Source organism: Monomorium pharaonis, chromosome 1 (genome assembly GCF_013373865.1).
Source record: "Monomorium pharaonis isolate MP-MQ-018 chromosome 1, ASM1337386v2, whole genome shotgun sequence".
NCBI classification, from domain to species: Eukaryota; Metazoa; Arthropoda; class Insecta; order Hymenoptera; family Formicidae; genus Monomorium; species Monomorium pharaonis.
Window position 1 is genome coordinate 39,009,880 of NC_050467.1, and position 106,057 is coordinate 39,115,936.

Below are 106,057 nucleotides of genomic sequence, written 5' to 3' on the forward strand. Positions count from 1 at the left end.
AAATGTGAGGTAAATACCTATTGAATCGGATAGATAGCATAACTCCGTTGTGAATTCCAAACTGATTAGTATCCTATACTATAGCGGTCTATTACCAAGGGACGTGAAAATTGCACCTCAAAGTCACGGTGCATTACCTTCTCATGAGCGGGAGGAGAGGGAGGCGACAAAGGGGTCCGTTCGTGAATTGAAATTTACACATTGCGGCTTTGAATTTTCATTCTTGCTGCGAATATCGATTTTTACGGTATAACGCGCGTGAATGATGTAATGACATGCGTCCGTAGATTTAAATATCGCAAATATTCGCGGGTTCGGACGAGTTGGTTTGGTTACCGCGTGTCAGATGATAAATCGTGACGGACGTTTTCGAAATTCACATGCGTGGAAATATAACCATCGATCTGTCTGTATGGGTCGTGCCTTTGTCAACGATAAGCTCGCCATTGACAACAATCGAGCTGTGTGAACTGTAAAAGCCATACACAAAATCCACGAGAAAATCTCTCATGGAGTTATCAGCGATATTTTTTTGTTTAAGGTTGTCTATACGTGTATGTACATCTCTATGGTCTCAAAATTTATAACTAACAATGCATTTTAATATAAATGATTACAATGTACACAAAGATACATTGTAATTTAAAAATACAGAAATTTATTAAAATGCAACACAAGATTTACAATATCAAAATCTATCTACAATTGAAAATAAAATGAGACATTGTTGCGTTACAATAGCGAAATCAGAGTCAAATGTTTAAAAAAAAATCACAATTTTAAATTATCTGTCCGTAATAAAAATATGAGAGTATCTAATTTTTTAAATCAATTGCACCGTTTAACAAATCGTTTATCAGTCGCTTGATTTAATTAATTCTTTTTTTTTTTTTATAAACGTGAAATATGATTTAATCGATCGATATAAGGGCGCAGTTAAAGCAACGACGGAAACAAAGCGGTGAAATTATTCGCGAGACGCGAGAGAGGAAGTAGTTGAAGTAGAAAGGTACATCTACTTGAAGTCGACGACAATATTCACAACACGTCGCGGGAAGCGCTGTAATGTGCTCTTACCTCTGACAAAGCGAATGCTAATCAAGTAGTACTACTCCGCGGAGTTCCGCGCGCATTAAAATTCATGGCAGATCGATATAACAATTAATCTTAGCACGCGCGGTGCATCGAATCGTCGTACGTCGTAATCGATACTCGATGGGAAACAATTAAGATACAAGATCCCGACGCAGAGATGAGAATCGAACGAGTGTTTCCGTGCCTTGCGACAAAGGCATGAGCTGATCGCTTCATAAATTTATCTCGTGTCTGAGGACACGGTGTCCCGCCGGATCGTTTCGTTGCTTATAGATTCTTTACGTGGAGGATCCATAATCCACAGGAGAGTGTTCGCGTTCTCACGCCGTTTGCGAGGGCCCTTGACGGAATGCAAAATTCATTCTGGGATGGATGGTCCTCAGAACCGATCTTTCCCCGTAATCGCTAGTCAATATCATAAGGAGACGAAGATCGCGGGTAGGTCGGTTAATTTTCCTGGGGCGGTACGGGAATATTCTCGGAATTCTTGGCGTATTCTCGGAATGCCGAAGACGCGTGGGATATGCCTATTGATCTTTCCGCAGTGGGTTACCGATGTGGTCGGTATACGTCGGTGACGCGTGACTTCAGGACGACCGAGAGGATCCCCGAGTCTTCAATTCTTAACATGATAATTCTGTCCCACCTTTTGCACGTTCAACGTATTTCACCCTGAGAAGCAATTCATCTTGAGAAGCAATGTAATGCACTGTTCATTTTTTTACCTGGAATTGCAAAGACAATTAAACTCAACGGATGCGCGCAGAGGATTATTTGCCTACTTTGTCTTTCTTAAATTAAATAATAGCAATTCCGAAGAAAGAGGTGAATTTTTTGTCATTTTTCTTCTTAATCTTCTAGATATTGGACTTCATAATAATCTTAATGACTCAAAATTTTACATTCTACACACATAAAAAATTGAAACAAAATTTCCATCATATAAGAGATGCAAAATATCTCAATACCTACAAAAATCAGACGGAGAAGGGAGAGGAAAGCAAAATTTAATGGAAGTGTATATAAAGATATCAAAGAAATTGAAAAGGATCATTAAAAAAGAAAATAAAAATGAAACGAAATTCAACCATATATTAAACATATAAGTACTTTATATCCTACATTTATCCGTTATCTGTACGAGTCAGCGACTTTCTCGTCAAATGTTCAGGATGACAGAACGTCTTTGGGATCGCATCAGCCGAGAGAGGAGTCAGGAAGTTGGCGATGAGGAGACTCGCCAACCTGACTTAAGAAATGGGTGATCCTCAGCGACCACCAGTCAGCACGGATAGACGACGATCATCTCTCGGTGGTGCACGGAGGTCGCGCAAGAAGATGACAGGGGTGGCACTCCATTATCGTTCTGTAACTCCTTTTAATTATCTCGGCCATAAGTTATAACCGGATTCGCGCTTTTTCGCGTCCTTATCGGACCGGGCACCGCGATTTTCCCCGGCGCCAACGGGAAGAGGAGGAGAAAAAAAGGAGAACGAAGAAGGAGAGTGAGGAGATGAGGAAGGAGGTCGACGAGGGAACAAGGAGACGAGGAACAAGGCATAGAGGAAGAATAAGGAAAACAAGAAGAAGTAGAAGATGAGAAAGAAGAAGGAAAAGGGGGATGCGCGCGAGATAGGCAACGGGGTAAAAGGGTGGCGGCTCCCTCGTGAGGGTGGGGAACGGTCTGATATACAACCGAGCTATGGGAGGAAGTCTCGCGCGCGCGTCCGCGCACGTACACCCATGACACACGTGCACACACGGCCACCCAACACACGGGCGGATCGCGGGTGCACACAGGCGCAGTTCCGCGAGCTGGACGGGGCGGCTGCGTGCTCGACGCCCGAGTGGCGCTCGCGCAATGTAGTCCCTCGGCTATCCTCGACGCGGGAGCATCGCCGTTTCGAAAGAGCCGCGACCTTCTCCCCGTCGCGTCGCGTTCCTGGTGGTGTCAGGGGGCGAAGTACGCGCGAGAGGGGCCCGTTCGCACTCCCGAGGACACCTCTTCCGCGGACCCCGTTCGCGCAGCGCGCGGAGGAGCGCGCACGGTATATCTCGCTCGTCATAGCGACGATATGAAGACTCCTCCTCAGCCCCGCAGACTCCGTCCCCGTGCGAGCCTCCGTAATTGACAGGAGTCATACTGCGTGCGATCACTTTATCCCCGGGAGTATCTCGTTCGTTCCCTCCCCGCAGACGTTTCCTCCAGACGAGTAGCGCGACGCGACGTTACGTAAACATCAACATCAGGCTCGTCTGTGTGCGAAGTGGTAGTACAGTGAAGGTACAGTGAAGCAGTGTCTGCAAAATGCAAAAGCAGTCAAGCGAATGATCGCGCCAGAAGATTTCAATCTCCGCGACGTTTGATCGAGGTTGCTGTGAGACCGGAGAGAGTGGAGAACGCGAAGCGTACAGCGTCGGAGCGTCGTTGGACACACATCCTGAAATTTCGAAAAATTTAAATAACCGCGCGAACATTTCGTCGTGGTGAGAGTGGCTAGGTACTTGTCCAGCAATAATCTTTTACTGACCGCGCAAAAAAGTATAACAATAAAATTGCCGAGAAGAAAGAAAAGGAAACATTGCCAGTACGTAAATAGGAAAATCGTCTGTCGCAGATACGTGTGTGAATCTCATCGTGAATTCCGTCCTGGAGTGCTTTGCTTTGCCGAACGCAAATCCCGTAACGTAAAACAGTTTTCGGCTTCATGATAGAAGCGTCGCTCCTGAGCGTTTAAGGACATCGTCGACGATCTCTCGAGGGTCTGCGTTTAATTGCTGGCGGCATTAGAACTGCAGAAGAGCGCGTTACACAGATGACAGAGAGGACGGCAGAGAGGGAAAGAGAGGAAGGCGCGCGGTAGAGAAAAGAATTGCATCTACCACGACGGAAAATCGCGCAGCGTCGGCGGCTGATGGGGAGATGTTAAAGTTAAAAGCCGCTCGTAAAACGCATTGTCTCGCGGGTGCTACAGCAACACTGCCGTCGCGCGATCGAAACTTGTTTATTTCACCCGTAACGTACAATTGAAAGGTACGGGGAAAAAATTTGCTGCGGCTCGTCTCTCCTCGCCTATCAACGCACAGCAGATTTTGCACACGGACAGTGAGTTCGCGGTGCGCGTGAATGCAAACGATTTCTACAGACAAATCGTCGAACGGCAGCTGTAAAGGGACAAAAGAGGAAGGAAACGCGATTCCCTTCGCTGGATGCGGCCACCATTGAGGCACGTTTGAAGTCGATCTTCCTCCCTTGAGGAAGAGAAATTGCGAGCCCGGAAAAATGCGATGAAGCCGCGCGCGCGGGGCAAATAACCGCGGCGGTATGATCGATGGAACGTCCAGCGCAACGTGCGGATTGCATTAATAACGACGACCGGCCTAATGCATCGCCGGCGATCTTATAGTCGGCGTAGCGAGAGATACGAAGAGTAGTACGCCGCTTAGTGTCGGATGGGAACCGGTCCTTCGCATCGATCAATATGGATCCCAGGGGAATACTCTCCGTCGATGACGCGATGAGTGATAATGGCGATGCGGAGTTCGCCTAAGTTGTTCAACTACGACCGACAGAGCGGCGGAAAACGGGGTCAGACGGGTTCACCGTTGTCGCGTCGCGATGTGATAAAACACATCGGCTGTCGTTCGCAGATCGGCCGATGATTCGCCACGACAATTCTCGCGCGACGGTCGTCGGCGTGAATAATAAACGTCGGATTAATTATTGAAGCGTCCGGTTTTTCGGGACAGCCGATAGTGGGAGTTACGCGGCTTGCGACGAAACCGCGCGATACGCAATTAGCAGCGGCGTCGCCCCGTAATTGGGAGAATGTGGTATCGTTCTAGAGCTGTTTCGTGATAGTGAGCGAATTATTAAGCAGAGAGTGCCCGTCGTTTACCGCGATTTTATCGACGAGGGAAAACTAATCGAGGGACGCCGCACTCTAATCTTGTTTTCGAGAGCGAGATCACGGAGCGTTATCGTCCGTTCGGCGCGCGAGTGGTTGTGCACGGATGTACGGTGAATGTACGAAGTGATTCTTCTGCCCGCTCTCTCTCCCCTAACGCTAGAGTACGTGAAATGACGCCGCGATCGTCGATCGGCGTGGTGTGTTAGTGTGGAGATTCACTTATTTCTTATCGCCGTTTGGCGTCTCCTGAAAACGACTGCGATGCGCCTGAGATAGTATATCGATATGTGAATGAGCCACGCCGGGGAAAAGCGATGTCTACTTCTCTTCCCACACTTGTCTGTTTTATAATTTGTTTTGGTGAGTGTACTCCTCCTACGCATGCTACGATGATTACGATGATTACGAGACGTATCTATCGAAGCGTTTTAAGTCACGACGCAGATGCTACAGAAGCATGCGCGTTTTAATGATCCAGTTGTATTAGATAAATGCTTCAATTGGATTCGTTTATCTTGAGTCTTTGCTTGTGTATTTTCAATATTAATAGCAATGAACGGTTATTATTGGTTATTATTACAATATGTATCCGTGACAGTGTATTTCAACAGTGTATTAGTCTAGCAGCTTAACGTTTCAAATAATATCGGGAAAATCCGAATTCGTAATGGCCGGTAAATCAAACAGCTCGCGATTCTCATATTATTGATGCGCTAATATTCGATGTATTCGCGTTAATTGCACGGTCAATTATTGAGGCATCTAATAACAGCGGTATATTACGATGGCTTTAACTACTATGCTTGTTACGTTTAAGTCCCAAGCACGTACGTCCCAATTAATACTTCGTGACTCGACGCAGTCAAGTCACCTATGCAGAAGTGAAGGCGTCGTTGACGATCGCGACGTCAACATGTCGACGTACGCGTGCAACATGTATGCGATTATCGTAGACGGCTGCCTCCGCGATGTGAATTTTTATGAAAAATTCCGGGATTATATTGGGAGAATGTATTATATAACGTACAATTATCAAAATATATATTTTGCATCTTTTTGCAAAGCATTGCCATACGTAACGAGTCCCACTGAATATTTATAAAATTAGAGAATATGGCACAATATATAAAACCATCATGCAGTATGCAACATTTTAATAAGTTTTATGCACTACAGTCGGTTTCAGCAGGATTAATAATGCTTTGTGCAGAAATTACAACAAATTTTGTACTTAGGTTGAAAGGCAGAGGATAAATTCAGCGTATGACATGAAATTGTTAAAATTTGCATTGTCGCATCTACTTCTTTGAATATAAAGAGATAGTAGATATTGATATTTTAATGAATTGCGAACATATTTAATAATTGCAACGAGTTGTTTATAAACTTCTTTCTTTTTTTGTATTTTTTAGTACTTTTTATATTTTTATATAAAGTGTTTCTTATTTTTACTTCTACTTCTATCTCTATATATTTCATGACTTTTTAGAATACTTTTTTAAGAGTGGATTATTTGTGTTACTTTTTATGGAAAAACCGCAATTATTAACGCATCTGGAACACATGTCTCCACCAGGTACATAAAAGATTGGAAATGTTCTCAAAAATGCGCCAATATTTAACACTTGGCGTAATCTCAAACTTTCTCGTGGAAATATACAAAGCATGATTTCGGAAAGTTTGCTCTGATCAGTACGCCGGTGATAAAAAAAGTACTTCAAGAAGAAATCTGCGAACTTCAACAGGCGCTATTCATTCGCAAATTATAATCACATATTGTCGAGGTTATCGAACAAAAGCCGGATGAACACATTTTCGAGATCAGTAGTCGCGTTCGTATTAGTTTTTCAGCTTAAATAGCCGAGTAAATGCAGGTGTGATAACAGTTTTTAATAAAATATATATTAATCGCCGACACGACATACTCATCGTTTATGCTTTGAGCTTCCGATTTTATAAAATTTGCACCTTGTTAAAATTCCACCCTAGTACCTATTTCCGCCCAGATACGCACAAAAAGCGGAAGTTGCGTGAAAACCGAAAAAAAAGAGCATCGATTCTGCATTGACAGCGCGTGCATATTTTAATCTGCATGCAGCCATACGCCAATTATAGTGCACTGCGTTTCGCGGCCATATGTATATGCATGTATACACGTGCGACACACAAATTACTTTTGTCACTGACCCTTAAATGATAGGTAAAAGCCGTTGCAACGGTAACTTGAACAAACTGAAGTTATCGTTGTAACAATTTTTGCCTAACACTTTGCGTGAAAGTATAATAAAAACAGAAAGATGTACAAATGTAGCGACAACTGTTTGAAGGACGAACGTATTAGCAAAGTAAGGACGCGTTGAGATTTATCGGATTGCACAGGGATCATCGGTAAAGTTTCGGAAAGACGGAATTACACGCGGATTAACGTAGGTAATAATTTTCATCCTTATCCGCGCGCGTCGCTGAATTCGTGCTGAAGTTTCCTCGATGAAATCAACGTCGCTGCGAAAATCCTCGGTGATTTTCTCATGTGTACACCACGGGTCGTGTTTTCGCCGAATGAAACGTATCACGACACTGTCACAAATCAGACTACAGTTTCCGACGATGTAGTAGAGAAAGCGAAGAGAAAATATAATTCCGCTTATAAAGAAACGTCTAATAGCATATCACTTTGTTTTCATGTAGAATTTCTTAAGCGACTTAAGCGAAAGCTAAAAATAAAACTGAAAACTGAAAGTGTAAATTAGGAACTGTCTTCTATCAGATAATATATAGCAGTTTTTATAATATTATTTTATATTTCATAATAATTAACGCTTTTGATCAAAATTAATATAGTACAATGTTGAGTTTCTTGAAATAGAAGGGGTGCCACTTTAGAAGATCTATGCCTAGCATGTATAATGTTGCATAATTTTCATCGCAAGGCGCGACTTTTTCCATCTTTAACCGCGCATCCTCGTTCCTCCGTTTTCACACGTAACAGCATAATTAAAAACAACGATGGCGATAAACCGCGCGTCGTAGTCCGTCGTTAAAATTCAAATTTCAGTTAACCACTGTAGCACCAGCCACGAAAGACATAGTTTTAATTTAGCCGTGTTGGAAATGTAGCTTGTTATATAGTGGCACATTGAAAAAGACAACAATTTGAGAGAAACATGCGCTTATAACTTCATCAAAAAATTACATGACAGGTTAGATTAATATATTACTATAACAAAATTGTCATTTTTGAGTCTGGAAAAAGAAAATTCTGATGAGAATTCAATATACCGAATAAAAAACTAATAATACTTTAATTCCTCTACAATCAGTACATCAAATTAATCAAATTATTACACTGAGCATTAAAAGCATTAAAAAATATTATAAAATTTTAATGATTTAAAACATTTAAACTGGAAAGTTTTTTTTTCTTTTTTAATTATATTATTATTGTAACAAACGAAATATCTTGAATGCAATGGTGCATCAATAATTCGTGTGAATAACGCAAATTAATATAATGATTCTTCCAATTATACGTCGAATGTAACGTGACTGATTAAAAACAAATGGTTGGATTTATATTTGATGTGCTATAATTAATTCGTCGCTCCGACGATCCCCTCGTCGCGAGACAGTCACAACCACGTGCTCACCGTTCATCACGCCTCAGACGTTTATTATCTAACGACTCATTAACAGCTTCTCGCTGCACTCTCTGCACCATCATGATTCACGATTCGCACCAACGCGACGCGTCATTATTAACACTATTGGGGACAGAGAATTACGCGACGCAGACATATCGACTGTGTTAAAATTTAACGAGCCGTACTACCGGAACGTCGCGGATTATCGCAATGATGAAGACTCGCAGATATGTGGCGACATATGCTAATCCTCGCTTTCGCCATCCATGAGAAGACGACGTATGTTTTCATGCGCATGACACGCAGGATGTGTTTACACAATCACAAATTGACTAACGGAACTTAATAAATTTTTACGGAACTTTAGAAATTATACATTTAAAAGAAAATTATACTTTTTTTCTATATTTGTACTGTCTATTATGATGTGCTATCTTCATAACTCAAGAGTGTTACTGTGAGTGAATGTTTATCCAGAATTTAATTCAAGTTTTTTTATTTAATGTATTACTTAATATAGCTTTTATTAAAATTTTGATAATTTAAAATAATATTTAATAAGATTTTTTATATTAAAATAGTGTCAATTCAATTATTCTAACATTTTGCAACCTATAAAGTAAAAAAAAAGTATAAAAGATTCTTAATTATGTAGATAAATTTTTAAGAATAAATATTAGAAATGGTAATCATAGACATAGAAGAGATAGACTGAGCGTAAAGCGCAAAACTTGAAGATCATGTAAAAAGAGATAAAAGTTAATAGTAAAAGAGAGAAAAGAATTGAGTGGAGAGAAAGAAATGCGGCAAGTGCTTCTGTTGTTTTCTTCTACTTCTCTGATCTTTACTACCTGACGTTAGACACCTTCGGTCTATTTTTACAAACATAAGGCGAGTTTTTTAATTGACCCGATTAATCAATCGCATTACACGCAAATGTAACTTTGCTTTGTGAAAGTTGCATTTGCACGCAATGCAACCGATTAATCGGTGAATTAAAGAAAACTCATTTTGTGTTTATGGTGCCCTATGTTATACGGCGATATTAACGATATAGACAACGGAGATTCGTTAAGTCGATCGAGCAAGTACGTCCAACAAAAATAGGGACGACGTGTGACATCACTTACCTACGTTACTTATTTGCAAGGTAATGGCGCGACGGGAGATTAATGGAAGAATTAAGAGCTTCCTCGCCTGCTTTCGTGTGACTGATCGGAAATTAGCGACACTGACAGCTGCCGGATGACAGAGTTCTCGCGAGGTCACACGGCAAACGCTATTTCCATGAAGCATATTATAGCCAGGAGTAAAAGCGGCATGAAAAGTTTTCGCGATAGTTACTTACGTCCCATCTCCCTATCGAGAAGTCTTAGGTGTGTGGCATGTGCTCGATGGAAGACGGAAAGTCTACTAACTTCGAGACGCGCAAGTTGTACATTAGGTAGATAGGTAAACAGGTAGAGATAGGTATACATGGACCGGGCGTTAGCTATGTAGATAGATAAATGGATGGATATACGAATCGTTCGTTATGGCTCGAAGATTCTCGTTTCGTAAAATCGATACGAAATACAGAATACCAAGTGCGGAATACGAAATCGTAGCACGACCACAATGAATCTTTATAATGAAGTCAAAAATAAAAATAAAAATGGAATCCCTATAGTAGGACTTATTAAAAATTTAATAAAACCCAAAATTACTCGACTATTTATGAGACTTCGCTTACAGCTACGAATTGTTTACTGAATATTTTCTAATTGTTCCGCGAAAGTTCATTGAAATATTGTTGTGTTCGAGCTCTGCAATATTAAATAGAGTTAACAATGATTGTTAACTTTATGAGATGTGAACGTTCCGTTGCAGCACGCGATTTACGTGAAAGGTTTTCATTTTATTAAGCCGTTCTTTTGTGTTCGATATTTTTTATTTTATAATTAAAATGTTGCATAACGTAATTAAATATTAATATTTAATATACGTATAATATTTTTAGATTAAAAAGATTACATTTCTAATGGAAAAATTGTTTTAACCATTTTAAATGTCCTATTATTTTTATAAAATTAGGAATACGAATCCGTGCTCATTAATGTTATAGGATTTAATGATGACTATTAAATTAATATTAACTGGTATTGAATATCGAACAAAATTACAGTAATCTTTAGCTCTTTCAACATTTCTGATGGATTCGATATATACCAGTGACGCGAACACACTCGATTCCAAGCTTTCTGCAATTGCAGTGGCCTCTTCCGCTCTCTACGTTCTTCTTCCGTCGAAACATGACCGCTACCCGCACTCGCTGTCCATTGGAAGAAAAGGAAATAAAAAAGTGAACACGGGGTATTCGAGTGCCAGGAAACAAAGTTGGCTTATCCGGCTGGCGAGAGAGAAGCCGATTGCGAAGGAAAGACAAGGAACAACGGGAAATAGGATTTTGCGGCCGGCTAGCCAAACCAACCATTGTCCTTCAATGTCCGAAAGAATTCACCTCTGAATTGACGGATGGATTACGATAGTGGCTTCCGGGTCTTTCTCGCGTAACGTTAGGATCTGAAATAATTATGACGGTCATGTGTAAAGCCTGCATTCGTACCTCAACTTTATCGTTGCCAAATTGCAACAACCTTTTACAATTTACGAATAGACTCGAGACAACTGAACTGACGTTTCACGATGAAGAAAAAACGGAAGATTACTTAATAGATCTACCGTACATTTACTGCCCATAATCGTATCTCCTCTTCTATTAGTTCACGACTTGAAATGGGCCCAAACTTCGATCAGCTTGCAGCGATATCCTTTTCTCCGTAGTAGCGAAACGATTTTGTTGAAATTCCATCAGGGGAGATCGAAAAGACAACGATGATGCGCGACGGGCGGATGATCGAACCTGTGCAAAAATCATCCCTGTGGATTCGAGCGCGAAATTAATTTCCGGCGAAGGATTATGGATAATCCATCGCCTATGATAAACTTGCCTTGCAAACGCGTCTTTATCTTCAACTATCTCCTGCGTTCGGTATATCTCGAGGGCCGATCAGAGAAAAAGAGAGAACGAGAGACGGATCTAAGTTTACATAGTATATTTGCGACAGGCAGACACAAGCGGGAGATTCCGAAGAAATAAAATTGATTGTAGAAGAAAAGTAATGTTTCATAATCTGATCACGATAATTGAATAAAGTATGCAAAAATTTGGAGATTAAAAAATATTGAAAAAAAATTTGAATAATTTATTAACAGAGAAAAATCAGGATTAAAAACAAATTTTTTTAATCAAGCACTCTCTCTCAGCGAAAATAGGGGTCGGCAAATTGCGACGTAAAATGAAACTGTTCTTTCGAATTTTAATAAAGAGAAACTGTAATGTGACATTCGAAACTGTCGATACGTAACGAAGGGAAAATCTATGCTCGCAGCGCAAGCAACGCTTCCGGAACAAAATTAATTTCTGGCATAACAGAACAGCTCTCGGTCGATCCGATAATCAGGGGTCAACTTGTTTCAACTCCCTTCCAGCTAAAGGGACCATAAAACTCGATCCACCTCGTTCGAATCAATAGAGCCCATTCCGTCAACAACGTAGCGTCCCCGCTAAGGAGATTTTAATCCGATCGCTTTTCACGCGTCGACAGAGAGTGCACTCAAGTCATTTGCATCATCTGCTCGCTCGCATTAACAATTATCGACAAGACACGAGTGTTTGTCACACGAGAAATTATTATTGCATTGGATCGTGAAATATAAAACGTGAAATGTCGTAATTACTTATTATCAGCTGTTTCCACATCCGTATAATTTAATTTGCATATGGAACGAAGTGATTAATAACTTAATATTTCTCTTTCGTGTCCAGCTAATGCACGCATATATTCGTATACATATTTAAACATCCTATTTTGAGCGCAAAGCGTAATAGCAATCGCATAAGGTTAATTCATATCAACAGTCACTCGTGCTGGTAGTTAAAGGCACATAGTTTATTTCTCGCGTCGAAATATGCAATTACATATGTTTGCAACAGACTGAATATAGATAAATCATTCGAATAAATAATGATCTAACTGGGTACATTTATACGGATAATTGCTGTGAGAAATATTTAAGGTACAATTACAGATATTTAAAAAGAAAAAGCCGCAAGCGCAAGAAAGAAGATATTTACAGCTAAGTGGTTCACGTCTCAATCGGACCGGCGGCGGTCCTAATTGAATACGTCGTCACGGAAATAAATATCGTCGCTCCAATTGCCGGGCATTCCTCGCTCGGAAATTTCGATGAAAGGGCGCACGGGCGGTGAACTTTTCTCGCGTGGAACGCGGCAAAGTTCCTGCGGAAGAATTCGGGGTTTGGAAAATTAATTTCACGAGCGGAAAACGAATGACGTGAGGCTCGCGCTCGCGCGTGCATACCTGCATCGAGGGGGTTAGGCCTTCGACGACGAGAGGCCGCGGAACTCAATGAGCGCCGGTCTCACGAACCGTCTGCATGGGGGCAGAAAGCCGGGCTCTCCCGTCACGGAAGTGCTTCCACCGGCGGAAAGTTTCGAAAGGCAATTACGAGGGTTATTTTATGACAATGCTGCGCGCACGAGGCCCTCGCGCGCGACGTTGCGTTACGGAAAATCCATTCGTTTTCAAGTTTCGTATTATCCGCCGCAGCGGGGCATGTCGCGGGCACGTCGACCAGTATTTCGAAAAGTTGGACGAAATTGGAGGTACGAAGAGAAATGGAGGGCGCCGACGGCGATTATGTTTAATCCCGTCATCGATGAAGTTTGATATTACGCGCACGTCGTCCTTAAACTTCGTGGCGCTTACGAGCCCGGAAGCTATTCTCCCGTTAAAGTCCGGGGATTAACTGTTGTCTTGCGGCCATGTTAAAAACGCGAAGAATGCGTCAGTTTCACCGCATGAATTGTAATTTTGAAAGAGAAGTGGAAAAATTTTAATTAAAGCCGTTAAACAACTTCATTCTTGTATCTATTGTATGTCGAAGAAGAATTACCATATTCATACAATAGATATAGTTTGCAAAAGTTTCTTATTTTCTGAGGAAGTTAACTTTTTCGACTTGTTTTTGTAGGGAACTCCTCAGTTATAAGTTCTACTCTACTTTCATAATGTATTTACCTATTCTCTTTATGCAAATGTGCCAATAATGCAGATTTGAGCGTCTCCGAGTATTTTTTAATTTCTACGAGCTTGTGGAAGTTTAAGATTAATTTCACTGTGCGTAAAATTTAATATGTATTTTTTGCTCTTGAAGAATATTAATTTTCTTCTGACCTGAATCACACCTGAAACTAGCGCGTTGAAATTACGATAATTCGAGGATCTTCGGTGGTTAAATATTGTCGCTGACAAGGCGTGAGGAAGTAGAGCAGATATCTCCATCCCGGTTGAAATCAACTCCGGCAACGAGCAAGAGTACATGCAATTCCGTACTAATCGCGAACTCGCCCTAAACATCGTACAGTCGGAAATTCGCGGCGCACGGCTGTCTGGCTTTGTGAAGCACTTGACGAAATATAATTCGCAACTGAGAAAGTGCTTGCCCGCACACAGTTGATCCGGAAGTGCAATTCCCGGAGTTGGCGATAGTTCGTGCGTGCGCGTTCTAGGTATTCGCTGCAGCTGCCTGTGTATTTCCTTCGTCTTAATCAAGAATTCGAGTGTAAGAATGCGAATTACGTGAAACAGATGAATTATTGTCAACGCCGGAGGGAGAACAGTTACATTAGTTATCTCAAAGTGGCGCGCAACAGCATCGCTACTTACATTTTAAGTTATGCCAAAGATTTATGTCCGTTTCTTCTGTCGTATTTTTCTCTAGACCCATCATGTAACGTAACGCGTAAATATGCAAATGCTTATTTATTTAAAAAAACAGCGGTATAAGCATTTCACTGGGGCGCATTCGAGATACATTTATCTAAGATGTGAAAGATACTTCATTAAATTGTATAATTACGCAGTTGAATGTCTCGTACAAAAGCGTGTGATGTTCTGCATTGTTTCAAAATCACATAAAATAAAATAAAGCTAATAAAAACTTAACAAAGAGAAATTACGTGGATATTTAACTCGGTAATTTGATAATAACACAGATAATAATATCAAGATATCTTTGTGTAACTAAATATTTACATTGCACTGGCTAAATTGCATATATTATTATTAATTTTTGTCTGCAACCGAAAATATAATAATAATAGAAATGGAACAATCATACGTGAACCAGATGTTTGCTTTTCGCATTCATTATTCTGCAAATAATGCTTGTCGATTTTTATGTCATAGCTTTGATATTGAAAAGTGAATTCAATCAAAGGCCGCAGTTACTAGTTAACGAAATCCAACGCACGAAAACAAAGTGATATTGAAACTAGGACTACTTTTGAAATACGTTACGAGTTTTTCATTTTTTTCCGCAGCAAAAATTCTGCAATCTGTATTTTAAGATTTATTTTTTTTAACGAAAGTTTTTAATACAAAAAATAAAGCTTACTCAAAAAAAAAAAGAGATCACATCGTATCTCTTTGAATTAATACAGAGAAAAAAAACGTGCCACACGTTTCAAAAGAAATTGCATTGCGCTTGAGTGAAATATTTTTTTCCCAAATATCGAGAATTTTGGATGCGCTCGCAATGGCGGATTTAAAAAGTTTCATAGCGCACGGTATCGATATGGCACATCTTAATCCAACGCTTAAAGTGCGTGCTTCACGCGTACGACCGTTAATAAAAATCCGTCACTGTATTTTCTAGCGCGCAACGCTAGTCTTTTCCATAGAATTAATTTATTTCAATAGAATAATCTTCCTGTGCGTTCCGTGTAACGTTCGCAAGATACGCACGAAAAAATATCTCCCGAATAGCGCGCGCGATAAGCTTAGCAGCTAGTAAATGCACCGTATGCGTGTACACGGTAACGCGCAGATTTCAAGGGAAATCCGGCCGTAACGTCACGAAAAGGAACGTTACCGTCACGTCAAGATATAATGTGATGTATTTAAATAGGTCCGTTCGCGTACCACTGCCACGCGAACTTTCACGTGCACGGCTGACGTGACGCGACAGTCCGTGACGTTGATGCCACGTACGATCTCCGATGTGACGTGAACGTTAACGGGCTGATGCCTCCGAGTTTCCGCCTAACGCGCTTTGAGAGTCAAGTGGTCTCGCAAAATGTAATACATCGTAAATCCGCTGAGAGTTCGCTCGGATACTCGGAACATTTCATGGACCTCGACTTCGAGCGCGCGGGACACATTCACACGGAGGTGCTGTGAAAAAATTACGAGACGTGCAGTAGTTATTCCGATGTCAATCTGGCAACTTGACGTGATCGTCAAATATGAAACATTAAAGTAGAAAATTTATGACGTATTGGCGTTATTTTTGTTCATTCTACTATTGATCGAGGACGAGAAGTAACGTCGTACGAGATCGATCTGATAATCTCATTAGGAATCTTGAACTTTTACCCGCACGGAAAAAAGTTTGGCACTACAGTAGCACCAACTAGTGTAACAGCTGTACGAAATGAGAGTGCGCTGTTGTACTTCTCTTTGGCACGGCAGTTCTCTCAGTTTGGGAGCCCTGCTGTCCCAATCGGGAGCCCTGCTGTCCCAATCTCGCACCGCAGCATTCCTAACCTTAAAGTGCAGTGGTTGCCCCATCAGGGTGGGGAGAACAGTTCTCCCGGCGCTTAGTGCTGCCAGTTACCCAAAACTGGCACTCTGTAGTCCTAAATGCGAGGTGGCGCTGCACTACCACCTATGATGCAGCAGTAGTGCCAAACTTTTTTCCGTGCGAATAACAGTCTGTTTCCGAGGGATTGATACTAATCGTAAGGACATTTGCTTTCAGGCGGTATAGCGTCATGCCTACGAAACTTTCGGACCGATTTCCTGGAGGAATGGCCGACGCCAGGTACCGGGCCTCACTTCGACATCTCAATGCAATCGAACTTCACCGGGCTGGTGGGGAAGACGGTGCATCTCGTGTGCAAGGTGAAGAACTTGGGGAATCGAACGGTGAGCCATCGGAAAATCCATCGTCTGGTTCGTGACCAGAGGCGCTATATCTTAGCTCGTAGCGGACAGCGTGCTGGCCAGCTACCCCACGCCGCTGTTGAATAATTTAAGGGTAGGGCCGCACGAACGACCTTGCGACCCTTCCTCGCGATCGTAGCGGATACTTTAACGGGCGCGTCACGTCGCCAGATTTGCCCACTCGCCACCAAGAAACCCGTTAAACGACTTTCTAATCGATCGATAATCCAATGGAAAGTTGAAGTGCCTGAACTGTACGAAAGTATCAGTAAAAAAGCGAATTACTCAGATTAAATAGCTCAAGGAACTAATGAAAGGGTTCTTTGACGAGGATCTTAATATATCACGTTTCATTCCGTTTTATTAAGATTTTAGAACATTTTACTACTTCAAATCGATCGTGAATATTTAAATCTACATATACATAAGATTTATATTATTAAATTTTTCTTCTTATGATCAAATATTTTTATTTCTCGTTGTTGAAATTATAACTTGATATATCTAATTACAATAATGACCAATCACGCGCGCAACGTGAACAAACGTACCTCTATGGGGACACGCTTTGCTTATGAAATATAAAATCGCTGTTCTTACACGGTGAAGTCCGTGGCGTAGTTTGTCTAACGTAAATGGGGCTATTAAATAAACATTACTGTTCCTTCATCGTGCACGGTGCCGGCGGTCTCATGAAAAAGGCAAGCGATGTTAGCGTTTATGTTCCTGCATTATTAACCGCCCTTCTTATGCTGTGAACGGAAGCATTCTTTTTGTGTATCGCGCGTCGGCGAATTATATCGCTTTGAAAATTTTCCTCCTGCAATTACATCGGTACTACAGATTGTTCCAGCTGAAAGGCTTTTGATATTTGAGCGCGTCGTCACGTCGCCAGCTCTTCGTTTAATCCTACACCTATTTTTTTAACGTTAATACTACTCTAGGTGAAAATTCAACCACACAATTGAGAATTTTTAAATTCTTGTTTAAGTTAATTTTATGGATTGTAGAGTAACTGAATTAACACAGTTTTAATATAAAATAAATGAAAGTTTATTTTAATGTTTAACAATCTTGTTAAACGTTATTGCAACTTATTAAATTTCAGAAAGCTTATGCTAAAGTTTTTCAGTTTTAAATCTTTGTAATTTGCATTCTAATCAAAATTATTAAACCGCAATTAGTATTTAAAAGTAAAATAAGCTCTTTTTGAAAGTTTATAATAGTCAGAAATGTGATATAGTATATATCTGAAAAAAAGTATCTGGAAAAAGATTGAAAATGAAGGTAAAAGAAATAAGAGGTAATAAGAATCATTATTATTATATATACTTTTTTATTTAAAAATGTATTCAAGTAGTAAATGATTTCGTTTACCCTTCTGAGTGGAATAAATTGATATAATTATCATTTGAATGACCTATAACAATTATATACCAGTTTATTCTACTCAAAATTCTATATATTCTGGCATTCTTATTTCCATTGTCAATTATAAAAATTATTGCAAGGTTTATTAAAAATTAAGCTAAAATAAAATAGCTTTTTTTATAATAAGTAATTTATTAATTTATAGAAACAATGTAGATAACTATTCACCCCAAAAAATTTGAAATCACAAATTATAAAGAACGTAGTGTAGATCTAATACTCTGTAACTATATTAAAAACGAAAATATAGGAACTGCAAGTTCCTTCGTGTGCTGCTCTTTTGTTTAGCAAATACTTGAATTAGCCCCTGAGTAAAAATTCACCCATAGTAGCACTCTAGGGTTAATATCGACATTATTTTTAGTACTTGTCGCTTCTTCGCATTTACATTTAAACATTACAGTTTAAATTCGCCATTCCGTTTATCAAATGGTGTTGCTCAATAAACGTATTAAAAACGTAAAGAGTAAAGAATTAATGATTAATCGCATAAATATAAGATAGCATGACTACACAAACGGTGAGCCATCGATCGTAATTTCTTTAATTGTAAGAATGCTATAAAACTGATTTCGCATATCGATTGTTTTTGTGGTTCTACACTCTATAGTCATATATTTATTACGTCTAAATTTCAGGTTCGCGTGCGCTCGTAATAAAGCTCGGGTAATTTCTCAAGAATTACCCCGTTATATTTTCTTCCTTCTAGAAATCAAACATCTCTCTGATAGTTTCCGATTGAGGGTTGATCGTTTGGTATCGCAATTGCAACCGATATGACGGTTAATTTCATTGAATCGCTTGAATCACTTCTGTTTTCGTAGTAACAAAAACGATGAGTACACCGCGGTATCAAAGCCGAAGTGTTTATCCTCGATAAAAAAAATACAAGTGCATCGAAACATTTGTCATTCGAGTTTGCAAAAGCCCTGCTATACGGTGCGCTTAATCCTTTCGAGTTTACTTGGTTGACATGATATCATCGGATCCACTGTGATATATGACGCTACTATCATAGACGCCCTAGAAGATCAATCGCTGTAGCTTGCGAAAGCGAAGGTGCATCATTACCGGCTGTTTGCTTAAACCAACTAAGAAGCTACTGCAAATACATCGTAGATAATAATAATGGTCGTCTTCATTAGCAGACATCATAATCTGTTCAAAGAGAGGTTAGCTTGAGATCAGCTTTCCTTTGCGGCAGAGAGATCACATCATCATGCAGTCAATCTTGGTAATCTTCGTTGTAATATAATATATCCGATGAAATATGAGGGCTCTTTGAAAAGCGCATGAATATATGGATAACTTGGAAGATGAATTATTATTTAGTTGCATTTTTTTATAATATTAGAGAAATTTCATTTATGCGAGTACACTTCGAATTTATTATTTTGCATATTGATTAATAATTGTTTGTTCGAAACGCTCGCTCCAAATCCACCATCTATAGTTTGTGGAAATTTCATATTTTTAATAACTCATTTAGAGTTTTCTTTTTGGTTTTATTTTTGCGAAATTCAGCAAAACCGTTTTTATGTATAATAAGAATTTAACAGTTTGATATAAAGTACAGTAAAATCTGATTTTATGTTAATCGAAAATGCCATCGCGTTCCCCTTTTTTCGTTGTAACATTCAATTTGAATTCGCTTTTATTAATGCGTTTTGGCAGTACGTTTATTTGATATTTCAATATTATTTCATGTTTCATTTTACATTAATAAGAATGGAATATTCTGACGAATTATCATTCAATTATCGCTACGTATCGTATGCTGCAGTTTATGCTGCGCACACTTGTAGATAAATCCGTTGCTTTTGAACCGATATATCGCAACGACGTCATAACAACGTAGCGAATCATTGACCGCGTGATTATCTTTTGCATTTCCAGATATCCATTTTGCGGCCTTCCAATAATAATTGGCGATCGCGCAGTTTATTCATTGCGCAAACACGAGAACGGCTCGTAATCGCGCTCACGCATCGAAAACGTACGGCTTATATATCCACAATGGATCGTTGATTAACGGCAGATTCGAATGATATAAAAACTTGATAAACGAAGCGTAATCGCAAACACGGACTACGGCTTTCCATGTTTACGCCATCCGCGATGGTCGCACGATATTCTCGTAATGATTTATGAATATTAATCGAATCTCGCGCTCTACCCTCCCCCTCTCACTTGTCCCAGATTTTTGAATCGTGCACAATTGCATGTTGTCAACGCGTGGCTCTAATTGCAGAATTAAACTGAATGAAGAAAATATGTACAATTTGTTCTGGATGTGCAATTTGTTCAAACGGATGTCGATCGATATGCTATATGGAATCTTGAAATATAGATGTACGTTTCGAGAGGCGTTAAGTTAATAATTATATTCATTATAAATGGGAAACGCGTTGTCACAGTAACAAGTAAACGAAAAGCTTTTAAAAAGACCACAGGCGCCTTTTATATTTATTCGATATACTATAAGCAGTTTTAAAAACTGCTTATGCGATATACTATAAGCAGTTTTGATATTATTTCTGAGAACAAGATTATTCCGCGCGAACCCTTGACAGTTAAGTCCCTTGAACTTTATGAGTCACCGTATAGATCTAATCCCAGAATTTTATCGCTCAAGATGCGCGTCGCAGCGCGCTTTTACTTCGTTTCAGTCGCTCTGAGCTAAATTATTGCTGTCAGTACGTTCCGGATAGGCTTTTTGCTTGTTTCCTTATATAAAAGCTACGTTGTGTTATAAAGCACTCAAGATTATTAGAAAGCGTGCCGTGCTAGCTGCTCTGTTTCTTAATTTTCTGAAGATCAACATACCCTTATAGTGTTACGATTAATCTTCTCTTTTGCTTCAAAGAAATCGTGATTAAAGTAAAGGAATCGTGATCGAGCAAATAGTACACACACTTGTAGTGTTTTGTGATTATCGGCTTTAAAATTTACTACACGTTAACATATTAATATGTAAACCATTTATTGTAGGCCAACTCCAAACGTTATCACATTATTAAATTATTACTGTCATATATTAAAATATTAAATTAATGTAACGGTATATATATGCACAATGTTAATAATCATTCATTAGTAACGAGGCAGTTGATACATTTATTAATAATTGGAAAACAGATGTATCCGATGTAACTATGAAAACAGACAGGAAGATGTTAATCCAATCATGGGTCGTAAAAGCGAGAGATTCTCCACGTAACATACATAATTCTTACACTGCAACGTTGAGCAACCGAAACGTATAATGCACGTCGTATTTTCGCTCCCCGTTATCGTAGAATCGTATGAGTGTACAGAGATGCAGCCGTACAACGCCGTGCATAGCATCGTGCGCCATTGCCATGCGGAGGTTTCGCTTGAATTTCACCAAACAATGCGACGATTAATGCCAATGACACATACGCGTCATCTGGAGTACGCGAGGGCTCGCGTAAGTGTCGGGGTTCCGTGCTGAGATAGGACAATGCGAAATCTCCATCATGACATCATATCTGCAGCCCGATGTAATCCCGTATTAGGCGAATCTAGAAACGCGACCCAGCTACGGTTTCGTGGCTTTTAAACACTTTATCATTCTGATGCGAATCTTGTATGAGTTAAACTTGATTGCATATATATGTAACGGAGGAAATATTTATAGCGAGATAAAAATTTCGTCTGCCGAAATTAGTCATTCTTTAAATCGCATGCGGTATATTTTAATGTTGCATGATTCTAATTTTTAATGTAATACGCGATTCTAATTAAATATTTTATTGTATAATTTTTTTCAGTACGAAAGAGCTTTTTTTCTTGTAAAACGTTTAGAGTTTTTAATCTTGTATAAAGCGTTTGACTCTATTGCGTCCCTTGAGAGTTTGAAAATGTAATCCTTCCATTTTGCAAAAGCCGCGCTTTAAAGTTGCATGAAGATGGAGAATTCAGCTGAATCCAGGTACAACGGAACGGTTGCGACCGAAAACCCCGCCAGAATCTGTAGAATCGATTTCAATAGCCGGCTACCAAAAGCCGATTTTGCATTCGCACAGCGTGTTAGGTGCGCGCGGCACGACAGTTGCGACGCCTCTGTTTTCCTCGTCCCGTTCTTCAGCGCCAGCAACCCCATCGCTTCGTCAGGATGGATAGATTTTGTTTGGCTTTCAGCCGGCAACGCTAATGCCAATAACACGGCCGTGTCATCTCGAGAGCTCCAGCTGGCGCAGGTGCCGGATGCAGGACGAACCAGGACAAAACGAATCTCTCCATGGCAACGTCACTCCCGTCGAGAGGACGTCAACCCGCGATCGGTTAATACATCGAAGTTCCCGTAAAATGATCCGAAAAGCGCGATGTACGCTCTACCTGTCTCCGATCACGCCAAATACTTTCTCTTCCCATAGAGCAGAGAAGCTTTTACTCAATTTGATCATGTGATATTATGTAAAATGAAAGGTTGCTTCAATGTATATTTTTGCATTTCTTTTATTCAGCAATGCATTAGAAATGTATCACTTTTCTAGCTTAAAGAAATTTTCAATGGATTATGTTCGAACAGACCTTGAAATGCCGATCTTTCGAATGATTTGAAAAATGTTCGCCCAAGCAAAATATTGATTACCGGCATATATACATATATGTACATACTGTGAGAGCGTTACCCTCTCGATCATCCATGAGAGGTAAAATATGCGAAACAAGATGAGATTTCGATAGCTTTCATCACATTTAGTTTAATCAATTTCACCGATGCGGCGATGGAGTTAATTTCATATCCGAAATTAAAGGACAGAAGTTAATTATTTTGTTAGCGTTTATTCGATGTATTTTATGAGCCACGATAGAACGACAAGTTGAAATTTCAATCGGCAATTCATTAAGCTTTTCATTCACACGTAACGTTATTATGCCTAAGTACATTTTCGAAATCTCATCAAATTAAAAATTAATGAACGATAATAAAAGACATGCGAGCATCCGGTTGTATAACGAATGGTTCATATATAAAACACAATTATTACAGAACAAAATTATTTATGTATGTTTTTAATTTCATTAAATTGTGGCATTACTCATTAAGCAAATTCATGTTTCAGCCGGTGAAAACTGTCTGACTTTCAAACCGTTGAATGGAAGAATTTCAATAATGAATAAAACAAATCATTTCGAATGTCGATTGTTGCGCGGTTTTCACCAATTTCCAATTGACTAATTAGGGCCAATGAATGTAAATTTCACTTCGGAGAAACGCAGTCGTTAAAATTTCATCGACGATCTATTAAACTCGCCCACGGTTTTTTACGTGCTGAATAGTACATATTATGGAGTGCTAAAACTCGAGTAAAACTTACGTGCATTTTATCTGAAATCTTCGCAGGTTCGATCAAATTTAATCGATTCATTTCGAATTTAAACACATTACTGATAGAGAGTAAAAAAAATTCGACAGCAGATTGAGTGACGATATTAAACAAACAAATAAGCTCTCGATTTATTTATCGAACGATGTATTATGCAAACCGCAGGCAACGCCGTAGGATAGATAAATATACCGTAGGGCACCTGATATTGACAGTCCATTTCTATGCATGCAGGTATATAATATTATTTCCTCATATGGCCGTGGCCTATATACATACATCACGTGCTTTGATCCTCAGTAATGGAAAATTCGTACATCTCGATGCGCATTACATATATTACTAGTATATAATAAGTTTTTAGGTTTTTATAATGTACATGTATCTTAATTAAACCGTTTATGAAGACTGAATTTTATATATATAGCTGCCTCATTAATATAACATTCCACGGAATTAATTCAAGTGTGCGATAAAATGTCAGTTACCAAAATAAAGAGATATATTAATACCATTAATCTAATTAGAAATAATATTTATGAAACAAATACTCTCATTTTAATGCTCTTGTTTAAATAAAATGCAGCTTCATCAATTAACTGTTATTGAATTAACAAAATTATTTTTGTTTAGACTAATTCTGTTGAAGCTACGTCTTTTTTTAGAAAAAAGCAAGTATATTGAGATGACGTATTGTACGTTTCCTTTTAGGTTTCCTGGGTGAGGCACCGAGATATACATCTGTTAACAGTTGGTCGTTACACTTATACCAGCGATCAACGCTTTGAGGCACTACACTCCCCTCATACGGAGGACTGGACCTTGAGGATACGATATCCTCAGCGTAAGGATTCCGGGATTTATGAGTGCCAAATATCTACGACCCCGCCCATCGGCCACCCCGTGTACTTAACGATAGTCGGTGAGCAAATAATTCAGTCTCTATAATTTTATGTTAATTTTTAACTTTCTCTGATTCGCAAGAAGAAATGAAATCCAAGTAGAGCGACTTGTATATCTAAATATGAATATCATGTCAATATTGTACTCTATAACGATCTTATTGGCAAAACTCTCGAATTTCTAATTTTCTTCGAGTTCTCCCTCGGTGACGAAACTTCAAAGTCGTACTTCACTTCATTGAGAGACATATTTATTTGGAGCGATATAAATTTCCTAGCAACATCATGAGTTTGACTCAAACGTTCCCTTGGATGCAATATAACTTCAAAAGTTTTAGTTGAAGAAAGTGCAGAGTTGTATCTTCTGTAGTTGGTTTGCGTTAATATAAACATCGTTTAATTAACTTCTGCATGCGAAGCGGAATTTTGATTCACAAAATTAGTCTCGACTTGTAGAAAGCATATATATATTGAAATCCTGTTTATATTTTCTTTTAAATATTCTTTTAAATCCAATTCCTTAATCTAAGTTTTTTTTATATGAAAGATATTATTCTATATCTATAGTACATTTGTCACTGAAAAAAAAGTAATATATTTAATAAGATATGTTATTGCGGGCTGCCAATTACACAGATATATTTAATACAATAATATATGCTATTGCAGTATCAACATTGTACTTGCATTAATAGCAAATATTATTATATTGAGTAGTTTATCTAGTTGGCAGCCCGCAATCACATATGTTATTGGCTATATTACATTTTTTTCTGTATATAATTACGCAATATCTTCTTTAATAATGAAATGTCTGCTAGTTAAACATAAAAAAAGTGAGGTGCACTCTACGCTTCACACATTTATATTTAAGTATGATATCGTATACCCTTGAAGATATCTCGTTAATGACCGTAGTGATAGTTTAAACAGGCCGTACAGGCAAGGAGGATTTTATCGACGCGACTTGACCCGAAAAGCTCGCTTTATGTTGGGCTCGGTTGAGGGTTGAGTGTTGAGCGATAAAAATATTGTACACGATGAAAATATACAGCGAGAATTATATCGCCGGATTAATCAATCCTCTTGTCCAGTAACTACAGGCCACTTAAATCGATCGTTCTTCTTTGTTTTAGAGCCGGTAACCCTTATAATCGGAGCCCCGGACCTCTTCGTCAATAAGGGCAGCACTATCAATCTAACATGCGTCGTAAAATACGCTCCCGAGCCACCCCCAACGATGACCTGGAGTCATAACTCGGAGGTGAGTGTTACTCCCGCAAATAAATCACTGAGAGATAACAAATTTCTACACGTAGAGGCATAAACTTCTTAAACTTTCTAAACGGTTTTGATTTTTGTGTTTGCGTTGAAACAAAACTTCTATAATAGGATTTGATTTAAAGTTTTAATTTAAAAAATTGGGATCCTGCAGGCTTTACGTTTTGCTCGTACGAAGCAAGTAAATTACAGCAAGTTCAATAAAATTTGTTTCTATAATCACGGATTAGTTTTATAATTTTCGCGTGCACAATGGTCCCGTCCCTCCCGGAATTCCAGACTGTGACTCGATGCTCTGTCTCCGATTTTCCGTCCGCAATTTATCTCGCGACGAGCAACGACGCCCTTTGCCGCGTCGAGCAACAACAGACACGCATGATTAATACGGTCTGTCGGCGCGTATTTTCTTCGCGATGGGAAAATGCATTTTGTGCTTTTAATACCACTTTGTGCAACGAAAGTTATTGTAAACGCGCATTTCACAGGACAGCACAAAGAGAGCACACTGTACCATGGAACCCATTAATATTGACGAACTCGTTAGAATAATTTTGCGACGTAACGTCCGCGGCGTCGCGTCGTGTCGCATCGCGTCGCGTCGCGTCGTTTTATTCACGATGACGTGATAATTTTTAATTCTCCTCTGCGGGCCCGATATTTGTAATTCCGGGTACGGTATCGCGGCCGAGCGGAAATTATTCCGCGCGGCTAATGAGATGCTCGTACGTGTAGTAAAAACTAGCGAGCGAGAAATCGATAAAAAAAAAAAAGTCGGGGAGACAGTAATTTCTCGGCTGATTGCCGATACATCGGTATGTGCTGTCGGTCGCTGGAGATACTCGCGCCGCACACTCGCCGGGTATGTGCTTTTACTAGAATAAAAACAGCAGGTAATGCAATTTTCGCAAGGTACTATCGCGCACGTTGATCAAAGTGAAATGCGAAATAGAAAGACTGGCCGTGCGCGCGCGCGGCAGCCAAGAAACGAAATTATTTCCCGATTAATTCTCCGCGGTTTTCGATTCGCGGATAATCATTTATCCCGCAGCGCGATACACACGCGGCAAAGCGATTCTGCCGTACGCGGTGATGAGGTATGTGGAACGACTTCTTTTTCACGGAAGGAAAAAACGAAAAAAAAAAAGAAACCAGCAAAAGAGGAAAGGCGAAGGATATTTTCCCATTCGGGGGCGTGCCGTTACGCGTGTCTATCCTCAAAGAGAATACGGAAGAAACGTATACGTTTCCTGTGCTATTCTTTACCTCGTACCTCGCAAGGAGAAGGTACCTTTTATCTTCCATCAAAGGGGCGTCATTGCGTTGTCATTGGAAAAAAGCGGGGATTCCATGAAAACGTAAGGAAACAGGGCGTCTTTGAGGGAGAACGATTGCGGGTGAGACTCCGCCGTGCGCACGACGTCCGCGCCTACATGTTCGATATTAGGCGATGCGAATCAAAAGAGGAGTTAGCCTTTATTTCCGGTATTACCAGAGCTCCCCGAAGCTATCATCAGTTCAGCTCCTCGGAAACTTACAATAGCATAAAGTTTCAGATAGGTACCTTCCAGATAGGTCTCATTTCCGACATATAATCGTGACGTAGCGAAAGCTTTAAGTTTATTATAATAATTTAATTCTTTGCAAAGTTATGTATCATGTAATTTGAAGAAAGTTTTTATTTCTAAAAACAGTTTAGTTTCGAATGAGTGAGAAAGATAAGTTAATTATTTGAATTGCATTATGTAAACCATTAATGTTTTCTAATTGTTTCTTGTTATTAATAATTAAATCGCATCATTATTTTGCATTAAATAACATTGTTATTATGAACATTTTCGATTATATTATATATGTAAATTTCATGTCCTTCTACTATTGGTATTTTATATATGTATATATCTATATTTCTGCTTTCAATTAATACGCGAATACATCGTGCGTGTAATTTCATTATATGAGAAAAATACGAGTTGAGCAAAAATGTTGTAATTTTGTTCACAGGTTATCAATTTTGATTCTCCACGTGGCGGTATCAGTCTCGTCACGGAAAAGGGTCCCGAGACAACGAGTCGTTTGATGATCCAGAAAGCCGTGCCGAGCGATTCCGGGATCTATCGTTGCGAACCGAGCAACGCGAATCCTAGCAGCATAAAGGTGCACGTTGTTAAAGGTAAGCTGACATTTCCATACATGCGTACACCTCGCATCACTTATTATATACTGTAAAACAATTATTTTGTTGAATCTGATTTCTCTCTCTCTGCGATTTGTTTTCATTTTCAATTTTTCACGATCCGTCAACGCGAATTTTTTTTATTTCTGATCAACATTTCGCGGTTTGCCGGTAAATTGGAAAAAAATTTGAGCTCCAAGCGGCTTTACCGCAATTACAACGATTTGAGAGAAATGTGACGTTCGCCGTATCTCGCGTTGCGAGAGAACTCGTGGAAAGCTGCGCGAAAGTAACGTTGATTGACTTTTCTGTAAATATTGCAAGCTTCGAATTTACCTGACAAGTCGCGCTTTAAGTCTGAAATCGATGGTTGCGGCCAGTCGATTAGGCGCAGAACACCGCAGATAGATCTCTCTCGTACATACATGCAGTTACGAGATTCAGCGGATTTCGAAATCTTGTTTTTTTCTTTTGCTCTCTCATCGAACGCGGCGCATTCGATGACAAAGCATGATTTTCGCACGGAATCTCACGCAATTTCCGAGTACGTCCGGTTACGAGAGAAATAAAATCAAAGCGACGAAAGCGGATTGTTTTGTCCGTTTTGAAAGAAAGAGCTTTTTCGTTTTGTTCGTAACTCGATATATTTTTGAAGCCGGCGAAATTTACAACTTTTGCCTCTTGCGCAGCAAGCAATCGGGTTGCACAGCGCGATGCGACTTTACATACGTAAAGCTTACAAGCTGATTGCACGTATTGTTTCATTGTCTTTAAATATTACATATTTATCCGCGATCTAATCTGTCTACTTGGTTTAAGTAAATTTAAGAGGACTTGAAAAAAATATTTGAAAAAAACATTCGTGATATAGATGTAAAAAAATTAAACAGAAAGCTTAAGAGATTTGTTTCATCTTGATTATTAGTTGAGTGAATTGTAGACGCGTGATGAAATATGTCTTGAAACATATTTACCGATTATTATCAAGAGATTCGTCAATAATCTACAACGCGTAACCAATGGATCAATGTATTGCCCAAAGGCTGATATATTAATTACAAATTTGAAGCGTGTTGTTTGGAACAACAGCTGACAATTTGACCGGATGAAACGGTCCGTCTATGTGCGGTCGATATGTACCCAAGGGATGATATGTTATCGTCATCATGTGTGTGTCAGCATCATTTCTCTACGATATTGTTCTTGCATACGCCGTACACGTTGCTTTTTTTCCTAAAATTCAATACAGCGTATTCCTATTCGAATATTTTTTGCTTGTAACAATATTTACTTGCTCCTGTGCTGTGCAAAAAAAAAAACAGAACAAACCACGTATGTACATACACATATCCAAAGTTTCGCGTTAATGTTCATCATTTGTTACCACCTTGTCCTTCCTGCCGTCTGCGTAATTTACCAGAAAGCGTTTAAACTCGTTTTGTATCGGCAACTTCAATTTAGCCCGTCGTCTAAACTGATTAAACGTCCGGTGCATTATTAGTTTCAGACTTGCGAGGAATCTGTATCGGTTTTCGATTGAGTTGGTATTTGCTAATTTCTGGAGTACACGAAGAGAAGGGTGGATAATTACTTGAGTTTTATATAATAATGGCGCAAGATTAACATATGGAGATGAAATTTAAATAAAATTAAATAGAATATAAAAGAAAAATTTCTATTCATTCATCAAGTATCTCTTCATTTTTTATACTTATAATTTTTCATCCAAATGAAAAAAATATATGTTATATAAAAGGGTCACCGACGACAAATGAGCAAAAACAAGATATGATAAAAATAAATGATATTTGTTAATAAATTAGTTCATATCATTTATTTTTATCACATTTGTTTCACTCGTTTGTGAACGTTGGGCTTCCCATATTATTCTTTATCCGTTTCATTTATCTTAATTTAAAAACTGAGTACCAACGTGAATAATATAGAGCTCGCATGTTTTTTTTTTGCACGCATGATAAAATCGTATAATCCACTTATAATCCATTCGTAGATTGCCATGTCGAAAATTTCTGTTGCAGAGGAGCATCCAGCTGCGATGTATCATGGGGACGGAAGCTCCTCGTACAGCAAGACACAGCCGATTTGTTTTATAATTTTAGTAATAGTTAATATAATGTTTATATAAGACGAGAAGACACACTTATCCCGACACACGATGAAATGAGAAGCGCGATCGCCAAGAATCGCGTGTTGCCTATTTAACGTCGTTAACGGTTTCTTGGATAAATATTTGTGCAGGGTAAAACCGAACATTACCATTTACATTTAAAAAAAAAAGAAAAAACGAACTTCCGTGACCAAAAGAATTTTCAAATATCAGCACGGCACAATAATCGGTAAGAGCGTAGTATTTTGTTAACATATATCATCAAGAACAAATAACTTACGACGTCAAAATTTATTGTATTATTTGTAAATAAATTTATTGTATGTACATATCAATAAAACGATTGTCTTTATCTGAGGTTTTTGCATGAAACTGTCGAACCGTCATCGATTGCTGCCGAGGAGGCTGATTCTGATTTATTGAAGCAAATAACTTTACATTAATAAACTTTTTGACAATAATTCTGACATTTTTTACATTTTGCGTTACAAATTTTGATGGAATTATTTAAGAACTATTTATATAGTAATGACATTTTTTATTATTATACTCGAAATATTAGACATAGTAAGAACTGTGTTATTTACGTTTATAAAAAATCATGATATTTTTTAAATATTTGCAGAAAATGTGCAGAAACAAAACAAACAATTGCAGAATTTATTATGATTTATTATGATATGGAGAGAACTAAAAAATATTCTTCATGTAATAAATTTTGAATCATAAGCCTCTATTGTGAAAAATAGTGCGGTTTCAGCAACCCTCCTATGTATGCAGATTTGCTCGGTAAGTACACTTTTCTAGTGTTCTTTTTGAAAGTACAGGTGTAAAACCGTGCCGCGCGCCGGCAAGATTATGCATCGTGTCGCAATTTTCTCGCAAAAGTATTCCGTCAATCACGCAACCGAGGAAGTTTACCTCGTTATATTTCGAGAAAGTTTACGGTCGTTATATTCAATAGCGCATCTTCAAGCCATGCGCGATTTTCCTCGGGGACGCGGAAAGAAGTGATGTCGGCGCGCGCGGACATCGCCTCGCTAATGACAACATTAATTACACCGCGCTATCTCACGCTCGTTAATTACGACGCGGTGCTAAATTTACTGTGAAAAAATACGGGCGCGTAAATTTCGCGTTCAATCGCACGGCGGTGCCCTCGATTAATCAGAAAACGAGTCTCCGCAGCTTCTTTATGTTTACCATCTTGAACGTCTCTTTTTCATTAGTATCAACACGTTTAAATTTTATCTATCCAAAAGTTTAAAAATGAAAATTTCGCGTATACCAATATATGTTGTTTATTAATTCTGTAAATAATAATCTAAAACTGTTGCAACTGAACATGTACATTGAAAGATCGAAGAAATCGCTTAAAGTTCGTCGATCGCTTTCGTGTTTATCCTATGGCGCCGACTAAAAGGGTTTCACGTCAATTGGCCATAGTGCACCGAGCGGCGTTCAAATGGTCAATAAGATCCGCCACGTTCGGTTCTCTAGAGCGTAAGATCATGGGTGGGGCGGTCCTTGTAGGTTGCTGCTTGCTCCGGGGACCGCAAATGTTTGCCCTCCTTTCTTTCCTCGGCGTCGGTTCCGGCGGCCGCTGCTCGTGCAATGTCATCGACTTGCCAGCCACGAAAAGGGGCTGGTAGGGACCGAGGTAAGGTTGAAAGTCGGCTATGCTCTGCTTGTAGACCAGAATGAAGCCGCCCGTGTCGGCGCAAGCGTTTGTCGGCACATCCATTATCACTGTAAGCAACGGCAAAGCGATCGAGGGATTTTCATCGTGCGACGTACTACCGAAAATCGCTCTTAACTACAGCACGATGATGGAGTTTGCAGAAAACAGATTAGCAGATTAGGCGCGCTGCTGCATACTAGTGTTCTTAAATCCTTCCAGATGGCACAGGCGTTATACGGATATATGCTATAAACGCTTTGTGGATATAAGGATGTTCATAAAATGTTTATAGACGTCCGTAGAACGTCTTGTGTTAAGTGGGCTTTTGTACTACTTTGCATTTATCGTTGAATTTATCGTTACGTGAAAGAGTCTTTGTTTATATTTTATTAGTATTACTTATTTGAAGTATATGTAATACTTTGTAACCTGCTTTTATATCCTCAAAATATCATCTTCGTTTATAATAATAAATCATTATCACATTAATAAATGTTCGGTATTTAAATTATCTTATAATTAGAGTGAAAATAAAAAGGGTTTCTGATTTATTTCGAATGTTGAAATTAACAAATTAATATCTGATATTTTTAAATGTGAAAAAATAATTATTTTATTTATTTTTAATTGTTAAAGAATTAATGTAAAATTACCAATTTTTGAGATATACGATATTGCGAGAATTATAATAATATATTGATCTATTTATACGTTTTATTTAATTTATAAATTTTATTCAATTAATAAATGAAATTTATAAATTGAATATTTTTACTTGATATGATTGCGTTCGGTACAGGCTCAGAAAATTAAATATTCAAAAATGAATTAAAAGGGAGACGAGCGCAATTTTATTAATTAATCCAAACGGCGCACATCAGCTTTTTTCTATAAAAGATAGGATATTAAATTTAATAATATAAAGCCATGCATATGAGGGACAAAGAAAGAATGGAAGGTTGAAAGTCCTCTTTTCAACTTAAATGTTGGAGAATTTGAAAGAACTGATTATGCAACGCTATAACTCACAAAGCTCTATTGTCTAAATTTATTCGTAGCTATAATAAAAGAATTTCGTTATTGCAAATTTAATATTTTTATTCAATATCTTTTCTTTCTGTTAACTTAATAACTCCGTGTTTTTAAAATCAGGTTTTATATTACAAAAACCGTGATATGCACGTTTAAAAGATAAATTTACTATCAATTATATGCATACAGTATTTTTATTAATTTTACCTTTGCGCAAATCATTTTATATGAATGTTTTGATATAAGCAATGCAATAAATATCTGAACAGTAACATATTTAAATTAAATTAAAAGAGTATTTCACAATTTTTTTTTAATTAGTGAAAAATTATTAGTATTCTAAGATGTGATAAAATTATTTCTATTAAATCAATTCAATTATTTCATTCGATCTTTCATCGATCGAAATGGTTTGCGAAGGTGTACGCATAAAAAATTTAATTGATGCAATCAGGTGTACGACCATTTCGGGCTCGATAATTGCACCCGAGAAATCTCGCTAACGCGGTTAATGCCTCGCGTAAATCCATCACGTGGGGCACGTGGCGCTTATCGGCGTTACGTCGCCGCGAGTTATGGTCACCGTTATCATCCTGGCAAACCGAGAGGCAGCTGTCTCGAGGGGGGTCGGCTGACCGGACAACGCGTAACTCGTCTAATCGTAGGTTGCGGTTAGCGATACCTGCAATTTCTGCTCGTACGAGACGTTAATACGAGGTGTTAATAGCACGTGGATCGTCCGGTTTTACTACCGCTCAACCAAGTTCCTTCGTCATCCTTGTCTCGAAAGAACTTTTCTTTCGAGTGGTATTCGATAACTTTCTTATTTCCGTCTTCCTGCTCACCTTTCACCAGGCTCTCCTGCACGTTAGAGTAAAGGCGTCTTGTCAGTCTGGAGCTGGGCGGATGCTTACGTGGATTGATATTGATTTCGATCAGCCAGACCGACATGTCTTCAGCCAGCATGAAATCGACACCGTACAATTCGAAGCTGCAATGGTGCCTCTCCATGTGATTCTACGCCGCCAGTATCATCAGAACGATGGCTTCTGTCATTTTCGGGTAAATCAAATTGTAAGTACGGTTTGCCTTCATAGCCTATTGATTTGAGAAAGCAAATGATTTGTTTATTAATTTATTCTTTTCTAAATTATATAAATAGATCTGTCTTTAATTTGAAAATTTAAATATGAATATTCTATGAATAAATTTTGTTTTCTCTCTACTTACAGTAGTTTACTGTTGTTTTAACTTCAATATTTACTTATCATTTATTTCTAGATCGAGTTTATTATTAAAAGTAATAAAATAACATGCTTCGGGATAACTTAATTTTTTATAAAAAGTAATAACAAAAAAATAAATAAGTCACAAATCAATAAAGCCATTATGAATTAAAACAGCAAGGCCCACAATGCAATATAAAGCTGTTGTTTTATCTTTAAAAATAAATTCGTTCACTCAGTGTCGCAGCGGAAATGGATACCACAGTTTAGAACTTCCATAACTAAAAGCGTGAGATATGCATTGTATGTATGCAAAAATGATTTAAGCGTATTTTTAATTCAAATGAAACGAGTTGAATAAAACACATTTTGTATACGTATCGAGCAAGCTTTTGCGAAAAAAAACTTTGTGCGGTAAATTGAAACATTTGTAGTGATTGAGAAGTCCACTCGGCGTCAATAATCAAAATGAAAGCTTGTATTTCATTGAAAACTGCAATTATCGTAAATAAACTATGGCTTCGCAGACAATCGTATCTTTTTCCACACAGATATTGACTCTCAAAATAAATAATAAACTGAAAAAATATTGTAAGCTTTTATATTTTATATTATTGCATCAGAAAAATCTTTACCTATAGGTGATCTGTTTAAAATTGTGTGTAGAGTCAATATTTAAGAAATTACTCTTTTTTTTAAATGATTAGAACATTAATAAAACATAATATTGTTTTAACATTGGTTACATACATAATATCGTTTTAAAACATAACTTTTAGACTCTAACAATTAAGTCGCATAAGATTTCCAATTAAACAAATTAAGTTTATTAAGCTTACGTAAAAACTGTAAGATGAAATAAAATCGTAAAGTATATAAAATTAATATGTGTAAAATCATTATAGAATAATGGGAACTATTAAATTTTGATTTGCATAATACAAAAATAATACAATATCTTTATCTTTTTACTAATCTCTCTCTATCCTCATTCGATCGTCATTAAGACGCTATCTATTTCCGCCGTGGCAAAGATGACCGTTCGTCGAAGTCGTTAAAACGGAACAGCAGCGAAATCTTCGCTGGAATGCACATTTCGAGAACGATCCCTTCCGCGTGATAATAAGACGCACCAACACACCGACACCGGGCCCATTCACGAGCAAAACCGCGGATAATATATTTCCGCCTTACTCGCAATTACTTGGACGTCGAATATACGTCGTGTCATCGAAAAATCTTATTCGATTTGTCATTCGAGAAAGGAACGACGGGGAGGGCAGGGTGAGGCCATTATCATCGGCGAAACGTTCCATTGCCCGAACGTTCTCGGACGAACGCGCTCTTCGCGAAGAAGGCGGCGTATTTGCACACGGGCCCTATCAATTTCCCTGGAATGTCCCCGGGAGACCGGACGGCCGTCGGCCGGCGTGGCGCGGCGGCGCGGCGTGACGAATGGATAATCGAAACGTCTTCGCGCACGGACGAGAGATTACTTCAAATATTCGTTCAGCTTCTCGCAGTCCCATCCTTGATCGCGTACCAATCCGCTGCTGGTTCCTCGGGGTCCCCCTTCCTGCGTCTGCGTCTCTTCTTTATACTTCGCCTGGACGGCAGTATTGCAGATGTGAAATCGCCTCGTGATAGGTCGAGAGAGCGTATGGCTTCGAGCTGAATCGAAGAAACGCTTTTCTGGACGAAGAGAACGTTGTGTTCTAGTATATGTTAAACTTGGTCTTTTTCTAATCAGTAAGGGATGTTCTGAAATATAAACGACGCGATTCAAAAGTTGAGTGCGATTCTTGCGCAATTGGGCGATTGCACAAAACGTACCAATGTACTTTTGTATAATATAATAATTTTTGGGCTTCGCTGCTCGACCCTATGCAAGATATTCTTGGAGTATAACGATGCCATTTCCGCAGCACAAATGGCTAGGCTTCAAGATCCAAATGTCTCTCGTGTCTCTCATCTCACATTGCGAATCGGCGGTCTTTAATTTCTCTAAATTTCTCGCGAAGGCAGCCAGAAAACATCTCTATGGACGAGCGATATTGATATCGATTTATGCGAAAGGATCTTAGCTTTCGTTGCGGGGAGCTCATAGCAAAACTCTCGGCTTTAATTCCGGAAAGTTCGAATAAATTCATCCGTCGGGGCGAATTGGATCTCCCCCCCCCTTCTCCCTCCCGCATCTGCCGAGGCCACATTTCGACGGTCGGCGAAGCGAAATTAATTTAATGAAATCGCGGAATGTCTCAATCGGGGAATCGTGGGAGATTGTCAGATGACGTCGAATTTCAAGAAGGCATCCTCCGCTTCTTCTTTCCAATCGAGGGACGATAGATCGCGTGCGAGATTTGCTCCCTACGTGAACAAAATATCGTTCACCGCGAATACATGTCAATTGCGCACTCCCTTTGAAGGAAGTGCTTTCAACGACAATCTAAATAGAAACTAGAGATAAGCACGTATTTGACTCTTAATTTACGTGCGCGCGACACGGAACTTAAGGAGTACTTCACATAAGTAATCGATGTAATAAATTAGTAAAGGATCTCTCACGTGACGCTTTTCTTTACGAGGTCACTTAATTGAAGCAAAGTCCAACAACCCATAATAAAATTTTACTGTCACGAAAAATGGAATGAGTGACGAATGGTGAATGAGGAGTTGCTAGCATACATGAAAATAAAACGTGCTTGCGGAATCAATAAATAAACATCAGTTAAGGATCTCGTGCGTCTTTCCCTCCTGTAGGGCTTAGCGCGTTTTGTTATCACAAGCCCTTTAATTTTGTTTCATCAGTTAAGAGTTAATGGTATCACGCGGCAGCATCTCGAAGCATGTTTAATGTAAGGATGTTTTCGTGCGCCTTGAATAATTAACACAGTTTGGTTTTGTTTCCTACGCTACCTCGTAACCGCGTTTATTATTAGCGCGAATCGGGGGAGTACGAAATAAACACGCGTTCTATTCTGACGCAATCGATCGTTCAACACGTGATATGCCTCTGAAAGAACAGCAGTTTTCCACTTTGAGATCACGGATTTTATACGGATGAGGCGAGCGATAAGAGCAAATAAAAAATACGTAAGAACTGATATTAATCCAAGGTCCACTATAAATGCAGGTGGTTAATTTAATTGAAACTAAAATCCGTATGAGAGAAACAAAATTGCCCCGTCGCTATTTTATCGCGATGGAAATAAAATATTAAAGAAATGAAACAGTTTTCTTATAAAACTGAAATTCAACTCGCAAAGATAAATTTAAATTTCTTCCTTTATTACACGCTGCTCATTAATTAATTTAATACCTGGTGATATTACGAGTATCGAGCAAAGTATGTTAGCGAATATTAATATGAATCGTTCAGTCGCGATAATCCGATACTAAAGTAATTAACGCAGGGAATGTAACAAGGGAAGCGAGATTCGAGCTAGTTAACTTCAGCCAAATTTTCTACGTTACGAATATAGAAGGAGGGAGGGAAGGAATAAGAACTATTTCACCGCAAGCTCATTAGCTTGTTACTACAGTTTGGGCGAATTCTGTACCTGAAGGAGCTCGCGGCTTTCCTCCGTCGACGCCGGTTCCGTGGTGAAGCGCTGCCGCGTAATCGTCCAGGAAGTAGTTCCATTCCTCGTCGGACGGCCGCTCGCCAACCCCCCGCAACGTTCTATCACGAACTCCAGCCTGGCGACCGGAATCGTACGTCGTCCTTCCAAATTGGTCACAAGAATCTCCTCCGCCGCGATCACACCGCAAACGAACCACTTGGGTAGACCCGCGACCGCGGTCCGTCGGAAGTCCTCTACGAAGGCTCGCTGATTCGCGCTGTTGGGGGTTGTAGGTGCGCGGAAAACAGGACGTCGGACACGTTCTCCTCCGTACAGTCAGTGCGCGTCTTCTAGTAAACGCGCCATTCCGAGCTACACACGTGCGGCAATTCGGGAACGGTTTACTTATCGCACGATCCGCCGCGATTTCCGCCTTTATCGCGAGGAACGGTTGGCAATTCCGAAAGATCCGCGACTCGGCGAAATGGCACTTTCGTAAAACGTCGCGGATAGCCAAACGATCGGTATTTGGGAACAAACGTTAAACGGTAATGTTTAGAGTCAGACCGTTTAGAGCGGAATATGTAAGCAATATCTAGGCTCGAGGGAGGAATATTCCTGGGCAATATTATTTTGCGTTTCCCATTTTCGAAGCGAAGATAGTCGGCTAGTTAGGGTTAGTACCTTTGACGTATAAACGAAAGACCCTTTGGTATAGAGCCCGCATTGCCACTCGACGAAGTCGATCCTGCAATCCCATACGAAGTCGGACTGCTTGTACCGCAGGAGGGCAAAAATCACGGCTCCCTCCTTTAACGTTCCATCCGGTCGCGTGATATCGCTCAAGGAGCGAGCTTCTAAGTTAGCCGCGGTGCCTAATCGTCGAAGCACACAGAAAATGGTAGACATTAGCGACGATATTTCATCCTCCGACGGTGTGGCGTTCGGCACCGTATTCTGCCGGCGGTGCACATTAACTTTATCGTCCGCAATCTACAATCTAACCGTATGGCAGCATTCTCGTTTTAGTCGACTTGTACTACTGTGCCCACCCTCGTGCAGTCAACGCTTCCTTCAGCTTTGGCAGCTCACCTCACAGAAGGAATATTTTGCGCCTTTGCGAATGGCGGTAATGTTAATTGAAAAAAAAAATATTACGACAATTTTAAAGACGCGTTGAGTTATTGTACGTAAATACTTAAAGGATCAGATTATTATTAGGATTATTATTTTCTACAGGGAGAGAAAGATTTCATTAAATTTAATAAACCATGTTTTATTATTTTGTTAGTGTTTTATATATTTTTATAAATTTTGTTCGGCTATTCCAAAGCATATATTTCTTTGTTTCTAATAAATTTTATTAAATCTAAAGAAATGTATACAAAATTTATTAAAACAATTTATTAAAAAAAAGAATATGTTTTGGAATAGTAGAATAAAACTATTTATTCAATCTAAAGAAATCTTTCTCTCTGTATATGTGTTGTACAAATATATCTCTCAAAATTTTACTTTCGTATATTTTTTATTCAGTTTGTCACAAAACTTGTCAAAGGCAAATACAATTTTCAAGCCATCTAACTCTCTAATTTCTCTAACGCTATTTTTCTATCAATTGATTACATTCTACGTTTATAATCATTTATCGAGAAAACGAAAATATTAAATTTTCTAAAAGCACAATAAGACAATATATAGTCGAAGTAATCTGCTATTTGTCTAAGCAAATTTAGAAAAATTTCTTTGACAGCGTTTTACAATTTTGTCTTGATTTTCTTATAAATCTCTTTTAATTGTTTCTTTTTGCAGCAACCACGACTTTCCATCTCTTCCGAAAGAGTGCTGCAAGAACACGCGTCGATGTAGGAATTCGCATCGTTCGCGTTGCACTCGAATTCCGGTGAGCCGCTAATTCCAGTTTCACTCTGGTCACCCGCGTCTGGAAGGGTCTACTTCGGACGCGTCATCCCCACGCGGATGGATCGATGGTATGGATTCACCGGGCTGCTGTCCCTCCAACTCAGATCGACCGAGGAAGGAGGCAATTTCCAACTGGATTGAAACTTCTTATCCTGGCGCGTGGACTCCATTGTAAGTACCAATCGCTCCCCTCCGCGTGCTCGCTCCTAATATTCCCGAACGAGCAATGTTAAATTGCCGCGATTTGTCGTAATTTGTCAACGTAACTCGTCATTTATAGTTATCAGACGGCTGACGTGGCCCGCGTGAATTAACGCGAGGGTCCGTTTCCCCGTGGCGGCCAATAATGCGACTTCGACTTCGGGATTAAACTGGGACTCCCGGCGATATCTCAGTCACTCGATTAACGGCTAATTGCGTTCATTTGGCGCGAATAGCGCGCAACCGCGCGCCCTACGGTCGTCCATTTCGACGAAATGCCACGTCGAATAATTAATCCGAAAGGTCCCACCAACGTCCTACACGCGAGAGATAACACGTTTAATGAACTATGCAAACAATTTTAGGATACGTTATGTGTCCGAGGATCGACACGCATGCGGTAGTGTTATCGAGGAGAACCTGATGTATGCCAGGTGAGTTTACACAGTTATGTCGAGAGCGCGGTTTAGACGCGGTTTAGCACCGAACAAATGTTGACCATTGTTCTTAAAACCGCGCGATTTTAGAGATAAATCGATTATCGCGTGCCAGCTTAACTACCATGTACGTCGCGCCAATCCGTATATATATATGATATCTATTTTATATAACAAAATAGCAGAAAGAGATTTCACTTGTAACTTGACACCCCGTAAGTGTTTCTGTGCACGCTAGCTAGCTAGCTGGCTTCCAAAATTCTGACACAACGACGACAGGTCGTACGACCGATCACGCGACGGCGACAAGTTTGCCCAGATGACATTGTCACCAGCAAAATCCGAATGTCCGTAACGCACGTGCGACAGAACGGGAACGGCCTCACGTGCGTAACGGCGCGATAAATCCCTCGGAGCGAGCGATAAATCGTTGGTTTAAATCACCGTCTATCGCGCGTTAATACAATTAAACGTTGAAATAACTGCTACGAGGATTTCCGCCGCGAATATGCGCCTTGCTTCACGAACATTAATAGCCGAAGATATTATTTTCTCGACGTTCGTGTTTTTTCTCTCATCCAAAAAAAGACTCGAGATCCGAAATTCCACGACGGTTATTATCGCGGATTTCTATCTTCAGCGAAGTAGACAAACAACTTAATTTTGTCGTACCAAGTGGATCCTAAATTTGTCACGATGATCCGATTCGAAGTTAAGGTGTCGACATGTTCCCAAAACGACGAATTACACCGAAAGATTTTTACGACGACTCCGACGGCTCCGGACTGCGGGATTTAGCTCATGATTTTCGTGTCCTGGAAGTGCGCTGATGTGTGGTGCTATTGGTGGTGGATTTTCTATTCGATCACGAGCATGTTCTTTCCCATTTACCTGTACACGTACCTGTATCGCCGTCGATGGCCGGCTAGATTCAAGCGATCCCTGCTTTGCTGAATATTTTATTAATACCTCCCCAAGTATATGTGTGTGTGTGTATGTGTAGTCAAACGCCGCTGCACTTTCCAGAGACTTTTCAAAGCGGAAGTCATTAGCGTGCTGCAATGGAAAAAAACACGCGTTTCTGGGGAAGGGAAACGAGCACTCCGTGTAGCACAAAAATTCCGTAATGCGCCAAGTTGCTCTTGTATATTTTCCTGTGTATTTAGATAAACTGTATTTAATGAAATGGAGAGATAATATATAACGTACAGGAGTAGCTAACCATGCTCTCGCGTTTTCACCGTGAAACTTACGAAAATATGTCAGACTACTCGTAAATTGCATGTTTCTAAAGACACGTGCTGGAAGTTTGACAATATACGATACACATGTATAAAATAATTAGACAGCTAATTTGAATGCGCACGTGAAATTTTATGGTGAATTCCGAATTGTGAGAACTAACCATTAGAAAGTTATCGCTAAAGTAGGTCATACGGTGCATTATTTCTAAAACGAGCCAGGGATTCGCGCTTTGGTACGGAGCGGAACGTCAGAATGAAAATCAGGGTTTCGGAACCATCGTTGCGTTCAAATTGGATTTCATAATCGAATTTCAGACTCCTTCGACGATTCAACGGTGCCGCTCTAATAGAGGGGGAGGCGCGAAAATTCGCGGAAATAAACGTTCAAAGCGCATTTTACCGCGCGCAGATTTATGACACCGTTCCGCGGGCCGTATTTATTTTCATCCGAGCCCATATACACACATATCCACTGTGTTGCACATAAATTCCATATCTTGCTTCAATATTTTATCGTTGTCGGATTAAAACAGGGCGAGATCCAATATGAAACGTTTTCGCACGCGAAACGCTTTACACCCCGGTGTTCGGTACGCGAAATAATGAAACAAATTCATTGAGCGCATCCCGCCGTATCTTTAGCGATACTTATCGGCGAAAGTGTCATCTCGCCCCTCAAACCTTAATCCTTAAGCTCTGGGGATAAAGGAGCGAGAACCACTCGTGGTAATCACGAGTTCTCACGGAGCGCGGCGGGAGTCTTCTCGTCGCGAAACAATTATTATCGACAACTCGGGATTATAACGGCGAGAAAACCCGCCGGGGATCAGGGTTGCACAATTCGACCGGGCTCTCTCCGAGGGATGAAAGGAATTGGAGGATGTGGGCGGTACTTAACTCTATTTTAATTATAATATATTTCACAAGGTTCTCTTTCGCGATATAATCAGAATAATGGAAGGTCTAATAGAGGCCTTCATATGAATAAGGATGTAACTGCGGAAGGAGGCCAGGAGGTTTAAAAGCACTCTCGGTACCTTGGTGATTAGATAGTGCACCGAGCGTGGTTGCTTAGCCGGTTAACTCTCTCGTTCGCTCTCTCTCTCGTGCTCTCTTGTTAATATATATATACACCGTCGCGTCGTTTGCCGACGCAGTGCGTCGCGACGCGCGAGTTGAGCGCAACTCGAAGCGCAATGCGGCGCGATGAAATTAGCGGGAGACTGCGTTCGCGGCTGTTGCCCGTCGGGTCATTACCGTAATGCATCGTTTCAGGGTAAAAACGAGACACGTTGCGCCGGTGGCTAGAGAGACGGGCGTACCGGACGGATGTTTTACTCCATCTCCGTCGACGTGGCAACCCGCGCGTATACCCCTCGTAAGGCGGCGGCTCTCTTGGCTAATGCAATTTAATCGCGGGCCGATAATAATTTTTAACTAATTACCAATTTCGCGATGAGCGCCGAGGGGCATCAACTCGAGGCAAACTAATTTTTCACTACTCCATCAGCCACGATAACGTCAGCCAAGATAATGCGCTTAAACTTCGCGACCCAATGCATCACACTTTTTCAATTACTCTCGGTTACCTTATCGCCCGTTGTTTTTTTTTTTTTTTTTCCGAAAATGCCGGGGTAATAATCGCCGCTATATCACACGCCACAACGGCGGTGTCGATAATTAGTAAACGAATTACGTAGTTAACTTACAGTTTCGTTGTGCATGCACGACACCCCACGGCACTACAAGCGTGCGCGCGCCCGCCGCGACGTGCCGTGCAAGCAAAGTAGCTGTAAATTACCGAAACACAACTTCGCGGTCTATGGACACTGCCACGTTTATTAAGCTAATGCGAGTTTTCGGTCGAAAAACTTAATCCAACGCAGGCAGCGCCGTGAGACGGCGCGGCGTCCCGCCGCTTAACAAAGTAACCGGTATAATTCGCGCGTTTCGCTTAATTACGTATACGCCCGTAATTCCGTCTTCCGTGTATTAGCGAAGCAATTTCGCGCAGGTAACCGACGGTTCGGATACTCACTCCGTCAGGATATTATAAATAGTGATAATACTCGAAAGAGAGTACTCGGAAGATGAGGGTATGGATAATTCACGGGAACGTGAATAGTTGAGCGGACCGAAGGAATCCGTGGATGAAACAAAGTGCCCGGGTAATCCGGGAAATGTATACTCCTTATACATCATCTCGTTGACCCTTTCCTCACGCAATCTGCGCATAATAAACGCGATACTCCCGATTCGCAAACGGCAAACGGCGAATAATCGGTCTTCCGACACATGAGAATTCCATCCCGGCATGGCGGAGGAGCAATTTCATCTATGTAAGAGCGTGTTACACGAACGACAGGAGCGGTAGTAACCGGCGGACGACGGATGCCGGAATGGCAAAGCTGTAACGCCCGACCTTACCCGCGATATGTCATTCGCGATGAAATAGCGACGTAATGACGTTCGTTCTCGCGTTACGTGCCGCCGACACGGCGTGGCTTACAACGAAACGTAATTCCGCGTGGCTGCGAGTGGCCGATCGATATATAGGCGTCGCGGCAGGTAAACACCGCAGTCTACCCAACATGTAACATGAGACTGAAATGAGTTTTAATCGATGTAATTTTAATAAAAATTGGATTCAATTCTCGGAGCTACGTAGTCACGGAAAGTTTTTATTCTTTCCGTTTTGTTAATTCGTTATTTTATTTTTAGTTATGCATTTTTCTTAGAATTGCGAAAAAATACAACGTTAAATTAATCGTGAATTATATAGATTATTTAAAGATAAAAAAAACGCTTATTTTCTCATTAATGTAATGTAAGATATTAACGATTCCAATCACACGCAACACACACACACACACACACACACACACTATCTCTTTCTCTCTCTCAAACTACTCTAAGAGCAAAGCCATTCTTTGTGAAATTTGAGTCTGGATCCTTCGTCGAATTCTGCTGGCTAACAAGAGAGAAATTGTGACGCTTGCGACAAAGCGAAGGCAGAATCGCCAGGAACGAATTACCGAGTTGGTCGGATTGAATTCGCTCGATGAAGCCGAAGCTTGATCTCGGACTGGCACAGCACGAATACAGATCTCTGGGATATACGCTGCCATTCTCAAAGTTAGCCGTCGTAGATAAGCCGTCGACAAAATGAACGAGGAGCAAACAGGAAAAGTACGGTGCAAAGAATCAGGTTTTCGGCATCAGTTTCAATGAAATCATTAACCCATTTTGTCAAAAGCGAAAAAAATATATTTCTGCAATAAGCTCGTACCTTCATGTTATAATAAATGATATCAGTTGATTCATAAAAATACTTTCTATTGAGTATCAAAAAATAATATAAATCTTTATTCAACTAAAAAAATCCAACGTATAAATAATTTACAGACAAATCTGATTTAAAAGAATGTCAGAATAATATATTTATTCCACTAGCCTAATCTTCGTGATGCTCGACGCGATGCCTGCGGTTCACGGCGCATTGGGAACATAATTTTCTGCGGAATAAGCGCGTCGGCCGCCGAGGTCGCCGCAGATGACGATGGCGGTCGCGTGGTGGTTTAAGGTGAAACTTTATGGCATTACAATGCGGGTTAATAGAATTATCGGATTATCCTATCCGTCTAGCTCTCTCGGCTCCGCGCCACGGTACAGAAATCGACTAATCGCAGCCGGATATCGCCCGGTTGGCGAACGAGCGACCGAGCGTATTGCCGTTCGTCGACGGTGCTCGTTTAACGGAGAGAAACTGAATAAGGCCAATTTGCAAGTCAGTTAATAGCCACGCAGTATAAGCCCAGCCCGGACTAGGCGCGGGAATTCTAATCCTATCAAGAGGCCGAAGACACTATAATAGTTCCGGCCGTGTGTTATAATACCGTGATTATCCGATGCACTTCCGGTCGCTTTTGCTGATTCACGCGGTTTAATCCACACATCCACGAGACGACAGTCCAGCGTCTTTTGTCGTCCGACAAATAATGATGGAATTAATCCGGGAAAATTTTATTTAATTAATCGTAACATTTTAATTTTTAATTTTAATATTTGCTTTAAATTTTTATTTTACCTTTTGTTTCAGAAATTGATGTTAAAATTGGAAAAATTAATTAAAACGTTTCTGCGCGGTCGATCCTTTCGAGCTTTAAAATTACAATTAGTTTTACGCTTTCATTATATTTCCATTTACATCGCAACTGAAATAACGTTAGTTTTCACATCTGTTAAAGATGTCTTGAGTAATATATACCTTCAATTTTGAACAATGCATCGTAGGTAATGAATTTCTCTAGTTCTTGATTTACTTCTTGGAGTTACGACGAGTACTGCTGGAAGTAATACGGAAATAACCCAAATAAAGTTAAGAACTATAGTAGCGTCTGGTGGATGGCCTACATTTTATCTTCGAAAAGTTTAGCGGAACATGCATTCTATTCTCATAAACGACATGTCTCACAAATCTCAATATGTTTTCCTTAACAAATTTCAAAAATAAAACGTCCCGTTAATACTTGGCCAATTTTTGTTTTGTGAACACTTGCAACAATTTTAGGCCTGGTCTACAAGCTGGAGTAAGCATGGAGTAAGAAGTAAGAGTAAGGTAATTTCCTTCTGCGCTGTGATTGACCGAGCGTTAAAAAAAAAGCAGAAGTAGAAGTAAGACGAAATGAAAATAATTTATTTCGCTCACGCCCTTACGTTAGCTTTCTTACGCTGGATTAACCCTTTTACCCCTAGTCTTACTTCTCACTCCATGCTTACTCCAGCTATTGACCAGGCCTTAGTTATCGTTATATTTTATATAGGATATTTTTTTTGCTTGCGTAATGCACGGTACGCCGCAAAGGAACATCAGAATCTATGTATCCTCCTATGAAGAAATCATTTTGTACCACTATAGCAATAACTCGCGCATGGTAGAGGGACTTAGCAGCTGATCCTAGTAACTCCCGGAGTGCGCACCCCCTCGATGGATAATATCACGTCAGCTTTAGGGAGACGCGAAAATCCAATTCTCGCCTCTCCCACCGTCGACCCTCTTATTCTTACTCTCCACGGTTCCTCTCTTTTTCCCCGTTCTCCAGCTTTCATGCGACACGGCCTTTCCCCGGCCACGAAAGATATTGAATCACCGTCCGGAAAGAATACGGAGTTCCTCTGTCTCCGGGGTTTCATAACTCCAGAATGCTTTCGCTGGAAATCAGAGACAAAGCGCAGCGTGACCGGTGAAGTCGAGGGTAGTCGATGGCGCTTGGGTTTCGGGTTGAAATACCCGCTTTAACTCTGCGACACACTGCGCTCTGCAAAATCCTGGTCACGCGCCGATCTCTTACGTGAACTGCCCTTTCTTACTGCCGCGGCTGCTGCAATCCGGAAAAAGCAACACACGAGAGCACTCCCAGCATGATTGCGTCGTGAGAGACGATGAGGTTTCTAATTACGAGCTTTAACGACAATCCCCGAAGTCGCCGACATTCCATCGAAGTGGAGTAAGATAAATGTAGCATTGTGAAGAAAAGGATCGTAGAATTGTATATCACGCCATAAAAGTTTATCCTCGATGGATAAACTTGATAAGTTATAATTTTAGAAGAACACAAACGTAATTCTCCATTTACTTCTCAAAACCTAAAAACAGGTGCGCACACAATCGGAATAGTGATGAAAAATAAAATAAATCAGAAGACCTGAGATTTTGAAAAAATCCATGAATAATACAGCAAACTTGAACGTGTCAGTTGAATTAATGATGTTGAGGCTATAAGGCAATATCGTTTAAGGGCTTGTCTCGCCCTCTTCCATGTAAATGGAAACAAAATCAGAGTCCGTCGAGGCTTTTGTACGTATCTGTCAATACCGCATCGCTAGAGGCACTTTTGTGCAATCCACGACAAAGTCGCACATTACACGCAATTCTCTTTGAGACTCTTCCTCCATACGAAATGCTCCACTTTGACTTTCGTCGCGCTCCGCTCGCTCCTACTCGCGTATATAAACTCGAAACTGTCGGTCGCTAAACTTCCCAACCGCGCGCCGCGCACTGTGCTGTTTGGTGAATAGTCATGAATTAAATATCACTTCGTATGTCTATCCGAGAGACCGCAATGCAACCCCAGAAATTATTTTAAAGTCAAATTTAAACCGGTAGTTTTCGTTGGAACCAAATAAAGGTCCGATATTATTATTTTCGCCCGAACTTTCATGAATTTTATACATAGCTTTATATCTAATATAATTGTTATTATAAATGAGTTAAGTATAATATTGTTAGTAATAGTATAAATTGTTATTATAAATAATAAATCAAATTGCTCTTCTTTCATGTATTCGATTTTGATTTTAATTTGATATTTTACATTCGATATCATATATAATCGGTAACATATGCAGGTTACATCACAAAAGTTGCAATTAAATCTACATACATTATCTCCTTTTTTCCCCTCGTAACCTGATCTAACTAATATTCTTGAAACACGTCGCAGGAAGGAAATAATTTCACAACAGTTGGCATTCATAATTCATTCGCATTTATTTCCTGCCTCCTCGTTCCGTCGTATATTACTCCTTAAAAATGTACTCGGAGAAAATCGCCGGCGACTCGGATTCCACGGGGTCGGTATGCGTGGCTGTTTTGTCGAATTAAATTCCACTTGAGCGCTCCTCCGACGCTTCCCTTACGCCCTTACGGGAAGAGAGGGAGGAAAAAAGGTAGCGCGCCGTTTTGCGGGACGATGGCGCGCGCGCGCGTCCCGTTTCTTTTATTACGCGCCTTTAAACACCGACGCGAGAATCGCGTATAAAGACTCTGGGCACTTTGCCGGTGCAATAGAAAAAAATGGTAAGGTTAATTATTTCCTCTACCTATCCCGAAGGAATCATTCCATCATCCCCCGTATCCTCCCGCCGTTTTATCCGTAGGATTCACCTTACGGCTAATTACGTGAGAAAAACATAGTCCGTTTTCCGCCGTTTTCCCATACCCCGCGCATTCCTCGCCTCTCCTCCTACCTGTCTCGCGCCCGAAATGAGCGTTATTTGTAATCATCCTATTTTAAGGATCCAGAAGACAAACAGCCGTGATGTTATTCTTGTAATTGTACATTCCGCATTCCGAACCGAATCGCGCCAACGTCGCGCGCAACGTTGTCTCAGAGACAAACGCTTTCTCAAGGAGCGGCACGTCACGGGGATTTCTTCGTGGCGCACGACAGAGACAAGAAGCCGACAAACACCGGGCGCCCACTAAAAGCGCTCGGTGTAATCGTTCGCCTCATTAGCAGCCGCAGTCGGCCAAGGATGAAGAGCGTCTTCCGCGCTCGCGCTCGCGCGCGAAGAAGTATTCATCGTCGACGGGCAATTAGCTACTTACGCATTTTTCAGAGCCGTCACATTAATCTCCGCCGTAACAAATGCCCGACGGGCTCCGGTTAACACCACAAAGCAAATAATAGCGAGCTGTCAGCTGCGATCTAACGATCCGTGCCGGCCCGAGGAGCTCCGAAAAGCGTGCGACGTGGTAAAAGATGCACATTCGTCAAGGGATTAAATTTATAAACTTTTTTTTTTTTTTCATACGTTATTCTACCGAACATCGAAGCTCTTCAAAATCAATTTGAAATTCGATAGCATCTTATCATTTTTCCGGGATGCTCTTCGCCGCGAGAACATCCGGTGGTTTTCACACCGCAATAATTCCACGTCAGATCGCTGCTGTCCAGCTTCAATCCCCGCCCCCAAAGGGATTCCACGAAGCTGTAGAAAGTTCGAGAGACGCGGTGGTAGTTCCGCCGATCATAAAGATTTATATCAAAGATAAGAGACTACGCGATGTGTGTGTGTGTGCGTGTGTGCGTGTGTGTGTTTGCGCGCACCTACATTCTAGCTTATAATAACGTCGTTAACTCCGCCGCCTCAAAGATTATCGTGACGTGATTCGCGCGGAGCATTAGTGCTCGAGGCAGTATAAATATGGTTATTCCTCGAAAGAGTAGACGTGCGAAACATGAAATATGAAGGCACTTGCTTCGAATAGGCCCGACGAGATCGATCCATTTGCGCGCCCGAGAACAAAGGAAGACGAGCCAGGCAATTCGGAAGTATCGTCTATGCTTATCATCACCGGGTGTTCATTTTACCGGCGCGCGCGTTACAAGAAAATTATTACCAATTTCCTTTATTACTGGCATTCGCCCACCTCCTGCCGTCTACGTAATAAAACCTAATCACCGTGCAACTGCGCCGTCGTAACTATCGCCTTACATGGTTCACTCATAAAGCATCTTTATGCTACTTAATCGTTACGCTACACGACGCCAAATGCGTTGACTGCACGATTGATTTCGTAAAAGTACAAACAAACATTGTGTGTGTATTGTCTTAACAATCTAAAACAATCATTAAGACATATATAATGTACCGAATTTGCAGATAAAGTCGCGGAATATGATACTCGGAGAATTTTAAGAAAATATAAATTTTTATTTTACTTAAAATTGTAATACAATAAAAATGTAAAAGATAGATGCTCTCAGAAAAATTTTATTTGGATTAAATTATAAATTTTTAAGTTCATAAATATGAATCGAATGTTTTGAAACGTCAATGTCTATGCTCTTTAGAGATGAAAATACTTTTGGTGCATTGTCATTTCGAATGTTCAGAAGTATCTGACAAAAATTTGACGGAGTATAAACATGAAGTATATGAATAAGTTGACACGAACTTGGATGTCAATGTCAGTTTCGTCAGTACATTGAGAGAAAAGTTTATAGAGATCGATACGGATTGTTGGCATTTACGTAACTGAAATGTTACTTCATCTCCGTGCATTTGTACGATTTATACATTGTGACAACTAGCACGTCACGTACGCCGAAGTAGGCTATTTATGCTATAAAAGTGTACTTAGAAAAGCATTAACGGGTTAACGAACGCGCAAGAACTCGGGCCACTTGTTTTTTAAGATATTAACGACTGGCTGCCGCGATACGATTACGGATGTAATTGACGACGAATGTAATAAGAATCGTGAATACTTGAATAATTTGTAAATCTGATAGCCGAAAGTTTTTTCAAATTATGCTTTTTATAACTCACTCTACTAAATTTATATACATTTATATACATAAATGAATTTATATACATAAACACAGTATCTATTATTATAATTAAAAATAACCACAGCATTACGATTTGACTAACACAGCTACATTTGACTAAGGCAGTGAATTAATGTGACATTTCGAATATTATTTTATATAAACTTGGATGTTATAATAAAATTATAAAATTATGCCCATTGTAATCCATATATATAGTATAATTCCATCTTATGTAATAATAATTTGTATATGGAATACAAAATGTTAAACGAGTTTTTAAATTATTTACATATTTTAAATATTAAAAATATTATAATGATAAGTGCACTTAAAAAGTTATGTCCTGTTTTGAAATACTAAATGTTTTATTTCTGTTTCTGTTTTTTAAATATTTATAAATGTTAGTTTGAAAATATTCTAAAAAAATTTAAACACAAGAAAAAGTTTAACTTTTAAATTTCAGCTTTAAACGTTTTATTATTTTAATTCTAATTATTTAGAACTAAAATATTTTAACATCTTAAAATTAAACACTTTTCTTAGTATTTACACATTTAATTATAATACATAAATGTATTAAATTATAAAATTAATTAACACTTGATGAAAGTGTTCTTTAGATATTATTTTTGTGTTTATTCGAAAATTAATTTATGTACAACAATAATAAAAATGGAAACAGTCCAAATATGAAACTAACATAGAAAAATAGTGGATTATTTATATATCTTATAGTTATTATTATTACGTGCAAAAATTACAGATAAGATTGCAAACGACGCATTGATAAAGAAGATCTTATCTTTTTGCGCGGCATTCAACGAAGATATGAAACTGACATCCCGCTGTGAGTAAAATGTCGCGCCAAGCGGCGATATGTCGAGTCGCGCGCGTTAAAAATCGCGAAGCATTAGTTACAATGTAACACCTCACGCAGACGAAGTTGCGCTGCGCAACACCATGATATATTACCGTGGGAAAAATAGCCGGGCATCAATTACGTATGTAATACCACGCACTGCTGCTCTATATCGCGGTAAGCTCGAGGGATAGCATAGAGCAGGCGTCGTCCACCGCGCCGCGCCGCTTCCATTTGCCCGTCATTCATCTACGCTTCAGTATGGAAATCTATCCTGGGAGCTATGATAACTTTTTTCCCCCGGTGACGTGGAAGTTCAACCGCGACGATCTCTTTAACTTTGCGCGGTGAGAAACGCCGCCCGGCAGGACATGTTACAAATTAACTCTCTGCTCGAAGCGAAAGAGCCACAGCAAAATTATTTTTTTGTTACTTTCAGGAAAAAAAAGAATGTAATTATACCAACTTTATGGAAGCGCGCATGTTCCGCAACTAAATTTTTTCGAACGGAAATTTTTTTTCACAGAGCATTCCTCACCCGTTGAGATTTCAATGCCGCCCGTATTCGGTCCATTCTGTTTGAAAACCCGAGAGGCTTCAAACAGTTAATTATATGCCATGTATTCCGTGATATCTCCGCGTGTATATGTGTGTGTATGTGCGCGCGCGCAACCTTGTCAAGACGTTTCGTACGCGATTTCCTTCTGCAAACACGACGCACCCTTTACATGCCTTCTGGCAATGGCGTCGGCCATGATAAATGTATCACCGCGTGAAAAAGCCACTGCAGTTTGCCGCATAATAACTGGCAAACGGGGGAAGGGACATTTAGTGCACTTAGACTGGTGATCTATCGGCCTAGCGAAAGCGGCCGGAGGCATCGACGCTGGATGTACTTTTTCGGTGCTTTAACCCATTTCCCCTGATCTATTGGCTTCCTTCGAATAGACTATCTGTGTAATGGCTTCCGCGGCACCGAACGGCCCGGCTTTTTTCCGTCGCGCCATCGAATAAACGCCAAATTCGCGGCACGCCAGTAATCCGCAGGCGTGATTCGTGATACCCGTTCGCGTAGAAAATCGATACACACTGTAACGAATAAAATCTAGAGTAGCTGGCATAGTTGTTCATGCCACATATTTGCCTAGAACCGATCTTCGAATTCTCGACCAGGAAAGTTGCAGCTATAGTTAACAACTTTCCCAAAGTTGACACATATGCCTTGAAGGTATATATCACAGCGAAATTTCGAGAGTAAACACTTTCTACTAAAAAACGGAATAGTAAAGAGAGAATAATAAAACTAATAAAAGTGAGTAATATTCACTGCACAGTGCACAAAATATCAAGCAAACCGTCTGTAATATAAAAATGCTCGTAAATTTCGTGTGTTTACTAGCTCAGGAAAGGATAGACTAGCAAATTACACCGATAAATAAATTTTATCGTCAATAACACCGGCCGGATATCACGGAGAGCTTTAAAGACAAAGTATCCAAGCAGTCCTTCTTGGAAGCGAGAGCTACAGAAGTAGAGAAATCTATAATCAATAGTAGGAACGCCATATATTGACCAGCAATCTCTCTTTCTCTCTCTCTCTCTCTCTCTCTCGTATTTTCTTGGCACAAAGAACATTGAACATATGATTAAAGTATAAATAGAAATTTATATTTTAAACATTTTTTTCAAACTCTAGTATTATACATGGCATAATTTGATAACAGGATAACTGTCATTTGAAAAGATATACTTATTAGATAACAAAGGTCCTCGAACACGAATATTCTTAATACATCTAGAGTAATAGACGCGATTGCTATCGGTGCCATAATTATTTTTATCTGATTAATAAATATACTTTCGTAAACTTGGACAGTAATTGCAATCGAAACGCCCAATATTAACATGTCTTAAAGATATCTTAACGGCGCGAAATCGATCATTCGGCCTACTGGACGTGCCCCTTATCTTGCGATCTACATTGCATGTGCTTACAAAATATTATTATGCACACGCATATTCTAAGAAATTGAGGAAAACGCAGTAAGATTGTTCCTAGAAATAACGATGGTGCATTCGCGATCAGTCCAGGCACGCTCTTGCTTTACATTTGTTCCGTCTGCGTTAGTCAGTTTTCACAGGATAATTAATTCTTTTACTGCATATTGCATTATAATTTGGTGGCTAAAATACTTCTGTATCAAATTACTTTATTTTCTTATATGTATTCATTATTTATTATTTTAATTATTATTTCTATTTAAAAAATCTAAGTATTTGAACGATTTAAACAAGAGTTAGAAAAAAAGATACAAAATTTTATTTAGATTTTTATTCATAAAAGTTAATAGAAATTTGTACTTAAGTAGAAAACGTATTTCGAAAAAGAAATGTAATTATTGTGCTGTAAATGAAGACCCGTTAAAGAATTCAAAGAGCGTAATAATTACATTTGAAACATTGATTAGCCTATATATTCATCCATAGAATTTGTATAATCTGTCAATCCATTCATACAAGAATGCACATATATAAAGCTTATATAACCAAGCTTATTGCTTTCAATTATTGACCGATTTAGTAATTTACTGACACATTCTGGTGTCTTGTTATGCAATATAATAATAATTACAAATAGTCTAATATTTGTGTGTAAAGAGAAATTGAAAGGGAATTATGCAGTATATCTCGATCAATTAATTTAATGGTATAAAACAATAATAAATATAAATTTCTTCACAGTACAAATAAATTAATTATCTAATTATTTAGAGCTTTTTATCTCAAGATTTCGTTATGATTTTTCTGTATGAAGATATATTTGCAATTTTATGGACTCATCTTGATCTATATATGTATAAAGATGAAATCGAGCGCGCGTTTGATGGCAGCATATCGTACTTCAAAACGCTTGTAAACACGTATTTTTTAGCAATGTATTAGCGTATCTGCCAAAATGCATACAAAAAAGAATAGCGTTTTTTTATGAATACCACAAGCGTGTTGCATTTTCAAAACGTTATAACTCCACGAAAAATTAACGTAGCAATATGCAACAAAAATTAATCTTCTACGCCCCCCTCCCGTACACTTATATTGAAAACATGCTTAAAAACTGCTGCCATTGTAAATGATATATATATATATATATATATACGTAAATAATAAAATAAATGATAAGATAAAGAATGTAAAACGTCGAATTATTAAAAAAAAAATATTAAAAATGTTGAATTATAAAGAAGAGAACTGCCGGAAATACTAAAATTCAACAACAAAGAATAGAAGATGTAAAAACTAGCACATTTGTATCTTTCTCTTTAGTAATGCTGCTACTTAAAATAAATTACTAAAAATAATTTCAAACTACGAATCGATAAAAACTTATTTTCTTAAAGAAGTTGAGATAAATAATTATTACACTTAAGAAAAGCAATTTTTATATTTATAGTAAAAAGAATTCTATTTATTTTTGTTGTCTTTAACTGTACCACGTACAGATTTTATATGTAGTTATAAAGAATTAAGTTATCAATATACTATGTTGTAACAACTCACTTTCTCGAGAGGTAGATTATTCGCTGACCATTAATCACCTCCGCGAGATTTTCGCGAAAAGCCGCCCAAAAATATCTCGAAGTGTATATGATTGATACGCTGGACCGAACGTAGCTCGAGAGGAAAAAGAACATACATTCCGCGCGAAAAAAATGCGCAAAAAATATTGAGAACTATTGGATCTTCGTAGAAAGTGAACAAGGTGACAAGCTTTTATCACTTTTCGAATTGTATTCACGTTAATCGATAATAATATATAATTTTCAATATTTCCACACACATTTTGTTTTAACTTATATTCTTGATTGAAAGTGTCAAATTACATTAGGATTTAAAATTTATTTTCAACAAATCTGCTTGTGTAATAAACTAGTAAATGATAAGTACACTTTAAGATTATAATTAAGAAAATATTTTTTAGAAAGACAGCCATTCATTTAAAAAAAATGAAAATTAAAAATAGAGTAATCGTATTGAGCACGAAACGAATATTTTTGCATCTGAAATTGCTGTGTGCAGCAATATACAAAAATACATCTACCATATTAAACTTGATATTTTTAGAAAGTAATATTTTTAAAGCAGTTAGAAGCGTGGCAGGAAATAGAACACCACTATTGGCGTATGTCTGTATTTCAGATTTCGGCTACTGTGAGATAGAGACGCAAATGTCCGACTAACATATTCGCCAAACATCTCTCAGTTTCGAAGTTTCGGAGCACCGATTACTCGCTCTTGAAGTGGCGAACATTAAAGTAGATATGGCCGTCACCAGACGAGCACGACTGTCAAATCACTCGCGGATTTATCTCCATAGATATCCACATATTCCTATATTGTATATCGAAAAAATTGAAACACGTGTATTGTTATTTAGCAGGGAACGAGAGAAATATGTGTTACATAGTTTGTACAATTCGTATTGCGTAGAAATGTGGAAAAATAGGTTTGTCGTTAGATAATTGATTGATTATTTAATAAAATTCGAATTGGTCGATCAAATAAACCTTTTAAAACATATGCAACGTCAAGTAGATCGCAGCCTAAGTATTTAGAAATCAGAAAATATAATTTTGATACTTTTTAGGACAAATGCGCAAACAACTGTTTAATTTTGACATTTCATGCATATGTACACCCTGGAAAATATAGAAATGAAATTTCTGCTTCTCGATTTTCGTAAAATTCGTTAGGCGGGAGCCAGGACGCGGGAATTCGCACAACACGTTTGCCGCGCGAGAACGATCCTCGTTACATTGCGTGTTGTTTGCGCAAAAAGAACAGTCTGTGCAGCGCAACGATGCACTTGTTCAAGCGCGCGAGGTGGATCCGATTAAATTTCTCTCTCTCTCCTCCCCTCTCTCTCTCTCTCTCTTCTTTTCCTCCACTCTTCTTCGTATTTTGTTAAGAGCAAAAAAAAAACAATTCAGGGATAATTGTGACAAGATGCGACAGCGGAGAGCCTTTCGAGACGCGACGCGGCGAACCTGAAGCCTAAGAGAATTGAGAATCAGCCCTTCGTAACTTAATACCCCTTCCTTTCATCGCGGTTTTCAATCGGCGATCGATCGTAACGAAACGCATCAACGTTAACGATTAAAAGTATCGTCCCAGACAACGACGAGGGCGACAATCTTTGGGACTCGTGCGCACGATGAATGCGCTCCCCCGCGCGCGCAAAAGAGATTGGATTTAACTCAGGTAACTTTCTTTCAATAAGCTCCCTTTAGCAACCATTAAAAGGCTCTTAAGGCATACGAAAGCACCGGACGAACTTTTCCGCGGCCTGTTTTATCGAGATGTTACCCATCCCCTCTCCCTCCCCAGTGAAAAGAGAGCTACGATCGACACAACTTAATGTGAAGTCCCGTCGCATCTCGTCCTATCTCGTTCACAGGGGGAAAGGAAAAGGGAGTGGTTAAAGAAAATGTAATTATGCTCCCAGTAAAAGGAACTCGATTAATGTCGGCAAGAGAGAAAGAGACGGTTGCCCTATTAAATCTTAATCGATGTGAGCGATGACGCATTTTTCTTCTCTCAGCTGCTGTCGTTTTCATCGAATATTGGCGCATTAATCTTCAAACGCGCAGATCGTTATCTACTTCTTAAAATACACGCTTTCAAAACCGATATTGGCAAAGTCATCGGCTTGAGAGTTTAAGTGATTTAATATTAACTTATTAATCAAAAAATGAAGCAATGATAGCCGACAAAAAGAAAAATTGTGTAATAAAGGAAAGGTTAGAGGCTGTCGGGCTGAAAGATCGATATATTGCTTTAGATGTATCATTTTTCGCATCGAGGACTAAATGAACGTGGAGTTACTTGGAGGTCCGTGGAGGAGAGACGCTAAAGGTAAACAGGAGTGACGTCAAGTCACACTCTATTCGATCTTGCGCGTACAAGGCTTTTATATATCGGTATATCGAAACCGATGAGGTACACGGGTCTGGACGGCTTTTAGCGAGTGGTATAACGACTGCGAGATCGCGAATCCCCCAGGAATCTCGCTCAAACTGCGCGCGCGAAAACGGACTGCAATTTTCATAAAGTACCGCCAGTGGTGGTGTACGTGGAAAAATTCCAGGAATCGGACTAGCTACAAAAATACTGAAAATTCAACGGCACGGCGCGGCGTTGAGTGTATAAAGCTACGGCCGAAACGACCGAAGGGAACTCGCGAGTTACAGGCATTTGCATATTATCACCGATTCCGGTGAGTCGAGCTACGTCAGTCGTCGAAAGCGGCAGCTCGCCAAATTCGAGGGGAAAATTGCAAGAAACGGGAATACGGTGTAATTGAGCTTGATATCAGGGTCTAACTTGGAATAATTGTAACACTCGCGTTAATGCTTCTTCAAATCTTTTTTTACATTAACACAAAGTAAATTTTGCCCGGAAAGAGAAACCCCCCACCAAAAAAATAGCTTTTCAATGGATGCTCTTTAAAATTTCACCATTTATAATACTTTGGACGTAAAATGAATCAGCTACTTACGAACTGTATAAATCGGTGCGATCCTTTGGTTGGGAGGGGAGGGGGGAGAACCTTCGTTACGCTTCGCGAAACTTTTAAGACAGTTTCACGAAGCTTCAAGATGGTGCGAGCGCGGTTAATAAGACGACCAATCCGGCGAAGGTGACGAAGGCGAGAGCCCAGTTGTTAAAGGGTGAGTGCTTTGAATAGAGGAGGTTAGAACGGTATAACAACGTCCCAGGCTTATGTGCCTCTCGTCCGATATATTATACATGTGTACGTGTATATAAATGTATATATGCATGCACACGTCTCTCTCTTGTCGCTGCAGTTCGACATAACGACCCCGAGGAACGGAGTAACTGGGCGGGCGTCGGCTTTATCTACGGGCTACGGTCGAGATTAACGAAACAAAGGCCAGGACTCACGACGGAATGCATTGCTTCTTGTCGAGGGCTTGGTCCCAGAACGGCCGTATCAGGCTTTACATGCACGCCCGTCAGGATACGGAAGCCGTGCCGACAACGTCGCTCGCTAATCGCGTCGCGTCGTTTAGGTCCTCGCTGCGGTTAAACGCCGGTCGTGAGAGGCGTACGTCGTCCCGCTTTCGCGCTGCTTCCCACGAACTTGAATTGAAAAGGAAACGTCGCGAGGGACTGCGACATGGGCAGAAGTTGGAGGGGGGGGGGAAACTTTGCAGGAGATTCACGGGGCTGATAAGGACTTCCGGGAACAACTGTAATTATGAAGAATCAGACGTCTTGCATTAAAGGGAAACTTATTTTCCAAACTTGCGCGCGCCGAAAAGGCGCATGCATCTATGTATACGTAGGCACTTTGCATCAGTGCGACGCGTCGGATTAAGCCGGTTCAATCGGGTGTAAATCCCAGTTCCTCTGTCATATTCCTCGGTGAACTTACCGCCCAATCTGATTTCACCGGAGACAATTTATAGTCCTCGGCATCAGCCAGCAAATCGCCGGGGAGCGGTTTCTTCTACTCCGTAGAACGTTAACTCTTAACCGGACACTGTGGGTTTCGCGAGAACGGTTCACCGTAGTCTCTCTGCTGTAGTCTCTGCAGACACTACGGTTTGTAATTTTCGAACAGATGCGCGCCATTATGACCGGTCTACCGACTTGCAGTGCGACGTGAAGCGGAATATATACACACACAGAGTTCGCGCGAAGTGCACGAACGGCGGAAAGTAGACGCCATCCTGCCATCCTATCCATTGTCCTGCCTTTGACGTCGAAGAAGACGATGCTGGGAACTTCATTAAGGGTACTTTGTAGATTTTCAAACGACTTAAAGTACCGGGTCTGGGCGAATCGTGCCGAGCGTCTCACGGAACTGCGTACTAATTACAAACGCTTCTCGGACAGAGTAATCATTTTTCAAAGAGAAAGCTTTCGAGAGAAGCTCGCTTCGTCGAGAGAAATCGTGATACACTTTTACGCGCGTGCTTAATTGAACGTGTTATATCCCGCTGGAGTCGCTTCGCCCCTAAAAGCGGAAAGAATAAGCACTCTTGACGTAATAGAAAAGGAAAAAAGCAACTGTGAAATTTATTCTATAAAGAAAATTTTTCAAAGAGGGCATATTGGGGGCGAGACCGCTTCCATATCCGCATTGAGTAATAAAAAAGAATCAAGACAAAAAGTTTAAGCACTTTACGTTTACATCGTTAAGTTCTTCGACTTTTTTTTGGATCAATGTGTATGTACGGCCAATAAATTAATTAAGATTGCATTATTTTTCTAATTAAAATTGATAGTTATTTTCGATTAACCTTCTTCCTTTACTCACGTTTCTTAAAATTACGACACCAAGAGAAAATTGCAAAGTATGAAGAAGGATTATCGCGATTTACTATCTATGTTTGCTTTGTATAATTAAATTGCTCGACTTTTCTCTTGGATTGATGTAAATATATGTGGCTAAGAAATCAATTTAAATTATATTACTTTTCTCATTTTAAAATCAATAATTTTTACTGATTAACTTTATCTCCTCTTTCACGCTTCTTAATACCGCGAGAAAGTTGGAAAATGTAGAGTATTATAGGATTATCGCATTTGCGTATTTGCTATGTCTACAATTAGCACGCAATCAAATTTGGCAATAGTAACCATTGTATATGTTCGTGGTTCCATGTCCTGACCGATTTCCCGTGTTCGTAGAGCGTATCTCGGTTTTCCTAGCTAAATTTTAGTCTGATCGACGTCGTGTATCGATGACAAAAACGGACCAGTGAGCAATGAGCTCATACAAGGCTTTTCGCTGGTACAGCAGTGTAGAAATCCTCAATTTTACGGTTCACTTGCCGAGAGCTAGCTTTTCCTATCCGTGCATTTTGCGGCACATGTACTCTAAAAAGAAAGCGACCCCGCCTCTTGTATCCATTCGAGAGCGTAAGTCTGTACGCGGGCTCGCCGCGCGTCATCCTCGTCAAGACGAGCCGCGCAGTCATGGATTCAACAACGTGCGCAACGTCGGTACGCCTTTCATGAGGCCGATATATGCAGCTGCAACTCCGTGACGCAAGTAGAATTGAGGAAAATGAGGAGGAGGTGGCAGTAGCAACTGCTAGATTTTGCGTCCGCAATCTGCGCGAGCGGATTGCAGAAACGATTATCTCAACCGGTGCGACGGATAATCGAGAAATCTCACAATAGCGCTACCGAGATTCAATGGCAGTACGAACTCAAGTTGGAAAAATCTGCGAAAATAGAATCCATCAGGCGGGAATACTTGGCGCGAATACTAGCAGAAATAAATCTAAATAATGCCGATTATACACGTTACACTTATTTTACACAATCACGCTAATTAATAAGAAAGATCCCCGGGAAAGGTCCTTGCGTATTTTTCTTTTTGCACTTACGTAATCGCTTCGTCATCGTCGAAATGTTTCGCTTTAAATAAAATACATCCCGGTCGTGCAGTCGTGCGGCTGTTTCCACCGCAAAGTTATTAACTTTCCGAACTGTTGCCGCGTTTAAAGCTTTCTTTCGTCGGGGGGGGCAAACGAGCTCTCACTCCACATAAATAATCGAGCCGCTGCCACCGGGAGCCACGTAGTTACGAAGTTTACAACTACCGGCGCCGTTTGGTGCCTCGCGTACGCTTTTATATTGCGTCGGATAAACAAGCCCGACGTTCACGCTCGCAGCCTCATTCGAGTTCATGAATGTGCTTTCAGGTACGCCAAGTCGCGCGCATGTGTATACATATCCTTGGAATATACGTACGTATACGTACGTGGCACCCGACGCATTTTCTTATCGCCAGGTCGACGTCTCGGGGAATCGAGAAATTGGTCGGCAACGACGCGAAACTCCGTGCGCCGTGGGGAGACGAAAAAAAAACTCGGTTGCTTCCCTCAAACCGACAACGACAATTCGCCGAGCTAACGAAGCGAGCGCGGGTCAAAGCACTGGTTAATTAAACCTTTCTCCGACGTCGCATTCAATCTCCGACGATCTCGGAAAACGAGACGTGAGCTACCTGAATTTCTCACAGGAAGTCGCGCAATCGCATTGCCACAATCCCCAAAGGATTGTTAATTTTCGAATTGATAGCTTCGGAGTTAAACATTTCTTCGAAGCATTATTCTTTTCTTATTTTACATGCGCAATATATATATATAAAGAAGGAGAGAGAAAAACTAAAAAATATGATCTGAATTTAGTTATTTAATGGATGAAACTCAACCTTCGTTGAAATATGATTAAAAAACGGTTTATTAATTGCTAATAATCAGAAACTATTATAGTCTAGACATTTCCTTAAAATTTTCATTTTATTGCTAAAATATTTAAAAAAATCCCTTCTTAAAAGAACATCCAGTAATTAGGTATGTGATAACCTGCCGTTTCTGCCTCTTTTTTAAATTGCCAATTGTTTCTACGGTCTTTGCATCAGATCTAATTAAAAGATTGTTTTTTGGATGACGAATATTCAGAATTAAAACTTTTCTGTAGTCTCAGAAGTAAATGCGTTTTATTTTTATTTTTCACGCAAATCGCATCTGTTTTTTTTCTTTTATAGAAAATTCTTTAAATAAAATTATTTGATAGATGAAACTTTTATTAGTTTCTTTATATTATAATATATAATATGTAACTAACAAGTGGAGAGACACGTGCTGTCTGCGACGTCTCCGCGACGAAAATCGTTATCTATTTCCCGATAGTCGAGTCATTTCATGCTATAGAGATAATTCTATTTCTCGACCTCGTCTCACAAGATATATTAATGTTTTTGATATATTAATCGACAAAGTCGCATAGAATAGTCCATACATCTTAATTTATTATGCGCTTCTTCCTATACTATACCACTTCTTCTTTGTGCAAGTTTTCGTAATTCTGAGGGTGTCATTTATCACTGAGCGATGATCAAACAAAATTACACGAGACGGTAAAGAAATCGCTTTAGCAAGCGTCGCCTCGTTAACGGGAGTTGGGAAGGGCATAAAGACGGCGGACGTTGCCGTCGCCTACAAGGGCGCACAGGAAATCAGTGTCCGGCCGCAATTAATGCCTTAATTGCCATCGGGAAGATCAAAGGAGCAATTAACGCGACACGTGCAACCCTAACGGCGATAAAAATATGAGCGGCGCGGGCGTAGATTTCATTTGCAAGTAACTCAACACACGCCGCTGTTGAACTCCGATTCTCTCTCTCTCTCTCTCTCTCTCTCTCTCTCTCTCTCTCTCTTTTGCGCGCGAGTTCCGCGTTAAATTATGCAATCGACCTTGTTACATTTGCAGCACCTAAAGTTATTTTAATGTGCGTTTCCCTCATTATCGGTATTTCTACGAAATTAATTTCATTTACTTCTCTAGCTGTTTGCCGTACGTATTTTTTCACGTTTTTACAATGGCCAGAGCGTCCAGTTTGCTTTTCGTGGATATTTACGTTTGCATCGAATGTAGGAGTTTACAGACTCGTCCGATTGTTTCGTATGCAAACGTCGCTGAATAATAAGTGATGATTTCGCGTGAGAGACGGGAATTCGATTTTGCGCGTTCATCGGGAATGAGCGCGACTCATAAATTCGCCGGTGTATTGACGTAAAATGAAATTTATACTACAGATAGGCGTTTTCGATGTGGCGAAAGTGCGCAATACATGTTGATTCCTTGGAAATAAGGCTTGGAAAAGGCTACATTGCTCGTGACTGTAAAACGACCGAAATAAAATTTTATAGCTCATAGTCTGTGGATACACTGAACGCGTATCGAGAGAGAGAGAGAGAGAGAGAGAATGCAGTTACCGGAACTTATACCTCCCAAGCCGGATATCACACTTCGCGATCGCTTCAGAACATCGACTGATGTAAAAACAATGCGTTACCTGAATTATTCGAACGGCATTTCGAACTCGACTCAAAATATCTCCGGCAGAGAAATATATACTAGAAATATTCCCCGTTGCCGCTTCGTATCTTGTCCGTGCACGCAGCAATTTCAAAATATTTTAAATCCAAGAGATTTGAGGGAATTTTTAAAAACTTCCCGTACATAAACAAGATATAAAAATCCATTTCGCTTAGCATTATTCGAAACTCTTCCCGTTTATTTATCATGAGCGGACGTCGATACGATTGAAAAATTCTCGTACAATATGGAGAGATCTTGCTTTTCTACGGCGCGCGGAACGCGCTGAATTAATGCACTGCGCCGTATTATTCCAAAGTTGGGACTCGTTACCGGGGCGAGAACAGTGAGGCTTGTTATTTTACGCAAACGGCGGCACGGTGGTTTAACAATAGCGGGAATGTTACGCCATCCCCAAACAAACACTGTGCTCCGGGTGAAAGCTCGACGTGGCGGTGTCGTGGCCGGCGCACCGCAGTATGGAGACGTAATCTTGAGATCCCATATGGTCTCGTGTCGGGAATGTAATTGCCGCTCGGGGGCAATCACAAGATTATCGCGACAAGGTACCCGTGTCGGTGGGCTCTCTTAGGGTCTCTCGCTCTAGCGCTGCCATTGCCTTGCGGTAGAAACAAAGGTATCGGCGACCGGAGGCTTTATTAAGCCTGATCGGGATCTCCCGACAAAGCGCCGATAGTTTCGGCTAAATGAAATACGGGTCGGCTATAAATACCGACCTATCGATAGAGAGAGGTCCTGACATCGCCCGTGGCCCTGCGACTTCGGACAAAGGATAACCATATTCGCTTCAGTTGACTTGGAAACCAATCAAAGCTGCATCGCGCGTCGCCATACCGCGGCTCACTCATACGGCAGAATGAACGCGAACGAAACTAGATAATTCGTATACCTCACATTGTCAGTGGCTTTATTAGCATCATTCATTCCAGACGTCTCTAATGGTGTTTTCAATTACAAATCTTTAGAAACGGCTAATTAAAAGAACGCGAAATATATTATTTCGATTTATTTATTAGAGAAAGGTCGCAAATAATGGCACAGAGCTTTCAAAGCGAAACTCTCTTATTCTTCGGAAATTAAACATCGCACTTTATTGATATATGATATATCAGTTCTATAGAAACATGATCTTAAATAATTAAAAAAATAATTCATACCTCACACTTTCATGATTCTTTTCTATAATTTGCAAAAAGTCCTTTAAAAACGGGAATAAAATTCGTATAATTTTCTTTTGCAAGTTGTGTAGTTTAAATAACAGTCAGTTTATTATTGATAATACAAGATCATCCTACATGTTTGTAGCTTACTAAAACTGTTTATATTTTTCTCTTTTATATTTTTCTCTTATTAAAATATGAAACATAAAATCGTTGTAAAGTATAAACTGGTTTATTTTTCTATTACTGAGAACAGATCACAGAGATGTTTTTTTTTCATAACAATTTTATTTCAAATAAATTGTTTTCATTTGTTAGTCCTTAAATTGATTTTTCTTTGAAATGTTCGATTCTGGTCTTTTTATTTTATAAGCTTTGTTGTTTAATACATAGAAATATATTTTACTATTTAGTCATTAATTTATTTTATACATAGACTAATTTAAAATACGGAGTCTGAATTCTGCTATAACTGCTTACTATGTCCCAATTTTTAATCCTCAATTTGTCCAACGTTAATTTTTTATTATGCTGCGGAAACATTAATTATTATAAAATATTGAAACGGTATTTGAAATATATAGAATCTGATAGAAGATATTTTCTACAGGTTACATTTTTTAAATTTTATTTTTAGCTCCAACTTAAGAAATATCATCGAAAAACAAAATGATATGACAGTATTGGTGCTCTTTCCCTCTAGCATCACTTGTAAGCGTATTGTCAAAGCGTTTAAGTTAATTCTCTCCGAGCGGAAGAAAACGCGAACGAAATGAGGGCAAGGATCGCTCTTGAATCCAACGTAATGCCGAACGAAGTTAAACGGCTTGGCATAGTCTCCTTATTCGCAAATGCGATTTGTCGTTCCTCATAATAAAGCGGCGTTGATAGAGAGGTGACAAAAGTGACTGGCGCTACTGGAAGTGTTCGCCACGGTTTCAAAGGGACGCGCGGCGTTTCTTCCATTACAAGGCATATCTTTGGACATAGTCGTGAAATAACGGCCGCGTAATTTTGCTTTGATATAATTTCAAAGTGCATTATAACGCTTTCAAGGTTTAAAGAAGCGGTCGCCGTATGCAGTTATTTATCATCTAGCATCGGCACACGCAAGCGAGAGATGGCTTTCGGCAAATCTAAATTCGACACTGTGTGCCCGTTTTAAATTTTAAATCCCTGCGATGCGGAACTGAAATTATCTCGGACCAAAATACACGGATTTCTAATTATTCATAGCGCTTATTTTTAACTTTGCAATTTGCAAAAGCTACGCGTTTGCTGGAATTTCACTGCAATGCATTATTTCAATCGTAATTCAATTTTTAATCAAACTCTCTCTCTCTCTCTCTGTGCTACCTGCGTTGTAACCGCACGTTCTAGTCACGTTAAATTGAAACCTGTTTGTTGCATTCGACGTATCAGACTTCCGGTCAAACTGTAAGTGGCCGGGATAGAACTTCAATTTGCCGTGCCTTAGGGCACATGAAGATTCCAATAACGTGGTGTTGCCCGAACGGCTATTGCATCCCCGTTTCTATTTGAAAAACAAACGTTTGCGATCGAGACACCTCAAGTGATTGCAGCGAAGCGAGGCGAATAAAATAATGAAAATATAGTAAAATATACACGCGAAGAGTATTGTCCCAAACGTTACCATGGTACGCCGACGTTCACGCGCACGCGGCATTAGTCAAAGCGAATTTCCAACGTGTCAGACCCTCGTGATTCACTTTGCCAATACTCGCCACGTCGACAGTCGACACACTACTGATGCTTTCCCGCTGAAAGCCCCGAGAGCAAACGCGTTAGAAAGCTCCCGGTGTAGTAGTCGCCTGCCACGTCTAATAGCGTTCTCGTGATAATCGCCGTAAAGCGCAGAGAGGCGACGACGAGTGCTTCCGCTCGAAATTCCCCGGACAAGACTCCACCACGCGCGACTGTCGTTTCCTTAAAGCGGCCCGTGTATAACTTCGCTCTTGTAATACACGAAGGAGAGAACGACGATGACGCTCGGGAGAGCTTCCCTTTCTCGGCATCCGGGTCGGCGGGAGCTTTCGAAACGCGAAAGCCAAACAGCGGCAGTCGGCCCTCGGAAAAGCTCGTGGCTTTCGATCGACGCGACTCTCAAAGCATCAAGCTTGTCGCTCGGAGGGGAAAAAAAAAGAAAGCACGGCCGTCTCTCCATCGTCGTCTCCTCGGCGACATTCTCGAGAAAACGGCGGCGAATAGCTCAGGTTCCATTTAACTTGAATAGCGCTCGTCGACTCCCGCTCGCAGCTCGCAAAAGTCGCAGAAGCAGTCGAATAAGAAGTAATATATATCACGTTCCATCTACCCCATGATCGCGTTCACCGTCTATTCCTGTTGTAGGTAGTGCCGATACTTCTTTCATGGCACGACACGAACATTATCTGCGTTTGCGCGTAAACACTAATGTTCCTATTCCTATGTTTTTTAGACGTTGAATACCGAAAACTTACAATGTCTACACATCTATTCTGCTAATTAAGAAGCCAAAATTAACTCGAGAATACTCAATCCATTTTGTTTACACAAACATATTTTTTACATATAAAACAAGACTAAATATAAATTTATTTATATTGTAGAATTATTAAAAATTGTTCATTTTGATTACATTTGTTTATTATATTATATAAACATAAAAATTATGAATAAAGTATTTTTAATAATAGTAAAAATAAATATTGATGGAAATATGATAAACCTTTTATAAAAATTCTTTTCATACTTGACTGATTTTATGTAATGTAAACAATTTCATCACCTATGTTTTTTTGCACTGCAGATAGTTTTAACAGATTGGTATTATGAACAGATATGAGTTATAATTTTTTGTACAAATTTAGTCTCAGAATATTCGAATAAAATAATTGGATGTGGATTTTGGATCAATAAAATAATTCGCTGTAACGTAAGCTTTATTTTTGCGACATAAAAGGAACATCCCAGGTGATCTTTAGTTATATTCTCAAGTCAAGATGAGAATTTTCTTGATTATAAAGTATATTTTCTAGACATTGCAAGGATGGAAGAAAATGATGCGTTTCGTCGTCTATACAGCCTCTAAACAGGACATGCGGAAACGTCGTCAGATACAACTCGTGCGCGTGCTGATAGTCACTGCAAGGAAACCGAATCATTTCCGGCGTATTTGCGGCGTCAAAGGCAACTCGCGCGGTGGTTTCCGTCCCGTGTCGCGAAAAGAGAAAATCGACTCTTAGCATTATGACAAGGTAATACGATGCGACGTACCAAAGGGCGCTCTTGAGGACGATAGATCTCGCCGATCTGCCGAAGCAGTCGATCGAGAGCGCCATTGCCAGAATCGCTCGACTCGAGAGGAAGGGAGAAAGGGACCCGATGAAAAGAGCAGAAATTGCGATTTTCAGGTCGGCTGTTTCCAACCCCAACTCTTATCGCCGTCTTTTTCTCTACATCCTCCGCCTCCTCTCCTCCGCCGCACCTTCCCAGAAATCCCGAGGGATTCGAAGCTCTGGCTGTATTTTATGTTAGGCAAACCGCGGGAGAGGAAGAAACGTAAAAGGAATCGGTACAATCGCCGATGATCGCGCGAACGTGCTTATGTGAATTCTCGGTTCCTTACCCGGGCGTAATTTGATTACCGGACGTCGTCGGCGTTTCACGCCATTTCCAACCCCATGCGTATACGGTTCCCGCATTTGACTCGAAATGAATTGCCTGTTAGTCGTATTGTAAGGCAGTACGAGGCGCGCGCGCACACACCACCGGATCCTCGGCGCGATCCACTTTTCATCTCGTTTATAATTCATCGCATCTCTCCCGCATCTTCTCAGACGTAGGCAACCTGGTAACGGATCTCCTTCGTTCTACTACCGTTGTTTTATCGAGTATGCATCTCGCCTCGCATTTAGTTGAAAGTATGCGAAAGAAAGAGCGCCCTGTTTCTACAAAACGGCGAGAGAAATGGCGCGGATCTCTTGAAAAATAAAAGCAATATTGTTCCTTGGAGAGAATGCTTTTTGCGAAACAATTTTATTGTTTTATTTAACGTCTTGCATTCGTGCGCGCGCGCGCACGCTTTTCTGGTGCTTTCATTAAACGCGTGCTTCGGATATTTCATTCAGCAATTTTCAACGAAATTCTTTTACGAGCGAAATTGATTGTTAGCCACTTAAAAATCGCGACTTATGTGACAGATTTTCGCTCCTTCCTTTTTTTATCTCGCTTGCAGCTTGGATCATTATAATCTTTAGCCTGGTTGACAATTTGACTTCCGCATTTTAATTATGACATTCCTCTATACACTCTGATGACGTCAAGAGAAAAATTAAAAAAGAAATATCACGTAAAATGTACGACACACGCGTGAAATGTCATCGATCAAAAGTAAAGCGAGGGCTATATTGTTGATTGTTACGAGAATAAAGAAGTCACAGAGGTGGAGACATAAAAGCGGCTCACCACTGCAGCGGTTTGCAGTGCTCCAAGTCAGCGACCATCAACGTTACGATACATGGTGCGATGTCGACGTTTCGTCGACATGATATCGATTCGAAGGATCACCGCTGATCCTGATCTGTTTGGACGGAAGAGTAACTGCGGCATAGAATGCTAAAATGACGATTACATCGCCCTTAACGCGAATGGCTCGTTAACGCTCTATCCCTCGTCACAAGCATAGTGTAATGACTAATTGCATAGTAAATATAATTATTACTGCTACAGCGCGTTGCATTTTGTTTAATTTACTTTCGCGTCGCGTTACGGTGACATCGCTTGATTATTAATAACGCCATTAATTGCTTTAATTATGTTACAAATTCCGTTTGCATCTTCCCCAATAGTAGCGGTAGTAGTAATAAAAAAAGGCAACGGAGCGCGGTATAACAGAATGCAATTTTACGAGGATAACGCTGTCCTCCGGCTTATCGTCCGTCATTCAGCTGGTTTTACAAATTGCATATATCCGCGTTTTGAATATCTGATGCGCTGTTTCGACATCCAATGTCGAATCGGCCGCGTATCGACATCTGTGAGGTTCAGTCGCGTACGCTTCCCCCTCTCTCTTCCTCCGCCTCTCTCTCTCTCTCTCTCTCTCTCTCTCTCTCTGTATCTGTCTCTGTCTCTCTAACCGCCTTACGTCTTTCATCCTTCCAAACCGCCGCGAGGGGTGCGGATAAACGCGTGAAGGGTCGGCGCATATCCATAACCAAGTCATGCTGCGCGATGTCGGTGGGTCAGGATCAGATCTGACAAATATGGAAACACATTGTCCTGAAGCACTCTGTCAACTGCCGACTATAGGAGGGTAGTTCAACGCCAACACGTGTACATAAGATGTGGTCCGGAATTACTATTCTTCCTTTTAAAACTTGAACACAAACGAATGAATCATTTTCCATTCCTTTTGCGGAAAATTTATTCAACGACATCGCCGTCAATTTTGCTTTATGCTGTTATTCGAATTGCTGGCAAAACTAGAACGTGCTCCCTTAACTCTGAAAAAGTCGTAGAGATTTATGCACTTAAAATGCAACTAATTTATTTTGTATACCGCTCTTTATGATTCCGTAAATAACGAAATTTCATTTTATACTCCGTCGAAAATAATTGCGCGTAAAAAAAAAAAAAACTCGTGCGCGCAAAAATGTTACTTTTATTCGATTTTGCCCCCGCGCTACTGTGCCCGGCCTCCGCGCGCGCATCATTTATCTTGTATATTGCGTGCAGAAGTTATATGAATAAATGGCGACTCTGAATCATCCGATATACGCCTGTGCGTGGTAACGTACGCGCGATCGTACGTGTACAACGCTCGCCGGCATACACGTATGTTTATCAGCCCCGCTGTCGTGTGTATACGCTCGCTCAAAGTCCGCCCGGCCGGCCGTGTTTAACGAGACACGAGCACGGCTCACGTCAGATCGGCCACCGACACACGAACGAATGCATCACGGCCGAGTAACTAGCGTGCTTTTTAAATGAAAAATCTCGCCGGTCTCGCGTTCGACGCTTTTCCCCAGCGCGTCCACCGCTCGTTTGTTCTCGCCCGTTTAAATACCCGTTGACAATCCGAGCGTTGCGATTCGATTCATCGCACCCCGAAGCGTTTGATGTCGAGTCCGGTAAGTTCCGTTGAATCGCTTCTGTAATGAATTGTAATAATTAATAGCGTGACGTTGCCTTCGTGAACGTCAAGCCTTCTCGACCTTCCTTCAATAAATGAGAAATCGTAAAAGCATGCGGCTACCAACAAATGTACCGGCTCAGCGAAATATCTGTAGCCGTACGACGAGGATTCATTCCCGCTTGTCACATTTCGCCGACGCTATTCCCCATTGTGACTGAAACTGAGATTCGCAAAGTGCAAGGGTGCATACTATTTATACCGCGGGCGGTATTCATGCAAAACGCACGAGTGCCGTCGTAACGCTCGAGTCATCATTCGAGAGGGTACTCAACGAGCAAAAGGGAAGACGAGTAATAGTCGTTAACTTAGCCGGCTCGGCAACGACAACGACGCGAAATACGTAACGAAGGATGTATACAAGCGAGAGACATGCAATCTCCGTAATAGGGAGGGACCGCAAAAATGGAGCGGATGGGGTAGTAAGTTCGGGGAGGGTGCGACGTACGACTTCCTCGGTCGAGTGCCGCGAGCGACTCGTTCCCCTGCACCGGCGAACGCCGTGTAATTAAAAAGTGGAAACGTAGTTGTTGACGCTGGAAGGCTCGGGATCCCGTCACCTCCGGGTAGCTCGAACTACGTGCCGTTGCGCAACGTTCTCGGAATCTATCCAGATGGAACTCAGACGAGGGAGACGGTTTTTCCTTCCTTTATTTGCTGTGGAAAGTGAATTCCAGACGATTAAAAACGTCGTAAAATGTAAAAAACCACATCACTGCGGAAAACGTTTTCCCGACTCTACGGTCTCTCTCTCTCTCTCTCTCTCTCTCTCTCTCTCTCTCCCTCTCTCTCTTTGAGTGCAAGTACATTTGGTTACATGACACTTCCATAGTACGACCCAGATGCGACCGGCGAAATGAAGACTCTGTTTAAATCTCGGAAAACAAGTTTCACATTTTAAGGGAGAAAGATAGAAAGAGTTAAAATGCAACACACAGCCGTGAAAGTAAAACATTATGCAGTTTGGTCGCGAAGGTGCTGGCATGGATTGGATCCCTTAGAAACGTGACTTTTGATAAAATATGACCGAGATTCGACATTTCTACACGCGAATCACGATAAATCCGAACATCTCGAACCGACGGTTGCAAAAGAGCGTGAAAATGCGCGGCGCATAAGAAACGAGCAGTTTCCGATAACGCTTGAAAAGGATCGCACCACGGTTTGCCGCACTAAGTTCGCTTAAATTCCCGACGATTATCCGTGGTCGGTGTTTTATAAACGAACGATCTTTGCAGAATGTGGGCTCTCCTTTAATGGCGGCGACGACGACAACGACGACGACGACGACGACGCTTCTTTGGTCGATGCTTTTATCGAGAAGTTAATACTCGATGCGACGATGACGGTCCGTTCTCACGGATGAATGGGAAAAAGCTTCAGACTCGGGCAATTCCACTCGTGATAATATATTAAGTTTGTGATAAGGTTTCTCCGCGGATGACGAAGAAAGAAAGAGAAAGAGAAGGACGTCGCATAATAAATAGCCGTCTGGCGTCCGCGCGCGACGGACAAGTCGCTAACGATGACATTCGTTTATCACGTGCAGTCGCGGCTTTAACCCTTCATGTGTCTAGCAGCCTGCGCAAATTCCTCACTTTTTCCATAGCCTCAGATAATATGAGGCAAAGAGAGAGAGAGAGAGAAACAGAAAGAGAAAGAGAGAGCGCAATAATTTCGTTCGTGCAAACCGTAATTTGATATTCTCGATGCTACACGAGAAACTATTACACGGACTCGGACTCGGTTCTTTTTCCTTCTTTTTTTCGAGAATTAGAACAATTAAACTCTGAGTGAGATATGAAATTAATGAAATTCTTCGTAGAGAAATAATATATAGAAAAATGATACGGCTATGTATAACATTTATAATAGAAAAACCGTAACGGCTGTTCATGCGAAAAAATGACACTGCGATAAAAAACGCCATGTCGGATATAATTGAATTAAATTTCACGGAACAGTAAAACGCTAATTTTCAAAAGAGACGGACGAGACGAACGAAACGTGGCGAGGTGCGGGGCTTTCAACATATACGCGTAACGGCGCCCACAACACTGCTGACGACAGGAAGATTTCCCATTTCGACGCCAAAGTTGTGTTGTCATTGAAGTTGGGATAGATTGGGCTCTTGTTAGCACTCAATTTCACAACATAATGCACGTGCAGTTGCAGCTCGCTCGTGTTAATCGCAACTGTGGTAAGAGAAAGCGGCAGAGGAATGAAATTCTAGCACATAGGATTTTTTATATAGACACAGAAATAGCCTACAAGGATATAATTTTACCAAAAGAAGAGATTCATGTTAATGTCGCGATTATAAAAATGAACTGCACCAGAGCCACTATTAAGTATATGCTAATTAGCGTTTTTTATCTTCTTCCAGATTGTAATCGAAGAACACAGAATTAAAGAGGACAACTTTTTAAATTAATAATTAAAATACATAATTAATACAATTAATTATATGAGAATTTAATTTAAAATACTTTTTAAAATATGTAAATTATGATGAATAAATATTGTATTTAAACTTCCTTATTGATATAACATTAAAAGTAAAACATTAAAAAATTATATAAAACGGTGATTCTGCTCATGTTTCCTCAGGTTATATTTTTAATAAACAACGTTTACGGTGATCACTGTTGCTCACACAAAATTCATTAGAAGACAAAGTGGTGTAAACTTTTATAAAGTTAAAGCATAGATCCACAAAAAATTCACAAAGTTGGGTTATTCTGATGCGTCTAAATGTATATTTTCTTTTAAATATGTATGTTTAATATTAAGTATCAAGCACAAAGAAGGACAATTATATTTAAATCTACTTATTGTTATAACTTTAATCCTGTAATCATTTTTCATTTGTTTTTAGTCTTCCTATAATGACAGTCATGTTGTGTGTCATACATCTTATCGTTAGATTTAAGATATAATTTTGCTTTAGTGTAAAAAGCTGTATACACCTAATCTAAACTGCGGCTAACGTTAATCACGGTTAATGCAATCGGTCATAAAGTCCAATGCAGCAAGGTAGAAAATGACGCCTGGCCGCGCGTGGCCGGTATAACTCGCGTCTTTTCTACTGCAGCGGCCGTAACGAGGAGTCGTTTATCACTGGCTATAGTAAAGCCGGAGACCGGACGCTGTTCGATTCATTTAGTTATGTTAACGAAGTATTAACGCGCGCGATAAGCCGCCATCTTCGTGCAAACACGATGAGTTAAGCGCCGATGAAAAGAGAAAAAGGGAGTTGGAGGTTTCGCGCGGCATTTACAGCGGCGGACCGGAAGCCGTGTAATTTTTCTTCCGAGTGGCACGTTCAAGAGGCAAACGAACCGCCGGCGAGTTAATTTATTCCGCAAGCATCGTGACGGCGATCCCTATTAACTCGTTCTCCACGACTCTCGCTTGGTGGTTTAAAGAACTATCGTATGCTAATGCTCGCGATATGCCAGCGATTAAAACTGGGAACGACAAGATTAAACGACTGGCAGTCCTTCATTATTAGTCCTTAATCAGACGAGAAAAATAGCGGCACCAGGGGCAACTAAAATCCGCATTACGCTTTCTTTAACGCTCGCAGTTCACATCTCCATAGTCAAAGGTAATTCCAGACGACTGTTCCTCAGTTTTAGTAAATTACGACGACAGGTGTTACATTCGAAAGAATTCCTCCTACTGGCTGGGAATGTCATTTGTAGTATGGTGGACGTCATTTGTCGTTTTAATCGCGGTTAATCAGCGCGGAACAGTTTGAGACCGACGACGTTTAAAAGTACCGAAGGGGAAGCACAATTTCTGACAACGTCGCGGATAATGTACCTCGATTTAACGACCATAAAAGAATTTATAATGTCGAAGCAGATTGAGGCGACGCCCGACTCGTCAACCGGGCGCTCTTTCCAAAAGGAACCCGCCCGCAATTTCCGCGCGCTGCGTTTACGAGTCTTTTTTGTCGCTCTTAACCCGATGACGATCCACTGAAGTTTATATGGCATAAACAGGTGCATGAAAACTAGAAGGAAAAAACACCAACCACACCGCAAAGCGCGTTAAGATCGAGATCAGAGAGTAAAAGCGTCGCCGGTAATAGCTGACGTCGGAGGTATTGTCGTTCACCTAATTTTACTCGGCGGGTATTTTTGCGCATAAACATTATGCAGTTTATGCGACCATTCGATGCAACCCGTCGACGCTGGCTTATTTTTATTTTTTTTTTTTAATACGTAGTATGCATAAATTTTTTAATATTATATTATTATTCTGTTGCGTATCCTTTAAAAAAGTATTGAGGTACTAAATTCTATTTTTTTTTTTTAAGAAATATTATTAAGTAGCAAAAAAAGCAGGAGATACATTAAAATATTGATGAGAACTGTATGATATTTTGCTGCAATTTATCTAAAATTTATAGATCTGAAAATGATTTTGTTAGATCATAAAATTGAAATAATTATAAAGAGCATTCAAACATAATGAGTAATGCTGCATAAAGTTTTAACATTTTAGCAACTAGAGCGTCCTACATATTTTGATGATTTAATAAAATTATTTTCAGAAATACATTATATATATATGTATATATATTTCTAAAAATAATTTTGTTATATAACTAAATTTTTATAAACTTTAACAAAATCGTTTTTCTAATACATTCATGTCTTTGTTTGATTTCCTACGCCACTCGAAAATTATTTGAATTAGCAAATGCATGCATTTGATAGCAGTCGTTGCGTCGCCCTGCATCAACATAGGGTTTTAATTAAATCCTACGCATAAGAGTAGAAACTCTTCACCCACAACGAAACGTGCTCAACGTATGTATCTTCGTAAAATTAGACTGCATTCACGGACAGATACATATGTTAGGTAGCAGTACAATATACAAAAATTACCACTTTATAAAACTGCATTAATTAACCTTTCAGTACTTGAATGCTTTTGACGAATGGATGTGTGCGTGGAATATTTCATCTGTCTGTGATGTACTTAAACTTTTGTTTACTGCTCAAGAGCAGGGTAAGTGTTTATACGCCCATAGCACTGAAAAAGAGTTAAATTTCAAAATTCCACAAGTACAATAAAATATATCGTACCGCAAAATAAGATTATAAAACCACGCGCAAAGATGCTTTTAAAAAATTAATAATTACACGGGAAAAAAAAGAATATTTTTGCTTTGAAAGAAATTTATGAATAAAATTATATGTAACATTAAAAAGTTGCTTAAATAAAAAGAATTTTGTATAATTTTATCAATAAAAATATATTCTCCTTATTCAATAGTAATTTTCATAGTAAGTTGAGAGAAAAATATTTATATATAAAGTATTTATATATATATATATATATAAATTTTGTTTATAAGTAGTTGTAAACTTTTGATTATAGACTATAAGACTATTTCCTAAAACGTGAGGAAAGACTGATCTATTGCGACATCATAATTCCGTCGAAGTAAGCAGTGCTCGTTAAATTCAGACAAAGCGTGTACATCGCAGCAGGTTAAACGTTCGCGTTCGTGTCCAAGTTTACCTACAAAACAGAAACTTCGTGACATATTTGAAGAGCACTTCGGACCTTAACGCGCACCATTCCGAATCTTAAGATACATATCTCTGATTTAGTGTGTTTTTCGTGCGATTTAGGAACGTGGACTCCGCGTTATCTGTTGTCGCTCCGTTGAACTTCTGACGTGGCGTCCGTTCGTGAGAAATTTTTCCAGACGCCGGTATCTCAGCGACTTTATCTAAAAACGACCTCAACGTACAACTAACCACTCGTTGTATTTTATTCTCAGTTGTTCGATATAGTCATCATCACTCGCATTATAACAATTGTCCTTCTTTGTGCTTGATATTTAACATTAAACATACATATTTAAAAAAAAATATACATTTAGACGCATCAGAATAACCCAACTTTGTGAATTTTTTGTGGATCTATGCTTTAACTTTATAAAAGTTTACATCACTTTGTCTTCTAATGAATTTTGTGTGAGCAACAGTGATCACTGTAAACGCTGTTTATTAAAATATGACCTGAGGAAACTTGAGCAGAATCACCATTTTATATAATTATTTAATAAAATTTAAATGTCAAGTAGAGAAAAATATGGAATAAACGCGATTTATTCGTATCAGTTTTTTCATGAAAAATTGCACAATGTTGGATCTCATACGCCTTTTTAATTTTCACTTACTTAAAATATGTCCCAAACCGAAAACGCTCGTCTTTATTTGTCAGCGCTGAATTAAGCAAGGATAATAGTACCGTTCGTGATATAAATAATTATTATTCTCACAAAGGGAAAGGTAGAGCAACAACCAACTCATTAGCCTGAACGACCAGGCTGTGCGACATCAAACGCGACAACGGGCACTCCTTGCTTATTCTAAGCGTACATCACGTGTCGAGCATCAAGGTGGCAGACACCATGTAAATATCATGGTGGCAAATCGGTCTGCATAACACACCTGTAAGCCCGGGGTCCTTAAACCGTGACACGACGAACGACGAGCTAGGATAACATCGCGTCCCGCCGGATTATCTCTTCGTTGATATTTCTCGGGTGAACGTAGATAATTCATAATACGATCCTCGACGCTTTCATCCGGGCGGGTGGATGGATTTTTTGCTAATCTACGCGTCCGCTCGGCGTCATCATAACTGCCGGCGACGAAGCAATGTGGGATGCAACTTCGTAGATAAGCTTGAGCCCGCACATCATCTCTCTCTCTCTCTCTCTCTCTCTCTCTCTCTCTCTCTCTCTCTCTCTCTCTCTCTCTCTCTCTCTCTCTCTCTCCTCTCCGTCGGCGCCGAAGCTGTCGTACTCGATTATTTGTCGCCTAATCCTCCGACCGTGACGTCTTACACACGCCGACGATTTCGAGGATTCCGCGCCAGCTTCGCCACTAATGCCGAATTAATCTTTTATGCTAGACGCAAGTCTTCTCTGTCGCTGTCTAACGTTGATAATCTGCGCGAAGCTGCTACATCACATTTATTATCATAATGTTTAGCGTTAATTGTGATCAAGTACTCGTGGACTTCACTCGTCTACTACAGAAAAAAAAATACATTTGAAAAATAGGAAATGAGGTTAACATTTGTAAAAAAGTTATGAAAATTATTTTCGTGACTTTTCCAGTGCTTTAACTAACGGATTTACCTTTTTTCCACCGGTTAAAACTTATTAGAATGTTTTATATTACCAGAAAAGCATTTGCGCAGAGAAAATATTAAGCCGAGGTATTAATGCGCGCCCGCGGTTTCGCCGAGAATTTGCGAATTGCATCGGCGAAACGTCAGAGCCGGAGACGTACTGGGTGCGCATAGTAATTACCGCGGTAAAACCGGGTCAACTCCCTTACGTCCTCCAAAGTTCCCTTTTTTTTTTTTTTTGTTTCGTCTCTCGCCGGCCGAACTTCCGGTTTCACGGTACCTATCCCGGATACGTAATGAAAATGGGTAGCTTGTGCCAGGCCGCCGTCACCGCTCAAGCTCCAAGTGCGAATATCAAAGTTTGCTCTATATCTGCTGTAGACTATTAATTTTTTTACTTCTCCGTCGCGTGGCTACAGAATTTCGTTCACCTGCACTATCAAGGAAATCTTTTTCACTGGGTCAGATAACGAGATGGACACGCGCATATAATTGCTAAGTGGTACTTTTCGCCGAGCCATAATTTTCGTTAAGGGAAAGACCTGATGGGCACGGTCGAACATATCGGTCTCGCCTTTCCAAGCCCTAAACAGATTACCGCAGGCGCTGAAAGGTACTGGGTAACAGAACGTTTGGAATAAAATCCCGAACTTTTCGCAACCGCAATCAAAATTCGCTCGACTGACGAAAATTTTTTCTACGTATTTTTTGCAACGCACTTGGAGATTCTTCAACCGCGATTAGAAACTGATTTTTCCTAAATTAAATTTACTCACTTTTATCTACTCTTTACTTATAGCACCTCTTGGCGAGGCATCGATATTTCTTCTCGCGTTGAGAGAAACGCTAAGAAAGTTCGGACGTACTTTCTTAGGGCGTTAGAATTCTCGTTTTTACGGGAACTTCTTGTGGAGATTCGATAGCGTGACTAGTTTCGCAAGACGGTCGCGGTGCTCGAAAGTTTTCAGGCAAGTGCGACTTGTAGAAAACGCACATACATATTGTTACGTTTTGTCGATATCGATTCGCGAATTCGATGCGCGCTGTGGTCCGGAAAAACTCTTTCAATCGAGATCGCGAATTGCTTTCGAGAGGCACGAAAATAAATATCCGGAGTCCTATATTTGTTAACCGGACGCTCTCCGGCAGTTGGGCATAAAGATTTCCTTCCGAGTGAGATAAGAGGTTCTGAGAGCTAATTAAAGTTTTCGGGAGAATGTAGACCACCTAGTGAGAGAGTTTCCGACGGGGTGAAAACTTGGTCGCTATCGGAGCATGCTTCAACTTTAAGGTATGACAGGTTAGATATCCATCAAGTGTACGTCACGAATCTCAGTCGACATTACTCCTATCAATATGTTTTATGTATAACGATAATAATAAAACTGTCACGAAATAGCGTGTAATATAAGAAAATCGGGATCAATTACATTAAATTAAAATAATTAAACTGATTTAATATTAGCGAGATAAATAAGACACTGAAATTAGTAATGTATCTTATAAAAAGAATGATATCACTAAAATATCTAAAAGTTTAACTGAATATAAATCTGAAAATAATTTAATATCGTCAAATTAATTATGTAGAATTCCCAAGTTGATTATTAAAATATCAAAACTGTTTGCGACATTAGTCAACATACTTGAACGTCTTTCATAATTACTTTAATATTCCATTAAAATTACTTTTAGATCTGAATGCAGTTAATTTTATAGATATTCAGCAAAATTGTTTGTTCTGTGTAGAGAAATATAGATTATGTGTCAAAAGAGAAAAATAGATATCTTTAAACAGATTTTATTAACAAATCTTGTTGGACATTTCTGTATTATTCTATTATTCACATTAGATTGTTATAATATTACATATAGTCTTTCTAAAAACGACAACGATGTATTATCGAGAGACGTGTTATAATATAAGACGCGATGAGATCCTCTTCGATAATTTTCATCATACATATCTCGTGCACTTCTTTCATGAGCGCGCGCGTTAAATTCCGCATCCTCATCACGGAAGGAGGATAGGTTGTAATAACAATAAATATCAGTAGGTGTGGTCAATTTAATTTTGATTACACGGTACTACGGGAGAGTCGACGTAATGAATAGGTGTTCAAGCTGATAACGTTAAATCCCGGCATTCTACCTGCCGGAAAGCTTCGCTAGCTTATTGTTCGGCTCGCACGGCTCGCATAAATCTTCGGCTCCCTGTGGACAACTAAAGGCACTCCTCGCGAACTGAGAGCCAGGTAACTTTTGTCGAAAACTTTCGAACGAAATTGCAAGCATCGTTCCGTACAAGGGGAACGCGTTGACTCCCCTCCCTCCCCCCCCCCCCCCCCCCAATAACTAAGCTCAACTCGACGCTTCGACAATAAAAGAGAGAAATAAACGCAAAGTTTTGCACGTGCGAAAGAAAGTGAATGGGAGTTTGATATTTCGTGGCGATGTAACGTATTAGGAAAATATCTCATCCCGGGTAGAAATTTGGTCCGGTATACCGGGTTTAACTTAAATCGGATCACTCTCCCCGGATAAAGTATATTGGATCATCGAATAAAATAAATCGAATTTGGCATGCCGAATCCGATATTTATTTACTTTATCCATATACAATTATTTACTTTGTTGTTTATGGTCGGCATGAAAAATTATTATGGGATTTAGCTTATCAAATATGCATACTCCATATTTAAAATATATCCTACATATTATTCCAATTTTAATATTAAAATTAATTTAATTAAAAATAATTATAAAATGCATAATTTTTATATTAAAACTGAATTTATCTTTACTTATATTGTATCTCTATTTATTTAAATCTATCCTCTCGTCACACGCTCGATTAATGGTGTTGATGAAAGATGTTACGTCGTGGTTACAACTGTCGACTGGATCGCGACATGGAACTGTCGTGATATTCTATTGGACGCGCGCCAACGTGCAAACCTCTGATAACTGCATTCCGCTTTTCGCAATTAGACGCTGCTATGGATGGCAAAATCGAGACACTCGTCTGCTAGGAGGGCTGGAGACTCTTTTTGCGATCGCTACACGCCGTTGCGCCGGACGTTAAGTATGGTAATGAGTTTCAACGCATACGCTGGCCAATAGTCATCAATTATTCTGAATAATGGCATGCAAATAGGGCGCAGCGTAGGCAATTAATGTCACTATTTGCGGAGGCTTATCCCTGGTGCATAGAACGCAGCAAAGCCGCAGCGACGGCTCTATATTTGTCGATCGTAGACAGATATAACGCGACGCTCATCGGGAACTCGACAAACACGCGATACTGATCGTACCGTCGTGCGCAGCGTTATCCGCCGCTCGTAGATCGGTATAATAACCTCGTTCCTCAAAACGCTTGTATACGTACGCGGCTTAATTGAGCCACGGCATCCAGCGCGACACGAGTCTCGCGCGAAATGGCGCAATGGTTTGCACATCCGCGGCGGCTGATCTTACGCTTACGTTCACGCTTGTGTCGCATCTGTACGTGAGATTTGCAAGAAACATTGGAGAACGTTAATTTCCAGATTGACAAAATTGTGCAGCGATATTCTAGTTAAACTGAATTAAACCGTTAATAAAAAAATAAATATTTGCAAACTAAATTATATAAAATAATAGAGATTGATTATTTATCTCAGCTTAAATAAACGTACAATGGTTGCGAAACTGTTGCAAATACATTAATTACGTATAAACATATACAAAAAAGTACCGTATAAAAAAAGAGAGAAAGACGTCTTGCAATTGTCTTTAAATATTCAAAAACGAGAGAGGAAGAAGGGAAGTACTTCATCCGTGTTCTATTCCAAGCATCGGCCTGCTTGCTCCATTTGACATGATGCATTCACCGCAACAGCATCATTAACACACTGCGTGCCGTCGACAGTCGCGTCCGGGGTACGTACACGCGTTCCGCTGATTAACGGACCGGAAACGGATCGCATAAGCGTTTCTCCCGCTCGAAATAATTAGCTGCGACGTCCTATAAATATCAGCCCGCGCGATATCAGCAGCGGCGCGCGGAAGTGGTGATTACAAAGAGATGAAGTGCGCGCGGTCGGCCAGTGAATAACCGAATGTCAGATACAGTTTAATCTCCGCCCGTCATTTCGCGCCCGATCGTCTCTACCCGCGAAATTTTATCAGCCCTCATTACGGGGTTGCTTTAACGAACGCTCCATATACATACATTTAGCGATCCCCGTCCGGCCTCACTCTCCCTCCTCCCCTTTGCTTCCGCGCGAAATAATCAACGGGCTCGGAATGTATATTAATTATGAGTGCGCGATGTATAACTTTAGCGGAATAATATCCGTTGAGTACCATCATCGCGGGACCAGGTCACAGTCGATGATCGATGGCTTTTCGCCCATAAATTGATACCGGAGACGCGTTTATCTCGCGCGCATGACCCGGTGGCCTGTACAACAGGACGACGCACCCTCACTACGTCGAATTATGATAAACGCGCGATTAGTTCATTACCGTTAACATCAATAATGTCGGTAAATAAGCTGTATAGGAAAACTCGTTTTTATTCTCGTTTGAAAAGAATCCGAACTTATCTTAATATAAAGTGTAGGTGCAATTTCAATTAAGGTTTTGCGTAGTTGATAGAATATCTGTATATGGCATTAATACGCAAAATTTATAATCAACAAATTTTATAAGCGATTATACTTTCACAGAAATGACTAATCCGACAATTATTTGAGTTTAGCTAATTCTCGAATCTGGTCTCAATACATTGTGAGCCTTCACATATTTTTAGAACAAAAATAAAAACAATATACAATCTAATCACGGAATAATAGAAAAATAAAAAAAGAACAAGTTTTCTGTGCTCGATAAAACTAAGCAGGATAGTAAAGATTTATTTTTTATTTATATACTTTAATTAAAAATAATTATATTTTTTCTTTACATAACTCGCACGTGTGTCGCGAATATTTTTGCGGATTTTACGAACGATTTCTTGACATTAATTCCACCCTGCTTTTCATCGCCCAGCGTCTTCTTACCTCCCCTTCGGGCGCTACTGTCTCCCTCTCGTTTACTTAAATCTCGCTCATGAGACTAAAAAGTGTGCATTAGCGTAATTTACGGTCCAATAAATCAGCCACCTCGCCATCGCGGGAACAATTTCGCGGCAGGAAAAAAGGAACGGGATTTGGCCCGGGCGTGCGAAAATAGGGGTACGGATGGAGCCGGGGGTGGAAGAAGTCTTCTTTTCTCCCGGACCGTAATTTTATACACGTTCGCGCGTTCGTTTCTCGCGTTCCGTGCCCGCATTCCGTGAGCACGATGTATGATAGCCGAATATACTGGCTGCTTTTATTGTTATCGCGCGAACGTCACCTCGCGCCCGACGTATACGCGCACGTAAAACAATCGCCGCTCGTCCGTCTCTTCTTTTTTTTTTTTGCCGTCGAAATCCCGCGCTTATTTTTCCGGCTCATCAACCACCGTGACATATTCATACCCACCCGATAGGAGGGTGGCCTGTTTAAACCCCAACCGCAACGTGTTAGATTCGATGCGCAGTTTTTTTTTTATCACTGCTCCTTTTCAACTCAAACTTTGTTAGGCGATTTACGCTGATGTGTGAATCTTTTCCCCGTAATTTTTAGAATCGGGTTTTATCGCTTTATATTATTTTACAACGTGAAATAATTTATTATATTTAATCTGGCAACAGTAACACTTCACCTGGGGTAATTTTTACATCTTAGTTAAAAGTTACTGTTATTAATTTCACTAATAACTTCAGAAGAAAAGAGAAGCGTATTACACTCGTCAGTATTTAAACACCTAGCAACACGATCGCTGACCGCACATCAAGCGGGCAATTAGCGCGGCAACGATGACAAAGCTGAAGGGCAATTTTTTTCCCGACCGACGATCGAGCCAGGCCGGGCCGGCGAATCCCTGAACTGAAGGGGTGTTTGAAAGAGTTGAACGATTGCGCGGATGCGGCAAGTGCGGCGGCGGGCTCGCGGTGCGACCCAATTTTCGTGAGATTGTGATCAGGCGACTGGAAAACCTCTATAACACGCTATAGGATGGAAAGAGAAACCCTGGGATTCGAGCGGCTGTCCAAGCAGCCGGGTATCGTATTTACGATATTGCCGGCCCGTAACTGCTTTACCGTACGACGCCGCCCGCAGGAAATAACGGCGGCTGGTAGCCCCGCCGTCATCACGAGCGAAGGCAAAACTTGATTTGTGTCGTCGGTATATCGATTTGAATCTCCCCGCTCGGATGATGGCACGCGCAATATCGCGGCGTATCGCGATCCTGCCGATCGCAGCCGCAACTGCTGCTGCTGCTGCGAATCCGTTGCGATCACGAATTATATAACGTAGCGGCAAGAAATATCGCGGACGCATTCGCGCTTCGTGAACGAACGTAAATGAAATATGGCCGATAATCCGCGGTCAACGAAATTGAATATCATAGTTTTATCTCGTTGCGATAGAATATTAATATTACGTTCGATGTAACATAATAAGTCGCAGACTAACAGTTTAAATGTTTATTGAAGTGTGTCCAGAGGTGAAAAAGTAAAAAAACATGTTAAAATTACATAGTTAAATGTAAATCACAGAAGAGAATTGTATTTTTATGAAAATACTCTGTTTTAGTTAAACTATTTTTACAAAAACATGACGCGTTTCTTATTGCTCTTCATTAATCTAGCGATATAAATATGTAGAGCAAACTACGTAGAGCAATTTTCTATATTGACAAATTCAATCTAGATGAAAGAGGAAATAGGAAGACTCGTGCGACTCGCTTTAATAACATCGGCTAATTCGTGTTCAACCAGCTGGATTTTAACTGCATATTGAATTCAATGGGAAGACCAGTGTAAGTAGTGTGAAATATTACGTTAACATCATATTCATGATAGAGTATTTAATGCACTATAAAATGTACATAATATCTAAATTTGGTGATATAATCAAATTCTATTAAATATTGTCGATATTTTATTCCCGGCACGACCGCATGCTCGAAACGATTTTCATGCATTTGAATCGACATTTTCGAATTAATTTCCCACTGTTATTTTAACGATATGAACTGTTTTTCAAAGGGTGATTAAAAAATTAATTATATATTCAAAAACGCGCATCGTGACTTATTTTCATGTAGAAAATATATAAATTTGGAATGAATAAAGTATTTTAAAAGCACAGATTTTTACATATCTAATAAAATAAGAATTATCTCCAATCTTTATGCAATAAAAGAGACTGTGAGTAATATTAATTATTAGGTATTAAATGTCAACATTAAAATAAAATTATAATATTTGAAGATAATATTTAACTATTTATGAAAATTAATGCGGATCACTAGAATTAAGGGACATTGTCCGAAGTATTCAGGAAACATGCACAATAAATTTACGTTAGCTGTTCGATAACATGAGCACGCATGTTCTCGGCAAGTCCGCAACTAGTTGCGCTATCGATTGCGTCCAACTTCTGTGGAAATTGCGGGCAGTATTTAATCGGCCACGGAGCAGAGTTTGACGATATACGGATGATAGATTGTCGGTTGGTGCACCCAAAGAGCGCTAAAATAGAGATCTAATAATAATACATTGTCATTGTAGACGGAGAGATTTGCCGAAGTGTCTAAAAATTTAGCTAAATACAGATCTAAACATAATTTTATTTGAAATAATTATGAAGCGTGGTGTTGAGAAATGCGACAAAAATTTTTGACATTCTAACAGTCAGCTCGAGTGTCCTACATAATAAATTCGAACATCGTGGACATCGTGAGAAGAGTTCAATTATAAAAGTGTAGGAACACATAAAGACACACAGTGAAAAATTACGAGTTTCGCCGACCGCAACTTATTGAAATCTTAATGCATTTGTTTTTCATAAAAGAGGTGTCAGAAGCTTCACGGTTTCTCGCCACATTGGGAAGTTTACGGAGGCGCGTAAGTGCATTTCCCAGGGGCATCCTCGCAAGCACTCCCACAGGAGACCAAGTTATTACCGCTATCAAAGGTGGCGGATAAGCTTGGTGAGTGTCCCTCCTGCAGGATGGATTTCGCGATTTCGCGAAGCGCTGCTGGATTCGCGAGAGCCATTATCTGAATCTTTCTCCCTTGCCACTCCCTCCGGAACGTTTAACACGATTTTTATCGTGATAAGAATGAGCAAAACTGCACATCATACCACGGACGCGAGAAACTTTTCGTCAGAAACTTTTCGTCATTTTCATTAACGTTAAATACTCTTGTGCTTAATAAGTAGATATACACGTTTCATTATAATGAATGTTGAAAATAATATGGACACAATTTAAAATAAGAAAATGTTTATATTCATGAATCGCTTCTATTCCTAGAACTCAGTAAATTTTCGTGTATCTTTCACGAATATTGACGCACAGAAATTGTACAGAAAAAAAAACAAGTAACTTTTCGATATCGCAAGGTTTATGTACAGAATATGAAAAAGGAAAAATACACATTTTCAATATCGAACAAAATTAATATTTGTGATGGATGCCAGATTACAATTATACCTTTTTTTTTCAATTTTCTTAGGTAGCAGTATACATAGCTTGGATGTTCGACAGAATATCTTGTGTAATAATTAATACACTGGACAAGCTTGTTCAGCTTTTACAACATTTAATGTCTAATATAACTTTCGCATACCTCTGCTGGTATTTTCAATGGTGACTAAACTATTCACGCAATCATAGAAAAAAATTTTAAAAATGCAACATTCGTCGTTGAAAAACACAATTGAAATTTTGTTTTGTTATCGTAAAAAAATAAAATCCCGATGCAGTATGCACAAATACGTAAAAGTATACGCACGCGCGTATACAATAATTTGATATTTGAAATTAGATAAAAAACAACATTTAGTATTATTTTATTTCATAGTTTTCTGAATCGCGTGTATAAAAAATAAATACAATATTTATAATAGAATTATTATTGAAAGTGGTAACTTTATTAGTATCTCATCCTCAAATTAATTCATAGCGCAAAAGAGATATGAGACACTGAATTCACAAGTGAGTTTTCTTTTCATGAAAAACGACATGTCTTGATGAGCCATTACTTTGAATCGCCCTGCACACATACGAAAGGAGAGAGAACCCGTGGCGAAGAATGCGCCAACAACCACCATCACCGTCTCTTATCCAGTATAGAACACGTTAATGAGCATTACATGTGGAATGACATCGACCATTCCGGAATGCCGCATTTTGCATTCGTTTGCGAGAAGAGCGTTTTCGAGGCGAGAATATGTTTCAGGTATTCATAAAGGCGGCTCGTTAATTACGCCCGACGTCTTAAAGTAATTAACTCCAACGATCCCCGGGATCTGTGCTCCGGTTCCCATGGTCGGTTAATATAATTCCAGTTCGTCCTCCGATTCCCCTGCTCTTAGCGCAATTACGAAAGACCGTTCCCTCTGGCGATTTTCTATCCCTCATAGATTTGGTGCGATATTCGTGTTAACCGAACCCGAATGAGCGGATTGATTTGAACATAATAGGGATAAGTAGGAATAACTTTGTCATTGGTCATTTAAAATCTGGCGTTGGAGTATTTCTCAATGATGACTTAAGACAAAATTGCGAAATTACAAGAAACATTTAATAGATAGGAAAGCTGTAAAGAATAATATTAAAGATTTAAGATTTCAAATAAACTTTTAATATTAAAATAATTTACGAGTTATTTAAAGAGTTGTATGAAATAAAAAAAAATTATTCATAAATGTTCTTATTTCCTTTAAATAATTAAGCCTAAACTTAATCAGTCGCGAGTTATAGTATTTGCTAATTTTAGTTGTGACGTAAATCGACACGGAATGCTAAATTGTACTATCAATTTTCTAGTGATGTGTAGTATACAAGGATTTGTTACGAAATCATGCTGATACTGTGTGTGATTTTGGCCGAATTAAAAAGTAAAATGCATGGAGTATCCCGCGGGGAGAAGGATCAGGTCGCGATCCGTTTTTCCATTCGTAATTCTCCGGTTACAGTGTACTCTTCCCGATGTGTAGCATCGTCCACGGTGTCGAATGCACGCCGAGTGGCACTTTTTTGCACGACCCCCGGGTTGTGCGTTCTGCAGAAGAGCGCGAGGGTGGTAGCGCGCAGAAAAGATTTATGCCTTCGCGCGGCAGCGCGCATTCCCGGTGAAATATTCATGCGGATAGGCGCGAAGGTTCAACACTTGACCGCCGACGAGGGAAAAAGAGCAAAAGAGAAATCCGGATTGCGTGTCTCTGTGTGTGCTGTACAATGAACGAAAATATACTCGGTGTCCCGCGGCGGTCAGCGCGTCCTCCAAAAGGATGAAACCGCAAAGAGATATGCGGTGGAAATTCCAGCATGAAGAAACGGACCGCATGATGGAGAATGATAAAATGTTTGTGAAATGTTATGTTGTTCAGTTCTGTAATGACAGTAGAATAAAAAAATGCTATTAATAAATAAAAATTTTATTGATGACTGAGTTATACTTATATGATTTCATGAAATAGATGATACGATTGATTTCAAATTCGAACAATGATTGTTTCTCATCATTTTTAAGCTAAAATTAAATCTGCTTTTAATTTATTAATTTAAGCTTTTCTGCTTTTAATTTAACCAATAAATTATATCATGCTCTTTTATGAAATCATCTAAGAAATCAATCATCATAAAATTTTAATTCATTAAAGGCATTTTATAACCGCATTATAAGAGAAAAATGCGAAAGCAATGTTTAGTTTCCGAGAAATACGAGAGAAATAATGCGGCTTTAGGAGGCCTTTGCTAATACTGAAAACTTTCCTGTTAATATTATTCGGACATGTCACGTTACAAAAGTTATGTTGCTTCGTTATTAAACAATCTTTTATCGTTCGCGTAAAACTTGCCGCCATGAGAAATTTGCGCGCGAAATACAGTAGCACATATTTTCTCAGACATACGGTATTAAATCTCTTTGTCTTGAAAGATTCGCTACGTTTGTGTTATTTAGCGCATTCTTTGGTCCTTAAGGCGTTCACATGCATCCACGTTCTCAAACATTACAGGAGCCGAGGTAAGACAACTGTGAATTTCAGCGGTAAATAAGAGAACGTTCTTCACTCGAACGTTTCACGGCGGAAGGATTCCACTTCAAGAAAGAGTAACGAGTAGAGTGCGACACTTAGGAGAATATAAATTTCGACTGACTTAATGAAACAATCTCGATGTAAAAACGAATCTATTACATCCAAGCGAATGTTAAGGTCGCAGTGATATTTGTGAAAAAAATTGAAAAACAGAATGCAAATATACGCGGCGAATGTACATTTTAATTACAATTGGAGCAAAACGAAGCATTTTTCTAAAACCCATTTCTACATGCTGCATCGACAAACTCGTTAAATCTGGATCAGACAGGAATATCCATGAATTATTATCGAATTCGTATTTCGCCGCTGTGACTTCTTTTCATCGTTAATGACCGGCAATTTTTACGCAATTATGTACAAGTCACGAGACAAACCTAAATGTATTGCATACATACATGTGCACCGGAGTTCCATCACATTTATTCCAAAATTTTCTATCAAAGGAGCAGTTGGATGCTGGCAAAAGACGAATGTCTCGGTTCGCCGCGCGACAAAAGTGATCGAGTATCCCAAAGAAAGAGAGCCGTGGTCCACCTACCAGATTGGCACGATTCTTCTTTCCGTCGTCTACGGCCGGCCGCGACGATTTCAATCGGAAGATCACGACCCGTTTTCGCGACAATTGCTCTCGACTGCGATGCCGGCGATGGCGCCATGGATACGTTGCATTCAGTTGACTCCGACTTCATCAGAGTTCGAGCATGATGAGAATTGTTAATGGTGATGAACTTGGCAACGAATACATAATTACGAGAACAATCAGAAAATAAAGGAGACTTCTACAGAAGGTATCTAATAAAAATAACAAAAGCCAGACGTTCGTGCTCGAGTATTCATAAACAATTTATTAGAAGAAATTAAATTCCATTATTAGGTTATTTTAGCACGAACATCTTGACTTACGTGCTCTTTAAAATGTTCTATTTCAAAATCTATGAGATAATAATGCTTTTCCGATTACACAATTTGATAAAAAGAAAAAATATATGTTATATTTAGAATCTCAATTGTAATATCAAAAATACAAGATGCCAAGATTGTCAAATCTTTTATTGTTGATTAAAGTTTTAAGTTGACGTTCCCCTGTTTAGTTTACTCGTCGTTTCACGAGTTCCAATGACGAACGAGAACACATGAACACAAATAGAGAACTCACCAGTCGAGTTTCACGACATAATTTTCCGGTGAAGAGAAACGAGCGACGGTGCGAAGACTGATGTGCCAAACTACGAAAGTCCGCGAGTACCCTTGGGAAGGGACATCGCGTAAGATTCGACAGAGCTGATTTTTCGACCGATTATCCGAAACTCGATTCTTCACTCGTCTTTCTAAGTTCGTTGTCGGTACCGATTTTAATCCCGAGATCGTGACTCTGGTTCCATGTTAAATACCTACGATCGCGAGACACGTGAACCTAGCTGGCAACGTAATTTAATGGCTGCGTTTTGTGTTTCCCCTGACAGTTGTAATACCGATAACGGCGTCGTTCACGCTACGGCATCTCAAAACTTCTAATTTAAATATACAAAGACTACTTCTACGAGAATTGAGTATAAAGGTTCAAAAATCATTAATCTTCGTTATAAATAAAATTATTACAGAAGAAATTGTGAAACTGAAACGATTTTCGAGTATACTTAATAATATTCTCCGAGCTATTGCACTTTCTTAAGCAAATTCAGATAATTAAATATTTTTGCATAAATTAAAAGTAACTAAATAACTCCTTTTAAGAGGAAGAATTAGCGTTACAATTAATTAACTTTGAGTTTAGAAATATTATCATTAAAAGAACTAAAATCAACATTTTTTTCAATCCTCAATTCTGACTCGTGTTTCGTTATGCGAAAATCCCAGATCGTAAAATTGACAGTAGACAGAACTACGGAATAAAGCTCAGCCATGTTCGTTAAAAATTTGTGCAGTCAACATTCATGAAAGCGACGCAACGTAAGGACTCTTAACCTCGCGATGAGCATCAAGGAAAAACTTGCGCGAACGAACGAACGGAACGTCGAGCCGGTCGACGATAATAACGAGAGACGATCCCTGAAGCCGCGTAATTACAAAATTAAATCCGCGGCAAGTGGGACGTCGGAAAAATACGGGAAGAGGACGGGAGTGCAGCGCGGGAGAATAATGAAACTTTCGTTATGAAACGGCGAGTTTCGCAAAGGGCAAAGGAGCATTAAGAGAGAGCGCGCAGTGAACGTATACCAACTTAAATTGAACGAGTAAGTGAAAAGAAACTTCTTATCGAGCTGAACCGACAAGGGGAAACGTCGTCGACGGCATTTCGAGCTTTCTGTCCTACGCGAAACACAAAGATGAACACTCGCGGACGCCGCGCGCCGTGAGGAATGCAGGTCATCGTATCTGTAGTCTTATTCTCGAGAGAAAGAAGACACAGAGTACTATTAGAAGTATCAACTAGTTGATCTTTTTTTTGTGTAAAATATAAGTTGTTATTAATATCAAATACAGTTAAATGAATTGAATAAAATGGCATCCGGAACACTCGCTTACATTACTGAAAGAGTCTCCTTTTTTTAATGTTCCAACAGAATTGATATTGAAAAGTACATAAAAGATATAAAACTAGACTGAAACATTTATTTTTGTTTGTCTCTCTCTCTCTCTCTCTCTCTTTCAAAAATTATAATAATAATTAGCACTGTTAACACGTTTTGCATACATGCTTCTTTATTGTGTTTTACTTCTTTCTTTTTTTGTATAGAGATATAATAGAAAACCACATAAAACTGTAATGTTTAAATAATAATAAAAAATGTAGGGAAGAATAATTATAGAAAAATTGTAATCATAATCGAAAAAATCATAATTAAACCATTTCAGCTTTCTTCATTAAAAAATTGAACATTACATTTTTTATTATCGTTATACATTTACCGTTTTCAAACATATTCATGTAAAAAAAATTAATCCTAAAAAACAAATTAGAGAAATTTGCAATTCTGTTTTAATTTATAATTTATTGATACTAGACACTACAGACGATCCACCCGTCCAAAAAGAAATTGGTAACATCTCCTTTTTACAAAGTGGTCACACGGCTTTATATTTTAACTTCTTATTTACTTTTATTTTAAACTAGCTATGCCCTGCCACGCATTGCTGTGGCTCTCTATTCTTATGCTACGTTTTTTTCAAATTTTCTTTGCTTTCGTTGTTTAACTTTCAAGAGCCTTGCTTTACTGTTGCTCTTTTTATTTTATTTTTGAATAAGCATTTATCTATCTTTAATAAATCTAATATTCATTTATTCACGTACTTCTAACTTTTTTTTCTAAAAGCTGCCATGGATTTAGAAATCCATTCAAAAGACTGTTTTAAATAAGTTCCTTTTTTTCAATAAAATAACAGCCATCTTTATTTTTCTTATTACCTTAATTTAAACACAATAGAAACATTCTTCGCCTCTCCCGGTCTCTCCCGTCTCTCCCCGTCACTCCTGATCTCTCTCCGTCTCTCCCGGTCTCTCCCCGTCTCTCCTCATCTCTACCCGTCTCTCCCCGTCTCTCCCGGTCTCTCCCCGTCTCTCCCGGTCTCTCCCCGTCTCTCCCGATCTCTCCCCGTTTCTCTCCGTCTCTCTCGGTTTCTCCCCGTATCTCCCCGTTTCTCCCCATCTCTCCCGGTCTCTCCCCGTCTCTCCTGGTCTCTCCCGGTCTCTCCCCGTCTCTCCCGGTCTCTACCTGTCTCTCCCCGTCTCTTCCCGTCTCTCCCGTCTCTCCCCGTCTCAATGTGTCAAAATTTCAATAATATTAAAGAAAAACTATTTTTTACACTTAAATTATGGCCATCATTTTTTAAACACACGGTATTTCCAAAATCAGACCCCATAAGAACACTCCCGGTTACGAATGCAACGTTGTGTCAAAATTTCAAAGCAATCGGTGAAAAACTTACGGAGATCTTAGATGAGGAACAAACATTTACATTTTTATTTATATAGATAATTATAAGTCAGTAATTTTAATTATCCAGGAAAATAAATTTAAGGTAATAAACTACCATATCGTGATGCGCGTTAATTTATTTGTCAACAGCGATCACTGGATTTATCGTGAAATATCATCCACATAATTAATATTATCTTCATAATCTTCCTATCAATAAGCAGCTTATTAAGCGCAATGTCTATCAATATTTGTAATTGAAAAAGGCTGTTTAAATAGAATAATATATATTACGTATAAATGTATAATACAATATGTGCTAATTTAGCAAATTAAAAAAATAGAAAATAAATATGATATGGACAACAAATTTGTTAAAACAATTATCCGTAACAAATTTTGTATTTATTTAATTTAATTTAATGAAAGAACATATACAGAATAGGCACGAAGAAAAAGAGAAAGAGCGAGAGAGAGAGAGAGAGAGAGAGAGAGAGAAAGAGAGATAACATCAAGATAAGAGAACTTCTTCGCTGAATTAAAGCAAAATTCTTCCTTTTAACGCATCGCGATCAAAATAGAAATGAATTTAAGGCTGTAAAGAGCCTTGGAGCAAAATCGCCCCCGTTGTCGGTTCGCAGCAACTACGCCTCGATGCAGGCCGAGAAGCGCGACGCAGCCCCATTTGTTCTTCGCCCACTGAGAAAAGCGGCCGTATGGTGTATGCGGGCCTCCTTCCCAGTGGCACGTTTGCCGCCCCCGCGGCGCAATAAATAAAGCTGACCGATAGCGATAATATAGCGGGAGGCATTTCGGAGCGTCTTATCGCGCCCCGGTATACATGCCGGCTCGTACCTTTCCGTCCCAAGACAAATTGGTGAACGAGTACACGCGCCTTAAGTGTTACTAAATCTTTCGCCCCGTGGATTTATTCGGCGGGGGAGGGACGACATCCCGCACTAGCGAGGATATCGCATGACTTTCACGAGCGAAAGGATAAAGCAGGCAAATTCTTTTTCACATATATGTTACTTCGTGTTACTAATGTATATATTTATAACAATTTTTTATAAATAGAATAAACGTTTCATGCATCCCTTCGCCCACTATGAAAATATAATGACTTTGCATTTTTACTTTTCACTTTAACATCGGAATCAAGGATTTGCAGACTAGCAAAATTGTGCTATGTAGAAAATGTCGTGATGTCGATAGATCGAAGTGGTTTGAAGGGACGAAATAATCGGAGCATGAAGGAACCACGTCAAATGCCAAAAGTAATTTTCGACAGAAACCATTAGCACGTAAAAGGCACGCCGCCGAGGAAACGTTCTTTGCGGCTTACCGCGGTATATGCTTTCTCTCTAATCTTCTTCCGTTTTTTCTCCCCTCGCCTTTTTTATTTCTCCCCTTTCTTATTTAGGATTCCATAGTAAGTCGCGATTCACGTTCGAAAAATGTCTCGCAAGATACGATCCTTGATCTATCATCTGTGTACAACGCTGGACGGTCAAAGTAATTTGCGACTAGAAAGAAGAAGCTTTGCCCTCTCCCTTTTCCCATTAAAGTAAATAAAAAGACGCGTCGTAGCGTGATGCAGTTTCATCCGCGATGCTGTGTAAATCGTGCTTACAGACGAAAAGAAGTTAAACTTCAAAATAAAATAGTATAAAACAAGACGCACACACACACACACACTTTTATAAAATTATATTTAATTTATTAAATTATATTGAAATGATATCAAGTTAAAATATTATTTCACAAACTATCTTATTTATATTATTACTAAAAATATTAAAACGTTAAATATAATGGAAAAAGAATAACATTTTTTCGATCCTCTTTTCGCTCGGTTTTGCCGCTACTTCCAAAAATCACTGGCTTTCAACCACGAAGAGTCACCCACCCACCCCCGGTCACGCTGTTCGTTTACTCCGCTTCCGCGACGCTCCCGTGACGTTTGTACAACGAAATAGGCGAAGCCGTGAGCGCAAACAGATTTGCTCGGATAACGAAAGCGACATGGGAATAGTTGAGCCGATATTACCTAGGAATTTCGCCAACTGATCCCACGAGAGATAGAGACATTCACGAATATCTTGTAAGTAGTCCTGGATAGGATTAAGTTCAGATATCGAAGCGATTTAAACTTAAAGAAGTTCTATTTTTTAAACTACAGAAAATAACTTAATAATAGATGGAAAACGGACAGATATTCATATGAATCAATTTAAAATCGAAAAAACAATCAAAATATTAGACAAAAAGTGAAGTATTTGATCTAAGGATGTATTTCAGGTAAATTTACCAAGAAGTTGGAACAACCGGCCTTTAGTATAAATAAATATGTTTTTTAAGTACAAGAAAATATAAAAGATTAATGACAAAAATTAGAAATGTAAAAAATGGGTTTTATGAAATTTGTCCTTAAATTTTATTGTCCTTGGTTTTATACTACACGTTATTCAACTATTGTGAACTATTGTACGTCGGCATGCCAGATTTAATGATGTCCTCGGATTAAAGTATCGAGACATCCTATTTTTAGGGTTCAAAATTGAAATGGCCATGTATAATAGCACTAACAATCCCCTAGAAACAATAGTAAAACAAAATCAATAGTTCATTTCTCGATACCTGTCTAGACAGACGAAAAATCGATCTCTTCTACTGGCAAGTTACGAAATTCAAAGGAGAATCGTTTCGCAAACACGTCGCGGTCAATCAAGCACTATTGAACAATTGTAATGAAATAATACGTGATCAACAAGGAAAGGGAGAGAACAATTCGCTGGCGCGTAACACGCTCGGACGATTTAGTTAATTGACTGACCATTCGATGACTTTTTACAGACGATTCAAGTGGTAGATCGGATGTGCGTTATTATCTTTCCACCATTGTTCTTCTTTCTAAAAGATTTTAAATATTTTAAAAAACATTATTTTAAAAAGTTTTATATTAAAGAAAATCTTTGTATGCTATAAAAAGCTTGTCATATATTGCAGAGCCAAAATTTGAATATTCTAAATTGGCCTAAATTTTTTAGTCACTGGTTAGAAAAAAAGGAATAAAAAATAACAAAAAATAAACTAAAGAGCTTGCAGTTTTTAAATTTCAATAAATTAACTTGCTATATTGTATAGCTCTCTAAAATATCATTAAGTTTACTTCTGTATTTATTTATTTTTATTATTTATTAAATATTTTTTCACATCTGTTAACTGTAATTAAAGAACTGTAATAAAAGATTCGTCCTAAGTACACAATTTGATTTCAATGAAAGAGAGATCCGAAAGACTCCGGTTGAAATTCACTACGATAAATAATAGATGTACCCGAGGGGTTTCTCTTTCACTTAGCATATCATTCATACATAAATACATACTTAACAACGTACTTGGATATGAATACGGTTTCCCGACCGATCGTACTTATGGCAAGTATCATTATGCAAATATAAATATAATATATCGTCTTATACGATCTGTAAAATTTAACAAAGCTTTTCAAATCAGAGCCATAAGTATTACATAACATTTTACATGTCTTGAACACAATCGTTTATACCAATTATTACGCTTCATAATTTAACGGCTAAAAATTACTTTTGCAACCTTCTTTAAAAAAAAATGCATAGCAATAACTTCTGAGAAAGAATTTTGAATAATCTTATTGTTCAAATATTTTCTAAAGAATATATTGTGTGCCTACTTCTCAATAAGTTAACATTTTAATGACATTTTAGAAAGATCGATAATTTTAATTAACATGAGGCTTTCAAGTATCTTTATTCTTCGATAGTTATTCAAGCTTATCCTATCACGGCCTACTGACACTCTGAGTGGCGAATACGTATAATTAAATCTCTCGCGCTCGATGAAGCTGGACGTATGCGACGCTGAGACGCGATAAAGGACGTAATTAATTCGGTCTACAATTTAATATTTCAGTTGAGCCCAACAAAAATCATTTTTCAGGCGCTTCGCGCGCGAAATAATGCCGCTTGACTTTATTTATCGCGCAAGCGAGCATGCATCGCTGCGCGATCTAAACTTAAGCGTCCGTCTCTGCGCGTCTGGTTATAAATCATAACAGTCTCGCTTTTTCGTCCGGTTTCTTGCGGCCTGATTAATAGCACGGATAGAAGTTACCGCGAAGTCGCGGCCGCGCGAACAATAAGATCCGAGTTACCAAATGACCCGTATTTCGATAGTAATGCAATGCACCACATATAAATACTCATATAAATTAACCCGAAGATGGTCTAGAGAATAGTTTAATTAATCTGAAGCGTTTTTCACACTTCAGCATCAGAAAAATAAAGCTCCCGGCAATTTTTTTTTTACTGATCTAAAATCCATACATAAAAAAATATTCTCGTGTTAAGAAAAGCGATTATTTAATTTTTCATTTTCTTGCTTCAGCTAACAAAATCTTTACAAAAAATAGTTAATAAAAAATACAAAGTATTAAAAAATATACTTATTAGTTATTTGAAACAAATAATATTTAGTTAGAGGTCTTTCCTTTGAAAATTCCGAGACTGATAAGCTATAGTAAGAAAGCTCAAGATAATCATAAAATTAATCAAATATAATAATAGTTTATATACTTTATAGATTAGAAATAATAATATCAGTTTGATTCGTGCAATATAAAAGCGTTTTGTTAATTTATTTATTTTAGAAATACTGTTATAATAAGTTACTTAATGTGTTTCTTCTTTTTGTTTAACATTCTTGAGTTTTTACAATAAATACTTCCATGCCTCGGTGAACAAATTTGTTAAGTCTCGTCTGCATGGAATATGATTTCATGACCACAATCTCGGTGGCATGAATAACAAGATATTTATGCTACTCAATAGCTTCATCAAACAAGTTTGTCGAAGTAATTGGAAGAAGTTTCACCACTATTTTAATTTCCCTTTGAAGACAATTGTTCGGACAAGCCGCACATTTAATCGACCGAAGTGCCGAGCTCTGTCCTCCTTTCCGCACCTTTCCAGTCCCAAATTCCAAATAATTTCCGTCGAATGCACGGATTTTCTAGCCAATCCACTGCAATTTGCGGAACTATGTGCGGCGCTTTGTGTGTTCGTGGTACGACACACATAAAAAGGCAGAAAACCACATGAGTTTCTCTCCGATAATAAGGAACGTTTATGTACAAAGGCTCTTGTGCTCGAAAACAGAATAGTTGTAATGACTAAAGTTTGTCACGAAGACCACTCTATATCCTAATAGCTGACCGTGTCAAATGCTCAGTAAAGCCACTAGGATTAAGCCTGAACCCAAATGGTATAGAAAGCAAATAGAGGTCATCAGCAACGTTTACTGTAAAATCTGTCGAAAGTTAACCAGAATTTGGACAAAACTAAATACATCAGAAACTAACAATTACATATTTCCAATAAATAACATACTGTAATCCTCACGAATAATAATATTTAATAATAAGTTCGTTAAAAATATTTCAAAACTATGATGGATATTTTTAATTAAATTATTGGATAACAATTTAGCATTCGTTCTTTAGTTTTCCAGAATAATATAAAAACATTTTTGTACGAAATCAATTATAAATAAATAGAAGAAATTCTTTCAGTTATTCCTAAAGAATTTTATTTGTTATTTTTTAAATATTCTCTTAAAGAATATAATTTAAAAATAATGTGATCTAATAGAAAAATAGAAGATACAAATATTATGTAAATTCTCTTTTTTCAGATAATATTCGACTTAAAATATGAAACATACACATTTATACTTTTCGATCAATTTCATCTGTTTGTATACAGCTCTACTGCAATGGTTTGCGGTTTTACAATGCTCAGTAAAATCAGTCGCATAGAGGAAGGACAGAGAGTGAAAAGTTACGGAAACTTATGAAAAACAAATACAGGATGACGCGCATCCCCGCAACGTTCGCGGAATGGAAACGGTTATCGCGCGCAGTCGAAACTACTAATGCAAGCGAAACGTAATAAAGCATAACTTCCGGTCGAGTTAGATTTCTCTCCTTCGCACGCTCACGTACAACAAGTTCCAGAAGTGCGTCATTAAGGAAATTTCAACTTCTCCGGACCGTGGTTGCGACATTTCGCCGCGTAACTTCACCGCGGCACCTTTCACGAAAGTCGTATTGAGAAGGTGAAAATTTCGAATTAAAAAACTCGGAAAAGTTCGATGTGTAACTGCGGCTGAATACACATCACTTATAAGACAAAACAAAATGTTAAATAAATCTCTTCTCGCAAATATTGAACAATCACTGTCAAAGGAAATAATTGATATTATTATTTAAATAACAATAATTCAGAATTATTAAATTAAATATTTAAAATACGGTTAGAGATTATTGATACGATAAAATGTAAAATTATGCACAAAATTATCTTTTTAAAACAAAATAAACAATTTTGATACTTTATTGCAACATTAAATGTATCTCTCATGCAATTAATATCAAGAATGCCGTCTAAAGTATGGTATAAGTACTCTTTTACAAGAGTAATCGGTCTCACATTCAGCTAAGCATTAGTTAGTATAATATAAAAATTTCTTCTGAGTCTCTCGCCCAATATTCTTTTTTACATATAATTCATATAATGACAATAAATGCAGATCTAAATAATCCATAAAATACGGGCGTGTACAAAGGTCTTTTTAAAGACTCAGTGATTTGAGAAACATATTGTAGTTGTAATTTAGACCCGAAACATATATGGAAAACTGTTATATCTAACGAGAGAATAATACATTATGAGGAAAGCAGCGCGTCGTACACAACGCTGCGATAAAAATGCAATTAAAGGGGTTTGCAATAAAAAAAAGAGCCCAAGCGTTTATGGCCACGTCGAAAAAGCGTCGCTGACTTTGTGACATGAAATTGGACAATGACTGTGCTCGCGAATTATTTTCCGCGCGTCCTCCTTCAAGCGCACCCGAAATTGTAGCGTATTTTCCTACGATGCTTTCAGCAGGGCAAAATTATCCTTCTCTCGAGAACAATATTGACTTTATTCATGAAACCTGTATTTAATAGTGGAAGATAATAGTATTTTATTACGTTTCTCTAGCTCTCGTATTTTCGAAGATGAGCCTCAACCGTGAAAATAGACATTAATTAAAGCTGAAGACACAATTAATACAAATATATAAAATAAATTTATCCTGTAAAAATTATTTTCTATGTGTATAGCGCCTATACTATTAAAATAAAATAGAATAATAATTTTAATATTTGTGAATTATCTACTCATGTACTAAAAATTTTCCCCCAGACATAAATGTAAACGATGATATATTCAGGTTTATAAATGTGCTAATAAATCCAGATGTCTGTGTGATGCAATATTTATAGTTAACAAATTCGACATTTATGAATCAATATCTAATTTCTATCTCTTACTCGAATCCCCTTCGATTAAATGTACGTATGAATATTACATCTGTAAATAATTACTGCGACTATTATATTGCAGTGGTGACTATATTTGCGACTCATATTGGCTAAATCTGTACTTAAATTTATTTACACGTAAGCCATGTGCACATTTTTCGTATTACGTAATTTTTAAATGAATATTAAAATGAATGTTTTACTCCGCGCATTCCCTTTTCTTTTTCTCCTTTGACTTGTCTTTATATCTTGACTTTCTCTTTCCCTTTTTTTCTTTTTCCATTTTTCTTTCGTCAGAATAAGGCGTGACGACATGCATGTACGGCTTCGTCGTTGTAAAACTGCTTGCAAATTTTTCGCACAAAAAACTGAGTGCCTTTGCATATGAAGGGCGCGCGATTATGATAAGTTGCACTATAAAGAACGACCGAGAGTTTTCATGCTCCCGTTGATAAGACGGCAACAAAGCGATATCATGAGGGCTGGCCTATAATCACGGGACATTATTCTTATTATCTTCCGTCGCCGACACCGCCGACGAACACGAATTAAGCCGTAGAGCGTTGTGAAGTATAGTTTGGCGACATTGTACTAGGAGAGTACGCGAACACCCTGCGGGATTGTTATTGATCTAATTAATTATTCACGCCGCCGTTCGCCGCCGCAGAGAAACAATGCCGTTCTTTGAAACTCGCGAGGAGCGTCTTCTGTTACAACAATCCACCACGCTCTCACGAGACGAAAATTAATCAGCCTCCTCAACGGCCATATCCCTCTCAATGAAGAATAGAATACGTCGTGAAATGCAAACGCGACATTTTCAATGCATATTTTGCTGATCATCCGTTCAAGTCAAGATAAAGGAGTTTTAAAGAACAGATTACATAGCTACAAACCTTAATTAATCTTGTGGATTTTGCTGAATTTTAACGTAATACATGATTTTTTAATTCCTTCTAGACTAATTTTAAAATTTAAAATTCTTGATGCTTTATTTTAAATCAGTCTTTAGAATTTATTCAACTATAAAAAACTGTAATAACAGAAAAGCTGGATATAATGAAAATTTAATGATAAGTATTGTAAATTATAATGAATTTAGTAATAGAATCAAAGAACTGTAATTACAAAAATAATAATCCCACATACCTACAATTTAATTAAAACACGCCGTAATTGCGAACGCGCCATTTGCGTCGCGCAAAAGTGCACAAATTCACTGTTTAATATTTCGTGACCTGTCACGTAGCAAGATAGCCGTCGTCAACGTTTGATGAGCAACGGTGACCAACGTTTGCTGAAAAAAATTTAAGCTATCGTAAAATCTTACAGCATTTAATTCATCCTGCGACGGCTAAAACGCGCGACTATGTCACAGTATTTCTTTTTTTTTATAACACACGAGATAATTTTGATAGGAATACGGATCGTGCGGTGGCAAAATAACGTCAGCACCTTTCAAAACATTCTCCGTATCATTTTTAACAAAAGCAGTACGTGCTGTCAAGTCCATTGCGAAAGCACAAAGTTTCCAGCTTTAAATTACGATTGACATTTACGCCTGATGCTCTTCGCGCGCATTTCGCTAATTGCATTGGACAGCTTACAACAAGTTGCGCGACAGATAAGTACATTCGTACAATCCAAAATAATTCATGAGGCAATCCTCAATTACGAAATTTTACTACTTGTAAACACAAAAATAGAGGCACATACATTAATTAATTGAAAATTACGCTAATAAAAATTTCGTTAACGATTTAATAATTATCTTATACTTTTCATTAGAATGGTGTAATATAAAAGTGCACAGAAGATGCATTTATTAACGATGCTGACACTTCTTTTTATCTTGTAGGACCATACACGCGAACATATCCTTGTACGATAGCCTGGTCTCATAGGGAATAGATCCATTCATCACACTCCGTCCGGAATTAATATAGATTAATCTCTTGTTAAACATTGCTAGTAAAAGAAAATTTAATAGCTATCATAAAATTATTAGAAAATACTGTAAGAGTAAATATAAAAAGGGAGATACAAATTGCTGCCAATAATTGTATATTTGCCATTAATCTTCTTTCACGTAAAGCAAGAATAATCCCATAATGCTTTATTCTTTTTATTGAAAAATAATGACTATATTTTTACCGTACATAGCTATCAGTTTTGCGATCGGAAATTATTGTGCTGTTGCATTTGTACCAATGTTAAAAATTAATTGGTCTGATCGATCTAGCTAACTAGTTGCAATACATATACAACGACACCATAAGAATTGTTATAGCAAACAGGAACAATATTGCGAATGAAAAAAGACGGAATCCTGGACAATAAGCGAGTAACGAGAAGCATCTAAAAAGAACATCTTCTCGACTTTGTACAAATGACGGAGGAATATATACACAAAGTATCTAGTATTTCACAGCTGACGAGAGAGAAAATGATTTTTCACGAAAAAAGATAAGTAAAATGAATTTTTTTCGCAACATTTTAAAAATACATTTCGTAATCTCTTCAATATGCTTCAAGAATATATATTAACAATAACTGTATCTCAGGCTCCTCCTTGATTAAATTTATTGATTGATAGTTTTCAAGAAAAATAATAATTGCAAAGATGCATCTATCTGGTTATTGAATTTTTATACCAATTAAATTAGCTTTCTTTAGCTCTTTATTAGCGATATTAAAATTACCCTTAAAGATAAAATTGCCGAACGAGATAATTGTATACTGGCACGTATACATAGAGGAAAATTTCTTTGAATATTTTTTTCTTCATTTGTTTGGATTTACTTATTTTATTTATTTCATTCAAAAATAATGTCATATTTCTAATATAATATCATACGAAACATTACCTTTATTGTTTGAAAAGGGTATTATTTTATTGAATCAAGCAGTGTATTATTATAATAAATAATCAAAAAATTGAATTCTTTTCTTCAAATAAATAATTTTACTCCTCTATTTCAAAGTATACATTTCTTCGTTTTTAATCAATTTTATCTAAGATCTTCATTCTATATAGATATTCCACATTGCGCAATCTTTTGACATAGTTTTATTCAATTGCTATGTTCTGGAGACATATAAGGGACATACCATGTATCACAGCCACTTCACATTTCTCCCAGCAAATCCATGGCTCTATCGATATAATTTCGCCATGTGGGCACCTCTCACAATCATCGGACAGAAGGAAATGGCGAAAGCTCTGCCAAAGTGAGTTTGTGTATGAACCGGGCACTGAAAGAAGCACTCAAACTGTCCGAAGCCCTCTAATGCACTGTGACAGTAAGAAATAAGGTGGACGAGCACATTAGTTATATGCTGGCGACCAATTTTGTTGTAGTAAATTAAAAGGGATCCATTTATTATTATTAATTACAAAAAATATCAGCGTGACTCTAATATGCGAAGATCGTTTGATGAATAGTGTATATTTGTATAAAGCATATTTCTCTCTTATAAACATTTTTACATCTTTATAACTACACTATTGCAACAAAGTTTATATTCTTGTATGTTTTAAGATATTTATTTATTTCGTATTTTAATGTCTTTTCGCACTTCTTTATATTTAAATTAAGATTGAAATTGAATCGAGAGAATAATAAACAAAATTAAAATTTAATGTGATAAATTTAACGCATTTATTATTCACTTTTTATGTATTTTCACTGTTTTGAATGAAAATATTTAGAATTAACAGAAAGAGCAATGGCAATATTTGACCAAAATGTTTTCCGAAATTAATCAAACTTCTAAAAGTTTTCTATAATTTCTCTACGGCATCCCCTTAAATCCATCAATGTGATATACGTCCCGAGACACGCAACATACGCGTGGAACATTATCGCGTAGTTTATATCCTTGTGGTCGCGTAAACGTGTACTCGGGCGCTTTTTCCGCGTGACATGTCCACGAAGGATAACGATATTTCTAAATAAGAGTGGCATCATGCCGACACGACGTGCCGACATACATCCGAGGAGAAGCGATAATTTTAACGAGTGCGGCGAGAGAAACGCGGGGATGCGACATTGGACGAGGGGTTGAGAACATGGACGGGCGGCAAGAAGAAATGCGTTATTACGTGCCTACAGTATCTAGTCCCTGGTAAATATGAATGGCTTTAATATTCCGTAAGCACGAAGGCGCCACTTTTAAAGTTCATGCATATCCCGAACGTGACTAGAAAATATTACGTAAACCACGTAAAATCCCGCCGGAGGAGGGGAGGCCTTATGTCTCGAGCGGCATGAGACCAGGATGCACGTGCTGATATAAACCGCAGTTGCACGTAGTATTTTCTGCGACCATTATATTTCGCGCTCTTAAGGCTTCCGTCCTCTGAAGATGACGGATAACTGTCTGTGAAAACAATTGACTTGTAGTTGAATTTCGGATTTGATCTCAAACTCTCGAAGTATACTTTATCAAGAACATTGAGAAAATGAGACTCTGTCGATCTTGTACCTGAATCCTTTGATTAACATTTTCATCGCAGCGGCCCGAAAGCTTCGTGCCAGTTCGCGGAAAATCCAAGATTACAAATTTTCATTAAAAACTTTCACGAGCGATCCCCGCATAAGTCCGTGCTGTTGTCCGTGGGATGCTATGTGATATGTACGTCGTTTTCTCGAGTCTACGTACACCGCGGCGTTACTGTTTTATACCCCCAGTTAATGTAGGTACATGGTATCCGTTGACCACGAGCTATACATGTCAACGCTGTTGAAAATTCTTGTAATGTATGCAATGGATAAAACGATGTAAAGAAAATCATAGTTCCATTTAACTCGAGATTATATAATAACTTATAATACTTTTTAAACCTCATTCGGAAACTCATTATTATCTATAATCTATCTAGTTTCGATTTGCGTATATTTGTTGCGAGATTGTTAGACCGTGAACAAATAAATTACACATGAGTTATAACTTGTTTCTATCAAAAGTCGAAATTTTTTAATGAAAGATGGGGATTCTAAATCATTTAAAAAATTATTACCTTACTACTGAGGTGTTAGAATCTTAAAAAGAGGACTATTCTTGAACTAAAGAATTAAAAAAATATTTGTATATTTACTTGTATGTCTAAAATGCCCTGTATTCAAAGATCAGTATGTCTATTTTCTAACTTTTCAACGATAATATTATTTCTTATAAATCTCTCTCTCGCAACAAATATACGCAAATTTGCAACAAATATCGTGAATATGCATCAGAAATCTATTTCGCGCGTATTACAACGCATCTAGCGAATACACCGTTGATACTCTCCAATCATGATTCAATGACTACAAACAGAATTCAGTGACCGGCGATATGGCAACGTATCTTATCATGGTACGATACCGAGTGCTGGTCTCTACGAGCAGCGAAATTGGGCGTGGATTATTATCTTACAATACAATAAACCGGTTGATACGCGTTTCAGGCATTTGCAGATGCGGGAACCCGAAACGAGGTCGTGTCGAATAGATAATTACCGCGAATTCAACGCGTCCCGGAGAGACTAACTAATCGCAACTCGCGGCAACCGCAAACTTTCCGCACGCCGCTAATGTATCACCGGCGTACCTACGCAAATTTTGAGGCCGCGAGTGTGCGTTGAATATATACAACACGAAAACACAACAAGACTGCTTTTAATCTACCCATGAGGAATATTTAATAACTCATTAACAGCACCGAGAGAAATGCTCCTTTGTGCATCCGCCAGCCAGATTTAATCTCTAGCCTGTCCACGCACAAGCTTCTACTTACAAGCTTATTTCCTT

The 106,057-nt window shown here is 39.1% G+C and overlaps 1 protein-coding gene and 1 pseudogene across 1 annotated transcript; one reads left to right on the forward strand and one right to left on the reverse strand.

Annotated features, from left to right (window-relative positions):
• Positions 1 to 2,949: 2,949 nt before the first annotated feature.
• Positions 2,950 to 30,339, forward strand: LOC105836444 (zwei Ig domain protein zig-8). The gene is made up of 6 exons (XM_012680476.3): positions 2,950 to 5,366; positions 16,535 to 16,701; positions 24,219 to 24,429; positions 25,546 to 25,673; positions 27,692 to 27,860; positions 29,903 to 30,339. Exons 1-6 carry the CDS (start codon positions 5,321 to 5,323, stop codon positions 30,007 to 30,009), a joined length of 828 nt encoding a protein of 275 aa, XP_012535930.1. The 5' UTR covers positions 2,950 to 5,320; the 3' UTR covers positions 30,010 to 30,339.
• LOC105836440 lies at positions 30,143 to 67,723 on the reverse strand (annotated as a pseudogene).
• Positions 67,724 to 106,057: the final 38,334 nt, after the last annotated feature.

Excerpts from the sequence above, each read along its gene's own strand:
- LOC105836444 (XM_012680476.3), top strand. The coding sequence starts at position 5,321 with ATGTCTACTTCTCTTCCCACACTTGTCTGTTTTATAATTTGTTTTG. Across the intron at positions 16,702-24,218 it reads AGAACTTGGGGAATCGAACG|GTTTCCTGGGTGAGGCACCG; the intron begins GTGAGCCATCGG and ends GTTTCCTTTTAG. Across the intron at positions 24,430-25,545 it reads CGTGTACTTAACGATAGTCG|AGCCGGTAACCCTTATAATC; the intron begins GTGAGCAAATAA and ends TCTTTGTTTTAG.